Consider the following 127,665-nt stretch of genomic DNA (forward strand, 5'->3'; position numbering starts at 1 on the left):
GATTCTTTACCTCCTGGGAAGTTAGGATAGTATATGTTAATAGCATGTAAGAGGTATTTGTCTACAAAGAATTTCACTGTGCATATTCTACTCAGATTCTCTTATATTTTTTTCTATCTATCTTAAGTGCCTAGGACAGTTACCTTATTTACAATAGATGTAAAATGTTTAGGTGATTGCCTGATTTCCTGAGTTAAATACTTTTACAGAGATCTTAAATCTTTTCCTCACTGCTGTGGGAATATGAATGGTTACAATCCATTTGGATAGCAATCTGTTTTTTACACTTATGGTCAAAAATATTCAATGACAGCACGTAGTTTGTTAAAACAAAAAAAAAAGATTAGAATGGATACATAGTGGTATATTCATAGAAGGCAATGTTGTAGACCAGTGAAAAAGTATCAACTAGCCCTCTACAGGTTACCACCCAGACTCTCTCAAATAGGATGTTGGGAGTATAAAAAAAAAATCATTTATTTAAAAGTTTTAAAGCATGAAAGCAATACTATCTATTTCATTATACACCACACACTGCAATTATTTTTTAAATGCATGGAAATGAGAAGAGTTACATTCAGTAGAGTACTTGCCTTGGGGTAAGAAAAAATATTACAGTCAAGAAGAGTACACAGGAATGCAGAACACTGGGGAATCCAAATGTATAGGTAGTGTTTTACTTTTTAAACTGGATGTTGATAACATGAGATTTTTTATTATTGTCATTCTCTTCACCTTTCCATAAATCTGAAATACTTTTTAAAAGAATAGGAAAATAACATTATAAGGCAATAATCTACCATGGGACAAATATCCTAATTAGATTCTTTTTCTTTTTGCCATCTCAGAATTTTTAAGGAAAATACTGTTCTGAATAGAAATGATAGGTTGACATGAGGCACCATTTAAATCAAGCATGACAAAGGGACATGAACCCCAGAGCCAACAAGAAAAGATATGAAACCTTAAGAAGCAAAGAAAACATACTCTCTTCAACCACTCACTAGGCTTCCCCAGTGGCTCAGCAGTAAAGAATCCACCTGCCAATGCAGGAGACATGGGTTCAATACCTTGGTTGAGAAGATTCCCTGGAAAAGGGAATGGCAACCCACTCCAGGATTCTTGCCTGGAGAATTTCATGCACAGAGGAGCCATGAGGTTGCAAGAGTTGGACATGACTTAGCAACTAAACAACATCAAAATATATAAACATAATGGCCAGGAAGCCATCAAACACTTCCTGTCAGCTACCTCAAAAAGTTGCTCAAATTCTTTCTATAAAGTGGGTGAATACCTAAGTCATTATCCAAGTAATATAGTATCAAAACTTTAATGTATATACTCTTAGTCTCAGAAATTCTATTCCTATATATATTTGTGCTAAGAAATAATGGTAAATACGCTCTCAAGGGATATTTCAAAGGAAGTTCATCCTTGCAATGCATATGAAAGCAAAAAAAAAAAAAAAAGAAATCAATATTCATCAATAAAGGATTGATTTTCTTAAATTATGATATATTCTTGCAATATAATGCACTCAATCTATACTTATTTACATGGAAGATTAACACAGTTACATTGAAAAGGCAAGCTGCAAAACAATATGTGCATATGATCTTGTTTTTGTAAAAAGTAAAAATGTATAAACAGGGCCACAGAATACAGTTTGGGAGGCTCTCCCCTACAATGTTACTTCCCAGAAGAGATTATTTCTAATAGCTTGATGTAAGGAGTACCTCCTCTGTTGATCTGCCATCATGATTCTCTGTTCTTAGCTTTCATAAAAATATAATATATATTCATTTACTTTCTTGCCTAGTTGTTGTGTCTTTCACCAATTTGACGCTAAGGGCAGGAATCACAGTTGCATTAGTTACTCAGGACCAAATGGTACAGAATATGTGTGAAATGCTTGTTGAGCTAGGGCCACACAAATTTGTTTCCAGATGAGTTTTCACTTTCTGCTTTCTACTTTCATCCACTGTTTCAGCTTTCACAAGGAGAAGGGTGGGTATTGCTGGTATAATTATAGGAAAAAAAAACCAGTAAAGCTATTTTTATTATGATAAGGCCAATCAATCAATTGATCAGTCTAGCAATGCAGAGGCAGTGCAGATGAAATTTAAAATGCTGCTGATCTTGCATTCACAAGACTTGAGTCTGCAGCCTGTCTTCTAGCTCAGGCACTTACTGACTAGGGTATCAGTCTCTTAAACCTCACCCAGGCTCTTTTCATTCTTACTCTCATTGGGAAAAAGAATTGTTTCCGCATGTATTTGCAGAGCAAAGAGCTAGGCTACCTGTCTCCAGGAAGCTGCAGGGTCTTTCAGTGCTCAGGGCTCTAGGTGGACCGGAAAGTACTTAAGAGCAGAGACTACAGAGGCAGGACTGCTGAGGATTTGGTTTGTGGGTGTTTTTGTTCCTTTTGGTTTCAGAATGTCAGAGGGAGGTGGAGGCCATAATTTAGAGGGTTGCAAAGCCTCTCAGTCTTCTCAAAGAGAACAGATTGACCTACCCCATCCTTCCACTGTCAAAGGAATAGTCACTCCATAAATATTTGTTGCAAAAAAGAATGAATATTGAACATGTAAAACATTCTTTTTCATTGGTCTTTCTGCCGCAGTAAAAGTCCTAAAAGTCATTACTAGAAAAAAAAATGTAAGATTTGATGAATATTGAGTTTAGGGAAGAAGAAAAATATATTTATAAATTAATTTGTTTTCAATATAAGACCTTGTATGTGAGGTTCCAACACAGTGAATTTTTACAATGAAGCTATAAACTCTAAAATGGGAATTATGAACGTGGACACTATAATTTATAATACTTGCATAGCTTTCAATTATTCAGGTGCTCAAAGCCCAACAAATTGAATAATGAACAGGGGTAATGAATTGAACACTGAGAAGATGATAACAGAAAACACTGGGAAGTCACCACAGAGAAATTCACATACAGAAGTAGTCCTGAAAGAAACACACTTGTTTGAAGGACACATTTTTTTTTTTCCTTTCAAGCCGAAACATTTACAGAGCAGTAATGCAAGTAGGAATTGCTTTCAAGAAATACCTGTTAAAGCTAGAAAGCTGCTAAAATCGTATATTTCAGATGACCAAACAGAGAATTAGAATCATAAATTGGCCTGTAACATTCTCAGAGAGCATGGTTCTCTATTTCATTATTTTTAACCACATGCAGAAGGGGGAAATGCAGTCATATAAATTATTAAGCACCATTGCTTTAGATTTAGGCTGCAAAATATGTTGATATTCCACAGATCCGAAAGCATGGGGTTCTTAACAGTATTTCATATAACACTGCAGATAAGAAATTTAAATAATGAAATGGCCTCTGACCCCGCTGTTCTGACCCGGGCTGGATGATGCATGCTCGTGTCTACAGGTGAAGGTTCTTAGTAGGAAGGAAGCCTGCCAAGCCTGGTACCCAGTGATACTGCAGATCCATGTGGGTACAAAGTGCAGCTAGCCAAAATCATGGAAAGATCAGAATTTAATACAACTAACTAAAATCAATAAAAATGAACGCTGCCCCATACCCTCAACCCCCACCACCGTCACAAAGCTACTCAGTCCTCACGGTCATCATTTTCCTAGATAAAGGATATTTATCAAAGCAACTTAAAAGTCATCTGTCTTCTAGAATATTGCAAGCCAGGAGCTAATACTGTATAGTGAATAGCCTATGCCCAGTGAGGTCAACATAATTGATTTCAAGCCTCAGCTTTGTTGTTTTTTACATGTGTTTTAGGCAAACTGTTTAACCTTCTAATATTCAGTGATTATTATTCTATTATTACTATTATTATTCTAATATTATAATGCAGATAATAACAGTACCTGCTTCTCCAGATCATTGGGAGTATTAAATAAGATAATATATGCAAGACATTTAGTATAGTTCCTGGTCATAGGTGGCCTTCCCAGATGGCACTAGTGGTAAAGAACCCACCTGCCAATGCAGGTGTAAGAGATGTGGATTTGACCCCTGGGTTGGGAAGATCCCCTGGAGAAGGGCTTGGCAACCCACTCCAGGATTCTTGCCTGGAAAATCCATGGACAGAGGAGCCTGGCGGGCAGCAGTCCATTGGGGTCACAAAGAGTTGGACAGTACTAGAAGGCAATGGCACCCCACTCCAGTACTCTTGCCTGGAAAATCCCATGGACGGAAGAGCCTGGTAGGCTGCAGTCCATGGGGTCGCTGAGGGTCAGACACGACTGAGCGACTTCACTGTCACTTTTCACTTTCATGCATTGGAGAAGGAAATGGCAACCCACTCCAGTGTTCTTGCCTGGAGAATCCCAGGGGCGGGGGAGCCTGGTGGGCTGCCGTCTATGGGGTCGCACAGAGTCGGACACGACTGAAGCGACTTAGCAGCAGCAGCAGCAGGAAGTATTGCCTCTTCTTACTGGCTAATGCTGCATTGGCAAAGTTGTTTCAATGTATCTGAGACAGTGGTACCTGGAACCTATAAATATGAGTTGTACCATTCACAAGAACTATTCAAATGATCATTCTGGGCTTGAGCCTTTCAGTGGCATCTATTGCTACTGTACCCTTAGAAACAGTTTTCCAACAGCAATACAGAAACGTTCACATGGAAATGAATGCTTATTTACCTCTCACATTTGTTTTGATGGATAGACAAAAGGGACTCATCAATTCAATAAGAATTGTCCAATATGTGTTACATTTGTCAAACTGTCATGCCTGTACAATTTGAGTTTCATTATTAAGATCCTAAAATATTGTTCTATCCCATGGAAATCATGATAATTATCCCAAATCTGTCCAGGAACTATAAGATCGACAGGGTACAACTCTAAAACCAGCTCTGCTACTTGGAGAACATCACAGAAAATCCTCAGGAGTATTTCACCACTCAAAATATAATTTAAAAGTACTGAGGTGCTTTAGGATTTTTTCTCAGATCCAAATGTAAACCTACTAGAAGATCTGGAGGAATTTGCTTTTTGTTTTTGGCCACTCACTAATCAAGGGAAAGTGGGAATTTGCAAGAACTTTAAAGATCATCTATTGTGACCACTTTGTGTTAAAAAAAAAAAAAAGAGGAAATAAGAATCAAGAGAGGAAGCTATGGGGAACTCCTTGGTGGTCCAGTGGGTAGAGCTCCATGACACCACCACAGGGGGCACGGGTTCGATCATCGGTCAGGGATTAAGTTCCCACTAGCCCTGTGGCATGGCCAAATAAATAAATAAATAAAAATGACCTAGCACTTAGCATTCATTACATAGTGGTCAGCTTCCATGTTTGTGAAATGGGAATAATATAATAATAATAATATTTTTTAAAAAGAGGAAGCTATGTTTCAAGGAGCCAAGATTTAGATGGAATTTTTTTTTTGTGGGCTGAAGGCATATTTTCAGTTATGTGGGTGACTGCTGAAATACCCAGGAAACTCCATACATGGAAAGTTCATACTATAGAACACAAAGTATAAATTGTTATTTATCGTTTTTGTTTGATAGTCCCAATAATAATTTAATTGCCCTTTATATGTTAACACAAATATATATTCTTCAGTTTCTTTAAGATAAAGCATAACACCTGCTCCACAGAACTCTCTTTATATACAGCATTTACATGGAGGCATACATCAAGCATTTCATTTTTCCTCTTGTTATTTCTATTTCTGAAGTCTCCAATTAAACTGTTAAGATATTAGGTTCAGAAACCTCTTTCCCCATTTTTAATCACCAACAACATATGGGGTATGCTTGTGATAAGTTCCCGTGATACACCACCAATGAACGCGTTCTAAAGAGAAGCATTTAAACTATTAAAGCCAATGGGCTATGAATTCAGAATTCTTAGAGGTCTTGGGGGAAAAAAATTTTTTTTGTTTAAGGGAGACCTGAACAACCAAAGGACAAGAATTCACAATATGACCTTGGGTAAGTCAATTAACCTCTTTGGACCTGGGTTTCTTCACCTGTAAGGGGAAGAAGCTGGCCAGTGAGATGTCTAAAGAGCCTTCCAGGTCTCGCCATTCCACAGCCCTGTGTCACTTCATTACCGCGGTCTCTCTGTACAGTGTTGGGTTATAGCCTTCACCCCTGCTAATAGCCGTTCAATCTTACTTCTAAAAGCCAGATCCCGCCGGGGTCGCTGGTGGCGGAGGTTGCACTGCTTGTTTCTAAAGCGCAGTGGAGAACTCAGCGATGGGGAACAGATGAGGATAGATGCCCCTGTTACAGCCGCAGCTGGGAAGCAATCTCCACCTTTGTGCAGAGGGGCCCTTTGCTTCAGGGCTGGGGGCACTGGGAGACGCTGGGAAGGAAAGCAACCACTGGCAGGACGATGCCAGCATGACAGCTTCGTGTTTGGGGATGTCTTTTGCTAGCAGATCACTCCTCTCTAGTGATGATTTTGGTCTTATAAAAAAAAAAAGAATGTGTATCTGTCCAATCTGATAGAGGCTTCCTTCCCATTTGGCAAATCACAGAAATGGGTCCTGTGAAATCAGGCAAGTAGAAAATCTCCCCTCTGACCCCATCCCTGGCTCCTAGCTCCAACTGAGATAAACAGCCAGCCTCACGAGTTTCTTGCTCTACCCTCCAGAGACTCTCAGAGTGTATAGAGAGTAAAAAGAAGTAAAACTTCTCTCCCAAGTCATAAAACTGGCATGAATCGAATGCCTCCACAGCAGAGAAGCAAAAAAGGAGAGAAGAAAGTTGGTTTAAGCAACAGTAATGTGAATATTCAACCCAAATAAATCTTATTAGATGAGGAGAGAATAAATGAAACAGCCAGAGGCAAGCAAAACAGGAAGACGCTAGAGCTGAATTCAAGAAGTTGAGGATAAAGTTCGCTGGCAAAGTAGGGTTACAAATAAATAACAGTTGCCTCCTCAGACAAATATAATGACTCACCCAAAAGCCTAGAGATAAAAGAGTCCAAGTAGAAAATTACCGGAAGGGACAATCTCCTCACCACCATGACATGATAAAGATTGTGTCCTTCCTAAACACCCAAAGCTTCCCCATTAAGACATTAATGATATGATTGGATATTGGTTGTTCAGTCATTAATAATGCTGACCAATTAGCTGCAAGAATAAGCAAGGCCTTAGAAAAGCATGCCTATTTGAGAGAAAGGATAAAAGAAAATCTCTTAGTGATATCAGTTTCAAAATTGAACAATTCCAAATGATCCCTCCTGTTCCTTTTGAAGATCACCAACTTGTTTGGAAACGTTTTTGTGTGTGTTTTTGTTTTTAATTTAATAAAAGGTTAGGAATCTCCTTGCTCATGTCCTGAACATTTTTTACCCTGTTATCTTTGTTATTATTCATTCATTCATTCTCTTATTCTCTCATTCTCACAATGAAACTTGAGGAGACAAAAATAATAATTAATGTAGGATTCCTATCCTTTACTAGATTTATCAAGTCTATATCTCACTCAGACAGCAGAAGGTTAGAATACTAGCTCTTTTTATAAGCCAGCTGTGGGCAAGCATACTCTTCAAGCTTAACTTTCTTCAAAAATAAAAGCTTCAAGCTTCAGTTTCTTTAAAATAAAAATAAGAGCAAATTTCTAATAGTGTTTTTTCATTAATTTTTAAAAGAGTGTAGTTGCTTTACAGTGTTGTATTAGTTTCTACTGTACAGCAAAGTGAATCAACTATACATATGTCTCCTCTTTTTTGGATTTCCTTTCCATTTAGGTCACCATAGAGCATTAAGTGGAATTCTCCAGGCCAGAATATTGGAGTGGGTAACCTTTTCCTTTTCCAGGGGATCTTCCCAACCCAGGGATCGAAGCCAGGTCTCAGAATGTTCAAAGTACTGCACGATTGCACTCATCTCACATGTTAGCAAAGTAGTGCTCAAAATTCTCCAAGCCAGGCTTCATCAGTACATGAAATGTGAACTTCCAGATGTTCAAGCTGGATTTAGGAAAGGCAAAGGAACTAGAGATCAAATTGTCAACATCTGTTGGATCATAGAAAAAGCAAGAGAGTTCCAGAAAAGCATCTATTTCTGCTTTATTGACTATGCCAAAGCCTTTGTGTGGATCACAGCAAACTGTGGAAAAGTCTTAAAGAGGTGGGAATACCAGATCACCTTATCTGCCTCCTGAGAAATCTGTATGGAGGTCAGGAAGCAACAATTAGAACCAGACAACGAAACAACAGACTGGTTCCAAATTGGGAAAGGAGTATGTCAAGGCTATATATTGTCACCCTGCTTATTTAACTTCTATGCAGAGTACATCATGAGAAATGCCAGGCTGGATGAAGCACAAGCTGGAATCAAGATTGCCAGGAGAAATATCAATAACCTCAGATATGCAGATGACACCACTTTTATGGGAGAAAGCAAAGAAGAACTAAAAAGCCTCTTGATGAAAGTGAAAGAGGAGAGTGAAAAAGCTGGCTTAAAGCTCAACATTCAAAAACAAAGATCATGGCATCTGGTCCCATCACTTCATGACAAATAGGTGGAGAAACAATGGAAACAGTGACAGACTTTATTTTGAGGGGTTCCAAAATCACTGCAGATAGTAATTGCAGCCATGAAATTAAAAGATTCTTACTCCTTGGAAGGAAAGTTATAACCAACCTAGACAGCATATTCAAAAGCAGAGACATTATTTTGTCAAAAAAGGTCCGTCTAGTCAAGGCAATAGTTTTTCCAGTCGTCATGTATGGATGTGAGAGTTGGACTGTGAAGAAAGCGGAGTGCAGAATTGATGCTTTTGAACTGTGGTGTTGGAGAAGACTCTTGAGAGTCCCTTGGACTGCAAGGAGATCCAACCAGTCCATTCTGAAGGATATCAGTCCTGGGTGTTCATTAGAGGGACTGATGTTGAAGCTGAAATTCTAATACTTTGGCCACCTAATGCAAAGAGCTGACTTATTTGAAAAGACCCTGATGCTGGGAAAGACTGAGGGCAGGAGGAGAAGGGGATGACAGAGGATGAGAAGGTTGGATGGTATCACCGACTTGATGCACATGAGTCTGGGTAAACTCTGGCAGTTGATGGACAGAGAAGCCTGGCATGCTGCAGTTCATGGGGTCACAAAGAGTCAGACATGACTGAGTGACTGAACTGAACTAAGCTGAGAGCACTGAGTAGGGCTCCCTGAGCTACACAGTAGGTTCTCATAAGTTATCTATTTTACACATAGTATCAATAGTGTATTTATGTCGATCCCAATCTCCCAATTCATCCCACCCCCCCTTCCCCCCTTGGTGGCCATATGTTTGTTGGCTACATCTGTGCCGGAGAAGGCAATGGCACCCACTCCAGTCCTCTTGCCTGGAAAATCCCATGGGCGGAGGAGCCTGGTGGGCTGAAGTCCATGGGGTCTCGAAGAGTCGGACACGACTGAGCGACTTCCCTTTCACTTTTCACTTTCATGCATTGGAGAAGGCAATGGCAACCCACTCCAGTGTTCTTGCCTGGAGAATCCCAGGGACGGTGGGCTGCCGTCCATGGGGTTGCACAGAGTCGGACACGACTGAAGTGACTTAGCAGTAGCAGTAGCAGTGTCTCTATTTCTGTTTTGGAAATAAGATCATCTATACCATTTTCAGATTCCACATGTGTTATTATACAGTATTTGTGTTTTTTTTCTTTCTGACTTACTTTACTCTTTATGACAGTCTCTAGGTCTACTTATGTCTCTACCAGTGACCCAATTTTGTTTCTTTACATGGCTGAATAATATTCCATTGCATATATATAACACAATTTCTTTATCCATTCACCTGTCAATGGACATCTAGGTTGCTTCCATGTCCTGGATATTTAAATAGTGCTGCAATGAACACTTGGGTACATGTGTCTTTTTGAATTATAGTTTTTTCTGGGTATATGTCCCATAGAGGGATTGCTGGGTTATATGGTAGTTTTATTTCTAAGAGTGTTGTACATGAAATACCTGGAATAGTCCTTGGTTCACAATGGGAGCTTAATAAATAAAAAGTTATTTTAATTATTTATTTAATGAAAATAAAATTTCATTATTATTAATTTAATTATTTTGTAGTGTACTATTAGCTACCTTCCAACTGTGTACAGAATTCAACTTTAATGAAGTTTTCAAGCACAAGGGAAGAGGTTATATTACATCCATAATAAATCATCATGGTTTTCTTATCAGTTTCAAAACTGCAAAATCATTGGAACAAGAAGTGTTACACTTAGCTGAAACTATTCAGGTAGTCTGTCACCAACAGGAACATTAAAGACAAATTGTCAGGAACAATAATACTTGTTATCATTTATTGAGCTCTTACTATATATAAGGTCCATGCTAAGGAATTGATATGAATTGCTTCCTTTCATCCTTTACAAAACCCCCTATGGAACTGGTATTTTATCCCTATTTTTCAGATGAAGAACAGAGATGCTATGGGGAGTTGCCTGTAAAGAATGCATTATCTTGTCCAAATTTACATACCCAGTAGGTGAATAAACCAAGGTATGAAACCACATCCTTCTGATGACAAAGTTTTACGCTTGTACACAGTATAGGATGTCTAGTTTTCTTCTTAAGAATTGCAGCATTTTAGAAATTCAGAGGAGAAAGGAATTTGAGTCTTCCCCAAGAGACCATCTTTTGAGAAAAAGAATTCTCTCAATCTAGTAAAATGCTTATGGAGCCCAAAACACACTGCTTGTGTTTTAATATTAGTGTGATCATTGTCTAGCTGGGTGATCTTGGGCATATAACTTCTCTGTGCCTTGGTATCCATCTTCAACATAGGGTAATGACATAATAATAATACATATTTCATGACGTTATGAAGATTAATTAATATAAGAATGTTAAGAACAGCGTCTGGCACAGAATAAATGCTCAACAAATGTTAGCTGTTGTCATAGTCACTTTGGGTTGCTATAACAAAATACCATAGACAAGTGCTGTGCTGTGCTCAGCCATGTCTAACTCTTTGCGACCCCATGGACTGTAGCCCACCAGGCTTCTCTGTCCAAGGGATTTCCCAGGCAAGGATACTGGAATACGTTTCCATTTCCTTCTCCAGGGGATCTTCCTGACCCAGGGATCGAACCCATGTCTCTTGTGTCTCCTGCGTTGGCAGGCGGATTCTTTACCACTAGCGCCACCTACTTTGGGTTGCTATAACAAAATACCATAGACAGTGGCTTAAACAACCAACATATATTTCTCACAGTTTTGGAGGCTGGCAAGTTCAAGGTCAGAGCGCAGGCAGGTTCAGTGTTAGGTCAGTATTTTCTTCTTGGCTTGCAGACTTATTGCTCTATCCTTGCATGATAAAGAGAGGGCTCTTTTCTCTTCTTCACAATGGTGAGTACCTAGGGTCACACAACTTGCAGGGAGCAGAGCCCAGTTTGACTCCAGCATCTTTGCTCTTAAATGCCACACCATAGTGCCCTTTTATAATTAAAGAGACAGCCTAAGTCTCTGACAATTCAATGGCTGTTTGTATAAACTATAACTGATGAGGATATTCAATGAGTTCTGGATGGCACTGTCTAGAAATTTGGTTGTCACATTCATGAGCATTTCCTCAGTGAGAAATAACAGTTGCTGAACCTCTGTCTCACCAAGGACTAGAAATTCATGGCACCAAACCGTTGCACTGCCCAGTCCAATAACTCAAGCACATCAGCTGGCTGGGTTTACACAGAGCAAGCAACTTGTTGATTTACGGGTCTTTTCACACATCAGTGAATCGTTTGGTGTATGAAGCCATAACATGATTCGAAGGCATTGATAGAGCTTGTTTGGAGAGGCACAGATACCTTCTGTTTGGTGGGGGAAATATGTATAGGTAGTCTAAATCTCAATTTGACCTTTTCAGCAAGTATTACATTTCCCAAAGAAAGTCTAAGCAAGCAGAAATTTCTCTAAATAAACTTAGAGAAGTGGCAGGTAAATTTCCAACTTTTATACAACATCCTATACACAGGTGAGCAAATTAAGGCTCTAGTGCTTTTATCAATAGTGTGAAATTGTTTTCTTTCCTTTTTCATAACTCTTGCAATTATACCTGCTATAGGCTCACTTTTAGAAGTTATCAGAGCATGCCCCAAACACAGTACTCCCAAGGCAGATAAGAAGTTTCCTAGAAGTCAGAGAACCTTCCTTGCTCTCTCACCAAACACTCATATTTCCATTGTCCCATATAGTCTGGTTTTTTCAGCAGCATCTATACACACAAGAGGAAGTTCTATGAACGCCCCAAATCAAATGCATAGTTTGGATCATTAAATCATTTGTCTACAATTTTTTGTTGTTTATTGTTTATGTGGGAAGGATCTATGCTTCAATTCTCTACTGCATTCTAAATATATGTACAGGACATGAACAAAAATTCACATGGAGTTTTACTTTCAAACTTTAAGTCTCGAGTTGCTTCAGGGTAAGTTAGTTCTTCACTTGAGTTCATCCTTTTTGCCTGTGTTGAAACTGCATGAGGATAAATGCAAACAATACATAGGCCAAATGGTGATCAGCAAAGTTTGAGGGGCTTCCCCTGTGGCTCAGTAGTAAAGAATCTGCCTGCCAATGCAGGAGAACGGGTTTGATCCCTGATCCGAAAAGATCACACATGCCACGGAGCAACTAAGCCCACATGCCACAGCTACTGAGCCTGTGCTCTAGACCCTGGGAGCCGCAACTGCAGAGGCCACGTGCCGCAGCTACTGAAGCCCGAACGCCCTAAAGCCTGTGCTCCACAGCAAGAGAGGCCACTGCAAGGAGAAGCCTGCACACTGCAGCTAGAGAGTAGCCCTCACCTGCTGCAACGAGAGAAAGCCTGTGCACAATGACGACCCAACGCAGCCAAAGATAAAATATATATATATATATATATTTTAAAAAAGCTTGACATGAGAAAAGTGGATCTAGAACAGAATGCCATTCACTTTATCCGTTCACCCTCAATTCATCCTCATGAAAACTGGTGTAAATGCTTTTCAACAATTTGGAACTTCAGTAGGGAGAAAGTCTACTAAGCTGCCAGGGAGAATTCTTCTTCTGCCATCTATAGGGCTTAGGTACTCTGAGCAAACTAAGATTTCTCTTGTCAGTCACTTACTCACTCATCAGAGTACAATTTAGGGAAATTTTGTGGATCAGTTATTGAAACCACTATTGAAACCACCGGAGAAGGCAATGGCACCCCACTCCAGTAGTCTTGCCTGGAAAGATCCCATGGATGGAGGAGCCTGGAAGGCTGCAGTCCATGGGGTCGCTGAGGGTAGGACACGACTGAGCGACTTCACTTTCACTTTTCACTTTCATGCATTGGAGAAGGAAATGGCAACCCACTCCAGTGTTCTTGCCTGGAGAATCCCAGGGATAGTGGAGCCTGGTGGGCTGCCGTCTATGGGGTCGCACAGAGTCAGACATGACTGAAGCGACTTAGCAGCAGCAGCAGCAGCAGCAGCAGCATTGAAACCACTCTCAGTTCATAAGCCTAAAAAATATAGTTAGTATGTAGCGATCCTTGTACATATTCTATAGCAGTAGAATATACATCTAGATGAATTCTGTCCAGTGGAAATAAAATAAGAGCCACATGTGTAAATTAAAGTTTTCCAATAGCCATTCGAAAAGAGTAAAATGAAACATGTGAAATTCATTTTAATATCATATTTTATTGAACCCATATATCCCAAGTATTCTCATTCCAATATGCGATCAATATACAAATCATTAATGAGGTATTTTATATCTTTGGTGCTAAGTCTCTATTCTGACTAGCTGTATTTCAAGTGCTCAAGAGCCACATGTGGCCAGTGGCTACTTTACTGGGAAATGAAGCTTTACATCAGCTGTCCCCAACCTTTTTGGCACCAGGACTGGCTATATGGAAGACAATTTTTCCATGGACCTGGTGGAGGAGGGATGATTTGGGGATGATTCAAGCACATAACACTTACTGTGCACTTTATTTCTATTATTGTTATTATATCACCTCCAACCCAGATCATCAGGCATTAGATCCTAGAGGTCAGGGACCTCTCTGCTCTCGATCATCAAAAGGAGGCTAAAAATCATTAAGTAAAGTTACCTCTAGTCCAGTTTTATTTGACTCATTATTGTTTAGTTTCTACCTTAATTGTATATACTATTACCCTAAAAATTAAGGTTCTATGTAAACAGGAATCTATTCTCAGCTGATAAAGTCAAGCTATAATGAATTTCTTTTTGTAAGATCAAAGTTCAAGGATATTTCTATGGTTCACAAGTGTTCTCAAGATTTTGTATTATAGTTAACAAAATGTTCCATAAAAAGTTAAAAGTGAGTAACATGGATTAGTAGTAAAGTGAGAAACACTGGGCTGGAAGAAGCACAAGCTGGAATCAAGATTGCCGGGAGAAATATCAATAACCTCAGATATGCAGATGACACCACCCTTATGGCAGAAAGGGAAGAGGAACTAAAAAGCCTCTTGATGAAAGTGAAAGAGGAGAGTGAAAAAGTTGGCTTAGAGCTCAACATTCAGAAAACGAAAATCATGGCATCCGGTCCCATCACTTCATGGGAAATAGATGGGGAAACAGTGGAAACAGTGTCAGACTTTACTTTTCTGGGCTCCAAAATCACTGCAGATGGTGACTGCAGCCATGAAATTAAAAGACGCTTACTCCTTGGAAGGAAAGTTATGACCAACCTAGATGGACTATTCAAAAGCAGAGACATTTCTTTGCCAACAAAGGTCCATCTAGTCAAGGCTATGGTTTTTCCTGTGGTCATGTATGGATGTGAGAGTTGGACGGTGAAGAAAGCTGAGCACTGAAGAATTGATGCTTTTGAACTGTGGTGTTGGAGAAGACTCTTGAGAGTCCCTTGGACTGCAAGGAGATCCAACCAGTCCATTCTGAAGGAGATCAGCCCTGGGATTTCTTTGGAGGGACTGATGCTAAAGCTGAAACTCCATTACTTTGGCCACCTCATGCGAAGAGTTGACTCATTGGAAAAGACTCTGATGCTGGGAGGGATTGGGGGCAGGAGGAGAAGGGGATGACAGAGCATGAGATGGCTGGATGGCATCACTGACTTGATGGACATGAGTCTGAGTGAACTCCGGGAGATGGTGATGGACAGGGAGGCCTGGTGTGCTGTGATTCATGGGGTCGCAAAGAGTCGAACACAACTGAGCGACTGAACTGAACTGAGCTATGTTTGATTGGTCTTCAGGCAAAAATAATTTGCCAAATAAGAATCTTTACTATGGATATCTAGTAATTGTGCAATTCTACTTATAGAAATTTATCCTAAGGAAAGAAATTTAAATGTATGTATTAAATTCTTTGTCTACAAAAATATTTACTTCACCACTGTGTATAAGAAAATAAAATTGTAGACAATGTAAATGTCCAGCAATATGAGAATGATTACATAAACTGTGATACAATAGACTATGATTCAAATATTCAAAATTATTTTGTGGATAATATGTATTGACAAGGTATTTCTGTATTTTGTTTGATGAATGAAATTGGTTACTTTTTTTTTTAAGTATACACATATATACAGTTTATGATGTTCTCATGGCAAACATACTGGGGTGGTTTGCCATTCCCTCCTCCAGCGGATCACGTTTTGTCAGAACTCAACCACTATGACCTGTCCATCTTGGGTGGCCCTACACGGCACGGCTCATAGCTTCATTGAGTTATGCAAGCCCCTTCACCACAACAAGGCAGTGATCTGTGAAGGCGATGGCATGCTGTAGTTCATCATGTTGCAAAGAGCTGGACACAACTGGGTGACTGAATAACAACAACAGTATATATATAAAAACATAAAAAACTGACAGAATATGTGCGTGATGTTAGGGACTCTGTGTCATAGAATTACCACTAGTTTTTCCTTTTTGCATTCAGTTCAGTTCAGTTCAGTTCAGTCGCTCAGACTCTTTGCGACCCCATGAATCACAGCACACCAGGCCTCCCTGTCCATCACCAACTCCCGGAGTTCACTCAGACTCATGTCCATCGAGTCAGTGATGCCATCCAGCCATCTCATCCTCTGTCGTCCCCTTCTCCTCCTGCCCCCAATCCCTCCCAGCATCAGAGTCTTTTCCAATGACTCAACTCTTCACATGAGGTGGCCAAAGTAATGGAGTTTCAGCTTTAGCATCATTCTTTCCAAAGAAATCCCAGGGCTGATCTCCTTCAGAATGGACTGTTTGGATCTCCTTGCAGTCCAAGGGACTCTCAAGAGTCTTCTCCAACACCACAGTTCAAAAGCATCAGTTCTTCAGTGCTCAGCTTTCTTCACAGTCCAACTCTCACATCCATACATGACCACAGGAAAAACCATAGCCTTGACTAGACGAACCTTTGTTGGCAAAGTAATGTCTCTGCTTTTGAATATGCTATCTAGGTTGGTCATAACTTTCCTTCCAAGGAGTAAGCGTCTTTTAATTTCATGGCTGCAATCACCATCTGCAGTGATTTTGGAACCCCCAAAAACAAAGTCTGACACTGTTTCCACTGTTTCCCCATCTATTTCCTATGAAGTGATGGGACCGGATGCCATGATCTTCGTTTTCTGAATGTTGAGCTTTAAGCCAACTTTTTCACTCTCCTCTTTCACTTTCATCAAGAGGCTTTTGAGTTCCTCTTCCCTTTCTGCCAAAAGGGTGGTGTCATCTGCATATCTGAGGTTATTGATATTTCTCCCGGCAATCTTGATTCCAGCTTGTGCTTCTTCCAGTCCAGTATTTCTCATGATGTACTCTGCATATCAATTAAATAAGCAGGGTGACAATATACAGCCTTGATGTACTCCCTTTCCTATTTGCATATTTGCATTTAAATTTTTCTCCAATATCTGTTATTTGATAAAACAAAATCATTAATTTAAAAAATATATAGATATATTCTCTATTATCTTTTTAGAAAGAGAATTAACAAAGAAACCGATTGTATACTTGGGTTCCTTCTTTGACCCAAGGAACCCAAATGTACATCTTATCAAGGAGGAAACCAGCACAAAATTTAGCTGGAATAACTAAAATGCTAATAAGTCAGTTGTTTGGAGAAAAAATACCCTTATAGATTCATGGATGTCAGGAATCCATGTCACAAGTAAGAGCTCAGGCAGCCAAATAAATAAATAAATATTTTTTTAAAAAAAGGAACAAGCCAGTGATAGGAGCAAAATCAAGTATAGCTCAAAAATAATGTGTTGAGCAGAAGAAGTGTGCATCCTACATGCTAACGTCTATGTAATATTCTACCACAAGCATACCAAGTTATAATGACAGGGTGGATTCAAAACCGCTGGATAGCCATGGGCAGCTGTCTAGAAGGAGGCATGAGGAAGGGTGAGTGATATCTGAATTGTTCCATAGATCAGCTGAGCCGGTGGTTATATTGTTGGAAATGTTCATCAAATGTCATTGGACTGAGCACTTAAAATGTGTGCATATACAAATAATAAAATAAGTTTGAAATTAAAATTTTAAGAAAGAGTAAGAGGGCAGTGATCACTTTTATTCAGACTGTAGTTACTACATGTGCTTGTGTGATGGCTTCTGGTCTCTTCAACCTATTTTACAGGTACAGGTATTTTAACTCCCTGCCTCCCTCCCAGTTCATGCTCAGGATGAACAATGAAGAGTCTCCTGATGACCGTTTTCACTGAAGAGCTGGTATTAAGTGAAAATATAGATGAGGATTTGCAGTCCACTCACACTTCTCCGTCATTTCTGCAATCATTTTATGAATTTTTGGCAGGTATTCAATGGGGATGAGTGATTTTTCAAAGGGTAAACAATTAGTATATAAGATTCAGCACATTACACACATTTCATGGTCTCTTTATTCATCTTGAATTTGATAATCTCTGGAAATTTTGAATTGAGGGGGTTTTGGTTACTTTCCAATGACATTTAACCGTTAGACTTAAAAATACAGAAGAAAGCATTATAAGTTTTATCCAAAATGATTATGGCCATCATTTGAATAAAATACAGATTTCATAAGCTGTAAAGCATATCATTACTACATACTGGCCTAAGTAAGGTTTGGTTCACAAACTATAGAGCTCTAACCAAGTCATTAAATCTATCTAAAAGGGCCTCATTTGAGAAGCAATAAAATTTTTAATCATTTTATTATTAAAAGAGTGTTTAATATGTAGCTAATTAAATGCCAAAGGCAGGTTATCTGAGTTTAACCTTCAAAAAGAAAATGATGTATCAAAGTCTGCCTCTGGCATCATGGGATAGAAATGTCATCCTCGTAATCATTGCGTGACAACTAGCGGGTGGCCTTTTCTCGAGCTATAGTTAAATTACCTGATTAAATTAATAGCCATTTGGATGTTTTAGGAACTGCACAGACCTATACTAAATGAAAATTAGGTCCATTACATTTTCTGAGTGGGCTAGATAGACTCTAAAATAAAACACGTATGCCATTGCCCACATTACTTAGATTAAGCAATTAAAAGCTCTTTCTAAAAAGCGACTAATTCCCTATAAAGTACAGGCAACTGGATTTATACTAATGACCAGAGGTACGTTGTTTTTTTTTTTTCCTGCTTATTTTTCCCTATCCTCAGACAAATTCTGTGTTTCTTTTAAAGTAAAACATTAAATTTGAACCTATTGCCTAAATATGTAGCCAGATAGCTACTTGTAACTATATTTCTACAAGGCAAGGAATAATAATTACACATAAGTAAAACAGTAAATTAGAAAGTAAACTAGAAAATCATCCTAATTGGGAATCCACCAAATCTTTATTGAAGCATTCTAAGTAACAGTTTTTAAATAGTCTCAAATGTTTGGAAAGGATACAGAAAGAATTAATGCCTTCTTTCCTTACTATGTTAATTCTTTCATATGAAATCTGAATCATCAAGTAATTAAATGTCAGAAAATGCAAACAACATATTTATTAACTTGCTTAAGAAGTAAGCTACTATCTTCTCCACATGACTCCAGTTGCAAATGAATTCAGACTGTGTGTGAGTTTTAAGGACAAAAAGTGTGGTCACTGCTATGTGCTGAGTACCTAGAATAGCATCTAACACCTAATAGGTATTCTGTAAACATTTGTTGGATTGAAGGCAAGCCTGAAATATTTTCTCAGTTTTAATTAATGACATTTATTTAAAAGTCATATTGATATAGCATGATCCCTTATTTTCATAGAATGCTGTAAATTCAATATTTGGCAAGGAATTTTTAGTCCAGTGCCATTTGATAGGCAACTATTGAATAAGTGAACTGCATGGATGTGGGGGCTTCCTTTATTTATAATTAAGATTTTGCTTAACTTCATGTCATTTCATACTTATCAAAGATACAAGGTTGTATCCTATGCAGAGACTTTAAGGGTTCAAAATAGATACAAACTCAACAATATTTCTTAGAATCCTTCTTGTAGCTATAAAGCTTAGATCTACTATAACATCTGGTACTATTTACAGATAAATTTCAGCTGTGATATGTTCATTATGTTTTAAACATTAAACAGAAAGAACCAAGGCAGCACTGATATGAATGTGTAAACAAATCACTCTTTGGGAATTAACAGTGCTTATATCATAATTTGGTTGAATGTGAGTCAGTCTTTATTCATTGAATCCTCATTTATTGGGAGGCTTATGATGTGTTTGCATTGCACTAGACACTTTGTAGAAATGCAAAGAGTAATAAAACAATGCCTTACTCTTGTGTAAATAAATAATCAACCCTGAATATGAAAGAGTAATCAAAAATGTACATGAGCAAAATGAGAAATGTGGTCAAAGTACAATGACTAGAGTGAGACAGAAAGGATGAACTGTTCCATGGATGGTGGAGGCAAGCTGGGAACACAGTCAAAAAAGAAAACAATGTCCAGAATGATTATATGACAAAATGAAGATGGAAACTTTTTCATGATTACGTCAAATCCAAAAATATACCCTAATCCTATGGTTTTATTTTGTTACAACCTGCTGATCATTTTTGGATGGCTAGCCAAGAAATCAAAACCTTTGAGTGACTTTGGTTGTTTGCTGATTTTCAGAAGTATTTTGTATGTGTTTTATGGGGAAAAGGGTTTCCCAGGTAGCTCAGTGGTAAAGGATCTGCCTGCCAATGCAGGAGACTTAAGGCTTGATTCCTAGGTCAGGAAGATCCCCTGGAATAGGAAATGGCAACCCACTTCAGTATTCTAGTCTGGAGAATCCCACAGACTGTGGAGTCTGGTGGGCTACAGTCCGTAGGGTCATAAAGAGTTGGACAGGACTGAACGACTGACTGAGCACACAGGTATGGGGGAAAGAGAAGAAACTCTGAAATAAATCTCTGCAATTCATAAAACTATTGTTCGATGTTCATATTGAACAGTAAAACTTTCATCTTATCATCGTGATTCTGTTTGCCTATTTGTGAATCTGTCAAAAGATTTAGCGATTCCTAATGATTTTACAAGTTGATTTGACAAGGGCAATGATGAAGGAATTGTGTTATCTCTTTTTCTTTTAGTGATCACCTCCATAATTACTCCATATCATGCTCTAAGTTGTCTTTGAAAAGTTCTGCCTAATAGAAGAGTTTCCTCCCACAGTTCAGTGAAAGCAACTGCTGGGTGTTACATCAGATTTTTTTTTTAACCTGATCACCTAGCTCACAAGTCAAGGCTGAATAGTGTCTGTTGAATGAATAATAAATAAAAAATTAACATCAGATGAATAAATAATTGGCATGTTCTTGAATTCTGGCTGCACATAAAAGATGTTTTATAGGTATTAGCTATAGTGACTCACTTGTAGAACTGGAAGAGAATATTAGAGATGATCATTTCTTTTATAACTAAAACTCACTCCTCCCATCCCCCCACCACTACCAATTTATGCGGTGGAAAGTCAGAGAAAAGGCAGTGTCTGTTCTTTTTAAAGGAACATTAGGTACTTGGGAAGTTTGGGCTTTCACACTTAAAATTCATTAACTTGGAGGAAAAAACATAGGGTATAAAGAATGATGGAACTGTTACTTTTGCTTGTTCTAAAATAAAAGTAGTCTGAAGTTTTCCTTTGAATGTTATAGTATGGCTCTATAAACTGTAGAAGGCATCCATATCTATGATGATTCAAAAAGTGTTTTGAAGAGCTATATATACAGATTGTCAAAATAGAACAAAGTAAGCAAAATCTTCACTTTACAACTGATTGTGTTGGTCAAGAATTTTGAATCTTTTTATAATTATAAAATGTCAGCATGAATGTTAGTATTTGATTTACTGGCATTCTCATCCTTCCTCACACAAGTATATAGTGATTTTTAAAAATCATAGGATGTCTCACATTTTTGAAGCTAAAAGTGTCCTAATGTTATCTGTTTCAAGGCACATCCCTTTGGAGCTAAAAGTTACCTGATACTACCTATTCCAATCCACATTCCCCTCTTAAAAACAAAGGTTGAAGAAAAAAAAAACAATGAAACTTAAATCAAGAAGTCAGCTTAGGGACTTCCCTATTGGTCCTGTGGTTAAGACTCCACCCTTGTACTGCAGGGTGCATGACGTCAATCCCTGGTTGGGGAACTAAGATCCTGCATGCAGCACAGTGCTGCCAGGATAGTAACAATTATAAAAATTAGTATTAGATTTATTATAATAATTATGTTATATTTATTATTTATTATAATACTTATAATTATTGTTGTTATTATATTTTAAAAAACACTTTTAAAAGTTCACTAATAACAGAACTTGCCTTCCTTTTTTAATTAAGTAAAAATATAATTGAAATTTTAAAGCTTTAATTTGAAATTAGGTAACAGGCCATTATTTTGACCCTTTAAGTTCCAGGGAGCACTCTCAGCATTATCAGAACTTAGAGTAAATATTCTGTCTTTAAATCTGTTACTCAGTTGACATGGCTTGAGATTTCTGCTAATTTTAAGCAGGAGCCCTTGCTTCAGCTTCTGAACTTTTCTTTGCCTCAGTGTCTTCTCATAGGAAGTAAGTGCTTCAGCTTCAGTCTCCAAGGTCCCTGCCAGTATTTCTTCTCTGATTATAGCTTCTGTTGGATTTTTCTTCTACAAAATATTTCTTTTCTTATCCTCAAAATGGCTGAGAGTTAAAACCTATTTTCAGTATTTATCTTGGAAGTGTTCCATCCACTGAGCTGCCGTTTGATTATCCAAAACTTTCTAGGAATTTCTCTCTTAAAGTGACTTTTGAGAGTTAGAATCCATAATGAACATAGGGGATGAGCAAGTTTAACAACCGCCAAGGCGCAGGTCATGACCGCCTAAAAGGATCATGACGTGCATGCCTGACTGCTCAGTTGCATCCAATTCTTTGCGACCCCATAGACTGTAGCCCACCAGGCTCCTCTGTCCTTGGAATTTTCCAGGCAAGAATACTGGAATAAGTTGCTATTTCCTCTTCCAGGGGATCTTCTTAACCCAGGGATCAAAATTCCGTTCCTGCATTGCAAGCAGATTCTTTACTGCTGAGCCATTGGGGAAGACGCAATGACGTACATACTGGTAGTAAATATCCAAGTAAAGATGCCACAAACAACAAACATTTACTGGGAAGCTACTCTAAGTTCAGAGCTCATTTCCTTTTACTTAATTTCTGCAATGATCTCATCTATATGTGGACTTGAAACTACCATGTGCATCATTAATTCATCACACATTGTCCCTCTGAGCCCTGGATCTGCACATATTGGAAAGAATGTCCACATGTTTGTTCCATGGGCACCTCAAATACACCAAGTCCACATTATCCTTTCTACCCACCTTCTAGTCTCTCCCAACATTTCTCACCCATGTAAATAGGGCTATTACATCCTCCACCTTCTAATGCAATAAACGTGAAGGATCCTGAGGATAAGAAAAATGGAATTAGAAAAGCAGCGGTAGAGACTGGAAGATGGAGAGACAGGTGGGAAGACAGGTAAAAGAGTTTGACCAGGCACGATAGGGTAAAAAGGTTTGGAATGGGAAATAGGCATGACCACTCCATAAATGAATGAATGAATGAAAAGCTGTGTGCATGTAATTTATGTGTGTGTAGTTTATTAAGAAAAATAAGACAAAGAAGAAATGCTGAAGGAAAGCACATTGATGCACTAACTCTTAAGTCACCTAAACCACATGTTGTCATTAGTTCTTTTTTTAACAAGTTCATAGAAAGGGTAGGCTCACTTTTATTAAAAGGGTGCTGCTGATGATGCTAAGTTGCTTCAGTTGTGTCCGACTCTGTGCGACCCCAGAGATAGCAGCTCACCAGGCTCCTCCTTCCCTGGGATTCTCCAGGCAAGAACACTGGAGTGGGTTGCCATTTCCTTCTCCAGTGCATGAAAGTGAAAAGTGAAAGTGAAGTTGCTCAGTCGTGTCTGACTCTTCGAAACCCCGTGGACTGTAACCCACCAGGCTCTTCCATCCATGGGATTTTCCATGGTGAGGAGAAGGTAAAATCTGAAAATTGCAACCATTTCCAAACTAATCATGGCTTGGCTGAATGTGGTTTGAAGCAAGGAACAACAATGAAACATCCTTTCATTTACTGGAGACTCTTCTTTCTGAGGAAGGTTAGGAATTTTGTCCTCACTTGGCAAGTTTTGTGATGACTTTTTCAAAAGGCTTGGTGTATCGTATTCAGTTTTTTTCCCTGTATCAAACCATTTGCTGACATGTCCAAGAAAGCGATATCGGCACGCTGATCATTTTGTAGAGAATCAAATATGTTTCTCTGCCAGTTTATCAGTAGATATGAATTTTAAGTTGCATTTTATACTTTATTATCAAAAATTACCACATATGATTTCAAGTGTCACTCCCACACTTGTAATTCTCAGAATGATAAGAAGAGCCTGTCTCTTTCATACCTTGAGAGTTGTTAGTTTTATGTTCCTTACGTGATCATAATCTCTGGGAAAGCAAAGGCCATGCCTCACTCATAATCTATGAGCTAAAGTTAGAGCAAAACCAATGCAGTTTCCACTCCAAGAAGTTTATCATAGAATACATGGAGAATCATATGTGTAAACAGACCATCATGCAAGTATTAGTCAGTTCAGTTCAGTTCAGTCGCTTAGTCATGTCCGACTCTTTGCGACCCCATGAATCGCAGCAGGGTCTCAAATTTGGCCATGCATGAGAATCACCTGGATGCTGTGTTAATTCACATATTACTGGGGCCCCACCACCAGAACCGCTAATACAGTAGGTGTTAGGTTGTAATAAGGAAAAACTTCTATATTCTATTACAAGTTAATCACTTCCTATAAGCTTAAATTCTACATAATGGTCTACCTCCAGAAATCCTGCCTCCCAAGTAATGAGGGTTAAGGAAAAATACCTTGTATAGCTCACAGGAAACATCCTGACCTGTGAATGGCTACAGGAAGAAAGAAATTAACACATCCTCTAAAGAGCGTGGGTGGAACCAGGACTTCACTCCCCTTCTCTTTTAGTATAAAAGAAGCCTGAATTCCAACAAGGGGAAGATGATTCTTCAGGACACTAGTTCACCACCTTCTCAATCTGCTGCCTTTCTAAATAAAGTCACCATGCGTTGCCCCAGTATCCCTTCTGTCGATTTACTAACCTGTCATATCATGTTTGGACTTGGTAACAGGGTGACGCTACCAAGCCTTTGCATTTTTAACGAGTGACGCTGATTCTCCCGGTCTGGGAACCACACTTTGAGAAGACTAAAATACGGTGTCAGTGGTGGCAGGTGAGCTTATATTTACTCCTCAAGAATCATATGATGGTAGGGCTGACTTAAAATTTTAGAATTGAAAGGGAATTCTGAGATCTTCTTATTTAATCTCCCAAATATTATGTAACACAAGTCAATAGTGGTAGAACTTGAGCTTGATACTCCAAAACCAACTTCTGTCCACCGTCTTCTCTGCTTCTCAGATAAGGTTTCCCATATCTGGTACAATCCCTCACTGGCACCCTGCCTTTGCGTCGCCCATGTAAAATAGCTACAGCGGAAATAATTAAGGAATAGTGGAAATCATTAAGTTCTGTGTCTATAGCGATCTCAGAGGTTGCTTATGGATTTTATTCCATCGGTAGAAATTACAGAAAAAAATACACATGCATTAGTTTGATTTTGATCTCTTTGCTCCACTTTTAGAAGAAAAAAAAATGAGTATGAAAACGTGTTCTTTCTGAGATTTTTCTCCCAGGTGTTTCCCTCTTTATTTCTCAGGTAAAGTGGGCTGCCATCTGAATAGGAATATAAGGCCCCCTGGCCTTTTTCACCCGCCGTTATGCAGAGTCAGTTTTCCACCAGTTAGGATTTAGTGCATCTTTGGTGAAGCCTGACAGGTACACGGAGGGTCGGTAGAGAGAGGTTGGAGGAAGGTAAGAGGGCTAAGAAAGCAGCCGTCTAATTTACAGTCTTCAGGACCATAAGAGCACAGCAAGCAGGTAAGGTCGAGGGCGCTGTTACGGGGGCTAGCCAGGCCTCCACAAACCACAGAGTTTTATCTCATTATCCTGTGACCTGCATCGCAGCGCACAGAAGGCCCGCTCTAGGGCCAGAGCTAAACTACTCTGACAGAACAGGACAACAACTGCAGAACTCTGCCGCTTCCCTGCCCGATAACCAGGAGGCCAATTGCAAGCGACTGAACTACATCGCTTTGGAGAACCTTCGTGACCGATGAGGGCATCCGGAACTTATGATTGGGCTCTGACTCTGTGACTGTGTGATTGTGACCTTAGTCCTGCCTAGATGTTCAGGGCATGGGTTTGGGGTTCACATGTTGATTCTCCCATTTGTGAGCTGGATAACTTTGACTTCTGCTTCAATAAGTTGCATTTTCCTTAACTACAGGATGGTGACCAGAATAAAGACAAGCACTCAGGGCTGTTAAAAGAAAACACTAATCCATGTACGATACAGAATACGTTCCACAGGAAGCTTTTATGATTATGACAGGTAGCTCACCAGTCTGTGATACATCAGGCTGATTTACTTAGACCTGCTTATATAGTTTTTTGGTTGTCTTTACCTATTATGGGCTTTCCTGGTGGCTCAGATGGTAAAGAATCTGCCTGCAATGTGGGAGACCTGGGTTCAATCCCTGGATTGGAAAGATCCCCTGGAAGAGGGCGTGGCAACCCACTCTAGTATTCTTGCTTGGAGAATCTCATGGAGAGAGGAGCTTGACGGTCTATAGTCCATGGGGTCGCAAAGAGTCAGACGTGAATAAGTGACTAAGCACAGCAGCACATACAGTTATTTGGCTTTGTCTTTACCTGTTGTGGGCTTCCCTGGTGCCTCAGATGGTAAAGAATCTGAAGCAATGCAGATCTGGGTTCGATATCTGGGTTAGAAAGATCCCTTGGAGAAGGGAATGGCTACCTGCTCCAGTATTCTTGCCTGGAGAATTCCCTGGACAGAGGAGCCTGGTGGACTGCAGTCCACGGGGTCACAAAAAGTTGGACACAATTGAGCGACTAACACACAATATACTTTACTTATTAAAGACACTATCCTCAATTTCTATAGGTTAGGCTGATTAACTTGGCAGATCACAACACTGAAAAAATTCACACCTTGATCTTATCATGACTATTACTGGAATAACCAAGGAAACAATTGCAAATGTGTTCTGCAAAGGAGAGCTTAACAAAATGCGAAGTATGCATCGTTTCCTTGTAATCAGTTCTTGTCCTTCTCTTGACACAGCTCACCTCGGAATAATGTAAAAATCACAATAAAGGTAGAACTAAAGCAAAATAATTAATGTCATGTACTGTTTGATGAAACATGATATTACTTACAGCAGGTCAGAAATAATATTTCACAATAAGAAATTTCACTAACATGTAATAAATGCTACCTAGACTCTGCAAACCAACCTCCTCCTTCAGATTGGTCTGTGTATCAATGAGTTCTTCTGTTGGTGGACAAGGAAATAAAGATAGCAGTCAGCATTCATGCTTTCCTTTGTAGATTTGAAAAGAAAATGATCCGTGGGGATGTTTTTGATCTACAGTGAAACATAATATTGTGCTCAGGAGTTGACATTAGCATCATTATACTGGGGAAGGGGGGCAGGTGGAGACAGGGGCCTGCATATTTTTTGCTTGTTTCCTCTCTCATCAACTGGAAACATGACAGTGTTAGCACCTTACGTTCTATCTGGTGTATAAAAACCAAGCATCTCGGCATTTTTGAGTGATAATTCAATGGAATTAAATTACACTCATGTGACAGCTCAACTTCACTAATGAGGTAAGTTTCAGTAAACTGTTGACAGAACTGTCTGGAAGGTTTCTTTAATTTACCAACATGTAAGAACATGGGAAAACCATTAGTCAACTAGATGAAGATGAATAAGCAGTGAGGTCTAGGGATATTTTACATTAATACCTGACAACCTGAAAGCGTTTTTGTCACCTGCTCTATTTAGCCCAAGGCAGGCATAGAATTGCTGGTACCTGTTAGTGTGATTGACTTCCCAAAGTAATGAAAGGAATTACCTTGAAGAGGGCTGAGTGGGAAAAATGTCAGGGAAATTTCTTTTCCTTCCAGTTAACAGGAAGCATGTTCTTTGCAAAGCAGGAGAATGGTTGCACTAAAGTTGAAAAGAATGTTTCAAATCTTTTCAGATGGCTACAAGAACACTTTTCATTTTTCAGATGCTTTGCTGCTGTTGCTGCTGCTAAGTCGCTTCAGTCATGTCCGACTCTGTGCAACCCCATAGATGGCAGCCCAGCAGGCTCCCCCATCCCTGGGATTCTCCAGGCAAGAACACTGGAGTGAGTTGCCATTTCCTTCTCCAATGCAGGACAGTGAAAAGTGAAAGTGAAGTCGCTCAGTCCTGTCTGACTCCTAGCGACCCCATTGACTGCAGCTTACCAGGCTCCTCCGTCCATGGGATTTTCCAGGCAAGAGTACTGGAGTGGGGTGCCATTTCCGTCTCCATCAAATGCTTTGAGTTTGTCCTTATAGATGAAAAAAATTTGTATGTATTTCTAGCCTGGTGTTGATTGGGAATAATGTAAGGTTATCCTTGTGCAACTAAGTAATTTATTCCAGAAAAGAAAGAAAACATAGGAAACATGGAAGAGCAGTAAACAGGAGACAAGAAAATATGCTTACAAGGCATCAAATGTTTATTGAAACCAAGCTCTAGTTAAGATTAGAAGGCCATGAAATCATTTGCATTCTTTGAAAATTGTCCTGAAACTAATGTTCTTGAGGTGTCTGACAAGCAATATGTTTAAAGAGAAAAAGTAAACTGTCTAAATGGGTAAACATAGCAACCATTAGGGGGCGCTACAGATTCCAAAATAGGTACTTATGTCCCAAGTCTACCAATTTCAGTAGCCTCAGAGACAAAGAACAGGCACTTATGGTGACCAAAAGGGAAAAGTCAGGCAGGATAAATTAGGAATTTGGGATTAACATATACACAGTACTATATATAAAATTGATAATTGGCAAGGACCTACTATCTAGTACAGGGAACCATATTAGCATCTTATAATAACCTATAATAGAAAAGAATCTAAAAAACAATCAATATGTAGGTGTATGTATAACTCAATCACTTTGCTGTAGGCCTAATGCTAACACAACTTGTAAATCAGCTATATTTCAATAAAAATTTTAAAAATAAATAAAAAATAGTTTTCTCCATACTTAAATCATCCTAGTAACATTAATGTAGCGATATAGCCTCAAGGGAAGCTGTGCCAAAAAGGAGATGCAGAAGCAAAGATGGAAACATTTTCTTACTACACCTCTTGGCCGGAAAACTTGAAACCACTGAGTAAATCATAAGAATTAGGAGGAAAAAAGAAGCCACGACACCTTTACCTTTTTTTTTTTTTTTTCTGGAGGTGGGCCATTTTAAAAGTCTTTATGAATCTGTTACAATATTGCTTCTGTTTTATGTTTTGGTCTTTTGACCCCAAGGCATGTGGGATTTTTAGCTCACCCACCAGAGACTGACCCTGTACCCCCTGCATTGGAAGGTGAAGTCTTAACCACTGGACCACTAGGGAAGTCTCTAACTCGAGTATCAAACACATTAGAGAGGATTGCCAGTTTAGCTAACCCAAACTATCAGCTAAACCATAAACCACATCTGTTTAGCTTTGAGAGAAGAATGAAGTTTATTGGGATTCTTCATAGCAAGTTATGATTCTCATTTCATCTTGATATGACAAATATTCTAGTGATTTTGCATTTCAGCATACACAGTCATTTGTCAGAGGCCCATGCAAGACAATCCCCAAGAAAAATAAATGTTAAAAGGCAAAGTGAGGAGGCCTACAAACAGCTGAAAAAAGAAGAGAAGTGAAAGGCAAAGGAGAAATGGAAAGATATACCCATCTGAATGCAGAGTTCCAAAGAAGAGCAAGGAGAAATAAGAAAGCCTTCCTCAGTGATTAACGTGAAGAAATAGAAGAAAACAATAGAATGGGAAGGACTAGAGATCTCTTCAAAAAATGAGAGACACCAAGGGAACATTTCATGCAAAGATGGGCACAATAAAGGACAGAAATGATATGGACATAACAGAAGCAGAAGCTATTAAGAAGAGGTGGCAAAAATATAAAGAACTATACAAAAAAAAGATCTTAATGACCAAGGTAACCATGATGGTGTGATCCCACATCTAGAGCCAGACATCCTGGAATGTGAAGTCTAGTGAACCTTAGGAAGCATCACTATGAACAAAGCTAGTGGAGGTGATGGAATTCCAGCTGAGCTATTTCAAATCCTAAAAGATGATGCTGTGAAAGTGCTGCAGTCAATATGCCAGCAAATTTGGAAAACTCAGCCGTGGCCATAGGACTGGAAAATGTCAGCTTCATTCCAATCCCAAAGAAAGGCAATGCCAGAGAATGTTCAAACTACAGCATAATTGCACTCATCTCAAAGCTAGTAAAGTAATGCTCAAAATTCTTCAAGCCAGGCTCCAACAGTACATGAATTGAGAAATTCCAGATGTTCAAGCTGGATTTAGAAAAGGCAGAGAAACCAGAGATCAAATAGCCAACATCTGTTGGATCATAGAAAAACCAATAGAGTTACAGAAAAACATCTACTTCTGCTTCATTGACTATGCCAAAGCCTTTGACTGTGTGGATCACAACAAACCATGGAAAATTCTTCAAGAGATGGGAATACCAGACTACCTTACCTGCCTTCTGAGAAATCTGTATGCAGGTCAAGAAGCAACAATTGGAACCAGAAATGGAACAACAGACTGGTTCCAAATTGGGAAAGAAGTATGTCAAGGCTGTATATTGTCACCCTGCTTATTTACTAATGTGCAGAGTTCAGCTCAGTTCAGTTCATTTGCTCAGTCCTGTCCAACTCTTTGCAACCCCATGAATCACAGCACACCAGGCCTCCCTGTCCATCACCAACTCCTGGAGTTCACTCAAACTTATGTCCATTGAGTCAGTGATGCCATCCAGCCATCTCATTCTCTGTTGTCCCCTTTTCCTCCTGCCCCCAATCCCTCCCAGCATCAGAGTCTTTTCCAATGAGTCGACTCTTTGCATGAGGTGGCCAAAGTACTGGAGTTTCAGCTTTAGCATCATTTCTTCCAAAGAACATCCAGGGCTGATCTCCTTTAGAATGGACTGGTTGGATCTCCTTGCAGTCCAAGGGACTCTCAAGAGTCTTCTCCAACACCACAGTTCAGAAGCATCAATTCTTCGGTGCTCAGCTTTCTTCACAGTCCAACTCTCACATCTGTACATGACTACTGGAAAAACCATAGCCTTGACTAGACGGACCTTTTTTGGCAAAGTAATATCTCTGCTTTTTAATAAGCTGTCTAGGTTGGTCATAACTTTTCTTCCAAGGAGCAAGTGTCTTTTAATTTCATGGCTGCAGTCACCATCTGCAGTGATTTTGGAGCCCCCAAAAATAAAGTCTGACACTGTTTCCACTGTTTCCCCATCTATTTCCCATGAAGTGATGGGACCAGATGCCATGATCTTCGTTTTCTGAATGCTGAGCTTTAAGCCAACTTTTCCACTCTCCACTTTCACTTGCATCAAGAGGCTTTTTACTTCCTCTTCACTTTATGCCATAAGGGTGGTGTCACCTGCATATCTGAGGTTATTGATATTTCTCCTGGCAATCTTGATTCCAGCTTGTGCTTCTTCCAGCCCAGCATGTCTCATGATGTACTCTGCATATAAGTTAAATAAGCAGGGTGACAATATACAGCCTTGAAGTATTCCTTTTCCTATTTGGAACCAGTCTGTTGTTCCATGTCCAGTTCTAACTGTTGCTTCCTGGCCTGCATTTGGGTTTCTTAAGAGGCAGGTCAGGTGGTCTGGTATGCCCATCTCTTTCAGAATTTTCCACAGTTTATTGTGATCCACACAGTCAAAGGCTTTGGCATAGTCAAGAAAGCAGGAATAGATGTTTTTCTGGAACTCTCTTGCTTTTTCCATGATCCAGCGGATGTTGGCAATTTGATCTCTGGTTCCTCTGCCTTTTCTAAAACCAGCTTGAACATGTGGAAGTTCACGGTTCACATATTGCTGAAGCCTGGCTTGGAGAACTTTGAGCATTACTTTACTAGCGTGTGAGATGAGTGCAATTGTGCGGTAGTTTGAGCATTCTTTGGCATTGCCTTTCTTTGGGATTGGAATGAAAACTGACCTTTTCCAGTCCTGTGGCCGCTGCTGGAAAGTGCAGAGTACATCACTCTGTGCAGAGTACATCATGCGAAATACCAGGATGGATGAAGTACAAGCTGGAATTGCTGGGAGAAATATCAATAACCTCAGATTTACAGATGACACTACTCTTAGTGTAGAAAGCAAAGAGGAACTGAAGACCCTCTCGATGAAAGTAAAAGAGGAGAGTGAAAAAGCTGGCTTAAAACTCAACATTCAAGAAACTAAGATCATGGCATCTGGTCCCATCACTTCATGACAAATAGATGGGGAAACAATGGAAACAATGACAGACTTTATTTTCTTGGACTCCAAAATCACTGCAGATGGTGACTGCCACCATGAAATGAAAAGAAGAGCTTTTTGGAAGAAAAGCTATGACCAACCTTGTTGTGTTAGTCACTCAGTTGTGTCTGACTTTTTGCGACCCCGTGGACTGCAGCCCACCAGGCTCCTCTGTCCATGAGATTTTCCAGGCAAGTATACTGGAGTGGGTTGCCATTTCCTTCTCCAGGGGATCTTCCCAACCCAGGGATCGAATCCAGGTTTCCTGCACTGCAGGCAGATTCTTTACCAAGTGAGCTACAAGGGAAGCCCCAAAATCTATACTAGGCTGGCTTAATCAACCTCTTCAATGGTGGACCCAGAGGAGACACCACCTGATGGAGGAGCTCCACCACCAGGGAAGCCCCCAGGCCTTCCTCCTGGCAGTCCCCCAGGCATGCCTCCTGCGCTCTGGTACAGCTTGGTAATGATGGGGTTGCAGACTTTTCCAGCTCCTTCTGCTGATGTTCAAATTCTTCCTTCTCTGCAGTCTGGTTCTTCTCCAGCCAGTTGATAGTTTCATTACGCTTGTCAATAATCTTCTGTTTGTCTTCATCATTAATCTTGCCCTGAAGTTTCTCATCCTCAACAGTAGCTTTCATGTTGAAGGCATAGGATTCAAGTGAATTCTTTGAAGACACCTTATCCCGCTGCTGCTCATCTTCAGCTTTGTACTTCTCTGCTTCTTGAACCATGCATTCAATGTCTTCCTTGCTCAAGCGGCCTTTGTCATTAGTGATAGTCTAATCACTAATGACATCACTAATGACCAACCTAGACAGCATATTAAAAAGCAGAGACATTGTTTTGCTGACAAAGGTCCGTCTAGTCAAAGCTATGGTTTTTCTAGTAGGCATGTATGGATGTGAGAGTTGGACTATAAAGAAAGCTGAGCGCTGAAGAATTGATGCTTTTGAACTGTGGTGTTGGAGAAGACTCTTGAGAGTCCCTTGGACTGCAGGGAGATGAAACCAGTCAATCCTAAAGGAAATCAACCCTGAATATTCACTAAAGGACTGATGTTGAAGAAGCTCCAATACTTTGGCCATCTGATGCGAAAAGCCAAATCACTGGAAAAGACCCCGATGCTTGGAAAGATTGAAAGTTGGAGGAGAAGGGGGATGACAGAGGATGAGATGGTTGATGGCATCACTGACTCAATGGACATGATTTTGAGTAAGTTCCTGGGAGATGGTGATGGACAGAGAAGACTGGTGTGCTGCAGTCCATGGAATGGCGAAGATCTGGCTATGACTGAGTAACTGAACTGTCTGACTGACTTGCAAGACAGGCTAGGAGGAAGACCATGTGTGCGTGCTTAGTCGCTTCAATCGTTTCTGACTCTTTTTGATCTGTTGGGCTGTAGCCCTCCAGGCTCCTCTGTCCATGGGAGATTCTCCAGGCAAGAATACTGGAGTGGGTTGTGTGCCCTCTTCCAGGGGATCTTCCTGACCCAGGGATAGAACCCACATCTCTTATGTCTCCAGCATTGGCAGGCAGCTTCTTTATCACTAGCACCACCTGGGAAGCCCAGGAGGAAGATCATGGAAAAAGAAAAAGGAGATCATCTAAAAAGAAATTTAAAAAGACACTGAATTTTCATAGTATCAGCTGTCAGCTCCAAGTATTGACCTGAGTGTTAGCAAAGGTGAGAAAATCATTCAGTGGTATTGTCAACACACACATATACATCTATAATTTCAAGCTGAACCCTGGAGTAAGACTTAAATTCTGCCCATAGAAAAGCTCTCAGTTGGTCTGCACATACTGACAAAGGGTTTACTGGACAGAATCGGAAGTCTAACAAAAGGGCCAGTTAATTCCAGGGATGACTTCTTTTGCTGGCCTCAGATACTACCTCCGACTCAACATTGTTTCCAGTCTCTAAGAAAATCATAATAACAATAATTGCTAAACTCTTCCCCAAGTTCTGTTATTTACAAAGACTCTTACCAGTTCATTTGCTTCTGTGAGGTAGGTAGGGTCAGTACTTTTATAGAACCTGACAGATGAAGAAGCTGACTTCGGCCGCTCCCCAGAATGCAAAGCAACTGAATAAGCCACAAACTCAAGCCCTGGGACTCCAGATCCTAGTACTGCCCCCCCCCAACCCCCGCCCCCACTGAGTTGAAATGTCATGGAACATCTAGAAGCAAAGGTGCAGGTTTTGAGGTGGGCTGGTACATTCCAAGTGGAAACTGAATATCCCAAAGGGCTTTGATCTGAGTGGTCCTCCTAGAGAATTCAAGAGGAAGGATTCCGGCCTTCCACAGTCAGATTAGGCAGAGGGAGACAACTAACTTGATTCGTTCCTTTACTTTTCTCTTCACTATGTAAAAACCATAGGCCTGGAGGCTTCCAAAGTAGTGAAGGCCAAACATTCTGAGTTCTTTTTTTCCCTCACTCTATTACTTTTTTATCGGTAGAAGCAATAGAACAAAAACATGAGTATCTATAGATTTTTCCAAATATCTGTTATATAAATTTCTAAGGTAGAATCACTGGGTTCAAAGATATGCACATTTAATCTCTGACATATAGTTAAAATGCTTTCCTTGGAATTTCTTTTATTTTTTGAATTGAAGTGTGGTTGATTTATAACACTGTGTCAGTTTCCGGTGTATAGCAAAGTGATTTGGTTTTATATATATTCTTTTTTCTATTCTTTTCCATTATAGTTTATTACAAGATATTGAATATAGTTTCCTGTGCTATACAGTAAAATCCTTTTTGTTAATCTTTTCTATATGGTAGTATGTGTTGGTTAATCCAATACATGAGTCCTTTCGCATTATAGATTAATATAAAGTTAACAGCAACAGTGAAAGAAAATGATTTCACACCTACAAAATATTTTACTATAAGGTCTCAGTTGAAAATGCTTATCTGACTAGTAATACTTTTCTCACCTAACAAGGTATATATGCTGCTGCTGCTGCTCAGTCGCTTCAGTCGTGTCCGACTCTGTGCGACCCCATAGACGGCAGCCCACCAGGCTTCCTGTCCCTGGGATTCTCCAGGCAAGAACACTGGAGTGGGTTGCCATTTCCTTCTCCAATGCATGAAAGTGAAAAGTGAAAGTGAAGTCGCTCAGTCATGTCCAACTCTTCGAGACCCCATGGACTGCAGCCCACCAGGCTCCTCTGTCCATGGGATTTTCCAGGCAAGAGGACTGGAGTGGGGTGCCAAAGGTATATACAGTAGTTGCTAAAGCTTGAACCGTATCTAGTTATAAGACAGTTCTAAACAGTGTTAGGTCAAAAGAATTGTCTGGCTGTTATTCTGACCAGGTAAAAATAGTCAAGCAATAGCTTGATGGAAACGGTTTTAAATTTAAATTACTTAAAAGTGAGCAATCAAATTTTGTCTGTGATTGACTCAGTGATCTAGTCATTCTATAAAATTTAAATAATATTAATAGTTAATGATAGTTAAGTTTTTTGACTGCTTAGTGTGAGCCAGAAACTGTGCATTTACATACTTTCATTCCTGTACAATTACATGAATGCCAATACTGTTACTAGCTACACAAAAAAGATGTAAAAAACAGACTGAGTGCCTAGGTAACTTGTCCACACTATACAGCTACTAATCAGCTGAGCTACCACTTGAATCCGGGGCTGTAGTGTTCCAGAGTCTAAACCTTTTACTATGCCCACTTGACTCAAACTTAGCCAGATCCTCTGTCTCAGTTAACTTCCTAATGTTCTGCTATATTCCTAATGCTGGTTATCAAACCCAAAGACAGCTTACTTTGGAAAGATAGAATTAAGTTAAATCAGCTGAGAGCAAAATGGAATACATGCTAATAGGAAAGCCTGCTTTCTATAATGAGGAAGTTTGGTGCCAATCTGAGTAACCAGTGCATGACCAGGAATTGTATCAGAGTGATTCTTTTCAAATAAGAAATTAATCTTCTGGATATACTTGAATTCAAACATAAAAATGTATTACAAAGATTTTAAAATTGTGTGTAACAGGAAAAGACAAAAAATTTGATGGAGCCAGAAGAATAAATAAATTATGACAAATACATACAAGAAAGTACTATGCAACCTTAAAAGAAATTAAACATATTAGTGTGTGCTAAGAGATCAGTCACCAAGACATATGCTACTGCTGCTGCTAAGTCGCTTCAGTCGTGTCCGACTCTGTGCGACCCCATAGACTGCAGCCCACCAGGTTCCCCCGTCCCTGGGATTCTCCAGGCAAGAACACAGAAGTGGGTTGCCATTTCCTTCTCCAATGCATGAAAGTGAAAAGTGAAAGTGAAATCGCTCAGCCATGTCTGACTCTTAGCGACCCCATGGACTGCAGCCTACCAAGCTCCTCCGTCCATGGGATTTTTCAGGCAAGAGTACTGGAGTGGGTTGCCATTGCCTTCTCCACACCAAGACATATAGTTATGTGAAAAATCAAAGATCTGACTAGCATGACCAGTATGTTACCAAGTCGATATCAAAAGATAGACATACAAATTCATACAAAATAGAATATCACAGGGAAGAGCTACAAGATCCTGGTATTGTCTTTGAAGACAGCACACTTCAGGGTAAGCTACTATTTCCCCAAATATGTGCTTGGCTATCAATACACCCAAGTGTTGGACTGAGGTTATAGAATGCAACTCCTGGACAGCCCGCCCAGTGGATTGATTGTCCACAATCAGCAGGAACATTTCTAGGTGAAGTGCAAATTGCTTTCCCTCAAGCTTGACCCTTCCAAGCCATAATGATAATTGCTGCTGTGTTGCAAGCTGGGCTTATGAACAAAGCAAGGGTTAGCACCTTCCCCTCAGGAAAGCAACCAAGAAGTAGGGACTGCACACATCTGATTGTGACAAATGCCTACCTTACCTGCTAATCAGCGCCCAGTAGTAGCTATCTTGTAATCTCCTCAAGGCAGAAAACACCACACCGCTCAGCTCAAAAAAAAAAAAAAAAAAATACATAAAATCTTCTGCTTCTATATATTCCTGGTAACAAATGAAATAGGTTCAATTTTAATCATATGAGCAGTCAATCAAATATCAAATTGAAAACAATGAACTACAAAGAGCCTCCTCGAAGTCACTTAGCATTGATAAATTAGTAATGTATTATTAAATTATTCATATCTTTTTTTCCTTCAGACTATAATGATATACTGTACACAGCACTGATAATTTACTTAGGCCGAGTCCATTCATTTAATTATGCTGCTAAACTTGGTAGGCCAATTGGTCATCATGAGAGTTTCCAGGCAAGCTAATCACAAATATATAGAACATGTTCCTTATTGTCCCCAGCGGCTAAGTGCTAAAATGCTATTTAGTGCTCAGAAGGTTAATGTCCTGCTTATGTAAATTGTCCAATTTAACATTCAGCAGCAGTATCATAAATTCTGGCTCCAGGATTTCATTAAACGTATGTTCAAACTAGTTGACCTTAAAGGTTAACAAGCACAAGTTAAACAGGACAATTATTTAACTCACTTCTTATCAAGAGACTGAAGTGTACTAGCCATTTAATAGCTCTGCAGACTTCACAATTAGAATTCTTCGAAGGTCTCTGATAAAACGGCAGGTCATGAATTTTCATAAGGATGTCAGATAATAACTATTTATAGGCACTTGTTTTTCTTTCTTATAAACTTAAACTTTGATCTTAACATTCAATTAGAAATAAGTCCACAGAAAAGGACTAGGTGACTCAAGTTGCTAGGGTTCGCCTTCATTTGGGTGTGCAGGAGGACTTAAAACCTCATCTCTGCCTTGTCATTCATGGAAATTAACATGAAAGTCAGGGCCTTACCATTAAGGGTGCAGAGCTCAGATGAAGCACAGAGCCCAACACTGAGAAACAACATTGCTCACTGGTGTGAGACATTCAACTGAAACATTTGATATTTTCTTAAAAGACCCCCAAATGTCTATTAACCTGGAAAAAAAAACGCATTCATCTTTGCATTTATATTATGATGGGTTTTAATACAGTAGAAAGTTAGATCCTTCAAGATGTCCTTTTCCTCACCAGTCTGGTTTCTTCTCCTACTCTCCTTGAGCATTATTTTTGTGAAATGGAAGCGAATCACTGGACATGCTCAATATGGCTCTGCTCTCTACGCTGGGGTGAAGCTTGGAGCAAAGTCCCTGGGCTGACATTTCCACGTGCTTCTCTGTGCATCAGGATCAGGCAGTCGCTTCGGGGATGCATTAAATTGGTAACCACACAATCTCAATATTGGACAGCCACTGTCCACCAGGAAAAGGCCCAGAAGTGTTCTCTCCTTGTACGTTTAACTGTTCAGACTGCAGGCTCTTTGGAAGATAAAGCAGCAAATGAGAGCAAACGGGACTTTATTAATAAATCATGAGCTGAATTTCTGTCAGGAGCTGAAATGGAGGAAAAAAACGTGTCCAAATTGCCTGTGGGTATGTTTATGAGGGGTGTGATAAGTAATTTTAAAAATTTTGTAATTTACCTTTGGTTAAAGTAATTAGATCCAACGGTAGAAAAGGAATAGATAGATAGATAAATGTTAAATAATATCTATGCTTGACCCAGCTCCTCTTTTGTGCATTCCTCATTTGCCCAGAGGTTACTGATTTTTAGGAGCTGTTTAAAAAAAAAATCATATAAGGAAGAAATATTTTCTAGCATGAAAATACGTGACAGTGTTTTATATCCTCTTGTGTTGCTCTTCATCCAAACTTCATCTTTTGAATATTGGCTTCAAATCCTGCCTGAAAGGGGACATAAATAAAGCGAAATGGCTAATGGACTAAAAACACTTATGATCAGGTTTTCATAACTAACATTATTGATAGCTTCTCCCTTGCAGGCACCCACATTCAGTGCAATATCCATTTCTAAAGTAAGATTTAAAGCCCTATTTGCAATAAAAAAGCTAGCACATGCAAATAAAGAACGCTAGAGTGAGGCCAAGAATGCACCCCCTCCCCCTCCCAAGAGATGGGGGAAAGACCTCTTTCCAAAGCAGAGCTGACCAGGGGGGACACAGAACTCTTTTTCAGATTTCAGACATGGCTGTGCATTTAATGGTGCTCTGGAAAAGTCTTCAGGGACAGGAAATTGTTAAGTCCTGAATTTGGAAGCAACCACTGCTGTCTTCTCAGTGGCATTAGTATTTGCACTTGGCCAGATAAATAAATCTGCATGTCTGTACATTGAAACAATAACAAGATTGTCCTGCAGTAAATGTAGCATAGTGCAAACAAGGAAGCAGGCAAGACGGGAGTATTTTCAGGGAGTCTGGTGGTTTCCATGTCCATTTTCATGTGACTTTCCTGTTGTCGTCGTTTTTCTTTTTACTCCAGGGATTTCTGTTTTAGAAAAGAGAGTGGAAGAAAAGCCTTTCCGATGACTGGAAATTTATTTTGTGTTTAAAAATTTTTGTATCAATAACTCTATCTTTTAAAATATTTTATCTATAGTAACAATAAGAGGATACTAGCAGAGCAGAAAGCTTTTTATCTGCTTCTTGCTATTTAGACGTGATTTCAGTTGAGTTCAGTCGCTCAGTCGTGTCCGACGCTTTGCGACCCCATGAATCGCAGCATGCCAGGCCTCGCTGTCCATCACCAACTCCCGGAGTTCACTCAGACACATGTCCATCGAGTCAGTGATGCCATCCAGCATCACCCTGATGCTGGGAGGGATTGGGGGCAGGAGGAGAAGGGGACAACAGAGGATGAGATGGCTTTAGGAGGGGCATAATTTTCTTCTCTTTTAGTTCTTATTGTTCCCATCTCAGCAGAAAAGAATTTTTTCCTTCAAATTCTGTACTTTATTATTCTAAAATAAAAACATTAAGTTCAGATTGACCTCAGGTGGCTTCAGCCTTCAGTGGCTCAGAGCAAGGCTTGGGCTCCAGGTCAAAGATGGAGGCTGGGTCATAGCGGTGAGAGCACCGAATTCCAGACACTAGATCAAAGGTCAAGGCCCCGGCCCTTCAGCTCTGCAGAAATGAATTTCCTCAAAGATGGAAAGTAGAGAAACAAGTATAGTATTTATTAGGAGGAAAAAAAGTACAGGAGATGTGGACACATGGACAGACTCAGAGAGAGAGAGTTGCTGAGTTGTGCTCTCACGACACCTACATGGGGCATTTCTTCTGGGTTTCCTTTGCCGATCATTTTGATTTGCTTGGTTCTGAGTCCATGTTTAGTATATCTCAGGATCCTCCCATGCGTGCACGTGCATCTCTTAGCCAAGATGGGTTCTACAGAAGGGGCATATGGGCCAAGCATCTCTTAACATCACTTCCCTTTCGACCTCCACAGAGCCTTTCTGCGCATGTGTGGATGGGGAGGTCTCCTGACTTGAGATTGAGAAATATGTGGTCTCAGCAGGGTCCAGCCTCCTCTCTCAATTGTCCTGCTATTCTGTCTTGGAATTTCAGTCCATAGGGAATGAAACTCCAATTGCTTTACTCTTGGGGGGGGGGGGGGGCCCGCGGCGGGGAGGGGAGTATCTACCTCCTGCCTCAAGATTACAAAGAGAACTGTAAATCATGGCTTAATTAAATTAATTCAAAAGAGGATTGAATTTGTGGGACTGGTATAGTAACTCAGGTCTACAGCTTCTATTATGGGAGAATCCCCTTCTTCAATTATATTGGAAATCTGAAAACAGTAGAATCCCAATATATGGTCCCCTTGGATCCCCTCCCCTCCTGGCATTGTGTGTTAAAATATGAGAGATTATCACTTCTGTACTATAAAGAATAAGGATGGTTTCAAGCTATATAGCAATCAACAGCAAAACCTCTCTTCCTCCCTTCAGAATCACACGGTCCTGAAAGAGATTAGTGACAGAGAAAAATGTTTTATACAGGAAATTGCAAAGATTTCAAGATTTCAATCACCACTCAGTTTCTGAGTGGTGATTCTGGGACTTAGTCATGAGTCCCTATTATGGTCCTCTATTTTGTCTGAATTTGAGAATAACAGAGAGTGAAGAACGATGTGAAAAGGAGGATGTGGCATGACTGCACACTGTTCATAAATGGCATAGTCATTGCTCAGAGGCAAGCTGAGGCCTCACTGCTGATGACAGACACCACCCAGATGCCAGATGCAACTGATGCTACCTGGGAGCAGGGGGGTGTGGGGCTGGGAATGATGAGAGAAGTGTGACCCTGCTCTCCCCACTCCCTCACCCCACCCACTTCCACCTGTTGAGCAAAGAAGAGTCAGCAGTCCAAATCACAAATACAACCTGCTACAGGCCAGCACTAATCCGAACAGTGTCCATAATGGGAGAGACAAAGGGATACTCAAGGAGATACTCAGCTCAAGGGGATACTCAGCTCAAGGGGATACTCAGCTCAAGGGGATACTCAGGTCATGGGACAGCTAGGGTGGTGAAACATCAGGAATGAATGGCGGCTAGGTGAAGAATGGTGGAAGGCATGCTAGCCTAAGAGAAGGAAAGAGGTTGTCGTGAGTTGAAGTGTCTCTCCCAGAAAGGTCCGTTCAAGTCCTCATCTTTGGTCTCAGTGGCGTGAGCTTATTCAGAGATAGGGTCTAGGCAGATGAAGTCAAGTTGAGAAGAAGGACTCATCAAGGCCCTACTGTACAGCACGGGGAACCCTGCCCGACGTCATGTGGCAGCCTGGATGGGAGCGGAATGGGGGGAATGGATACATGTGTGAGTATGGCTGAGTCCCTTTGCTGTGCACCTGGAACCATCATAGCACTGTCAATCGGTTACACTCCAATACAAAATAAGAAGCTTTAATAAAATGAAAGATAATAATAATAAAATGGTGAGGTTGCACTGGATTCGAGTGTGCCCTGAATCCAATAGCTAGAGTTCTTATCAAGAGAGAGAGATTCAGAGAGACAGAGATAATGTCACGTGATGATGGAGGCAGGGAATTTGGTGACATGTGTTCAAGCCAGGGAACTCCAAGGATGACAACCACCCACCAGAAGTTAGGAGAGGGACGTAGAACAGCTGCCTCCCTCAGAGCATACGAAGAAACCAACCCTGCTGACTCCTCGATTTCAAACGTCTAGTCTCCAGTATGAGGAGAGAATACATGTCTGTTATTTTAAGCCATCTAGTATGTGGTACTTTGTGTCAGCCCTAGGAAATGAATTGTTGTTGTTCAGTAGCTCAGTCATGTCTGACTCTTTACAACTCCATGGACTGCAGCACACCAGGCTTGCCTGTCCTTCACTGTCTCCCAGAGTTTGCTCAAACTCATATCCATTGAGTCTGTGATGCCATCCAACCATCACATCTTCTGTCTCCCCCTTCTCCTCCTGCCCTCAATCTTTCCCAGCATCAGGGTCTTTTCCAATGAGTCAGTTCTTCACATCAGGTGGCTGAGAGACGGGAGCTTCAGCTTCAGCATCAGTCCTTTCAATGAATATTCAGGACTGATTTCCTTTAGGATGAACTGGTTGGATCTCCTTGCTGTCCAACGGACTCTCAGGAGTCTTCTCCAGCACAACAGTTCGAAAGCATCAAACTATTACAGGTAGGGACTTGACCTCTTTCTTTTCTCCCAGTTCTTCCCAGCAGTCCACTGGGCCAGAATTTGTTCTGGTATCTTTTGTACCTTCCTGAACAGACCTCTCAGGAGGTCTGGCACTGATGACACTAAATGCAAGAATCACCACTCAGAAGTCTCGAGGTCCTTTCTCAAACCGGACCTGCCTTTCAGTCAGTGAGGCCACTGAGATTTGATTTTGTTCTAGTGTCTTAGAATTGATTTTGAACTTCTATTAATTTTTCTTTCTATCCCCAAATTAAAAAGAAGTTCTTAGCTTTTCTCCTGTTTCTCCCATTTCTTTCTCTAAAAACAGTCCTTGGCTGGCTTAGGCCCACTTCCCACTCATCTTCTAAAAGTTTACCAAATATCATACTCTTTATGGTTGGTAGGAAAAGGCAAATGTAACTGTTTGATTACATTTAGAGCTTAGGTTTGGAGCTTAGACACTTTTGATGGAGTTGAAGGGAAAATGAATCTGGCAGTTTCTGTTAGCCTAACCCCAGACACTGCGTCATTGTCTCCTGCAGGGCTGATGCCTAAGAGCTTTTCAGACAAGACTCCCTGGCAGTAGCACTCAGTTTAAGCTTAGATAATCATAAGCATGTCAGTTTTGGCAACATGTGCAATTGCCACTATCTGTAACATCCACAAATTACAATTAATGACTCCAGAAGAACAGGGTTTGGAATTATGAGTGGCAGACCCCTTCATATTAGGTTTCTAATGCTCATGATTAGTCCAGGGTTGGATTGACATGACATGAATAGTGGGACTAATTGTTATCCCCAGTATATAATTATTCAAACTAAGTCATTAATGACACAGCATATATACATGTTTATATCTACTTGGCACCAGTATAATTACTCATATACTGTATCAGTTCAGTTCAGTTCAGTCGCTCAGTCATGTCCGACTCTCTGTGACCCCACGAATCGCAGCACCCAGGCCTCCCTGTCCATCACCAACTCTAGGAGTTCACTCAAACTCACGTCATATACTGTATACATAAGTCTTATAATATCTTTTTACCCAAAGAATTCTTTAAAATTGTTGTTTATTTTTTACATGATTTTAAAAGTTACTTTCATTTACAGTTATTACAAAATATTGGCTATATTCCCCACGTTGTATAATACATCCTTGATCCTATCGTACACCCAATAATTTATGCCTTCCCCTCTACCCCGACACTGGTCACCTCTAGTTTGTTCCCTATATCTGTGAATCTGCTTCTTTTTTTGTTTTATTCACTAGTTTGTTGTATTTTTAAGGGTTCACACATAAGTTATATCATACAGTAGTTGTCTTTCTCTCTCTGACTTACTTCACTTAGTATAACGCCCTCCAAGTCCAACCATGTTGCTAAAAATGGCAAAATGTTGTTCTTTTTCATGGCCAGATAGTATTCCATTGAAGATGTGTGTGCTTCTTCTTTATCCATTCATCTCGTGATGAACACTTAGGTTGCTCCCATATCTTGGCAAGTGTAAATCTTACTGCTATGAACATTGGGATATATGTATATGTTTGAATTAGTGTTTTTGCTTCTTAAAGAACTCTTTTCAACCATTTAAGGGGAACAAAATACTTTGTTGTATAATTTCCACTTTACTAACTTTCCTGACTCTGCTTCTGAAAGTCAACTATAGTTAACAGCCAAAGCATTTCGTGGAACTTATAAAATCATCAAACCCTTCACAACTAACAAGGGAGGTCTCATTTACTTAAATTTAGGTCTATGGTTGTGAAAATGAAACATAGGTTTAAAGGTCTCCTTCTGCTGTGTAAGTTTTCCTCTGTTAGATAACTTCTGTGTAAAATTGAATACTCTTTGCCATTAACAGGGGGTGCACAGCGATTCATTAAAGAACAGCCTGTTATTACAGGGGCTTCTAACTAGCCGAAGGGAGAGAGAGAAACAGAACCATGAGCATTCCTTTTGCTTCGCCTACGTGGCTCTTTCCCTCTACTTTTTCTTTATAGTCTGTGTTGGGTTTTCCTTGTGGCGTTCAGGCTTCTCTAGTTGTGGCTTGGGGGGTTAGTTGCCCCAGGGCGTGTGGGACCTTAGTTCTCTGACCGGGGATCAAACCTACATCCCCTGCATTGGAGGGCAGATTCTTATAGGCTGGACCACCAAGGAAGTGCCTCTCCTTTCCTCTTATAAACCTCCTTCTTATACCTCATAGATTAGCCACCTGGTAGACAAACAGACATTAAGTGAAGGCAAGCATGAAACCACTGAAGGCTGTGATATGAAAGAATGAGTGTGAACTTGGAAGGCTGGAAATCCTAGCACATCACTTTGTAAGCTGTGACCTTTGGCAAAGAAGTTTATTCATTCATTCAACAAATATACAATGACCACCCACTCTCAGCTGACCACTGGAGTTATGACAATAAAAAAGTCAGGTATGGGCCCTTCACTCAAAAGATTTCACTCTATTTAACTGTCTTCATTGGAAAAGACCCTGATGCTGGGAAAGATTGAAGGCAGGAGGAGAAGGGGATAACAGAGGATGAGATGGTTGGAGGGCATCACCGACTGGATGGACATGAGTTTGAGCAAGCTCTGGGAGTCGGTGATGGACAGGGAAGCCTGGTATGCTACAGTCTATGGGGTCGCAAAGCGTTGGACATGACTGAGTGACTGAACTCAACTGAACTGAACTGTCTTCTCCAAAGCTCAGCTTCCTCCTCTGTTAATTCAGTGTAATAATAACACCTAATTCATGGAGAAAGTAGGAGGGAATGGATGAGATACAATCTGTGTGAAGGAATTATGAAGCCCAGTAAAGTTAGCTATTATTTCCTCTGAATAGGAAGTTCTTTAAGAGTAAAAAGTATTTGCTATTTACTTTGGTATCCCCTGCACCTTGCACAATGCTTGGCATTTAGTAGATACTTAGTGAAAAAAATGATTGTATGATTATGAACACCAAGAGAGATCAAGTTACTCACTTCCTCTTCTGCTCTGCACAAATGAGACAGCACTTTGAAAAGTACACCAGGTGAGAGCGTGTTATGTTCATCTTAGTATTCCCCTCACCCTTCCTTACCTGGCATAGTCACTGGAGCATAGCGGGGGCTTGGAATTTATTTGAGAAAAATGTCTATCAGTTAATAATCATTTCAAATAAAAAACTTAAGCGGGGAGGGGGGAGGATCAGCACTCAGCCATGTCTGCTTCAAGCCCCCTACAACCTGCATGCACCACAGCCCTCTCCACTGGCCAGTTACCAATACTGTAGATTTTAGCTTCCACTTTCTTTTTTTTTTTGGCCGCACCACATAGCATATGGGATCTTAGTTCTCCCATTATGTAAAGATTTTACAATCAGCCCTACTTAGATTTGAAAATGACCCTGCTACTGCTGCTAAGTCACTTCAGTCGTGTCCGACTCTGTGCAACCCCATAGACGGCAGCCCACTAGGCTCCCCGGTCCCTGGGATTCTCCAGGCAAGAACACTGGAGTCGGTTGCCATTTCCTTCTGCAATGCATGAAAATGAAAAGTGAAAGTGAAGTCGCTCAGTCGTGCCCGACTCCTAGCGACCCCATGGACTGCAGCCTACCAGGCTCCTCCGTCCACAGGATTTTCCAGGCAAGAGTACTGGAGTGGGGTGCCATTGCATTCTCCAGAAAATGACCCTAACCACGTCTGTTAGCATATAAGAGATTGGGTGGACATTGGTCAAGGTTTCCCTGTGAAAAGAACTCCTAAAGAGACATTCAGATGATGTGTGAGGGGAATTTTAGGGGAGAGAGTATAGCCTTCAGAGAAAATAACAGACACACAGGACTGAAAATGGGAAAGATGGAAAATTTGTGGAACAAATCCAGCATGCTTGAAGAGTAAGTCAGGAGGAGAGTAGTTCAAGATGAGGGTAAGAGGTGGGCAGGGCTAGGCTGGGTTGGCAATTTCTGTGCTTGACATTTGAGGCCAGAAAACTCTCTGATGTGGAGTTCCATCCTGCGCCTTTGCTTTCTGTTCAGTCACCAAGTCGTGTCTGACTCTTTGCGACCCCATGGACTGTGGCATACCAGGTTTCTCTCTCCTTCACTGTCTCTCAGGGTTCATTCAAACTCACGTCCATTGAGTACATAATGCCATCCAACCATCTTATCCACCGTTGCCCCCTTCTCTTGCCCTTATTCTTTGCTAGCATCAGGGTCTTTTCCAGTGGGTAGGCTGTTTGCATGAGATGGCCAAAATATCAGAGCTTCAGTTTCAGCATCAGTCTTTCCAATAAATATTCAGGGTCCTGTGCCCTGTGGATGTGTAATTGAGCAGGACCCTCTGGGTGTCCCCAGGACACCTCTCCCCTCTGATCCTCTGCTTTTGCTCCTCTCTGTGGTACCTAGATAACAGTATTTGGTATACATTTCCTGAGTTGTTTTGCAAATGTGAAAACCCTGGAACCAAGCTAAAGATGTTAACTACTTGATGACCTGAGCACATGGCCCCAGGCCTCCTGGAGCCTAAGGACTGATACCCCTGAGACTCCACACTACTTTCTCACCATCAGCCAGTCAGACAATTGTGTAGGATCTGATCTGTGACCCGGTGACATTCCTGTCTCATCTGGCTTTTAAAAGTGCTTTGTTGAAACTCTTGGTGGGGGAAGGGGAGTTTGTGTGGAACTCAAGGATGTTTTTGCCTGGGGGGTAGGACGGAGCATCCCAGGTGGCACAGGGCTAAAGAATCCACCTGCTAATGCAGGAGATGTAAGAGACGTGGGTTCGGTCTCTGGATCTGGAAGATCCCATGGAGTACGAAATGTCAACCCACTCCAGTATTCTTGCCTAGAGAATCCCATGGACAGAGGAGCCTGGCAGGTTACAGTCCATGGGGTTGCAAAAAGTGGGACCTGACTGAGCACACACACGTACCCTGATGACTTCTTAGGGTGCGAGCCACCTTATCTCCTTGCAAAGCCCTGCAATAAACCTTTTTCTGCTCCAAACTCCAATGTTTCAGCTTGCTTGGCCTCACTGCGTGTTAGGCATATGAATTGGCATGAACAGATGGTTAGCAGCACAAGCACTAGATGCCAACGGTCTGCCCCAGTGGGATGACCACAGCCATCTCCAGATACCACCAAAAGGCCCCTTAAGAGACAAACTTCTGAGGCTGAGAAGCACTGGGCCCTAGGTCGTGGCAGCGTCTTGCAGGTCACACAAGGAAGTGTAGGAGATCACTGTGACCTGACTTGCATTTTGAAGAAATTACTATCTGCTGGATCCATGCAGAGAGACCAACTGGGAGGCCACGGTAAGGAGTCCACTCGAGGGCGATGGAGGTTTTGACTAAGGTGGTGGCAGTCAGATGGACTAAAACTGGTAGATTCAAGGGATGTTAGGGAGTAGAATGCAAGTAGTATTAATAATCTTGCCTGCATCTTTTTTTCTGATCATTTTCACTGTTCTATTGGACTCTACTCATGCTTGAGGAAGAATCAGCAGAGGAAGTCTTCTTGTTAATACCTGTCTGATTTCAACTGGTTAGGTCCTTTTTCTGACTCAGGAGCCCTCCTTGCTTATTACTTATTGCTATAATTCCTAACTGTGAAAGACTGTGTGCATTTTCTTTTGAAGTGAAGCTGAGGACATACATGCCCCTTTTGATTATCTACCTGTCTTTCCTGGAGGCAGAATTAGCAGAAGCTTGTCGAAGCAGTTCCCATCTTTCCATTGATCCCCATTTTACAAGGAAACTCAGGGAGAAATCCCAACTTTTTAAAGGGAAAAAATAATTACCATTGGTGAGTCTACCACAGTCTGAGCACTTGCTGAAGTCAACAGAATTGCCTTCTGGTTATGTCACAGAAAAATCAACAGTAGTCAGACTATATTTATTACCCTATTTAGTGGATTTCAGCAACAATCTCATTATGACCCCCCTCACACAGTATAAGGTCCTTTCCATTAGTATAAGGAGGAACAAAAGGTCAGAGCTATCCTGCAATGTCCACCCACTAATTAGAGAGAGAGACCCTTTACTCGGTGAGGCTGAACATAATTGGGCCATTACCTAATCCCATTACAAAATAAAAAATACACAATTCCATTTTTGTTGGTTTTTCTATCAGTGAGACACAGATCATCAATGGATATTCAAGGCACAGCAAGACTATTAATGATGGGTTTTCTAAATGTGAGATTCCAGCTCCAGGATGCTATTACTATGCCTCACATTAAAGAAACTGAATGGACAAGTCACCATTTGGGACCTACTTCTGATCCAAAGCCATTGTAAATATCTAGTCTTACCATGGTGAACCCTATTCAATGGCAAGTTCAGGAAAAAATACTAACACTGAGAGGAAAACTCTTCAGTAAAGGCACCAAGATTTCCTTAAAGCCAACCATATTCCAGGAGCAATTTAATAGCACTCCTTCCAAAATAATCTGTGGGTAAATATGTGCTGTGCTGTGCTTAGTCGCTCAGTTGTGTCTGACTCTTTGCGACCCCATGGACTGTAGCTCACCAGGCTCCTCTGTCCTTGGGATTCTCCAGGCAAGAATACTGGAGTGGGCTGCCATGCCCTCCTCCAGGGGATCTTTCCGATCCAGGGTTCAGTCTCTGGGTTGGGAAGATCCATGTGTAAATATACACAGAGACAAAGCCATGGTACTTACTTCAACCTAGAGCTGTATGAACACGACTAGATTAGGACCTGGAAACCTGATCTCAAGTCACTAGAGAACCACTAGCTTCGTGGAGACACCTTCTTCTTTGGTGGTGAAGCTAGCTATGAATTCTTTTGCAAGCTCCCACATTCTCCACCCATTCCTCATCTTCTGTGCAAAATCAAGACCTAAGGGCACTGAGTTCAATACTGTTGTTGTTGCCAAATGTTGCCCAGTTTCCATCTTAAAAAACTTAAATTTCAAGTTTTCTATTTTCATATGAATGAGTCTATTGGAAATCACAAAATGAACCAAGTTTGAAATAAAATTAGAAAAGCAAGTAGGCGATGTGCTCTATCTTACCTCAAGAAATGTTTGTGGTGATAATGGTCATTTTTTATTTGTTTGTGACAATGACTAAAATTAGACTTGATCAAAAAAAGGACTATCCCTATTTTTTTTTTAAGGAAAGTTATGTCTATTTAATACCACAACAGCTTCTCAAGGCTGTTGTTCAGTTGCCAAGTCATCTCCAACTCTTTTCAACCTCATGAACTGCAGCATACCAGGCTTCCCTGTCCTTCACTATCTCCTGGAGTTTGCTCAAATTCTTGCCACTGAGTCAGTGATGTTATCTAACTATCTCATCGTCTGCCACCCTCTTCTCCTTTGGCCTTCAATCTTTCCCAGCATCAAGATATTTTCCAGTGATTCGGCTCTTTCAATCAGCTGGCCAAAGGATTGGAGCTTCAGCTTTAGCATCAGTCATTCCAATGAATATTCAGGGTTAATTTCCTTTAGGATTGACTGGTTTGATCTCTCTGCAGTCCAAGAGACTCTTAAGAGTCTTCTCCAGCACTATAGTTTGAAAGCATCAATTCTTTGGTGCTCAGCCTTCTTTATGGTCCAACTCTCACATCCATACATGACTACTGGAAAATCCATAGCTTTGACTATATGGGCCTTTGTCAGCAAAGTGATGTATTTGTTTTTTAACACACTGTCTAAGTTTGTCATAGCTTTCCTTCCAAGAAGCATGTGTCTCTTCATTTCATGGCTATAGTGATTTTGGAGCTCAAAAAAATAAAATAAAATCTGTCACTACTTCTCAAGCTGCATATGTGCTAAGTTGCTTCATTCGTGTCCTACTTTTTACAACCCTATGGACTGTAGTCCACCAGGCTCTTCTGTCCTTGGAATTCTCCAGGCAAAAGTACTGGAGTGGGTTGCCATATTCTTCTCCAGGAGATCTTCCCAACCCAGGGACAGAATCTGCATCTCTTGGGTTTCCCTTGTGGCTCAGCTGGTAAAGAATCCACCCGTGATGTGGGAGACCTGGGTTCAATCCCTGGGGTGGGAAGATCCCCTGGAGAAGGGAATGGCTACTCACTCCAGTATTCTGGCCTGGAGAATTCCGTGGACTGTAGAGTCCAAGGGGTTGCAAAGAGCTGGACACGACTGAGTGACTTCCAATTTCACTTGTGTCTCCTACATTGCAGGAGGGTTTTTGTTTTTTGTTTTTTTAACCACTAGCGCCACATGGGAAGCCCACTCAAAGCAGTGGAGTCCAAAAAACTGGGAAGTTAATATTTCAGTAGAGCCTGAAAAGGACAACCTTCTTAGCCATGGAGAGGCAACTTGTGCTCAAGAAAGTATACAGAGCTGGGAGTCAGGCCTACGAGTGCTGGACAGTTCCTCTCCCTTCGTGGTCTTGGTCATAGTCAGTATCAGCCCACTCAAGTCTCATACATCTAAGGCTTTGTCAGGCATTAAAATTCTATGATCAGGGACTTCCTTGGTGGTCCAGTGGTTAGGACCCCATGTTTCCACTGTCAGGGGCACAGGTTTGATCCCTAGTTGGGGAACTAAGATCACACAGAGCCATGTGGCCAGAAAAAATTTAAAAATTAACAGAAAAAGAATTCACAAGACTACATGCTTCTTTTAATCCTCCATGGCTGCATATGACCATAAGAGGGAAAAGAGAAACAAATCCCCTTGCTGAGAAACGAGAGGTTGGCTTTTGGTGATTTGTCCCCTAATCTCTCTCTCAACTAGAGAACTCAGTCTCCAGACACTGCATATTAGCGTCCTTTTCTGCACAGGCCTGGGATCATTCTGAAAATAGGCATGTTTTTCTCACACCACCAGGCAGCAAGTATTCAGAACAAGACTGAAAGACTAGACAAATTTCTCCATTGTCTAAACGTCAAGATTGTTGTTATGACCCATCTGTGAATCAGAGATTCAGAAAACAGAATCCTGGTTTTCTACGACAAAGAAGTCTGAGGACTGAGTGGTGAATTATGCTACATGCTGAGTCCATATTTTGAACCCAGCAAGTGCTAGCAATCCCCATAAATTCAATAAGAAATAAACACTGAAAAACTCTGTAGGGTAATAGCATCAGTCCTCTGTGCTGGGCACCCCTTCCAGGTACAAAGAGGAAAACACGTTCAGTGTTGAAATGATGCAGTGAAATGGCAGAGAATCTGAAGACAAAATCCTTATAATATGACATTTTGTAGAGAAGTAATAAATACAACTATGCTCCAAATTATATTTAATTATAAACATAAATTTTTCTTTATATGCATCCTTTCCAAAATTATTATAGTGAAATTTTATTTTGTTGTAAAAAGACAACAAATTCCATTTTGAAAACATAGAAATAGTAAGCAAATCTATGCAAGCCGAGAAGTCACTCCAGTTTTAATTTTTATTTTTTCAAATGTTATGCATATATTAATGACTTTGACTTGTTGTGCCAAAAATTTACATGTTTTTTGCTAAGCATAGGAAAGGTGGATGTTATATTACAGCACTTAAATGCTCTTTTACGTGTGTGTGTGTGTATATGTGTGTGACATCATGGGGCAAATGAGAAGATTAGGAATAAGAACCACAAAATCCCTGTCTTTAGTGTCATGGCACTTGGCATTATATGAATATTTGCCTACAGTACTTTATTGTGCAATTTATAAAAGTGAGGCAGGTGGCTTTAAAATAACTAGTTTAAAAACATTATATCTTTGCAGATAAAGCTGACTGTGGTCATCTTTACTGAATCAATGGGATGGTGTTAAGGAAATTATAATTACAGATTCAATAAAAATAGAACTTAAATACAAAAGACTATGTACTGTGTGCTCGGTTGCTCAGCCGTGTCCAACTCTTTGTGATCCCATGAACTGTAGCCTTCCAGGATCCTCTCTCCGTGGGATTTTCCAGGCAAGAATATTAGAAGTACATTGCCGTTTCCTCCTCCAGGAGATCTTTCCAATCTAGGGATCGAACCCCTGTTGCGTGCTTTGCAGGCAGATTCGTTACCACTGTGCCATCTGGGAAGCCTATGTGCTACACACTTCTATTTATATGAAATTGTAGAAAAGGCAAAACTAGGGTGTCTAAATGGAGTTCGGCTGTTTTTAGGGCCTGGTGGCAGATTGAGGGGATCTAATTCAAAGGAACACGAGAATTAGGGTAGTATCTTAATTATTGTGCTGACATGATTCTATTCAAGCACTCATTACTGTACTTTTTAAATTGGTTAGTTTTAGTGCATGTAAATAATACCTTAATAAGCATAATTGAGGAGGAAATGGACAAGATTCGCCTAAACCTATTTAGGCTTTTGAGGCAAGACCCTAAGTTCTGGGGAGAGGACAAGTGGCAGCACTTACCGTACATGGTAAAGATTTCATGAACGATCTGCTGCTGCTAAGTCACTTCAGTTGTATCCGACTCTGTGCGACCCCATAGATGGCAGCCCACCAGGCTCCCCCGTCCCTGGGGTTTTCCAGGCAAGAATACTGGAGTGGTTGCCATTTCCTTCTCCAATGCATGAAAGTGAAAAGTCAACGTGAAGAGGTTCATTAACTGGCATCTTCCTTGTTTATATTCTTGATGGTTGCTGGGATTTTGTTCACTCAGTCCCATAAGAATATAATCTCCATAAGAAGAATGTCCTAGCTTGTCTTGTTCTTAGCCTTGAAGTGAAAGGCACTCAGTCGTGTCTGACTCTTTGCGACCCCATGGACTATGCATTCCATGGACTTCTCCAGGCGAGAATACTGGAATGAGTAGCCTTTGCGTTCTCCAGGGGATCTTTCCAACCCAGTGATTGAACCCAGGTCTCCCTTATTACAGGCAGATTCTTTACCAGTTGAGCCACAAGGGAAGCCCAAGAATAATGGAGTGGGTAGCCTGTCTCTTCTCCAGAGGATCTTCCCGGTCCAGGAATCAAACTGGGGTCTCCTACATTGCAGGCAGATTTTTTTACCAACTGAGCTATCAGGGAAGCCCCATTCTTAGCCTTAGCCGTATCTTAAGCACTTGGGAGAGCATCTGGCATATAAAAAGTATCCCCCAAATATTTTTGATTGAATCAAATCAATAAATACTTAAGATAATTTTAGATTCCAGTAAGCACTACTGCTACTGCTACTGCTAAGTCGCTTCAGTTGTGTCTGACTCTGTGTGACCCCATAGACGGCAGCCCACCAGGCTCCCCCGTCCCTGGGATTCTCCAGGCAAGAACACTGGAGTGGGTTGCCATGGCCTTCTCCAATGCATGAAAGTGAAAAGGGAAAGGGAAGTCGCTTAGTCGTGTTCGACTCTTCCCGACCCTATGGACTGTAGCCTACCAGGCTCCTCCGCCCATGGGATTTTCCAGGCAAGAGGACTGGAGTGGGTTGCCATTGCCTTCTCTGAGTAAGCACTATAAGGTTCTTTATAAGGAAGATTTTCAATTAAATTTGCCTGAACAAAGTATTTTCTGTATGGTGAGTCCAGATAATAATTTTGAGATATTAATTTATGTTTTTCTCTCTAGACTCCTCCTTCTCTTTATTTTTTAAGAATTATTTATTTGGGCTTCCCTGGTGGCTCAAATGGTAAAGAATCTGCTTGTACTGCAGGAGAACCTGGATCGATCCCTGGGTCAGAAAGATCCCCTGGAGAAGGAAATGGCAACCCACTTCAGTATTCTTAAATGGAGAATCCCATGGACAGAGGAGCCTGGCGCACTGCAGTCCATGGGGTAGCAAAGAGTGGGACATGACTGAGCAACTAACACTTTCACTTAAATTTTCAATTAAATTTGGCTGAACAAAGTATTTTCTGTATGGTGAGTCCAGATAATTTTGAGTCATTAATTTGTGTTCTTCTTTCTAGACTCTTCCCTTCTTTTTATGTTTGAAAATTATTTATTAATTTACTTTAGAGGCATTGTGTGGCATTCTGGATCTTAGTCCCCAGTCAGGGATGGAATTCGAACCCCCTGCAGTTTAAGCTCAGAGTTGTAAACATTGGACTGCCAGGAAGTCCCAGCCTCCCCTCTTTTTAGTTGCAAGCAGGTAACTAGGTCTTTGTATTTTACTGATCCTAAGACTTACAGCACGATAAGCAAGTTGCTGGGAAGAGAGGGGAATACCTTTCAGTGACAAAGGAGAGAAGAGAAATATCCTGTGGACTGGAAACAGGGAGTTACCCTAAGATAGCAACAAGGGCATGCTGTGACTGTATGAGAAAGTATCACCTTCAAGCCAGCAGACCACGTTTCCCAGGTGAGATGGCCCCTCGCCTAGATTGCCACAGGATTTCATAGTTGCTCAGTGAGCCCATGTCTACCAAAAACAGACTCTTGAGCTGTATCTGAATTTTGCTCCTTTCACTAGCTGGTGATCGGATGAGCTCCACCATGACTGCACCTCCCTCTTTCCCCCAGTTACCTACCCCCTGAGATCTCTAGATCATCCATTTTCACCCAGACACTTGTCCCATGCTGCTCGGAAAATCTCTGATCTGATGCACTCTCTCTTCTGCCACCGTCTCAAACCCTCCTCCTGTGCCCTACATCAGCCAAATCCTGCCATCAGCAAATTTTCTATGTCTCAACTTCTTCCCTCAGGATTCCTTTTACATCCTCTTCATCTGAAATTTGACTGACCTTAGAAACCTCTCATAGGGAGGCTGCTTTTGTTTTTTTCTCCCTGTCATGCCTGACGTGGCCAAAGTATTTTTCCTGCTCCTCTTTGCCAAACCTGCATCTCCTTTTTAAAAAAACGCGTCTTCCTGGGACTTCCCTGGTGGTACAGTTGATAAGGATCTGCCTGCAAAGGTAGGGGACACAAGTTCAATTCCTGGTCTGGGAAGATTCCACATGCCAGGGAGCAATCAAAGCCCATGTGCTGCAAATACCAAAGCCTGCACACCTAGAGCCCGGCTTCCACCACGAGGGAAGCCACCGCAGTGAGAAGCCCTCTCACCACAAGTAGAGAAAGCAACGAAGACCCAGAGCAACCAGAAGTAAACGATAAACATTTAGAACCACACCTTCCCGAAACATTTGCTCCCATTCACCTTGCTTTGTCATCCTTCAGTCTCAGCACCTCATTCATCATGGATTTTAGCACCTCTTACCATCATTGGTGACTTCAGCAGCTGCATAGACTCATGGCTCTCACCCTCACTGAACATCAGAATGAACCGAAATGCTTCCTGAAAACACCAGGGCTGGTGCCCTCTCCCCAGAGGTGTGGGTTTAGTGATCCTGGAATAGGACTTATCTCTCAGGAGGAAGAGGATCTCCCACTTCAGTCCACTCCTATCTGTCCCATCAAAGGCTGTAGTGCACCAGTCTTCCCGTCCAGTTCAGTTCAGTTCAGGTGCTCAGTCGTGTCCAACTCTTTGTGACCCCATGGACTACAGCACACTAGGCCTCCCTGTCCATCACTAACTCCTAGAGTTTACCCAAACTCATGTCCATTGAGTCGGTGATGCCATCCAACCAGTTCATCTTCTGTTGTCCCCTTCTCCTCCTGCCCTCAATCTTTCCCAGCATCAGGGTCTTTTCCAATGAGTCAGCCCTTCGCATCAGGTGGCCAAAGTATTGGAGTTTCAGCTTCAATATCAGTCCTTCCAGTGAACACCCAGGACTGATCTCCTTTAGGATGGACTGGTTGGATCTCCATGCAGTCCAAGGGATTCTCGAGTCTTCTCCAACACCACAGTTCAAAAGCATCAATTCTTTGGCGCTCAGCTTTCTTTATAGTCCAACTCTCACATCCATACGTGAGTACTGGAAAAACTGTAGCCTTGACTATTGTTGGCAAAGTAATGTCTCTGCTTTTTAATACGCTGTCTAGGTGGTGTGTAAGGAACAGGGAGCTGATTCTCCTTCCAGTGCCTGATGGAAGTAGGCAGTACTTCGAGGCCTGCCAATGGTGTCAAAGGCTACGTGAGGAGCTGCCTTCTGTCCCCCACTCTGCCAGGCGGTGCTCTGGTTGCCTCATCAGGATAGTGCAGCAGAGCCCGGGAGACAGCAGCACCTCCACTCCCATCTGGCAGCAAGGAGGTGGGACAAGGCACAGGGAGCTGGGAGGAGGGCAGGCCTAGTGTCCGGAGGGCCCAGCAGCCACAGAGCTTGTGGCTGATGTCAGCAGCGCCCAGCAGGGAGCTGGGCTGACACCTCCATTTAGAAACAACTAAGCAACATGAATGAGTTCTACTCTTGCTGGGATGAGATCAGAGGATTCAGCAGAAAGCAACACACATGCCTAGGTGGCCCTATGTCACACCTCAACAGGGGCACAGTCAGCTAAATAAAGAAGAGTAAACAGGATCCAGTCTTATAATATTCCAAATATTCAATCGGGTCTGGAGTCTTATAATATTATACCTTAACTGTCCAAAATACAATTTTAAAAAATTATTCATTATAATAACAACCAGGAACATTTACACCTTGAGTGAGAAAAGCAATCAGTAGACTCCGAGATGGTGATTACTCAGATCTTAGAAGTATGACAAAGATTTTAGGAATAGTCATCGGGACTTCCCTTGCAGTCCGGCATTTAAGATTCTGCACTTGCAAGGCAGGGGGCACAGGTTCAATCCCTGGTTGGGAAACTAAAGTCCCACAGGTTGCACAGCATGGCCAAAAGTAAATAAAAAAAATAAATTTTAAAAATAAATAAAAACAGTCATCATAAAATGCCTCAACAATAACTATGATTTTTTTAAACAAATAAAAAAATAGAAAATCTCGAGAAATAACTGTAAGTTACTTTTTAAAAGGAAAAATGGAAATTATAAAACTGAAAAACATTGGGTTGGCCAGAAAGGTCATTTGGGTTTTTAAAAACTGTTACAGAAAAACTCAAATGAACTTTTTGACCAATCCAATACAATAGTGAAAATAAAAAGCCGGCTGGATTTGTTCAATAGTAGAATGGATACAATGGAAGACAGAAGAAGAGAGACTATATTAATATCAGGTAAAGTGGACTTCAGAGCAAAGAAATCACTAGAGACAGACATTACATAATGATAAAGGATTAATCCACCAGGAAGACATTAACAATCCTAAATTTGTGTTTATCAAGTAACAGAGACTCAAAATACCTGAAGCAATAATTGCTAGAGCTAAAATCTTGATTCTGGGTACCTCACAGATTATGTTTGAGCCACTATATCCTTATTTGTCAGAGGATGAGATGGCTGGATGGCATCACTGATGCAATGGACATGAACTTGGACAAGCTGCTGGAGATGGTGAGGGACAGGGAGGCCTGGCGTGCTGCAGTTCATGGGTTGCAAAGAGTTGGACACTACTGAGCAACTGAACAACAGCAACAATCCTTATCTGTAAAATGGGGTTATTAAACACCTTGTACCTGCCTGGTACAAGGGCTTAGTAAATAGAGCACTGGAAATCTTAGCTTCCCATGGCCATGTGAGAAGCCTTACAAAATGGTTCAGATCACCTGACCTGTTTTACTCAAAGGAAGTCTCTCCTCACGCCATAAAGCACGTCAGGATTCAGGCTTCAGCTCAGAGAACTCAGGGCTGTTCCAGCCAAGGGCTGCATGGGCTCTGCAAAGTTGAGTTTCAAGTTCCTGGCATGGCTGAGAAAAGAGAGCACTCTTCACATCCCAAAGGAGATACAGGTTCCCAGCTGGCTGTTGGTCTTGGTAGCAAAGCCTCTGGTTATGTCGGTGTAGACTTCAAAGATCACCATGTCTGCCCAATAGGCCAGCAGGAGAGCCTCAGTCTGCAAACAGGAAGGATGACAGACGACTAGTGCTGGCCAGACTCAGGGCAGGCTCCTGGTACAGCCTTCCCTACCCAGTGCCCTCAGGGAGTAGGCGGGTCTCAGCAAGTGCTGGGAACCCCAGGGAAAAGGCAGTGGGGATGGGGTGAGGACCGTGGTCTCTATGTGGCTGAGTCTCCCTGCACCTCGGCATTGGTTCTTCTCTGTGGAAGGGACACGGTCCCTTCCTCTCAGCCTGAATGAGATGATGAAAATATTCCCCTGTGTGGCATTCCCACCATCTCTTTGAGATGGATGAGATGAGTAGAGATTTCTACTTTGAAAATACCTTATGAACATAGTCTTGTTCCCATCTATCCTGACTTCACATTTAACAAAGATGATGCTTGCTTCCTTTTTGAAACACTTTCCTCCTTTGCTTTCTTAATTTGCAAATTCTTCCTACTTTCTGGCTATACATTTTCATGCATTGACTCCAGATCTCCTGGTACTGGAGTTCCTGCCACCTGGGCTGTAGCCTCCATTTCTCTCTTCCGCCTGGAAAAGCTCCACCATCCCAGGATGTTAAAACCCACCAACAGGTGGCCTTTTGTTATCAAATTTTAGACCCCATATGTCTAACCCTTGCCTCTCTTGAGATTCAACTACTTATTCAACATTTAGACTTAGCTGTCAAGATCTTAAACCTGAAAAGTCCAAGTAGAAACAATTGACTTTTCCCATAAAGCTGTTCCTCCCAGCCTTCTTCTTATTAGCAAATGACACCATCATCCACTTAGCTATTAAACAGAAAAATCTAGGCCTAATTTCTAATTTATTGTCCCTCACTTCCTATATCCAAACCATCAACAGCTGTTTCCATACTTGAAATATACCCTTACTATGTCAATTGTCATTTATCTCCACCCCAGTCTAAATGACCATTATTTCTCATAAAGAATTTTAGAGTTGCCTCCTAACTGGTCTATGCATTGGCACTCTGATCCCCATATTTTCCAAAGGAACTTAAAGCTGCTTTGAGAAGTGAGTTCTGATCCTGTTATTGCCCTGTTTAAAACAGTACCATGGCTCCCCACTTCTCTTGACATAAAGTTGAATGTCTTTGCCATGACCTATAAGGACAAATTTCATCTAGCCTCTTCTTAACCCTCTTATCTCAGCATGTCCTGCATCTCCCTTTCTCACTATGCTTCTGTTCCTCAAAAGAACTTGCTTTCTCCTGAAAATTTTTCCCCAGATTGCCACATGACTGTCTCAGTCACACCATTCACATCCCAGCTCAAATGTCATCCCTGGGAGTGCTCTGACCTCTATCTAAGGTACTCCACTCCAGCCATCACCCTATCACCAAATCAGTCTGTATTACATGACCCTGTTTTACTATCTTCCTGACACTATTATCTGTAGCTATTTATTTTTTTATTTACTTATTTGTTGGTGTTTCTCTCACATAGAATGTAAGCGTCAATAAGAACAAGGACTTTGGCTGTTTTTTTTTTTTTTTTTTTTTTAAGGAATCCCTGGTGCCTCAAACAGAACCTGGTACATAGTAAGCATTCATTAAATATTTGATGAATAAATGAATGAACAGATGTCATGTCTGGGAAAGCTAGAGCCTGGGACCTTACCACTGGACAAACAATCACTTGTCTTGGATGATGAAACCATTCAACTTCCGAAGGATGAAATAAGAAGGCCAAGCTCTTAAGGCCTCTTTCATCTGTATCTCTGGTCTATTAAGGATGCACAGATTGAGTTCCACTGTCACCGTGGAAAGGAAGCAGCAGTTCCTTGTATAATTCAGGATGCACTTTATACTAGCACCAGTGAGAATCTGAAAGTCTAGAAGGATCGAGGAAGCCCACTTTTATCTTACGGTTGCTTGATCATTCAGAAATCCAGGGCAAATCTTGTCATGGCTGATGAATACTGCCTAAGAGACTGTTAGCTCCCACAGGGAGGTGAGTGTTTAATGGAAAGGCTTTATGCAAGGTGGAATACGTCTTCTTGATGCATGATAGTAGCCATCTTACTAATGCGGGCTCTGAGACCAGGAGTCCAAGAGTAATTTGTTCAAATGAAATAATGCCTGTTAGTCTTGCCAGTACTCCCCTGCTTCGTTGTTTAACACCAACCGGATGATATAATCTGTCCTTTTCTTGTTTACAGGGGTGTTTCTAAAGAGGCAATCTAACAATGCCTCAGTCTGATTACGAATAATGAAGCCACTGCTTGGGTCTTAATTCTATCACTGGCAGAAGTGCAGTGCTAGAGGAGAAGAAAGACAGAGGGAAAGCTATCCTCCTCTTAAGATGCTCCGAAGGATTCAGAGGCATGTGTCCATTTAAAAATAATTTCATTCATTCATTGAATTGAACGCATTGGCCAGTGGATTCTTTACCACTGAGCCACCAGGGACACCCTTAAAATAAAGATGTTAAGATTCAGAAACAGCCATAAGAACAGGAGTTTGGAATACGTGGGCTTTGTGAGGAGTTACATTTTTTCTTTACAAATCAAAGTTACCTGGTTTGAGAGGAAATGGTGTTCTAGTTAGCTGCTCCTTAGTGGATTTCAAAAGCCTTAAGGTGACGCACATGAAAGATCATTACAAGTAATTTCTTCTGTCCTTAGCGCCAATCTCCAGAGGCATCTAAATGCCATGAGTCCTCTTTTCCCACAAAGGAAGACTCCTTTGCTGTGTTCAGAGTCTTTCTACACAGAAGAATTTATGTTCATCTTTATATTCTTTCTACTCTGCTATACTCTAATAAACACCCAGAGTTCAGAACCCCAAACTATTATTATTACTATTAATTTTAGATTACTGCCATCAAATAACTTTGGAAAAGTTATCAAGTAACTTTGCATATCAGTATTGAATCATAGATTTTGGATGAAGGGGGGATGGTTTGGGAAAACAAAGACTTCCTGGAAGTATATTCTACAATAGCATAGAAATGTAAGTTGAAAAACTTTTCAGAGTTTATTTAGTCCAGCTCCCCTATTTTTAACATGAGGAAATTGAAACACATTTACCTCTTTGAAAGTAAAGCAGCTTGACCAAGATCATGTAGTGTATCCACTGCAATGGTTTTTGGATGCAAAGAACAGAAAACTTGACTTATTACAAACTGACCTAAATAATGATTGCATTTATCTCACTAAAAGGAAGGATAGATACAGGGTGAGAGTAAGTGGCTCAGTAGTAAAGAATCCACCTGCCAATGCAGGAGATGTGGGTCTGATCCCTAGGTAGGGAAGACCCCCTGGAGAAGGAAATAGCAACCCACTTCCCATTGTTGCCTGGAAAACCCATGGAGAGAGGACCCTGGTGGGCTACCATCCACGGGGCCACAAAGAATCGGATACGACTTACTGACTAAACAACAGCAACAGCAAAATTAGTTCTCTTGGGCTGTCGTAACAAAATACCATAGACTCAGTGGTTTAAATAACACACGTTTATATTCTCAAAGTTAGATGGTTGGATGGCATCACTGACTCAATGGACATGAGCTTGAGTAAGCGATGGGAGCTGGTGATGGACAGGGAAGCCTGGCGTGCTGCAGCCCATGGGGTCAAGAAGAGTTGGACACGACTGAAGAACTGAACTGAACTGAACTGAAGAGGTTTTGAGGTGCCAGCAGGGGTGGTTTCTTCTGAAGCCAGTCTCTTTGGCTTCTAAGTAGCCACCTTCTCTGTATACACATCACTGCTGTTTTCTCCTCTTCTTTTAAGGACACCAGTCCTATTGGGTTGAGGCCCAATCATTCATTGTTGTTCAGCTATTATGTCATGTTTGACTCTTGCTACCAAACATTGGCTGCAGCATGCCAGGCTTGTCTGTTCTTTCCTATCTCCTGGAGTTTGCTCAAAGAGGCCCACTCATAGGCCCTGATTTAAATTTAATAATTTCTTTGAAGGCTCTATCTCTAAATATAGTCACATTGGCAGTTACAGTTTCAACTTATGAACTTTGGGAACCCAATTCAATCCATAACAGTGAATACAACTGGGCCTAGTGTTTTCTATTTAGTTCAGTTCAGTTCAGTTCAGTTGCTCAGTTGTGTCCGACTCTTTGCGACCCCATGAAACACAGCACGCCAGGCCTCCCTGTCCATTACCAACTCTCGGAGTCTACCCAAACCCATGTCCGTCAAGTCGGTGATGCCATCCAACCATCTCATCCTCTGTCGTCCCCTTCTCCTCCTGCTCCCAATCCCTCCCAGCATCAGAGTCTTTTCCAGTGAGTCAGCCTTTCGCATCAGGTGGCCAAAGTATTGGAGCTTCAGCTTCAACATCAGTCCCTCCAATGAACACCCAGGACTGGTCTCCTTTAGGATGGACTGGTTGGATCTCCTTGCAGTCCAAGGGACTCTCAAGAGTCTTCTCCAACATCCAAGTTCAAAAGCATCAATTCTTCCGTGCTTAGCTTTCTTTATAGTCCAACTCTCACATCCATACATGACCATTGGAAAAAGCATAGCTTTGACTAGATGGGCCTTCGTTGGCAAAGTAATGTTTCTGCTTTTTAATATACTGTCTAGGTTTGTGATAGCTTTTCTTCCGAGGAGCAAGCATCTTTTAATTTCATGGCTGCAGTCACCATCTGCAGTGATTTTGGAGCCCAAGAAAATAGTCTGTCACTGTTTCCATTGTTTCCCCATCTATTTGCCATGAAGTGATGGGACCAGATGCCGTAATAGTTTTATGAATGTTGAGTTTTAAGTCAACTTTTTCACTCTCCTCTTTTACTTTCATCAAGAGGTTCTTTAGTTCTTCACTTTCTGCCTTAAGGGTGGTATCATCTATGTATCTGAGGTTATTGATATTTCTCCCAGAAATCTTGATTCCGGCTTGTGCTTCATCCAGTCTGGCATTTTGCATGATGTACTTTGCATATAAGTTAAATAAGCAGGATGACAATATACAGCCTTGATGTACTCCTTTTCCTATTTGGAATCAGTGTGCTGTTCCATGTCCAGTTCTAACTGTTGCTTCCTGACCTGCATACAGGTTTCTCAAGAGACAGGTCGGGTATTCACTCCATTTATTTAATAGAGAGAGGCCTATTTGGACTGTCTAGTCTTGTGTGAATCTGGAGAAAACACTTTTTAAGAAATTGGTCCATTTAATCTAGGTCATCAAATTTGTGGGCATATAGTTGTTCACTGTATTCTTTCATCATCTTTTTTACATTCATAGTATCTAGTGATGTCCTCTCTTTTGTTTCTAATATTAGTAATTGTTGAACTTATTTTTTTCTTAGCCTGGCTAGAGACTTATCCAAAGAAGCAGCTTTTGGTTTCATCAATTTTCTTGTTTGAGATGCTTGTTTCAATTTTAATGATTCCTGCTGTAATGCTTATTATTTCTTTTCTTCCATTTGGATTTAATTTGCTTTTCTCTTTCTAGTTTCCTAAGGTGGAAACTTAGATGATTGATTTTAGAGCTTTCTTCTTTTATATGCTTATAAATGTATGCATTTGATGCTATAAATTTTCTTCTAAGCACTACTTTTTTCCGTATCCCACAAATTTTGATGTTGTTTTTAATTTAGTTCAAAATATTTTAATTTTTCTCTCAAGATTTTTTCTTTAGTTCATATGTTATTTAGAAGCTTGCTGTTTAATCTTTACATGTTTTCAGATTTTTCATTTATCTTTCTGCCATTGATTTCTAGTTTAATTCCTTTGTGATCCAGGAACAGACATGGCATTATTTCTATTTCTTTAAGTCTATCAGGGCTTCCCTGGTGGCTCAGACAGTAAAAAATCCGCCTGCAATGTGGGAGACCTGGGTTCGATCCTTGGATTGGAAAGATCCCCTGGAGGAGGATACAGCAATCCATTCCATATTCTTGCCTGGAGAATCCCTATGGACAGAGGAGCCTGGCAGGCTACAGTGCTAATTTATTAAGTTGTGTATTATGGCTGAGAATGTGGTCTATCATGGTGAATGTTCCATGTGATCTTGAGAAGAATTCTGCTATTGTTGGATGGAGTCTATACATAGCAATTATATCCTTTTGGTTGATGGTGTTCTGAATTCAACTGTGTTCTTCCTGATTATCTGCCTCCTGAATCTCTCCGTTTCTGATGGAGGTGTGTTGACATCTCCAGCTATGATTGGTGAATTCATCCACTTCTCTTTGCAATTCTAACAGCTTTTGTCTTACATAGTTTGACAACTGGTGTTAGGTAAACACACTTAACAGTTGTTATGTCTTCTTAGAGAATTATTCTTTTGGGATTATATAATGCCCTTCTTTATCCTTGATAACTTTTCTTGCTTTGAATTCTGCTGGTGTGAAATTAATACAGCTACTCCTGCTTTCTTTTGATGTGACTTTTCTTTTCATTCTCTAGTGTCTTTCAAAGAGCAGGTTTTTAACTTTGATAAGGTCTAATTTTTCAATTTGTTCCCTTGTGGATCATGTTTTTGGTGCTGTACCAAAGACTTGGCCTAACTCAAGGACACAATGGTTTTCTCCTATGGTTTCTTATAGAAAATTTTGCCTAACTCAAGGGCACAATGGATTTCTCCTCTGGTTTCTTTTTAAAAATTTATAGTTGTATGTTTAGGTAGGCCTACTCCATTTTGAATCAATTTTTTTATGTGTTGTACAAGGTATGAATTGAAGTGCATCTTTTCTCATCTGGATATCCAATTGTTCCGACAACACTGGTGGGAGATACTGTCCTTTCTCTGTTGATGTGACTTTGCACTTTTGTCAAAAATCAATTTTCCATATATATATATATGTATTTATTTATTTTCTGACTTTCTATTTTGTTCTGTTGATCTGTTTGTCTACTTGATGGTAATACTACACTGTATTGGTAGCTGTAGTTTTATAATGCTTTGAAATTATATAGTGCTAACTCTTGAACTTTGTTCTTCTTTTTCATTTTTTTTTTTGTTTTAGATTTTTTGAATTTTCATAAGGATTTTATAATCAGTTTGTCAATTTCCACAAAAAGTCTGTTGGAATTTTGACTGAGATTTCAGTGAATGTATTGACCACTTTGGGAAGAAGTGATAATAATGTTGCATCTTCTGATCCATGAACATGGTGTGAAAGTGTTAGTCAGTCCTGTGAGAGGACTCTTTTGCAACCCCAAGGACTGTATCTCCACCAGGATCCTCTGTTTATGGGATTTCCCCTGGCAAGAATATGGGAGTGGGTTCCCATTTCCTACTCCAGGGAATCTTCCTGATCCAAGGATCCAACTGGAGTCTCTTGCATCTCCTGCATTGGCAGGCAATCACTGCCACCTGGGAAGCCCCCTTAATACCTCCCACTATTCCAAAAATGAATAACCTTTAGTGGAACATTTAACAGTGCTGTAGGCTGGCAGGGACAGTAGTTGGGTACTGATAATATTTCCATCACAACACCCATTCTAACTTTGTATCAGTCAAGGCCAATCAGGAGATGGATACCACTTAGGAATTTGATTATACATTTTAATATAAGTTTGAGCCCCGCGGCTCAGACAGTAAAGAATCCGCCTGCAATGTAGGAGACCTGGGTTCAGTCCCTGAGTTGGGAAGATCCCGTGATTCCACAGAGGATCGTAATAGCAAGGGACTGCGCTAATAAGTGAAGAGAACTCTAAAGAATATAGTAATAGCAGTTAAAAGAAGTAGAGAGATACAGCACCCAAAGAAAAAGTGTGCTCCCTCCCCCTTTAGAAATTTTGGGTATTAAAAAAACCAAGAATGCTCTTCCAAGAAAATGCTAAGCTTACAGAAAGCCTTTAGACTATGCCCGGCCTATAGAACACAATGTAAGAATATGCTACATTATCCTTTCGACTTATTAACTTTGTGAATGGTATTTGTCGTTCATTCATTTATCGCTTCTAATAATGTATGTCTGAGTTCCTACCTTGGGCCAGGTCCCATTGCTGGCTTGGGGGCAGGATGGTGAATGAAATGTGGTCCTTACTGAGAAGGAGCCGACAAGTCAGGGAAAAGGAATAGCGGCGGATTGTGGTAGCAGCTTTGGGGAAAGCGGGGCTGGGAAAACAGGTGACAAAGGCTGACCTCAGGGAGAAGCCGGCCTCGGGAGGGAGGCAGGGGCATCTTGCCAAGGGCAGAGCTGTTCCAGCCTCGGTCTACACCGCGCGGGAGGGCGCCGCAAGCCTACCGGGCGGAGCTAGGTCCGAGGCAGGAGGATGGGGCTGGAGTGCTTCACACCCAGGACCCCGGGGAAGAAATCCAGATTCTTGTCGGTGTGCAATTGGAAGCCACTCAGGGGTTAATCCGGAGAAGGCAATGGCAGCCCACGCCAGTACTATTGCCTGGAAAATCTCATGGACGGCGGAGCCTGCTGGCCTGCCGTCTATGGGGTCGCACAGAATCGGACACGACTGACGCGACTTAGCAGCAGCAGCAGCAGCAGCAGGGTCGGGTTGGGGTCAGAGTGGGGCGGCGGGCCAGGACCAGGGCGAGCTGGCAGACTCGGAGGAGAACTTACACTCACTGATTTTTTTTTTTTTTTTCATTATTATTATTTTTTACTGGAGCCGGTAGCTCGGGAAGACAACTAACAAGTCCTCTTCCCCCGAATTCTGAAGCTCCAGCCAGAGAACTCCCGTTAGATGGCCCCGCCCCGGAACCTTGTTTCACCGGAACTTTGCTTTACTGGAACCTTGTTTCGTCAGAACTAGATGCCGAAGTTCCCTGTGTTACTGCCGGACGCAAATGTAACTGAACGCTTCCGGTTAGGAATCATGGCAGCGGCCGTTGGAGACTCACGTGTGAGTGCGGGGAAAAAGCTGAAAATTTCACTAAGGAAGAAGAGGATGAAAATGGTAGTCGCGTCTGTAGCATCGGAGCTGGAAGATAAGGACAAAGACGCTTCCGATAATGAAGGTAACCTACTTGGGCTGAGCTTTGGCTACTCAGAGAAAAGGCCGGGCTGAGTTTGCGGGAGCAGGGGGTGCGAGTGAATTTCCCTCTGGCAGCCCGAATTTCATCTCCCCAGGACGGCAAAGGGGCGAGTTTGGCTCCGTGTGAGAAGGTTTGAGAAAGTGGTGTTCAGGGGAAGGAAGGTCGCTCTCGCGTGTTAAAGCCTCCAACTTAGTTTATTAGACATTTTCATTGTCACTGTAATTAACTTCTTGTAAGCAAGATGAGTCTGTTGCTTTTTTTATAGCAGCAGCGGAAAAAAAAGAAAAAAAAAAAGGAGGCTTACGGTAGCAAGGGGCGAAAGGAAGGGCGATATTTAAAATTACAAGAATGAGTTGGGTCTCCTAGGGAGCAAGGAGGGAAAGTCCGAGAGAGGCTTATAAGGAGCAAGGATGGAAAGGCGGAGAGACGAAGACGGCCGGTATACTTGAATTTTCTTGTGCAGTAGGTGCGTGCGTATGTTGGGGAATTAGGGATGGGATACTAGTGAGGAAACCGTAGGTGGTTAAAGTAGAATAAATAAAAGTAGCGGTTGATAAAGATGTTTTTTCAGAGACGTTTATACTGAAAGGAAGGAAATGTATTTTGAGGCTTTCGACTATGATATGCCCATGCTGCCACTCTTTCCCATCGTTCTTGGCACTGGCTTCTCAGGTTACATGGGATCGCAGACGACCCCTGATCTTCTGCTCAGAGATTGCTCCTTAATATATTGAGAGGTGGTTACAAAGGTAGTTCTCATGATCCTGGTCCAGTTAACAATAAGGATGGAGACAGAGAAATCCATGTCCTGTAGAACCCAGTCGAGGCATTGCTTCCTTCTGTCTTATACAGAAACTTCATACTGTATGATTATTTTTATTTTAACGTGTCTTTCTCCTTATGGATACAAGTCGTTTAAGTGCTGGAACATGTCTTCTTTATCTTTATTCTCATGGGGCCTCCCTTATACATTTTGGTACTAAGTAAGTTTTCTTGCTGAATATAAATAAGGAATCATTTCATCAGGGCCTTAATTTTCTAAGTCTGGGGGTAGACAGCGCAGTTTTCTCAGACACAGGGAAAGCACACACAGCGGCATGTAGTCTCCTGAAACACATGGCTAGTTAGGTTGAAATGAATTATTGGCTGTGGCTCTAGCTATTCAGAGGTGTTATTGAGACTAGGAACAGGATAAAGCCAGATTGTAGAGGGCCCTGTGTGCCATATGAAGAAGATTGGATTCTCTATTAGTAGGCAATATGGAGCTCTTGAGACATTTTAAGCAAGAGAATGCCACTTCTTTATAAGTATCACTGCTAACTGTATGGTGACTGCCATAGAGTGCCAGAACAGTTAGGCAGAGTTGCAAAGCTCCACTAGGGATTTCACTAGGAAAGTACAGTGAAGACTGTACAGTGAAGAGAGAGGGTCCCCACTTGAAATGTTTTTCAGAAGGAAAGCATTCAATTTTCTAGACAACCAACTTCCAAATAAATTTGTAGCACCATAGATTTTGGGTATATTTCTGTTAGAGGAATTAGGTAGTAATAATAATAGTTTAGGTACTGTGTCACTTTAATTATCATAACAATCCTGTAAGACAGGGTTATTGTTAATATTATCCTCATTTTACTTGTAAGAAACTGAGATGTAGAGAGTTTATATCTTGCTCCCGCAGTGCACAAGCTGATAAGTTGATAGAGGACACAACCAGCACTGGAGCTTGCTCTGGAGCTTTTTCTCTGACCCCTCAGATCAGATCTGATCAGATCAGTCGCTCAGTCGTGCCGACTCTTTGCCACCCCATGAATCACAGCACGCCAGGCCTCTCTGTCCATCACCAACTCCCGGAGTTCACTCAGACTCAAGTCCATCGAGTCGGTGATGCCATCCAGCCATCTCATCCTCTGTCGTCCCCTTCTCCTCCTGCCCCCAATCCCTCCCAGCATCAGAGTCTTTTCCAATGAGTCAACTCTTCCCATGAGGTGGCCAAAGTACTGGAGTTTCAGCTTTAGCGTCATTCCTTCCAAAGAAATCCCAGGACTGATCTCCTTCAGAATGGACTGGTTGGATTTCCTTGCAGTCCAAGGGACTCTCAAGAGTCTTCTCCAACACTACAGTTCCCTGATAAGGTTGAGGAACCAGGAGTACAGAAATGATCAAACAAAACAAAACTTTCTGGAAAGTAAAAGACCAGGGCCACAGAATCTAAAGCAAGAATTGGTTATGAGCAGACCATGGTATTGAGACAGGTTTTTGTTCCACTCTCTAAGGTTTGATCACTAAGGGGTGTTTTTGTGGTCAGATTTTATAGCAGTCTTTCTCCCGTTTATAACTGTAGTCTTCCTTCCTTCCTCTCTTCTTCCATCCTTTCTTTTCTCCTAAAATCTGTGTATTATCTCCAGAAATAAATGATCACTCTTTTCTCAGTTGTATAAGAGGCATCTGTGTTTGTACTGCCTTTCAGAGGGATTTTGGGCTTCTTAGTAGGGAACTTGCCTCAGTTCCCTCATCCATAAAATGGATGTGGTAATAGTGTCTCCTCAGGATTGTTGTGAAGATTCAATGGGCTCATGTATGTAAAGCATTTAATTTAATGGTTGGCACATGGCAACCATAAAATAAATACCATACCATTGCGGCTCAATGGTAAAGAATCTGCCTGCCAGTGCAGGAGATGAGGGTTCGATCCCTGGGTTGGGAAGATCCCCTGGAGAAGAAAATGACAGCCTACTCCAGTATTCTTGCTTGGGAAATCCTATGGACAGAGGACCCTGGTGAGCAACAGTCCATAGTTTCGCAAAGAGTCAGGCACTATTTAGCGACTAAACAACAACAGCCTACTCATAAATATTTGGAGTCATGATCGTGACATCTTTTCTGATCTAACAAAACTTCTAGTCCCATCTCTCAGCCACCCAATAAGCCTTCCAGCCTTTGATAACAGCGGTGGAGCTTTCTCCAGAAAAGAGGTTAAAATTTCCTCAGGTAACCCTACAAGGGAGCTGATGGCCTTTCTGTTTTACAGATGAGGAAACAGGCTTGGAGATACCGTTTTCCATTATAGTAGAAAGCCTCTCAGTGGAAAACTGTCCGTCCATAGATGCCAGGTGTTCTCTCTTAATTCTGTCCTTCTTACTCTGTAATTAACCATTCAGTCATGTTTTCGTGGTAAAATTAGGCATGAATAGTGGTTCTATTTATTTTTTAGGGATAGTGATTTTGACAACCATGGATTGTCTCTGTCTAGTTGTTCTGTGGATAGCGTGCACTTAATATTTGCCAGGCTGAATTCATGATTTCATCTTCAAAACAGAACCCAGTGGATGAGGAGGATGGCCTGTGTCACTGTGCACTGGTGATCTGCATGTGACCTGACGGCTGTTTACTCCTCCGGGCACACATCTTGCTGCCCCTTGGCTTGCTGGTGACACGGTATCTGAGCTCCTCATCTCTTGAACACAGTTCCTCTCCGCCCTCCTCGCCATGCTTGTGCTGGCCCACTAGGTACTCTCTTTTTCCCTTCACTTTCTCTTGACCAGCTTGTCTAGATTTCTACTTAGTTGTCTCCCTCTGCCTTTTCTTTCAGGATTTAGAATGTGTCTCTTCAATAAAAGACAAATAATAAAAGACCTTTTATGTAATAAATTCAGTAATGTAGGTCCTTTCGGAGAAGGCAATGGCACCCCACTCCAGTACTCTTTTGCCTGGAAACTCCCATGGACCGAGGAGCCTGGTAGGCTGCAGTCCATGGGGTCTCGAAGAGTCAGACATGACTGAGCTACTTCACTTTCACTTTTCACTTTCATGCATTGGAAAAGGTAATGGCAACCCACTCCAGTGTTCTTGCCTGGAGAATCCCAGGGACGGGGGAGCCTGGTGGGCTGCTGTCTATGGGGTCGCACAGAGTCGGACACAACTGAAGCTGCTTAGCAGCAGCAGCAGGCCCTTTGGATGGAGATGTTTTCCTTTGATTTAACTCAGAATTTTCTATTTAATATAAGAAATGGATTTTTTTTTCCTCCTGTGAAATCAGGTATTTCTGGAAAGATGATACATAAAAACAGCTTTCTCTTTTTTTAAATTTTAATTTATTTATTTGGCTGCTTCGAGTATTAATTGCAGCAAGCGGGTTTAACTGCCCCACAATATGCAGGATCTTAGCTCCCTGCCAGGGATTGAACCTGTGTCCCCTGCATTGGAAAGCAGATTTCTTAACCACTGGACCACCAGGAAAGTCCCCAGAAATAGCTTTTTTGTTCAGATATTTGTGTACGTGTGGCCTTGGCAGAACTATATTGTTATAAAAAGTTCACAGAGACTGGATTCTGAAAGACTATAAAGGCAGGCAATTGAAGTGGCCTTCAGACACATGAGGAATCAGCGTGCACATTACAGGCTTGTTACTGAAGTGTACAGCTCATTTTATCAGGGAGTTGAGTTAGACACTTATGTTTGAATTTTAATTGGTTCATAAAAATTGATAAGGATGTGCCTTATATCAACATTTGAAAGCAGCTTCCTTCAGCGAGATGCTACTTATGTTTCCTAGAAAAACACACAAGTATAGCTCATGTGTTGTTTGCACTTTTATTTTTTATCTTTTGGCTTTAATTTCTTTTGACATGTTGTGTAAGAAAGGTAGAAAATGGTGCTTTCATGAGTGTAAAACTCTTGGATATTGTTTGTCAGACGTTGCAGAAGTTTCCTAGTTCCCTTACCTTAAAGCTTTGGTAAAAGCTGTGTTTCAGAACTTGGCATGAATCCTGATACATGATGTAGTACTCGATATCCATTTATTATAAAATTGGAAACTTCTCTTAATGTGATTTTTACACTCTCTTCTCATGTACCAGATATCACTGAGGTTACAGATTAGCAGAAGTTATATGTGATATAAACTTGAATGATAGCAAAATGATTCAGACTGTAAGTTTTGATAAATTGTAATACTTACTCTTCAGTAGGGTTTGAACTTTGGTCACAGTAAAATTACGAATGATCCCAAATCAGAAATATGTGTAAGGTAAGATGCCTTAGTCAGCATTAGAGTAATACATAAATGCCAAGCATTATAAAGGAGAGGATGACACCCCTACATGAGTTAACCTGGAGCTACTCAGATTTATTGAATTAATACCTTGTTGGTGGTTTAGATACCGTGTATGCTTGGCTCTTATGTTTGTAGTCTAAATAAAAAACACAGCCTTCCCATTCAGTAGATCAATTCAGGTGAAAAAAATGAAAACAGTGGTGATGATATCAAGTATTATAAAGAGCAGTAATGGCAACCCGTTTCAGTATTCTTGCTTGGGAAATCCTATGGACATAGGAGCCCAGTGGGCTACAGTTCACAAGCTTGCAAAATGTGACTTAGTGACTAAACAACAATAATGATGACCTCTACCTCTGAGTTACTGAATTACTCAGACCTACAGAATTTATGCACTGTTGGAGGTTTATATGCACTGCCTACTTGCTTAAGATTGTAATCTTTATTTAAAAAAAAAAAGCTCTGTAGTCGGTAAATCAACCCATGTAAAAAAAGCCTTGGTCCCATGCCATCAAGTGATTGACTGCTCCCTCATAGCATGTGCCCATATGTCTATAAACTAGAAGGAGGAATGCTAATTTCATTTTTTCTGAATTATTCTGGTCACATATTTGAATAATGGCCATATACTTCTAAAACAAGACTTGATAACAATCCAGTTTAGAAGGTCCTAGGAGGAATCCCTTCCTTTTTTGATAAACTACAAAGTAGTATTTAAGATGTAATAACCTAGCAGATAAATAAACTTTTTATCAAACTGTAACTTATAAGCTTCTGCATCATTTAAGTTACTTAAAATAGCAAAGGAACATGCCTAAGAAATGAAGTATGTCATAGTCCTACTGGAGTAGCAATTTATAGAACAGGCTCAGGAAACAGACTACTTCCGGGCTCTGTCTGGCTTGCCCAGATAGCACATAGTAATCACATCCGACAGTTTGTCCCATGGTGAAACTTTCATTTTAGTTTTGGTTATTTTTATGGAAACCTGAGTAACTTCATTTTTTTTTTTTTTAGAGGTAAATGCTTTTTTAAAAAGTTCTCAAGTATCAATTTTGAATATTCTAAATTAAGTAGTGAAGGGCAGGAAAGAGCACATGGCGAGATAGAACAGATGTTTTAATACCTGGACTGGGGAGCAGTGGTTTCCTAGAGCTCTGAATGACTAGGGGCGAAATGAGAATGGGATGTGAGTGCTGGCCATTCTGGTTAGCTATGGCTTAGAGAGAAATTCCTCTTTAATTCAAGCTTTATTAAGCTATTGAGTTGGCCAGAAAGTTTGTTCAGGTTTTTGGTAGGATAAACCCAAATGAACTTTTTGGCCAACCCGATGTATTGTGGCTCCTCTCTGCAGTAGTTCAGTTACCTTAGTCTGAGTTGAATGGTGGATTCAGAGCTTTGTAGTGCCTTAAAAATCAGCACCCTGTCACCCCACCTGTTCACTTTGTGACTCTGGACATTTTTAAAACCTTTCTAAGCTTCAGAAGCATTCTCCTTGTAAATAGAATAATAATAGCATCTCAACGCGTGTTGTGAGGATTAAGTGATAATGCATAAAAAGCACTTTAAATAGTACCTAGCCCTAAACACTTGTTGGTTAGTTAATATTCATCATTGTTTTAGAGTGCTTGGGAAGCTATAGGACAGAGATATCGACCGCTTCTGAAACAGAATCAAAGGTGTCTTGCTCACCATGAACCCCTTGTGTATGGGTTAGAGGAGAGCCAAGACTGGGTGGAATTATAGTGGAAGGAGAATTTATTCCCCCTCCCCCTGTCTTTTGTCAATCCTTTTTAGGACTTTTGGGATGCCTCCCTGCTCTGGCTCCCAGGTTCTTAGTCTCCTTGTTTGTCTTCTGATTATTGTCATCTATTTAATGCCTACTGTGTGCCAGAGCTGTGCTAAGTGCTTTTCCTGTGGTAGGTACTGTTTTTGTTCCCAGTTTACTGAGACACAGAGGGGTTAGGTAACTTGCCCAAGATTATGCTTGTGGGAAGGAATGGAAGTGGGGCGTAGCTCCACATCTGCTCATTTTATATTCTTAGTGCTTAACCCCTGTGCTGTAACAGGTCATCGAAAGCTTCCCATTCAGCACCGCACATGTCCTCCAGATTCCAGCCACCAGCGCTGTTTGTTCTTTGTTCCTGTCTTCTCTGCAGCCACATTATGTGTGTCTTGAGGGGTATGGGGGTGGGGGCCGGGGAGGGGTGCAATTGACATGTAAACGTTTCTTATGGGCTAGACACTCCTTTAAGAAACTGAGTTAATTATCATAAAACCTCATGAAGAAGGTACTGTTTTATTGCCATTTTTACAGACAAGGAAACTAAGATTGAGAAGGTAAAAACCTTCAGAAAAGTCACGTAGGTTTGTGTCTGGAGTTAAGATTGAATCAAGCAGCCTGAATTCTGTGTCTTTACTCTTTAACCACTACTAACTGATCTCAAGTTTTTATAAGTTCTGTTTGATTTACAGTAAACTCTAAAGGTGTGAAATAGATGGGGAAACAATGTCAGACTTTATTTTTTGGGGCTCCAAAATCACTGCAGATGGTGATTGCAGCCATGAAATTAAAAGACGCTTACTCCTTGGAAGGAAAGTGACCAACCTAGGTAGCATATTCAAAAGCAGAGACATTTCTTTGCCAACAAAGGTCCGTCTAGTCAAGGCTATGGTTTTTCCTGTGGTCATGTATGGATGTGAGAGTTGGACGGTGAAGAAAGCCGAGCACTGAAGAATTGATGCTTTTGAACTGTGGTGTTGGAGAAGACTTTTGAGAGTCCCTTGGACTACAAGGAGATCCAATCAGCCCATTCTGAAGGAGATCAACCCTGGGATTTCTTTGGAAGGAATGATGCTAAAGCTGAAACTCCAGTACTTTGGCCACCTCATGCGAAGAGTTGAGTCACTGGAAAAGACCCTGATACTGGGAGGGATTGGGGGCAGGAGGAGAAGGGGACAGCAGAGGATGAGATGGCTGGATGGCATCACTGACTTGATGGACGTGAGTTTGAATGAACTCCGGGAGTTGGTGATGGACAGGGAGGCCTGGCATGCTGCAATTCATGGGTCGCAAAGAGTCGCACATGACTGAGCGACTGAACTGAACTAAACTGAACTGAAGATCAAGGTTAAGCAATATCCTTAGTGCTCCCAGATGATAATTGTATTTTAAAAGAACAACCTTCTTAATCCAGTAGAGAAACTTTCTTAAAAGGAGGGATCTGAGGTAAGTGGGAGGTGAAAATAGCAGTAGCAGTTTGGCCACTTACTGGAAGTACACACGTATAGTGCAGAACCTGGGGCTTGATGTATGTATTTTTTCTTGGATGATAAATCAGATTGGCTTATTTATATAAACTAACCAGCTTTTCACACCCTGTTCTTATTGTTCAATCCCCACATCTCCAGTTTCAGCCTATGTGAACTTCTTTATATTTTATAGATGTGTCTGGTGGCTCAGACGGTAAAGCGTCTGTCTACAATGTGGGAGACCCGGGTTCAATCCCTGGGTTGGGAAGATCCCCTGGAGACGGAAATGGCAATGCACTCTAGTACTATTGCCTGGAAAATCCCATGGACAGAGGAGCTCGGTAGGCTACAGTCCATGGGGTTGCAAAGAGTTGGACACGACTGAGCGACTTCACTTCACTTACCTTCTTCAACATCCCCAAGCATTTTGGACATGCTGGTTTCTTCTGCCTGGAGTGTTGTAGTGATGATTACAATAGTAATTTTAACTTTAATACAGAGCATTGACTCAAATCTATAAAGTTTTGGTTCTCAATTCAGTGGTCTTGCCCATGCCTCTTTTGGTTGGCCTTATTGTAGAATCTTACTTCTTTGGCTTTTTCCTTTTCTTGTCATTCCAGCTCTTACTTTACCTTTAAGAAATAACTTGAAATCATCTTATGTAAAAGATACCCCTAAACCTTTTTCTTCGTTATTTTTCTATTAGAAGAATGCTTATAAATTTTAAACCAAAATTTTCTATTGGTGTTAACTGATTTATGTATCTTACTAAATATTTTACTTCCTCAAGGGGAAAATCTAGATTTTTCATTTTCTCCTTCCTTCATCTTCATTCACGAGCACTTGGTAAATATTGAAGGACTGTGAGTTTTTTGAAAAACTTTATCCCAGTTCCAAAAGCTAAGGAAAATAACTCACTTTTCTGCCAGCAGCTCACCATATCTGGGATGAGAGACAGATGGCAAGTTTGAAAGACTGGTGGAAGTTTGGGGAAAGTGCAGCAAGAGACGGAGAGACGCCTCTGCCTATGTGGTTACCTCAGAAGTCTAACCTTGCCCTGCGCAGTGTGGTGGCCACTAGTCACGCTGAAGGAATTAAAACTTCGTCAAGTTAAAAAAAAAACTCAGTGACTTCATTGTACTAGCCTCATGTGAAGGACCCACTGGGCTCTTGTGGTTGGTGGGCAGCTCTGATAAGAGAACATTTCCATAAGCACAGAAGGTTCTGTTGGAACCATTGGTTATTACTTCCAGTAAGCATTCTTTATTACCCTTCCTTAATTTCCAGGTTTTTGAAATAGAATGCAAAATTAGAGTTAATATTTAAAATAACACACAGGACTTCAAAGGAATTTTTTACTTATCTGGGGCCCTTAGATCCCTGGGTTACATCCACTTCTGTTGAGTATCAGTTTGTGGTAAATTCAAAAAAATCTCGTCTTCATTGGCCACAGTAAATTTTTAAGGGCCAGTTCTATTTTCTGACTTGTGTAGTGATTCGCTTTGGTATTCCAGAAGAAAACTTTGTTTTGTAATATGCTAGCTGACCTCATAACATTGACATATTTAAATTTATTTCTAGAACTTACCATCATTTCCATTGGCTATGAATGCATGACGGAAAACTTCTGAGTTAGGGCCTCTTAAAAATATAATAAAATAAAAAGCCATGACTGCAGCAAATTCTTCTGGACTTTTTTTTTTTTTGAATTGGTGGAGTAAGTGCAGGTTGTATGAAATGGTGTTATAAAACGTCATGGATTCATTGTGTCCGTAGCATGCACGTTGTGGTAGTCAAGCTGGGTAAGAAACACACTAAAGAAAAGTAGCCCAGGTTTAGAAATGGAGAAGTGGCTTAGACAGAGAGTCTTTGGCTGCCTTCACAGTGTAGGTGAATGTGAAATTCACTGCAGTTTGTGTGTGACTTCCTTAGGACAAAACACTAGGTGTCAGTGTTGGAGTTTGACATTTTTTACCAGAAACTAGTAAAGACCTCTGCTTCTGATCACTCTGAGATTCTTCATTGACGTAAACCATTGTGCCTCCTTACATTTAGATGAATGCGTACCTAGAAGAAGTACTTTTCAAAGAATTGTTTATTTTGTTGTTAGTACCTGTCCAGTGCTGCTGACTCTGAGGAATAAACATATTCTGTATTAACATACATGTTTTTCACTTAACTACGTTCTCCAAACTCTGTTTCTCAATGTACTTTCCAGGGAACACTGGTCCTAGGAGATACTTCTGGGCTCTGGAATCTGGTGTATAGTAGACACGCAGATTTTCATTGAATGGTAGTGCTTTCAGCTTTTGGCGAAATTTGTATACTTTTTCTTCCATTGCAGGCAGTGAGCATTTTTATGTCACCCAAATCTGCATGTCACATCCTTGTCACGTTCTCAGATTTCGTAAATTTGCCAGGCATACAGGATACAGTAGAGGCTTCAAATTATGTGTCAAATTAAGTTCTCTTTCAAATTTTTTTTTCTTTATTAAGAAATACACAACACATTAGGGCAGTAGAATTATTAATGATTCTTGCTTCTTTATCATGTCCTTTAATTTTTTTGATACCATTAACATACTTTATGTAAGATCATGCTTTTGTAAAGTATTATTTTGCTGTCTGTGTTTAAATGTATTGTTCTGTTACTTTTTGAAGATACTTCATTTTTACTCCTATGCTTGAGACTCATTTTATATATATATAAACTGATTTTTTTAGTATATTTTTATTTGCCATTTTCTAATATCCTGCAAATTTTTGTTTGAAATGTATTAAATACTTAGTTTTCCATCCTTTTGTTTCATGAGTTCTCAGCAAGCAAAAAAACAAAGATATTCGGCAAACGTAATACCAAAAAGCAAGTGTAGTGATGACTAGCTAAGTCAAGTCTTTTCAACAGTTCTGTCTTAATTCATGACTTCAAGTCAAGAGGTTAGGGAGGATCACTCAGAGTGGAAGAGCTGACTGTACAGTCAGTTCCATTCCCTTTGATTGTAGCCATGAGCTAATATAAAACTACTTTTGAAGTATTTCCTAATTTAGCTCCACAGGTTTTTGAAGAGCAAAGCAGAAGCTCTTCAGAAGGCTCTGGATCATATAGTTGCACACAGATTTCGCTGGCACTTTGTGCTCTTGTTGTTAAACTACAATGAGTTTCAGAATTTGAGACAGACTGCAAAACTTAAAGTACCCAGGGGTTCTCGGCAAGTTGGTTTTCAAGCGAGGCCACCAACTGGATCATGTTTTGGCCACTCCTCTGATCTCAGCCGTTTGAATCTTACAGATGACATAGTTCCATGTGTATGCTTGGGGTGGTTCTCAGTGGTTCTGCATGATACAACTCTATAGTGTACAAATCTGTATCCTTCACTCAAAACTTGATATTTTCATGCGGCCATCCAGCAGTGCAGTCAAATTTTGGGCACATATCACTTCATTAGATTATTTTTTCAAAAATGTTGCAACACCCAGTTTATTAATGTTATAGGCAGATTCTATAAAAGGAAACAAGTCTTTAGATTTTCCCGTACCAGGATTCAGGATTTTAAACATCTGGGCCAAAGCCCTCAGAGAACTTACTCTGACTTCTCTGTGCCGTGGAAACACTATTCCATTTTCTTGACAGATTAGTTTTTTGTTGTTACTTGTTTTTAAAATAATATTTGTTAGTCTCTTCAAGTAGTTTAATAACACAATTAAAAGCCTGTGGGTTTGAGCACACCCTGCAGCAGCCCCATGGCAGCATCTGTCACCACGGACCACAGGATGCCCTGAGGCTGGTGGGCTGACTTCCACTCACTGGGCCCTGGGCGCTGACGCTGTGGCGGCCTCCCCTGTCCACATGGCCGGGCCAGGTCTTTGCGGGTGGGCGACGGTAGGATGGAGGGTCCTGCCATTCTCCACTATTAGGGCAGCTGTGGGACTCGGAAATGAGAATGGAGACAGATGGAGAGCCATTAGCCTTAGGAAGGCCCCTGGGGGGTCTCACCATGGCCTTGCCAAACTCTGCCTCCAATATTAAAGTTTAGTTTGTTTCTACTTTAGGTTCTCTAGGAAGCTGTGGATTGGAAAAAGATCACTTTTCCTCTGGTGATGAAGCAGTAGAAGCTGACAACGAAGATGAAGCTGAGCCCCGCGAGGATGACAACGACAGTGCTGCAGAAGCTACTGCGGGGGCTAACGCGGGCTGGGCAGATGCCATGGCTAGGATCCTGAGCAAGAAGATTCCTGAAAGCAAACCCACCATCCTGGTCAGAAACAAAGAGCTGGAAAAGGAAAAGGAGAAGCTAAAGCAAGAGAGACTAGAGAAAAGAAAACAGGTGTGTCCTGCCAGTTGTTCTGTACCTTGGGTGTCAAGGCTAGTTCTCGTTGGCACCACATTGCTTCGTTCAGTGTTTGTCCAGTTAGCATTCCAGTGCGTAACTTGTGTTTTATCTGTGAGTGGATAACCAAGGTTGTGTTCAGAAACCTAGTCTGAATCATTCTCTTGAGCATGTTTTTTATTCATCTAAGCAAAATAATAAAAATGTGAACTCCAAGGAAATGTATCCTTTTAAAAGTCAAGTACTTATACCTGTGCCAGTGACTCCTGGGTTTGAATATCTTATTCAACTTACCTGTTCAGATGCTAACTTTATTAATAAAGTTAACTCTGAACTAATAGAATCATGTTAGTTACTTTTAGCTTAAAGGCTATTTTATGATATAAACCTGTGATGATGTCATTGACAGGGTTGGTTGCAGTTCTGAAACAAACTATTTTACTGATGGATAAACTTGAGTTCATTCTATCTTTTGTTAAACCACTGATGGAAGAAGCTAGACTGGTGCTGTCTGCTAATGAAAGGCCAGAAGTTGGACTTTAAGTTTGCTGTTGTGTATCGCAAAGATAAATGAACAGTAGAACAAGAATATGTCTAAACTATTTGGCTGCTGAAATAGATATTATTTTTTAATGAAAGAAAAATAACTTTCTACGGTCATACTGACAATATAGAAGTGCTCATTTCCAAGAGATACTTTATATGTAAAAAGGAGAGAAAACTTAAGTTTCAGTTGGCATTTGTTTCCTTTTAAGTTCACCATCCCCTTATCTTGTTTCAAGATGAATGTTTCCTTTGTTCCTAATACTGGGTGCCCTCTGTTGGAGGCTGTATAAAGATGGAACTTTTCAAGTGCTGCCCTTCAAAACAGAACGTACTCTATTACTAATTCAGTATTCTCATTGTACTTTATTTAAGATCAACTTTGTCTCTGAGTCTTACTGATAGCTTTTCAACTTAAAATTCGAACCTTTTTTTTTTTTTAATCTGGCAAAAACTAGAGGAGGCTTTAAAAATATCAGAATCCTTAATTACCCCTAGTCCCAGTGTTCCAGTAAGAGAACAATGTTTTAAAGCCAACATAAAGAAATTCCTGACTCTGCTCTAGACCAGAGCTTTGAGTGCTAGAGCTGATGCTGTCCACATAATGCATGAGAGCACGTGTGTTGATCCCGGGAACACGACACAGCAGCCACAGATGCTCTTCAGTATATACTTCCGGGTAGAGTCTGCGTAAATGTGTTTGTTTCTTAACGTTAAGTATTATTGGTTTCCAGAATATTGGCTACCTGTTTCTAATTATAGGTAAAGAAATACATTTCAGAGTTAAAAAATACCTGGGGATCATGCATGCCTGTTATCCCCTCCGTACAAGAGATAATTAAGGATTGACTGTTTTACACTTAAAAGTAAGGTTTTTTATTTCGGGTATAATCTGACAATGAATTTCATTATAGTTAAAATACCTGATTTGGGGAAGAATCTGTTTCTTTAAAAAGGCTCCAGAGTATAGCAAGAGCAAAGATTTGGTTTTACCGTAAACAGATGTTTTCATTAATACAAAGTGAGAGATCAGATGAATGAAGAAAAGGAAAAGATAAAAGGAGACTTTTCCCCACTGGTTCTTCCTGATTTTGATGCTTACTACCAGCTTCTTGATAATTAGTTTATCATATTCAGTATATTTGATGTTTGGTGATATGTTGACCTGAGCAGGGGACCTGGAGAAGCAAGTGTATCGAATCAAGGACCTGAGGTCACGAAGTCCCCTGAGAACAGTTTTGAATGAGATGATGTTGTCTGTGGGATATTCTTATTTCCTAATCCGTTTCTATGTCTGCATTATCGCAGAGAGTCAGCTTGCTGTAGTTTGTGACTGATAAGCCATATACGGCAAGGACAGTGGTCAGATGTGCCATAAGAGGAAAGAAGAACAGTCACTGTTTAAATAGTCTCTATCTGTTACAGTGCTAGTAGGACACCATGCTGTTCTTTTAAAAGCTGATACAAGTTCTTAATAATTCCGGCCGCTGGGGAAGTCAGGTTCTAAAAATAAAGAGAAGCGGTGCTTAAACTCATGGTTACGGAAGAGGGTGGTTTGGCGTCTTGCTGATGCTGCCCTCTGAGGCTTCTGGCGATGGCAGGTTGGGCACGGGGCTCCCTCACCCCCAGCCTGGCCCTCCTGGCTCCGCACGCTGGCAGTGCTCCAGGCCCCTGCTGTCGGAGAGCCTGCCGGCTGCTTACTTGGTGCCTCTCGCATGACACGCTGAGCACTAACCGCAGGCTCCCGGAGCCGGACCCCCGAAAGGGTGGGTTTCTGAAAGGCCCTACGACAAACTAAAGCTCGAATGATTTATTACCTTTGTCCTTTCACAGAGTATCATATCAAAGTGTGCTGCACTTTCAAAAATGCCTAATATTCTTTCACATAACACTATTTATAACACAGCTTGATAAGAAGCGGGAATGGGAAATGATGTGCAGAGTAAAGCCAGATGTTGTCAAAGACAAAGAAACGGAGAGAAATCTTCAGAGAATTGCTACGAGGTAAGACAGTGTTGTTGCCCTTTAAAAACTAAGTGCACTAAAGCTTTATAGTGATCCATTTCTGACGAGGTTTGGTTCTTAAGCTCTGCCTGGTCAGAGCCAAGTGATTTATATCTCAGCCTGCCTACCTGATACTGGATTCAGCCACAGATTTTGGAGGTCTCGTGAGGCAAGAGTCTAATGGGCTAAGTGTGTATGTGGTATGAACCTGTTTTGGATCATCTTGTGTTTTATGGTCACGAGAACATTATAATCAGACCTCTGCCTGTGTTTCTCTTAGGATGCTTATCTAAATTTATGGCACGAGGTGATCATTTTTGTTATCTTGCACTATACTTATGACCTAACAAATTACACATTATAGCAGCTTCGTGTTGTCCTTCCACTCAGCATTTTTTTTTTAATATTGGCACCAACATTTAGTTGATGCCATCTGTGCCCAGAGATGAATAGAATCTGGTGGCTACTGCATGGTCCTTGCCCACTTATATGTGGGGGTTCTAGTCTCTTTGGGAGTAAAGGTGTGTCCTGCGTGTTGGGAACATCTAATGGGAGATTGTGTATGGAGTTGAGGACGGCTCCATGAAGGAGGTAGCAGTTGGATTACCATTTAAAGAATACAACAGTTACATTCAGTGAAATCCCTTTTAACTTCCTAGCTGCCTACAGCAATCCATCTGGGTGTTGGATGGTGAGCCAGTGAGGCTGGATGGCTGAGGGAGTGAGAGCAGGGCCAGGCTGCTGGGTGTCCCTGGGCAGTTACTTAATTTCCTTCTGTCTCAGTTTATTTATCTGTGGAAACAAGCGAGAACGTTATACCTATGCTATAGGATTTCTCTGAGAATTAAATGAATTAATACCCACGCAGAGCTGAGAAGAGTACAGGATTGGTGCCAGAGAGTAAGTGCCCCTTACATTTTATACCCTGGGCACCTCCGTCTCGGCACCTTGGTCCCAGCCCTGCTGTGGAGTGTATGGAATTTTACCCAACTTATAAACAAATAAGCTAGGTTGGTAAGGTTTCTTGGATTCTGGCAGAAGACAAGACGCTTGTAGGTCAGAGACAAAGGACTGTTACTCACAGCTGAAGCCGTAGCCAGAGCTTCACGTTCCCACCGGTTCCCCGTGTCCCCGGGGGTGGCGCAGGTGCCCTCGACAGATGCCTGTGCGTGCAGTGGGTTGTGTTACAGGAGAGGAACTCTGCATCTGGGGATCCATTGCTTTTATGGGGAACGGTAACAAGCCTGCTCTTTGTCTGGGGGGAGACATTACCTCATCTCTCAAGGTTGCGTACTGCAGACACAACCCTGAGAAACGGCCTGGTAAAGAGCAGGCGTTGTGCTCTTCAGAACCCAGCAGGAACGTGCAGGGATGCTCAGCACCTGTGGCGGATCGTCTGCACTGATGATGGTTATAGCAGGAACATGAATAGATGATAGAAGCTTAGAGCTGGAAGGGGTGTCAATGGTGTAAAGCAGTGCTGGCCAGTAGAAATCGACTAGAAATCCAGTGTGAGCCACACATGCAACTTAAAATTTTCTGAGCGCCTCCTTGAAAAAAGTAAAAACAAAGAAGTGAAATTAAAGTCAATGATAAATTTTGTTTAACTCAATATATTCAAATTATTTCAACATGTAATAAGAAACAAGTATTAATGAAATTTAAAATCTTTTTCTCATACTGTCTTTAAAGTCTAGTGTGTATTTTAAACTTGGAGCACACTGCAACATTGTTCTGGCCGTATGTCCTGTGTTCACTCGTTACATGTAACCTGTGACTACTGTAATGGACACTACAAGTCTTAATCTTCAGAATTTCAATGAGTTTAACTTCAGAATAAAGTACTTCAAATAGACTTAAAAAAAATAGTTTTATATCATAAGACTTGCAGATAAGGTAGCTGAATACTTTCTAAGCTTCTTGAGTATTATTTTTGCCATTTACAGGTGAAATCAAGATCCAGGAGATCTTTCTAGCGTCACATAATCAGATAGCTAACTGTAAAGCCTGTGCTCATCCCATTGACACTTAAAGTCTTCAGCCATTATATGATTAGATTTTGAGAAGTATCTGTTCAGAAGTTGATTTAGAAAGAGTGAAGCTGAGAAAAACTACAAATCAACTCACATGTGTTTATTCTCTATTCAGATACTTCTATTCAGTTTCATTGAAATGTATGTTCACTTTTCAGATTTATTCTGTGCTTTTCACTTGAGCGCGTATTAGATGATTGCCTCGTTTCTGAGCAGTGAAAATAGATTGCGCCCGTCCTCAAGAGCTTGTGTTCTAGTGTAATTGTTATTTAGTGAAATTATTCTGGTCATTTGTGTTCCATAGGGGTGTGGTGCAGTTATTTAATGCTGTTCAAAAGCATCAAAAGAATGTAGATGAAAAGGTTAAAGAAGCTGGAGGCTCTATTAGAAAACGAGCTAAGTTGATATCCTCGGTTTCCAAGAAGGACTTCATCAGTGTTCTGAGAGGGATGGACGGAAGTGCAAGTGAGAAAAATTCTGCTGGGAAGAACTCGAAAGCCAAACAGGTAAGACTTTTACACAGGATTCAGCACATCAGATATATGTCAGCTCTTAGAGTTTGGAGGTTGAACAGCATACTATACGTGTGTGCCACAACCAAGACCTGAAGCAGCCAAATTAAAAAAAAAACGCATACTATAGAATTAATATTTTTTCTTTTCAGATGTTATTAAGATTTCCACATGCCCACAGCCTACTTTAACTCTGTATTCTTATGTTTCATGGTGACTTATTCAATATGGAAGTTGCCAGTTGCATATGCCAGGGCCTTGCTGTTAAAACTCAGGAACTGGTAGATTTAGGTAAATTTTTTAGAGATAGGACGGTCTCCTATTTGAAATCCTGCATTTTGTAGAATAGAAGGCCAAGTGAGGGATACATCTTCAATTGAGACTGTTAACCCACAGTGATAATTGACATGGTGCATAATTTCTAAAATGAAGAATTGGAGCTTTAGGAAGTATGATGAAAACTCATCCTTGTGCTGAGGCAGCTTTGATGATACTCGACTGGTTGGGAGATAAAGAACGTAAATGCTTTTCATGATCTTTGGCATGCAACTCCTCTTCTCCAGCCCTCTGACCTATGAATCCCAATAGCTTTCTTTTTACTATACCAGGTGAAAGGTTCTGAAATGTGCTTTACTCTCAAAAGGGCTTATTTACTTTTTAAATTAAAGCAAAGTACATAGTTGTATTTTAAGGCTTGCTTTCTGTTGCCAACAAAGAGAACTTCAATCAGGAAACTAGAGTTTCTGTCATAAGTTTTTGTTTGTATTTTGGGAAAACAAAAGAAACTCTGGCAAGAAGAGCATTTAGGAATTTCATGCTCTTCTAGAGTTGAAGTATTCTTCAAGTTTCTTGATTAAATTGCCATTTTATCTAATTTTGACAAAAGTTTTCTAAGCTGTTTGAATTTGATCTGAATATCAAAATGTCAATATTTTGATATATATTCCTTCTGAATATCAAAAGGACTCACATTTTGCATATTTATGTAAGTGTGCTCACTAGTGCTGCGTTTTAAAGTTTGTCAGAAGTAATTATGAAGACATGAATGCTATGATTGGGCATTTACACTTGTAAGTTAAAAAGTCTTAACAGACTGTCCTCACTTATGATAAGAGTGTTTTATTGTAAGAATTGGAGAAAGATCAAGCAGCATTGGGTGAGAAAGAGCTGATGTTTTCCATCAAAAAAGGTTTTTTTTTTTTCCCCTTTTCCTTGTTGGTTTCAAAATAACTTTTAATAGAAGCATTTGTTTTTGCTTTGGGATTAATTTTTTCATGAGTTATGAAAATATATGAAGGGTTCTTTTCAGTGGCATCATTGTATTTTCTTTGTTACCATTTGCTTTTTTGCTCTTGACCTTCGACTTTTCCTACTACAGTGATCACAGGTGTGGTAGTAATCTGTGACAAGGTCAAAAAACTGCTTGAGATGTTAACCAAAATGGCTTGGCTTTAAAAACTTATTTCTAGAGCTACCTACCTCACACCAGTGATTAATTACCCTGACACATTTTCTTTTAAAAATATTTGTTCTCATACATTTATAGGAAAACATTAAATACCTATTTGTACCTGGTGCTATCCTTGTATCTTTTAAAGGTTTACAATTCAGGTAGACACATGACCTCAAGAAAATAAGTAAATAAGATTAGCATGACAACATAGAGATTCTAAACTGGTCCATTTAGACTGTTTGTTATTGTCAGTTACACTGAGTATAACAGCTGTAATTAAGTGGCTGTCCGTATTTGTGGGGAGAATTTCAAAGTAGCCAATATTCATTTAGGACATAAGAGCAGTTTAGTCTGTGTCTAGTGGAAGTAGGTGGACTTTCAAGGCAACTGAAGAGGAGGGAAGGCCAAAGTGGAAATAGATTTGGTGTGCCAGTGAGTCAGACATTAATGAACTGGATAAAGGAGGACATTGATTAAGTAGAGAGTAAGATTTCCCTTTCCTGTTTCACCTTGTCCTAGCACCCTTGCTGCCACACATTTCCCTAATAGCCTCTCCTCCTCTCCTCATACAAGCTTGACAGAAGAGCTTTTATGGAAGCTGCTCATTGTCCCTCTCTGGGTGTATTCAGAACACAGGCTTTTAATCTCATCCTCCTAATACTGTGCAGTCTTTAGAGTCCATTCACATACAGACTGGATTCACTGGCAGGTATCTTCCCAGATAATCCCAGTCTGGATTATATCTTCAACTCCTTTACCTGGTTCCACCAGTTACTTATGGTTGTGAGTTATAAAGTTAAAAAATGAAAAGGAGCCAGCAGTGTTACATTAAGCAAAGCTGGGTAGAGTTATAATAATGTAACAGAGGGTGGATCTGTTAGTCAGCATATTTCAGGAGTGCTGGTGGTGGTGTGTGTGGTTTGATTGTTTTTGACTCCTTAGGCAGACTTATGCCTTTGGAAACTTACTATTTTTTTTGAAGAACCCTGTTTCAAGAATTTCCATACTCCTGCAAGCTATTAGAAACTTTGAGACATTGTGACATATTTCTTAACTGTGTCATGGCCCTGAACAAATCCTTTTCTCAGAACCTTTTCTTTTTTCCTGCATCATGTAGTTTTGTTTAATTTTGTTTTCAAAGCAATAGGAACACAGTTACAAAATAAAATAGCCAGTATCCTTCCACATCTGCCTCTACTCCTTGTTTCATTCCCTCACCCCAAAGTAATAGATCTTTCTACTAGTATTTACCTCTGTATATTAAATAATATTTATACTATCTCACTCTCAATATTATTATATTTAATGGAAGATAAAGAATTGGCACTCTTAACATTCCTTCACCCCCATATATCTAATACTTGGTCTTTCTAGTATGATATATTCATATTTTGGCTAAATCAATATTCAATGTAAACATTGTTCTTTGCTGTGCAAAGTAATGCTCAGTAATATTATTTTCTTTCTTTAACTTATTTCCTTATAGTTTTTGTTTTCCTGGAATTAATGGCCGCCTCTTCTCATTTGCTTAGTTTATGCACCAAAGCCTTCCTACACTCTGCAAAAAAAATTCTTAAACCCTTCTCAGTACTACTTTCTTCATGGTCATCCTGCTACAATCCAGACTGGTTGTTTTTTACCTGGTATGCACTGTCTGTTTTCAGCTCTGCTTTATCACTGTCCTGGGAATTCCCTTTGTCTCTTTCCTGTGCAGTAACCTCTGTTTCTGGGACTAAATGTCTTCTTTTCTCTTGGCTTTCTCTCTCATTTTGACAGTTACATTTACCAGCAGCTTTCTGGGAAAGGGTTTAGGTATCCTCATTTTTTAAATTGATGTATTGATTGGGTACATGCAGTGGGTTGAATGGTGGTTGTTCACTCATTCAGTTGTGTCCGACTCTTTGCATCGCCATGGACTGCAGCACACCAGGCTTGCCTGTCCTTCACTATCTCCCGGAGTTTGCTCAAACTCATGTCCATTGAGTTGGTGATGCTATCCAACCATCTCATCCTCTGTCACCTCCTTCTCCTCCTGCTTTCAGTCTTTCCCAGCATCAGGGTCTTTCCCAATGAGTTGGCTCTTCACATCAGGTGGCCAAAGTATTGGAGTATACTTGAGCATCAGTCCTTCTCATGACTATTCAGGGTTGATTTCCTTTAGGATTGACTGGTTTGACCACCTTGCTGTCCAGGGGGCTCTCAAGAGTCTTCAGCACCACGGTTCGAAAGCATCAGTTCTTCAGTGCTCAGCCTTCTTTTATGGTCCAACTCTCACATCCGTGCATGACTACTGGAAAAACCATAGCTTTTGACTGGATGGACCTTTGTTGGCAAAGTGATGTTTCTGCTTTTTAATATGCTGTCTAGGTTTGTCGTTGCATTTCTTGCAAAGAGCAAGCATTTTTTAATTTCATGGCTGCAGTCATTGTCCACAGTAGTTTTGGAGCCCACGAAAATGAAATCTGACATTGTTTCCGTATTTTCCCCATCTGTTTGCCATGAAGTGATAAGACCAGATGCCACAATCTTTTTTTTTAAAGTATATATATTTTAAAATTTTTATTGAAGTATAGTCAGATTCTTTTCCCCTATAGGTCATTACAGAGTATCAAATAGACGTTTCTGTGCTATACAGCAGGTCCTTATCAGTTATCCATTTTATATATAGCAGTGTGTATATGTCAGTGCTAATCTCCCAATGTATCCTTCCTTCCCCTTTCCCCTCAGGTAAAACCTTTGTTTTCTACATCTGTGACTCTGTTTCTGTTTTGTATATAAGTTCATTTGTGACTTTTTTTTTACATTATACATGTAAGTGAAATCATACAACTGTCTTTCTCTGTCCCACTTAACTTCACTCCATATAATTTCCTTCTGTATATCCCTAAACTGCAGACACTACGAAGCTAAGAACCGTGATTCTCAGATTTCCTTGAATTAAGGAGTCAGACTAATTTTCTTCAAATTAAAGCACTCTTGCAAGAATTGCAGGAAAGATAGCAAGGAGGGGCAAGGTGGGGGCCATCTTCCTGCTACTTGGGACATTGCTGACGGCAGATGTGGTGATGATAGGTAAGAAAGTTGATCTCCCACAGCTCCAGCTTCACGGCCACAGCAGATGTGCCCGTGCAGGGGCCAGACTCACCCTTCCAGTGTCCAGTCACCCTGCAGCCATCTAAAGGGCCAGTTAGAGTAATAGCAGCTATAGACAGATGCTACAAGTATGTTATTTTGTTTGGTTAATTATGAGCCTTTTCAAGGATACGTAAGAGTTGAAAGTATTGTAGAGTGAATATCCATAAAGACACCACCCAGATCCTCCCACTGCTGACGTGTTATTTTTGGTTTATCACATGTCCACCATACATAGATGCAACTATTCCTTATTTTTCTGATGCACTGACAGTGCATGTTTTAATTTAGCAGCTCCACTGGTGGCCTCCTAGTCCCCTCCAGGCCCAGGTAGTGGCTCCCCTAGAGGACCAGTGCCCCGACTTGCCCTTAATTGACCACTCCAGAGTCCCCTTCTCCAGCCCTCTGGCAATTCTAGAGGGCCCTCACTCCATGTACAGTCTGTTCTGCCAGGAGACATCTGTCTCTTTTTTCTTTTTATTTCTATTTTTTAAAATTAATTTATTTTTTTATTGAAGGATAATTGCTTTACAGAGTTTTGTTGTTTTCTGTCAAACCTCGACATGAATCAGCCATAAGTATACATATATCCCCTCCCTTTTGAACCTCCCTCCTGTCTACCTCCTCATCCTACCCCTCTAGGTTGATACAGAGCCCCTGTTTGAGTTTCCTGAGCCATACAGCAAATTCCCTTTGGCTATCTATTTTACACATAGTAATGTAAGTTTCCTTATTACTCTTCCCATACATCTCATCCTCTCCTCCCCTCTCCCCATGTCTGTAACTCTATCCTCTATATCTGTTTCTCCGTTGCTGCCCTGTAAATAAATCCTTCAGTACCATTTTTCTAGATTCTGTATATGTATGTTAGAATACGATGTTTATCTTTCTCTTTCTGACTCACTTCACTCTATATAATAGGTTCTGGGTTCATCTGCCTCATCAGAATGGACGCAAATGTGTTCCTTTTTATGGCTGAGTAATATTCCATTGTGTATATGTATCAAAACTTCTTTATCTATTCATCTGTCATTGGGCATCTAGGTTGCTTCCATGTTCTAGCTATTGTAAATAGTGCTGCGATGAACAATGGGATACATGTGTCTTTTTCAACCATGGTTCCTCAGGGTGTATGGGATTGCTGGGTCATATGGTGATTTTAGTCCTAGTTTTTAAAGGAATCTCCATACTGTCTTCCATAGTGGCTGTATCAATTTACATTCCCACCAACAGTGCAAGAGCTGTCCCTTTTCTCCACACCCTCTTCAGCATTTATTGTTTGTAGGCTTTTTGATGATGGCCATTCTGACTGGGGTGAGGTGATATCTCGTTGTGGTTTTGATTTGCATTTCTCTAATAATGAGCGGTATTGAGCATCTTTGCAAGTGTTTGTTAGCCATCTGTATGTCTTCTTTGGAGAAATGTCTGTTCAAGCCTTTTTCCCACTTTTTGATTGGGTGTTTGTTTTTCTGCTATTGAGTTGTATGAGCTGCTTGTATATTTTAGAAATTAATCCTTTGTCAGTTGTTTCATTTTCTATTATTTTCTCCCATTCTAAGGGTTGTCTTTTCACCTTGCTTATAGTTTCCTTTGCTGTACAAAAGCTTTTAAATTTAATCAGGTCCTATTTGTTTACTTGTGTTTTTATTTCCATTACTCTAGGAGGTGGGTCATAGAGGATCTTGCTTTGATTTATGTCATCGAGTGTTCTGCCTATGTTTTCCTCTAAGAGTTTTATAGTTTCTGATCTTACATTTAGGTCTTTAATCCATTTTGAGTTTATCTTTGTGTATGGTGTTAGGAAGTGTTCTAATTTCATTTTTTTACATGTAGCCGTCCAGTCTTCCCAGCACCATTTATTGAAGAGGCTGTCTTTGCCCCATTGTACATTCTTGTCTCCTTTGTCAAAAATAAGGCACCCATAGGTGCATGGGTTTATTTCTGGGCTTTCTATCTTGTTCCATTGGTCTCTATTTCTGTTTTTGTGCCAGTACCATACTGTCTTGATGACTGTAACTTTGTAGTGTAATCTGAAGTCAGGAAGGTTGTTTCCTCCAGCTCCATTCTTCTTTCTCAGGACTGCTTTGGCTATTCAGGGTCTTTTGTGTTTCCATATGAATTGTGAAATTTTTTATTCTAGTTCTGTGAAAAATGTCATTGGTAATTTGCTAGGGATCACGTTGAATCTGTAGATTGCATTTGGTAGTATAGTCATTTTCACAATATTTATTCTTCCTACCCAGGAACATGGATAATCTCTCCATCTGTTTATGTCATCTTTGATTTCTTTTATCAGTGTCTTATAATTTTCAGTGTACAGTTCTTTTGTCTCCTTAGATAAGTTTATTCCTAGATAATTAATTCTTTTTGTTGCAGTGGTGAATGAGATTGATTCCTTATTTTCTCTTTCTGATTTTTCATTGTTAGTATATACAAATGCAAGTGATTTCTGTGAATTTTGTATCCTGCAACTGTGCTAAATTCACTGATTAGCTCTAGTAATTTTCTAATACTATCTTTAGGGTTTTCTATGTACAGTATCATGTCATACTCACTGCACATCACTGTGCACAGTGAAAGCTTTACTTCTTTTCCAATCTAGATTCCTTTTATTTCTTTTTCTTCTCTGATTGCTGTAGCTAGGACTTCCAGAACTATGTTGAATAATAGTGGTGAAGGTGGTGAACCCTTTCTTGTTCCTGATCTTAGGGGGAATGTTTTCAGTTTTTCACTGTTGACAGTAATGTTTGCTGTAGGCTTATCATATATGGCCTTTACTATGTTGAGGTAGGTTCATTCTGTGCCCACTTTTGAAGAGTTGTAATCATAAATGGATGCTGAATTTCATCAAAGGCTTTTTCTGTATCTCCTTTGATTGTCATATGATTTTTATCTTTAATTTGTTAATATGGTATATCGCATTGATTGATTAGTATATATTGAAGAATCCTTGCATCCCTGGAATAAACCCAACTTGATCATGGTGTATGAGCTTTTTCATGTGTCGTTGATTTCTGTTTGCTAAAATTTTGTTGAGGATTTTTGCATCTGTGTTCATCAGTGATATTGGCCCGTAGTTTTTTTGTATTGTCTTTGTCTGGTTTTGGGATCAGTGTGACCGTGGCCTCATAGAATGAGTTTGGCTATGTTCCTTCTTCTGCAACTTTTTGAAAGAGTTTTAGGAGGATAGGCATTAGCTCATTTCTAAATGTTTGATAGAATATCTCATGTGAAGCCGTCTAATCCTGGGCTTTTGTTTTTTGGCAGGTTTTTGATCACAACTTTAATTTCAGTGCTTGTAATTGGGTTGTTCATAATTTCTATTTCTTCCTGGTTCAGTCTTGGAAAAATAAACTTTTCTAAGAATCTATTCATTTCTTCCAGGTTATCCATTTTATTGCCATATAGTTGTACATAATGGTCTCTTAGAATCCTTTGTATTCCTGCATTGTTTGTTGTAACCTCCTTTTTCATTTCTGATTTTGTTGATTTGATTCTTCTTTTTTTCTTGATGAGTCTGGCTAAAGATTTGTCAGTTTTTATCTCAAAGAACCAGCTTTTAGTTTTATTAATCTTTACTATTGTTTCTTTCATTTCTTTTTCATTTATTTCTGCTTGAATCTTTATGATTTCTTTCCTTCTAATTTTTTTTTTTTGTCGTTGTTGTTCTTTTTTCCAGTTTTATGTGTAAAGTTACTTTGTTTGATGTTTTTCTTGTTTCTTGAGGTTGGTTTGTATTGCTATTTAATTCCCTCTTAGAGCTGCTTTTGTTGCATCCCATAGGTTTTGAGTTGTTGTGTTTTCATTGTCATTTGTTTCTAGAAATATTTTGATTTCCTTTTTGATTTCTCCAATAACCTATTGGTTATTTAGAAATTTATTATTTAATCTCTATGTGTTTATATTTCTTATGGTTTTTTTCTTGTAATTGATATCCAGTCTCATAGCGTTGTGGTTGGAGAAGATGCTTGATATGATTTCAGTTTTCTTAAAATTACTGAGGTTTGATTTGTGACCCAAGATGTGGTCTATTCTGGAGAATGTTCCATGTGCACTTGAGAAAAACATATATTCTTCTGCATTTGGATGGAATGTTCTGAAGATATCAGTGAGATCCATTTCATCTAATGTATCATTTAAGACTTGTGTTTCCTTATTAATTTTCTGTTTTGATGATCTGTCCATTGGTGTAAGTGGGGTGTTAAAGTCTCCTACTATGATTGTGTTACTGTCCGTTTCTCTTTTTATGCCTGTTAGTGTTTGTCTTACATATTGAGGTGCTGTGTTGGGTGTGTAGATATTTACAATTGTTGTGTCTTCCTCTTGGATTGATCTGTTGATCATTAGTAGAGTCCATCTTTATCTCTTGTAATCGTCTTTACTTTAAGGTCTGTTTTGTCCGATATGAGGATTGCTACTCCAGCTTTCTTTTGCTTCCCATTTGCATGGAATATATTTTTCCATCCGCTCACTTTCAGTCTGTATGTGTCTTTAGGTCTGAAGTGGGTTTCTTGTAGACAGCATATATATGGGCTTTGTTTTTGTATCCATTTAGCCAGTCTGTCTTTTGGTTGGAGCATTTAATCCATTTACATTTAAAGTAATTACTGATATATATGTTTCTATTGCCATTTTCTTAATTGTTTGGGGTTGATTTTGCAGATCTTTTTCCTTCTCTTGTATTTCTTGTCTATGTAAGTTCCTTTAATATTTGTTGTAAAGCTGGTTTGGTGGTACTGAATTCTCTTAACTTTTCCCCATCTGAAAAGCTTTTTATTTTTGATCCATTTTGAATGAGATCCTTGCTGGATACCATAATCTTGGTTGTAAATTTTTCCCTTTCAATACTTTAAATATATCCTGCCATTCCCTTCTGGCCTGCAGAGTTTCTGCTGAAAGATCAGCTGTTAAGCATATGGGTTTCCCTTGTATATTACTTGTTGCTTCTTCCTCGCTGCTTTTAATATTCTTTGTGTTTAGTCTTTGTTAGTTTGGTTAGTATGTGTCTTGGCGTGTTTCTCCTTGGGTTTATCCTCTATGGCACACTTTGCACCTCTTGAACTTGATTGACTATTTCCTTTACCATGTTGGGGAAATTTTCAACTATAATTTTTTCAAACATTTTCTCGTACTCTTTATCTGTTCTTCTGGGACCCCTGTAATTCGAATGTTGGTGTGTTTGATATTATCCCAGAGGTCTCTGAGACTGTCTTCAGTCCTTTTCATTCTTTTTGCTTTATTCTGCTCTTCAGAAGTTATTTCTACCACTTAATCTTCCATCTCACTGATTTTTTGTTCTGCTTCAGATATTCTGCTACTGATTCCTTCTAGAGTATTTTTAATTCCAGTAATTGTGTTGTTTGTCTGTTTATTCTTTAATTCTTCTAGGTCTTTGTTAATTGATTCTTGCATTTTCTCCATTTTGTTTTCAAGGTTTTTGATCATCTTTACCGTCATTATTCTGAATTATTTTTAGGTAGTTTGCCTATTTCCTCTTCATATATTTGGACTTCTGTGTTTCTAGTTTGTTCCTTCATTTGTGTAGTATTTCTCTGCCTTTTCATTATTATTTTTTTTTTAGCTTACTATGTTTGAGGTCTTTTCACAGGCTTCAGAGTTGAATTCTTTGTTCCTTTTGGTTTCTGCCCTCCTGAGGTTGGACCAGTGGTTTGTGTAAGGTTCATATAGGGTGAAATTTCCACTGACTTTTTTGTTTGTTTCTTTGTTTTTCCTCTGAAGGCAAGGCTGAGTGAGGTGGTAATCCTGTCTGCTGACTATTGGGTTTGTGTTTTTGCTTTGTTTGTTGTTTAGATGAGGCGTCCTGCACAAGGTGCTACTGGTGGTTGGGTGATGCTGAGTCTTGTATTCAGATGGTTTCCTTTGTGAGTTCTCACTATTTAATACTCCCTACGTTTAGTTCTCTGGTAGTCTAGGGACTAGGGTGTAGGAATCAGTGCTCCCACTCCAAAGGCTCAGTGCTTGATCTCTGATCAGGAACAGAGATTCCACAAGTGGTTTGTTATGACATTAAGTGAGATTAAAACAAATACCCAGAAACGAGAAACCATGATGAACCCCAGACAAATGGCAGTTACAAAATCAGGAAAATAATCATTAAAATAATGGAGTATACACACATACACACATGTATATAAATATACACACACCCATAAACAAAGTCAAAATAGTCCAACAAAAATAAAGTACAGATTGACCTGGCAAACAAAGTAAATAAAAAATTATATTTACCAGTTAAGAATAAAACTAATTAAAGCACAACTGGAAAACCTAAAGCAAGGTGCCAAGTAGGGAATAAAGCAATGAAAACAAAACTAACAAATATGTTGAGAGGAAAGGAAAGAAAAGAAAGAATAGATATTCAAAGTTAAATAGAGGTAGATGAAGAAGTTTTATATCCATTAAAGATTAACTGCTGGGGGAAAAGAACAGTAGGAAAAGCAAACAAAGGAATAAATGCAGAAAAAAGTAATAGGTTTAAGAGAAAGAAGAAAAAAAAAGAACAAAAAATAAACTGTAAAAGATTGATCTGATGAACAAAGGAAACCAAAAATTATATCTACTAGTTAAGAGCAAAACTAACGCACAGACTGGAAAACAAAACTAAAGCATGGTGCCAACTGGGAAATAAAGCAAGGAAAATAAAACTAACAAATCTGTTGAGAGGAAAGGAAAGAAAGAAAAGAAAGATATGCAAAGTTAAATAGAGGTAGATAAAAAAGATTTGTATACATTAAAGATTAATTGCAAGGGGAAAAGAGCAGTAGGAAAAGCAAAGAAACAGATGTAGAAGAAATAATAGGTTTAAGTTAAAATTAAAAAATGAAAAAAACAAAGGAAGAAAAAAGAAGAAAAACTCCGCAGAACTGCCAGAGCCCAATGTAGAGGCAGAGGTATATAACAACAATAAAAAATGTGACTGAGAAAAAAAAAAAAGCTCAAAATCTTAATTAGATTTCATAGTGCCAATAAAATCAATAACTACAACAGAGCAGGGTGGGGAAAGGGAGGGAAAAAAAGATAAAATCCAAAAGAGTATACAGAATAAGTCAAAACATAAGAAAAACAAATGTTTATCTTGAGTCACTGCTGTCAGAGTCCTTTCCCTTGCTGGGCGTCGCAGTCCACCTTACCTCCCTGGGATGCCCTCCAACACTGTGCTGGTCTCTGGACCTGCTGTGGGGGCATCTCAGATCCTCATCTGGTCCTACTGTGTGTTCTTTCCTCCAGTGTCCACAACTATCAGAACCAGTGCGTTTTCTTTTGTGGGAGCTCTCAGTGTCATTTTGAATATTCCATAGACACAGAGTCTGCCTAATTGATAGCGTGGATTTAATCTGCAGCTTGTAGAGCTGGTGGGAAGGTTTTGGGTCTTCTTCCTTAGTCACACTGCCCCTGGGTTTCAACTGTGGTTTTATTTCCACCTCTGCATGTGGGTTGTTCACTGGGGTTTGCTCCTGAGGCTGCCCTGGAGGACTTGGGTTTGCCCCTGTGAGGGCCAGGTGTGGAGGTGGTGCAGCTGCTTGGGTCCCAGGGGTTCTGGCAGCACCAGGTGCTCAGGGGAGTTGGCAGCTAGGGCAGCAGGAAGTATAGTGCTTTAGAAGGGTATGGCGACCAGTATTGGCCAGTAAGTTCCAGTATTCTTGCCTGGAGAACCCCCTCCCTGACAGAGAAGCCTGGCAGCCCAGGGTCTACAGGGTCGCAAAGAGTTGTTCATGACCAAAATGACACTGCACGCATAGACGAAGACTTTGCACCTGTAGCAGCTCTCTCCCAGTGAGAGTTGAGTGTGAAGGTGGCATGGTTTCTTGGCTTGTGAGGACCCTGGCGGCGCCAAGTGTGCAGGCACATGGACTGCTTCCGGTGCAGGAGTTATGGCCCTGTCAGGGTCTTTTTTCAAGCTTCTTGTGGCTAATGATCAGAAGGCCCCTTTGGCCAGTCTTTCTCCGTAGCTCCACCCGTTCAGGCACTTAGTGGTCCTTCCCTGTTGTTCGGCAGGTCAGGGTCCTGCTCTGTAGATCTGCATGTCAGTCACATAAAGGAGCGCCCTGGGTGCGGTCCTGCTTTGTAGTTCGGTGCCTCAGGCATTTGATGGGCCGGCCTCTGTTGTTCAGCTGCTGATGCTGTTGTGTGTGGGGTGAGAGGCTATGGTGATGGCTCCACCCCCTTGCGTGACTCAGCAGTATTGCCTGGCTTCCATGGCTGCCTGTCTGGCTTTCTCCACAGGCCTTTCCCACCACAATCTCCTCCCTCACATCCCCCAGATCCAGTCTCTCCACAGTCAACAGCAGCCCTCGCCTGGGGTTGCTCCACAATCCCTAAACTCCAGCTCCCAGCCACTGCACCTTCCAGCGGACCTGCGTCCCTGTCTGGGTAACGTATGGCTGCGGCAAGGACTGTCTGATTCTCATTCCATTTAGGCTGCCACAGGTCAGCTGTTTCACTCTCAGCCTTAAATGTTCCTCCTCTGACTCAGACAGTTGCCCTGATGTGGGGATTGGACCCCTGCTTCAGTTCTTCCCCCAACTGAGGGCAGGTCCAGTCCTCCTAACACTCCTGTTTTGCCCCCTAGTTCCTTCATCCTACCGAGTTTTGGGTGGTTCTATACACTCTTTTCCGCTGGTCAGGTACTCCTGTCTACTCTCAGCTGGTGTTCTGCATGTAGTTCTGTGTTTGAAGGTGTATTTCTGATGTTCTGTGAAGAGAGATGTACTCCACGACCACCTATTCCTCCACCATCTTGTTCTCCTCCGATCTTTGTTTTTTGAATGTTGAGTTTTAAGCCATCTTTTTCACTCTCTTCTTTCACCTTCATCCAGAGGCTGTTTAGTTCCTCTTTATTTTCTGTCATTAAAGTGGTATCATCTGCATATCTGAGGTTGTTGATATTTCTCCCAGCAATCTTGATTCCAGCTTGTGATTCATTCAGCCCAGCATTTCACGTGATATACTCTGCATATAAGTTAAATAAACAGGGCGCCTATATACAGCCTTGCCGTACTCCTTTCCCAGTTTTGAACCAGTCTGTTGTTCCATGTTTGGTTCTAACTGTTGCTTCTTGACTTGCATACAGGTTTCTCAGGAGGCTGGTAAGGTGACAGCCAAGGCGGAGGCTGGAATGATAGCCATGAGCCAAAGGGTGCCCACAGTCCCCAGGAAGGGAGGCCTCGCCAGATTCTGAACTGTGGGAGGATATATTGCTGTTGTTTGAAGCCACCCAGTTGGTGGTAATCATATAGCAGCCATGGGAAACTAATACCATATAGATGTGTGTGTTAGAAAAAATTTTCCCTCAGAACTTTGAAGTTACTGTTTCATTTTCTTGTTGTTTTTTTTTTTGCTGGTTAGCGGTCTGGTGCTTCTCTGGTTTCTGGTTCTGTACTCCTTGAAACCTTTCAGGTCGTCTCTTTATCTCTGCTGGTCCACAGCTTGGCAGTGAAGTGCCCTGTGCAGCTTGCTCACTCCTTGTGCTGCACCGTGGCGACTTTGTCTACCCAGTGAGAAATTCACGTTCCTCCCTTCTCTACACATTGTTTGGTTTGTTTGAATTAATATCTTTGATTATTTTTGTCCCTTTTTTTCTGTGTTCCCTTTCTGGAGCTTCTGCTAATTGGTTGTTAGATCTTCTGGATTGATCCTCTTAGTCTCACGTTTTCCCCTCTAATTCTCTCTCTGACACCTTCTGGGGAAGTTCTTTGATTTCTAGCCCTTACGTTGAATTTTAAAAATACATGACTTCATATTTTTTATTTTTGAAGAACTCTTTTTTTGTTGTTTTGTTTTTGTTCTTGGGACCCTGTTATTTCACAAATGCACTGTCTGTTCTCTGTGGGGAATTAATTATAGCCATCTTAAATTTTTCTTTTTTCTGCCTTGTTTTAATCTCTTTTGAGTTCATTCATGCTGTTTGTCTTGGCCTCACTCAGCAGTTGGAGGCCTTCCTTAGTACATGGTGATCCTCACTGTCCATTCGTATTTAAGAGTAAAGAGGATGGATTGCACATTCCCGGATGAGCCCAGAGTTTACTGGTTGGTGAGCTCAGCTGTGGAAGAGTTAAGAGCGTTGGTTCTTTCATTGGGGAATGTCCAAATATCAGTTTTCTGTAGGACTTTCTTCTGGGAACTTATCTTTTCTAGAGAAGACTCTTAGCAATCTGCTGCCTATGTATGGGTTAAGAACTTACTACTGCCAGTATTCTTGGAACAGGATATAAGAATAGTCTTTGGGGCTCCAGCATTCAGTATGAAGACTTTATTCAGTATAAGCTGTTTGTGTTAACCAATGTTCTGGAGTCCAAGACCTCTCTGATTTAACTATCTTCAGGGAGTAAACTACTGTCTATGTTAGAGTCAGTCACTGCCTCCATAGGCTGGAGAGGGGACCTAGAGGTTTAATAGCTGCTTCTTACACGGACTGTCAGCCAGTCTTCTGTTTTTATCACATGCTTTGCTCCCCACCTCTGCCCGTTTCTTCCAGTTTCTGAGCATGGATCCACTGGTTTTCACTTAAATGTCAATTTATTTTTCTGTTAATTGGTTGCTGCTACTCTATCTAGTTTTCATTCCCCCTCCAAATTAATTGGCTTATTGTGTTTACTCTTATTTTCTCTTCTGTGTTGTTTCCTTGTATGTTTATAACTTTATACCTTTATTTTAATTAAAGTTCTCCATAAAAATTGGAGATAAAATGCATGGCTGATGTTTAATTGAAAGACTTCCTTTTTATCTTGACAGCAAAAAGGTTGATCTTATCATATTAATAGAATTGTTGGTAGTCTTAAGTTGATTATAAGGTATTTCACAAATAGTAAGCCTTGAAATTTTGATAATGGACATTTTAAGTGAAGTGAATTAATTAAAAAAAAATACTTCCTAAAATTTTAGCCATATAAAGAAGGGATGCCCACAGAAAGCAGGTGTATATACCTCCTTTCTCTGGGTTTTTTTCTTCTTTGGAAACAATCTTTGTGATTATCTCTGTTCTTTTGAAAATCTTTAGATATTTAGATTCATGCTCTGGCACATGTGTGTTTAGCATTATTTCTTAGAAAATAAAGAAGGAAAGAGTGTATGTGTTTTAAAAATTTTGACTAGTCCGATCATTTTTGTTATCTAGTCTGAAAAATAGAATTATGAATTCATTTCTTTATAAGTCACATATCTGATTTATAAGTCTGTTTATGCACTATGTACATCTACAGTTGACTTATCTCATGTTTTCATATTTACTGTTTTTGTGAGCTACAGCCTAGCTATTTAAACTCTGCTTATTTCATTTAAAACCATGATCTTCTTTAAGGCTTTTGGTACATAGATTGGAGTACTTTTTGATACGTTCTAAAGACTGCCATTGATATCATTAGCTGTTCATCAGGACATTTTTCATCCTCTGATCCTGCTGAGTTGGATAATATTATTGCTCTTAGAGTCACCCCTGCCCCCGCCCCAATTATTTCACGTGTAGTCATTATTCTGCAGAAGAGTACTTGGGAACTCGTGTTAGAAAGCCTTCCTTAGGGCAGAAGAGGTATAACTGCTCTTCCAAGATCATTTTTAGGGAAAGAGATTTTGAAATGGTTTTTAAGTATTTTAAAACATGTCACACAGATATATTAAATTACATGTGAGTAATTAATTACTATACTCCTTGGAGGTAAGCTGGGGTACTGCGAAGTAAAGCAAAAAGGTACTTGATGGGCTCATTTCAGAAGAGATAACAGTTAATGTTTATAAATCAAAAAAGCCTTCATTTGTGCTTGGGGCAGTTATTATTCTGAGTATTTTTCATCTCTTAAAAATGAGCTGTTTCTTCAGTTAAATATGTATGGCTTATTTTTGTTTTCTTAATAATTTTGTATCTCTTTCATCATGTTAAGCCAGGTCCTTTGTACAGAGGATGTATTAAAAGTTCCTAATATTGTAAAGCTTATGTGCAGAAATATATCACTTACTGGTGAGTTTGCTACACAGTATTCACTTCTCAGTAATGCCCCTTGTTTTCTCTATTCCCTATCACATTGTGATACAGCAAATCTTATTAAATACGGCAGACTTACTTTATTTTTATTCTTTATTAATTTTTTGTGAGATAGGGCTATGAAAAGGAGCATCATTAGTGAAAGTGAGAAAGCCTAAGAAAGGAGTGATTCTTACCTGAAAAAATAGAAATTTTGGATAAAGTATTGAATATCAAATTCAGTAGATGGAGGTTTGCTTCTTTGAATGAATCAGTCCACCAAATAGTTCATATAGAAACAAGAAGAGAAACCATTTGGAAAGTTGATGTAGTATGTGTTCTAGGTAGTACAGATACTTGCTTATGAAATTAGAGTCTTAAATGTTGGAAAAGTTACGGTCACAAAGACCAAGTTTTCAGTGTTGCTGAAACCAGCCTATATTGAGACAGTCTTTGAAAACACTTAGAAGTAAGCATCAGAGAATGATGCCATAATCAGTAGACGTTTTCCCTACTATTAATTCAAGGAAAAGGAGCTAGTGCATCTAGTTTTTACTTCATTGGTTAGGGAAAAATGAATTGCCAATCACTGTACTACTCGAAGGCGGAAAAGCCTAACAGTTTTCCAGTTTTTCACATTCTTTATAATTTTTTTTTTCCTCTTTTCTTCCTCCATAGAGGTTGGGATATAGGGTGTTTACTGATAGTTGAAAGTGCAAGTCGCTCAGTTGTGTCCGATTCTTTGCAATGGGGAGCTGGAAAAGGGGATTCTGGGGAAGTTGGGACCAGATTTTTTAGTCTTGTGCCTTTAGTTAAGGAATCTGGACTTTATCCTTTTGGCATTTGGGTGCCAGTTGTAATTTTTCATCAAGTAAGTGATGTGATCAGAGTTGATTATTTTTAAGGAAAGGAAGGCTGAAGGATGTAAAACCTGTATTAGAAGACCAATAAGTGGGAGGCTCTTGCAGTAATCAGAGAAGAGGGGAGAACTAAGGTTGTATAAGATGGGGTGGGTCGGGGGGTGAATAGAAAAGAGGAAGCAGGCTTGAAAGGCAGTTTGGAGGTTGAGTGAGTCTGGGACTGACAGGATTTAGAAGGATGAAGGAGGGGGAGGGACTGTGAGGGTGACAGCTTGGGAGATTCAGATGGTGAGAGCTTTCACCAAATGGAGACTGTAAAAAGTGGAATGTGTCTGAGAGGTCAAGACTTATGGAGGCAGTGCCTGCTCCAGGTTGTAATTGGAAATGACATGGATGACAAGAAGCAATGATCAGGTTAAAAACATCAACTGTGGGGAGAGGCCCTGGGTTAGTGCAGGAAACATGACACAAAGAAGCAGGCAGCCTGGATAGCCATGTGTGTGTGTGTGTGTGTGTGTGTGTGTGTGTGTGATATGTGTGCATGTGTGTGTGTGGGCCAATTTTTCTGTCTCTGTAGGGTCCCAAGCACCCGGAGAACAATTAGCCAGTTTACACAGTCGGGGAATGTCAGTAGTATATTTTAGAAATGTTAACATTTTTAGGTTCAAATAAGTAATTGTCACCTATTTGGAGGGAATTCTTTAATCTAGAATCTATAAATCCCTCTATTGGACCAAATAAATGAAGCCCTGTACCAGCCACATACCAACATATGGCAGGGCACACTAGCTGCTTCCTTGATGTTAACTTTGAGTGAATTTTTTTTTAAACAAAGATTAAATTGTATTTAGGACACTCTGTTTAAGGAAGCAACAAAAACTTACATTTTGTGTAAGAAAGATTTGTTTTACGCCTTAAGGAAATAGTACCTTCTTATCCTCATTTCAGAACATGTACCCGTCTAGAGTGATCTGTTTTCCCAGTATGTTGAATAACCCAAGATTTTGGTAATTAGAGTTGCTCATGTTTTTCCATACCTTTAAAGTTGTGATTTTTCCTTTTGCTCCTTTCTTGAAAAGTTGACTGAAATTCAGTCAGATTTCTTGGCATTTAAGTGCCTGTTTCCTTAAAGGTGGCATTGAAGCAAGCGTGATGCAATTTAAATCTGTAAGTCTCTTAAGGAGAATATATTGGCTGCTGTTAGGAGATCATTGACTAACTGTTACTTAGCACTCTTGAGTTACAGACTTTCTGCAAGGTTTTCATCTATTTGAAATTGCCAGTATGTCCATTTTGGCTTTTGTGATAATGAAACTACAATGATAATCTTGTAGTAAGTGCCAGCTAGTTTCTGTTAGAAAGTAGCTTCCCTAGTGATTGCAGGGCAGCAAATTTCCATCAAAATCAAGGGCAGAAGTTACTAGAAGAGATAAGGTATTTACTTTTTTTCTGATTTTGTGATAGGAGCACAAACACAGATATGTGTCAAACACAGAGATAAGTTAGGGAACTCTGTTTCTCGTAAATGGCAGCCATGTAACTTCTTCACAGCTAGATATTTAGTGGTGGGAGTACTTTTGCAATACCTGCTTCTTTGGTGTCTTGGTAACTTAGACCTAGACTCTTAATTGCTGTGTACTTTTAATCGTGCATTCATGCTGGTTCCTAGACCTCTTGAATGCCTACTCCCAAAGGAGAACGCCTTGGGAGTGGAACGGAAGGACTCCTCACACACGTTCCCCAGTGGTCCCCCAGCAGTTTTCAGGCCTCAGGTTTGAAAAGGAGTTGGGGGTGGGGAAGTAGAGAAAGATGCTGTCCTTAAGTTGCCCCTACATTGCAAGGCAACAGTATTTTACTCTCACATAAAAGCTGCTCTAACAGGAATGTGTGGAATGCTAACTTTGTAAATAATTCAGCTTAATGTTTGTTTACTGAAAATGCCTAAATAGATTGGAGCTTAGACAAAAGAGGGACTTGGAGTTTGAAATGAGAATGCACGTGATTGTGCACACTGCTGTTGATGGGAACACTTGAAAGCCAGTTTCTCTTTGTACTCACTTTTAAAATATGCTGTTTAATTTTGATGTAGGAAAAAGAAAATTTGATGTAGGCCGGTTTCTAATGTGAACAGCAGTTGTAATCACAGTGAACTTAGGTTTGGCAGTGTGGTAACGTGGAGCATTGACGTGGGGAAAATACGGGTATAAGTGAAGAATATAATTATGGAGCTGCTGTGGAAATCTTTAGTTACTGTTAAAATAAAAATTAATAATGGTGCCATACATATTCTGGCCCTCTTTGAAAAAATGTTCTGTTTGAAGTTGCTGAAGTGGCTGCCTACATAAAATTTTCATCAAGGAGATTGAGGCTTTTTTTTTAATTTAAATGTCCTGCATAAGGTATGTCTTGTAGCATGTGTTTGCACTTATGGTGCATTTTTAAAAATCAAAAGAATATTTTATTGTATCTCGCTAAAACTCATCGTTTCTGTGTTGTCGGCAGTTGAGTATGTGTATGGAGACGGATGGTGTATTATACATAGTGGCAGAGACGCCAGACTCCAGAGCCAGACCAACGGCTTCCAAATACTTGGTCTACCACTTAGTGAAGAGAGGTTGCTTAGCCTCACCAAACCTCGCGTTTTTTCCTCTGTTTGAGACAGTCATTCTAGGGGTTATCATCACCTCACAGAGATAACTGTGAGGGTCAAGTGAATTAGTATTTGTAAAGTGCTTAGAATTAGAACAATGCTTAGTATCTGGTTAGCGCTATATAAACGTTTGCAACTGCATGTCATTATTAGAATGAGTTTCTTATATTCAGTTCTTATTTTTTTCCTAACGAATAGTCAAAGATGAATCTAAAGTTGAAAGCTATTTTGAAGGGAAACTGTTGTTACTTCTGCTGAATTACAAGGTAGTCCAAAAATTATCCAATAATTGAATAAAAATTGTGTTTGCAAAATTGTCTCTCATTTTGCACTTCCCTGGAGGCTCAGTGGTAAAGAACCCACCTGGCAGTGCAGGGGACACGGGTTCGTTCCCTGGGTCGGGAAGATCACCTGGAGAAGGCAATGGCAACCCACTCCAGTACTGACTGAGAGATCCCATGGACAGAGGAGCCTGGTGGGCTGCAGTCCTTGGGGTTGCAAAGAGTCAGACACGACTTAAACAACAAAGCAACGACACCTCTCGTTTTAGGTGTATCTGGTTTACTAACGCGTAATTCTTAACAAAATAATAAAGCTAGATTTGAGGACCTAGAAATGTGTCCACTTTTTCTTACTCCTCACTTCAAGCTGTGGTTGAAATGTGTTACTTAAAAGATTTTTTTTACCAGGGAGACTTTGATTTCTAAGTGTGTGCTTTCCTACTATTTGAGCATTCTCATCATTGTGAGCAAAGCACAGAGCATCATCAGAATATCACAGATGTCCTGATTTGGGAGTTGTGTGTGTACATGACGACTCAAGGCATTTCTAGGTAGGAATTGTGGTAGCGGGGCTGGGAGGGGTCGTCTTATTGTTTGCGCCAGGTACTATGGAAGGTGTTTCTCTGTAATTATCACTTTAAGAAATACCAGAACTTCCATTTTAGAGAAACCCAAAATGAGGTTAAATGACCTGCCCCAGGTCCCACTGATAATAATGGACAGACTCTGGATCAAAACCCAGGCTATGTTGCTTCAGAACCATCTTTTAGCCGTCAGTGCCTGTGTGCTTAGAGTAGTGAGGTACTTTTTTAGAAGCAGAGCAGAAGACTGTCTCCGTCCTCTCACCTAGATAAGCTGGAAAGAAGGGGGCTGCCTGGCGAGCCACAGTGTCACCTGCCCAGACTGGCGAGCCACAGTGTCACCTGCCCAGACTGGGCCAGGCGGTGAGCCAAGCAGCCTGCTCAGTTCTCCCGAGTCTCAGCTCCCCTTCGCTGGTTGCATGGTAGCACTTGGAAATAACTCATTTTAAAATCTTATTCCTCAAAACTGCTAAGAAGGAAGCAAGATAAAATATTATCATAGTGAAACACTTCAGAATAATGAAATCCATTAAACTCATTTGGCAAATTCTTTAGGGAATTCCCTCATCATCCAGGGCTTAAGACGCTGCGCTTTTACTGCAGTGGGCCTGGGTTCACTTCCTGGTCAGGAAACTGAGATCTAGCTAGCCATGCACTGTGGCCAAAGAAGAGAAAATTCTTTATGAGTTTACTGTTGGAATTGACTTCCATTCATTTATCAGGGAATTTTGTAAAGTTATTGGATATCATTTAATTGTTTGCCTAATAGAAATTTTAGAATCCTTTTTTTTTCCCTCAGTTATTTTATAGAAGATTTTTAAATGGAAAAAAGTATGAAGGACCACTATTTCTCTCACCTAGTTGCTAAAATTGTTAGCAGTTGTCCATGTGTTTATTTTATATAGCTGTCTGCCTATTCTCTCTCCATCTGGTTTTTGTTTGTTTGGGGTGACTACTTGAAGGTACTGTCTATACTGTCTCAGAGACTCTTTTTTTAAGAAAGAGCTTTATTGAGATATGAATCACATACTGCAAAATTCAAAGAATGCTTTTGAAACTTTGAGACCCAAAATCTAGTCAGGGTTCATGCCTTACGTTTGGTTGTGTTAATCTTGTTTCCTCCCTCTTCTTCCTGACCAGTCCTCCTCATCCCACGCGTGCCCCCTCCCCCTTTAAGGAGACCCTATACAGAGAGAAACCAGTTGTCTTGAAGATGAATCCAGATTCTGAATTTGTCTGATGATTTTGTCATAATGTCTTCTACTAACTTGTTCCTCTGTGTCCTTTTTATGTAACCCTGAAGTTAGGGCTAAAGGTTAGGGTTTAGGGTGGACTCTTGGCCTATTTCTGGAGAAGGCAATGGCACCCAACGCCAGTACTCTTGCCTGGAAAATCCCATGGGCAGAGGAGCCTGGTAGGCTGCAGTCTGTGGGGTTGCTTAGAGTCAGACACGACTGAGTGACTTCACTTTCACTTTTCACTTTCATGCATTGGGAGAAGGAAGTGGCAACCCACTCCGCTGTTCTTGCCTGGAGAATCCCAGGGATGGGGGAGCCTGGTGGGTTGCAGTCTATGGGGTCGCATAGAGTCAGACACGACTGAAGTGACTTAGCAGTAGCAGCAGCAGCTCGGCCTGTTTCATAGGTGTGAGACTTAAATGCTCTGTACTTCATGTTGCATCACATCTCATATTAGTGATGGTGGTTTTTCATTTGGTTACAGTGGTAATGAATAGTCCCTTATTAAGGGTGCATGTCCCCCCTACAGTTATAAAGTCATTTCTGGGGTGTGTACTTTGAAAGGAGCTAGTATCTAGTTTACCTTTGCCTGTATATCTTTGCCTTTTAGCGTCAGTTGATTATTCTTGCCTAAAACAGTTAGTGTCATTTATAGAATGATGACTTTCTCCTTTAGTTTTTGTTTGTTTTTCTACGACTGAATTTAAGTTCCTGAAGGTGGGGGCTAAGATTCCTTTCCCTTTAATTATTGCTTTTTGGAGTGAGAAGTTGGTTTAACAGTCATCTCCAGTTGTGGCGAGTGAACCTTCTTTCCCTCCCCTTTTGGGTTTTTTTTTTTTTTTTTTTTAATATCATGGACACAGGAGTTATTATTGTTCAGTCCTTTACAATCATTGTGCTTTTTGACACTTAAATTCACAAATGAGGTAATGGGAACCAGTGCATACTAACCCTCATGGCCTTATGACATGACCTCATTTTTCTTTGAGTGCTTTCTTGCTTTCTGGGACAGCAAGATGTCCCAGACTGAACCTTGAACTTCCTGTATCCCAGATTTGGAATCACCTATTTGTACAGGGAACTCTAGTGAGACAATACATTTATTTTTAAGTCTTTTCTTGACTTCAGTAGATTGATATTACGCATATTATCTACCAGATAAAACTTCATTTCATTTGTATAGCTTTTCATGGTCTTACAAAGAACTTAAAAAAATTTTTTTTAAATTTTTTGTTTGTTGATACCTTGTCTCATTAACTGCAGTGCTGGACTAGCAAGAATTCTCTGCATTCGGTTGCTGCAAGGGCCTTGATGGTTGCTCTTCTTCAACAAGTTAAAGAGAAGAATGGAGGGAGAATCATCATGTATTACATTTAAAAGACTGACAAGGAGTCTGTTTGGTGGTAAAAGCAGCCATGTTTTTATAATCAGTGACCCATATGGCTGGCTGTGCATGTAATATGTGAGAGAGGGGGTATTTATTATCATCCTTCACATTTCAGAAGAGAGAACTGTCAGGTCACGTACTGTTTTAGCCCATTCAGACTGCTACACCAGGTTATCACAGACTGGGTGGCTTAAAAACAACAGACATTCATTTCTCACTGTGCTGGGGGCTGGGAGTCCAAGATCGGCACTGGGAGATTTGGTGTCTGGAGAGGACATGGTTCCTTTATCATTAGAGGTGCCTTCTTGCTCTGTTCTCACACAGAAGAGAGGCTTGCATGTGAGAGGCTTATGTATGTTTGTGTCATTGAAGGTTTTAACAGTTTGTGATACTAAAACATTGGTATCTATTTTCTAGATAAATTCACAGCTCTGCTCATTTGTTACAAATCTGAATTCTCATTGATGTGTACTGTGTAATGTAGCAGATAAAAAATAATGATGTACTTTAAGAGACTGGTGGAGTGCATTCTGAATATCTCACATTCCTAATTAAGTATGAAAATGAATAGAGGACTTGTGTCAAAGACTCCTTGAGATGTTACTTTTGTCCTTTTAGGCAGTTTTGTCTACTTATTAGCAGTCCTTCAGAGATTATAAACAATGAAGAAAATTGGAGTTTCAGGAATGTTTCCTAAAATTTAATTCTGTGGAGCTGAATGGATACAAGTTAGAATAGAAGAAACCAGAGTCTTCATTGAGCAAGGACATAAGGCAATGGCACCCCACTCCAGTACTCTTGCCTGGAAAATCCCATGGACGGAGGAGCCTGGTGGGCTTCAGTCCATGAGGTCGCTAAGAGTCAGACACTACTGAACGACTTCACTTACACTTTTCACTTTCATGCACTGGAGAAGGAAATGGCAACCCACTCCAGTGTTCTTGCCTGAAGAATCCCAGGGATGGGGGAGCCTGGTGGGCTGCCGTCTATGGGGTCAGACTGAGTCGGACACGACTGAAGTGACTTAGCAGCAAGTGTTAATTAAGTCCATAGTTAAGTCAAGGGCAGCAAATGGAATTAAAAAATAAACAAAAGACAGTATGTGGATGAAAAAATGCATCGAAGAAGCGTGTTTTCCAGGAGTATGAGGCCTGAATTCTTGGAAAGCCAGGCAGAATTTGTTTTTCTTAGAGAGCTCTGTACATTTAATATATGCTTAGGCTATAATTAAAGGTGATGTGGTTTCAGCATCTTGATCTTTTTTCACCTAGGATATACTACTAAATGCTTTTTTCTAGTTTACTAGGATCTTAGAAATTATCCATCTGAATTTGTAATCTATATGAGAATCTGGATGGAGAAGGCAATGGCACCCCACTCCAGTACTCTAGCCTGGAAAATCCCATGGACAGAGGAGCCTGGTAGGCTGCAGTCTGTGGGGTCGCTAAGAGTCGGGCACGACTGAGTGACTTCACTTTCACTTTTCACTTTCATGCTTTGGAGAAGGAAATGGCAACCCACTCCAGTGTTCTTGCCTGGAGAATCCCAGGGATGGCAGAGCCTGGTGGGCTGCCGTCTATGGGGTCACACAGAGTCGGACACGACTGAAGTGACTTAGCAGTAGCAGCAGCAGAGAATCAGGAAATTAAACAAAAAGTTAACAAAAATGAAGCTCAAGTGGGCTTGTTCCCAGAATACCATCATAGTAAGACAGTTAAAAGAACTAAAAAAAAAAAAAAAAAAGACCTGTAAAGGAAGGAGAAGGCAGAAATTGATCAAGACAGTTGTTCAGTTGATTAGTTGTGTCCAACTGTGAACCTGTGGACTACAGCACACCAGGCTTCCCTGTCCTTCCCTATCTCTCGGAATTTGCTCAAACTCATGTCTATTGAGTCGGTGATGCCATACAACCATCTCATCCTCTGTTGTCCCCTTCTCCTGCCCTCAATCTTTCCCAGCATCAGGGTCTTTTCCAGTGAGTTGGTTCTTCACATCAGGTGGCCAAAGGCTTGGAGCTTCAGCTTCAGCATCAGTGCTTCCAATGAATATTCAGGATTGATTTCCTTTAGGATTCACTGGTTTGTTCTTGCTGTCCAAGGGACTCTGAAGAGTCTTCCAGCGCCACAGTTTGAAAACATCAATTCTGTGGTGCTCAGCCTTGTTTATGGTCCAGCTCTCACATCCGTACATGACTACTGGAAAAACATAGCTTTCACTAGATGTTATTTTGTTGGCAAAGTGATGTCTCTGCTTTTTAATGCACTGTCTAGGTTTGTCATAGCTTTTCTTCCAGGGAGCAAGCTTCTTTTAATTTCATGGCTGCAGTCACCATCTGCAGTGATTTTGGAGCCCAAGAAAATAAAATCTGCCACTGTTTATACTTTTTCCCTGTCTATTTACCATGAAGTGATGGGACCAGATGCCATTTTATTGGTTTTTGAATGTTAGTTTTAAGCCAGCTTTTTCACTCTCTCTTTCACTTTCATCAGGAGGCTCTTTAGTTGCTCTTCACTTGGGAATTGCTTATTAAGAATTCTTTGAGAGTTAAAGAAAAGTTTGCTTAGACATGGGATCTTCCATATAATCTTGAATCAGTAGGTTCTTCATTGAAATTCTCTTATATTCAAGATTGAAAATATTCAATTCTTATGATTCAACTTTCAGTTCTTTGGTGGGATGTCACAGTGTCTTACACAGTTAGAAAATCATTGATGTTCTTACTCAAATTCTAAAGATTTGGGGCTATATTTTACTTCTGTTGATTTCTACCAGAATACATTTTTTTAATATGAAGGGGTTTTTCGTATGCTCTTAATTTCATAGGCAGAACTTTAAGATAGGATCTGTCATCACCACTACCACATCTCAGTGCAGGAGGCTGCAAATAAGAGTTTATTTGTTGGATCTTAAGAACTACAATTTGAGGGAGGCAGATTTGGATAATCCTGGAAGAGAAAGAGACAGGGACTTAACAAAAGTCACCCGCCGAGAATTGTGATCGACTGACTCAAGTCAGGGATTTGTCCTTAAGGAATCATGAGTTGTTTCAGGGTAGGAGGTCCAACAAGTAGATAAGACTCTGCTGTCATGAGTTTCTGGCAAGTGTCCTGAATGGCTTCTTCTGATCAGAAGGTCAGATTCCATCCAGGCAGAGGTATACATGAGTCATACTTCTCTAATGGCTTCTTGGCTCCGTTTTAGAGGGCTCTCTTAGCACACTACTGATTCCATTTTGATTGTCTTTCACACATGTAGGGGAGATTTACTAACTACAGTTGTAAATTGCATAAAAAAAATTACAGCAGCAAAGGTATTAAGATGAATTTAGCCAGTGGTGTGAACCTGTTTTAGTTTAGGTGAAAATAAATTAAAATGAAAACATAACGGTCTTCTTAGGGGAAGCAATGAAATCAGCTGTTGCTTTTAAATATAGATATGATTATCATGTTTATTTTTTTAGGATTTGACTTAATTTTTCCCCCTTCAAAACTGAAATGAGTTCAGGTTCTTAATTATTTGGTATTAGATTAAAGAATCATTCCAAAGTTCTGTTTTCCGTTTTCCTTTTCAGTAGCTGCCAGTGTCTGTGTTTGATCCTTGAAATGGAAGCTGATTAACATTTTGAAGGGTTGTCTTCATCTTCAAAATCAACACTGACTGTTTCTGTGTGATCTTGATTAAATGTTTGCACAGAGCCAGGCCAGTGAGGGTGGGGCCTATTTTGTTTCCATGTGTCATATGGTTTTCATTAAGTTTTTGCATTTAAGTCAGTTTTATTTTTCAGTTGATGTAGGCACAGAGAGTTGTCCTGTAGGTTGCTTTAGGTCATTGAGTCATTGTTGCCTTGCAGTAAATCTGACAGACTTCATAAGCTGGTAAATTTTGATCAGTCAACACAACTTCATCTGACAGAGGTAAATATCCGAGTCTCATGTATACAGTTTGGAGCCTTGTCTCTTAACATTATATTTATATCAAGGTGAAGAATGGGAAGTATATTTAGTTTCTTTCCAATCCTAGACCTCTATCTAAACTTTCTCATTTGTAGTGTTGTTGTAGTCAGCAGTAAACTAGTAATTCAAATCCAGAACTCTCTGGGTTTTTTATTCCTATTGTAATTGTAATACATCAGTTTGCCATTGCTTCTGTTTTAGAAACAAAACAAAAACTTTTAATTCTCATGATGTCTCAAAAGTTAATGAAATCTCTCTAGGGATTGGACTTCCCTGGTGGCTCAGTGGTAAAGAATCTGCCTGCTGATGCAGGAGATGAAAGTTCGATCCCTGGATCAGGAAGATCCTTTGGAGAAGGAAATGGCAACCCACTCCAGTACTCTTGTCTCTGGGAAATCCCATGGACAGAGGAGCCTGATGAGCTATAGTCCATGGGGGTCACACAGAGTCAGACACGACTCAGTGATTGAACAACAACAGTATCTAGCGATCACCTTAGGCAAATTTTACCAATGAATGACACATTTGGAATTTGCCTCACACTTTTTCTCTTTCTCTTAATCTCTGATCCATCTTTTCTTTGTGGGTGCTCCATTTTTTAAAGGAAGTTTTATACTTAATGGAAAGCCATCTTTATGGAAAAGATTCAGTAAGTTGCAATTATGTGTATCTGTTGTGTGAGATAATTTGCCCAACTTCTGACTTTGATAGAAATTAACTTAAAGTGTGCTTCAGTTCTCAGTGTATTTTAGTACTCATTCTACTGTGTAATTTTTAGGTTATAACAGATGATTTAGTAGTATATTGTGTTCATGTGTGGTGTTGGAGAAGACTCTTGAGAGTCCCTTATGCAAGGAGATCCAACCAGTCCATCCTAAAGGAAATCAGTCCTGAATGTTCATTGGAAGGACTGATGTTGAAGCTGAAACTCCAGTACTTTGGCCACCTGATGCGAAGAGCTGACTCATTTGAAAAGACCCTGATGCTGGGAAAGACTGAAGGCAGGAGGAGAAGGGGATGACAGAGTATGAGATGGTTGGTTCCTTTTCTCCTTTGTCTTTAGCTTCTCTTCTTTTCACAGCTATTTGTAAGACCTCCTCAGACAACCGTTTTGCCTTTTTGCATTTCTTTTTCTTGGCTGTGGTGTTGATCACTGCCTCCTGTACAGTGTCACGAACCTCCCATAGTTCTTCAGGCACTCTGTCAGATCTAATCCCTTGAATCTTTTTGTCACTTCCACTGTATAATCGTAAGGGATTTGATTTAGGTCATACCTGAATGGTCGAGTGGTTTTCCCTACTTTTCAATTGAAGTCTGAATTTTGCAGTAAGGAATTCATGATCTGAGCCACAATCAGCTCTTCGTCTTATATTTGCTGACTGTATAGAGCTTCTCCATCTTCAGTTGCAAGGAATGTAATCAATCTGATTTTGGTATTGACCACCTGGTAATGTCCATGTGTAGACACTGTGTTTTTGGAAGAGGGTGTTTGCTATGACCGGTGTGCTCTCTTGGCAAAATTCTATTAACCTTTGCCCTGCTTCATTCTGTATTCCAAAGCCAAATTTGCCTGTTACTCCAGGTATTTCTTGATGTCCTACTTTTGCATTCCAGTCCCCTATGATGAAAAGGACATCTTTTTTTGATGTTAGTTCTAGAAGGTCTTGTAAGTCATCATAGAACTGTTCAACTTCAGCTTCTTTGGCATTAGTGGTTGGGGTATATGTTCAACTTCAGCTTCTTCAGCATTAGTGGTTGGGGCATAGACTTGGATTACTGTGATACTGAATGGTTTGCCTTGGAAATGAACAGAAATCATTCTGTTGTTTTTGAGATGGCACCCATGTGCTGCTCAGCTGGTTGAGAATCCACCTGCAATGCTGGAGACCTGGGTTTGATCCCTGCATTGCGAAGATCCCCTGGTGAAGGAAACAGCTACCCACTCCAGTATTCTGGCCTGGAGAATTCCATGGACTGTATAGTACATGGGGTCACAAAGAGTTGGACATGACTGAGCAACTTTCATCATCTTCCATAGTGCCCCGTGTAAGTGGTGCTGGAAAAACTGGACAGCTCGGTTGAAAAGAATGAAATTAAAACACTTCCTAATGCCATACACAAAGATAAACTCAAAATGGATTAAAGACCTAAGTGTAAGACCGGAAACTATAAAACAGAGGAAAACATAGGCAGCATCCTCGATGACATAAATCAAAGCAAGATCTTCTGTGACCCTTCTCCTAGAATAATGGAAATAAAAACAAAAATAAACAAGTGGGATATAATTAAACTTGAAGGCTTTTGCACAGCAAAAGAAATTACAAACAAGGTGAAAAGGAAACCCTCAGAATGGGAGGAAGTAATAGCAAGGGAACCAACTGACAGAGAAGTAATTTACAAAATATACAAGCAGCTCATACAACTCAATACTGGAAAAACAAACTGCCCCATCAAAAAGTGGGAAAAAAGACCTGAACAGACATTTCTCCAAAGAAGACATACAAGTGGCTAACAAACACATGAAAAGATGCTCAACATCACTCATGAGAGAAATGCAAATTAAAACTACAATGAGATACCACCACACATCAGTCAGAATGACCACCATCAAAAAAAGTCTACAAACAATAAATTCTGGAGAGGGTGCGGGGAAAAGGGAACCCTCTTGTGTTGCTGGTAAAAGTCAAATGCTGGAGAGGGTGTGGAGAAAAGGGAACCTTCTTGCATAGCTGGTGGGAATGTAAATTGATACTCCCACTATTTTGGTAAAGCATACGAAACTCCATGAGCAGGGGATGGGGTGGGCTTCAGGCCATGGGGTCACAAAGAGTTGGACACGACTTAGTGACTGAACAACAGCAGCACCCCCGGGGGTTTTGGCTTCCTTGAGGTCACTGTTCCAGGCTTTCCTCGCTGCCTGACTGTAGGCACTGTGCTGGAGTCTCCCAGACTGTTTGTCCAGTTATCTTTTTGTAATATTTTCCATTACTTTTTTCTTTCTGCTCTATTTTCTGCATGATTTCCTTAGCTTTGTCTTCTCACCTTTACACTTTTTTTTTTCAGCCATCATGCTTCTATTTCTAAGCTTTTTGTTAGTCTCTTAATGTTTCTTTTTTAAAATAGCAACTGTTCTTATTTTGTAGATACAATATAATCTCCTAACTCTTCAGGGATATTAATGGTATTTTCCCTTAAGTTGTTTTTTTTATTTGAATACTTTCTTTTTCTTAGAAGTTGCTTTTTAAATGTTTGTTTATATTATTCTTCCTCTTCTTTTTGATAAATCTTATTTGTTCATGATTAGAACAAATACTCCTAGAAAAGTTGATTGGATGCTCTGAATATGTGGAGTTTGTCCACATGACGTGAGCTTTAATGTAGCCTTCTCTTAGTGTGTTATTTAGTAGTCACTGGTTAGATTTTCTATGGAGTGTTCCTGATCTCCTCCCTGGAGGAAAAAGGTCTGGCTGCCAGCATTTTGGGAGTCCACCATGGGACTGGCGGGACTCCTTATTGGAGGTGACGTGTATGTGCTTGTGTGGAACTGAATCCCCTGGTTTTGGTACCGCCCCATGCTTTCATCTGGGCTAGCCCATTACCCCTCCAGAGGTTAAACCTCTAGTCTTCCGCCAGGAGAGTGGGGAGGGGAATCCAGGGGAAACAATCTGATTGTTTCTCAATCTAACTTTCACCCAGTTCTCTTTATCTTGATTCCTTGTTTCTCAATCTAACTTTCACCCAGTTCTCTTTATCTTGATTCCTCCGTTCTATCCTTACTTGCAAAAGTACCAGAACTGCCCATTCCTAGGTTTTGTTTTTTTTCCCCTGAAAAGTCTGCAGGGTGAGTTGGATTAGTTGTCAGACTGACAGTTGGAGTTGCAGGATTCACCTTCCTTGGCTTTGCCAAGACATGATCCATCTGCTTCTACCTTCTAAAATCGTGTTGCTGTTTTCTCTTTGGATCTTGTCCTCATGGATTGAGCTTCCCAGGTGGCACAGTGGTACAAAATCCACCTGCTAATGCAGGAGACGCAGGTTTGATCCCTGGGTCAGGAAGATCCCCTGGAGAAGGAAATGGCAACCCACTCCAGTACTCTTGCCTCTGGGAAATCCCATGGACAGAGGAGCCTGGCGGGTTACACTCCATGGGATCGCAGAGTGTCCAACGGGCCGGAGAATTCCATGGACTATATATAGTCCATGGAGTCCCAAAGGGTCAGATATGACTGCGTGACTTTCACTTTGCTAGTGACTAAACTTGAGTAATTAACTTGGCAGAGGTGTTACAGTTAATGGTTCAAAGTGGATCTCTGTTCATTGGGAACAGCTCTGGCTTATTTAAGTAAGGTGAGATTGGCAGAGAAAACTTGAGCTGACTCAGGGAAAATGGCCTTTTATTCAGTTAGGTAACTGAATCTCACAGAAGCAGAAGTTTAGGAACGCGGGTGTGGTCCTGTAGAGATGAGGAATGGAGGCCTGTGGGCGTCCTCCAGGAGCAGCGTTATGCACTGCCTTTCTGCTTCGTCGCCCTCTGTCAGTGGCGGCCCAGGAGCAGCGTTATGCACTGCCTTTCTGCTTCGTCGCCCTCTGTCAGTGGCGGCACAGAAAGCATTGGAACTGATGGGTTTAACCAACACAGATGTCTCTCGTTTCTTCATGCTGGTTAAATTATAGTACAAAGTGTACTGTTTGATTCACTAAGTCAGTTCTGAAAACTTTTTCACATTTATATGCTCTCCAGTCTTCCGGGTCTATTTAGGAAAAAGCTTTGACGAATAAGCCAGAAGGACATTTTTTCCTGTTTGTGATAGCATCCTTTTTAAAAAAAAAAATGGTATTATTGTTTCAGGGCTATATTTTTTTAAATTAAAAAAAAATGGCTTCAGAATTAGATAAGTAATCTCTTAACCCTGTAAGTGTTTTTAACATCTTTTCTCCTAATAATTGCTTTTTATAGGTTAATAGGCTCCCATAAAGTAACGGTTTTCTCTAACCAAATGGGTTCTTATATATTTAGATATTTCCCCCACATTGTGTATTTCTGTGCATGGAGTAAGTAGAAAAGCACAGACTGTTAGCTCCATGAAGACAGGGACTTTGTTTTGTTCATCTCTCTTTCTCACACTCGGGACAGTGTTTGATAGGCAGTTCTCAGTGAATATTTGTGGAATGAAGAAACTAGTTCAGCCTCCTGCACTACTTAATTAATGCCACAAGGTGGTACTGTTGTACCATGAAATAAAAGGCTGTAATTCTCAGACTCTCTTGCATGGTTTTATATAAATCCTATGAATAAACAAAATGAATTGACTACCATTATGTTTATTGCCTGGTTCGGTTATTTACGGTTTTAGCGTGTGACTAGTCTTTTGAGTCCATGATTTGGGGAGGCAGTGAGATCATAACTTATATAACATTTGGTCCAGATTTTTATCAAATTTTAAATGTGAGAGCATCTATAAACACCTAGCACAGTATCAGGTTAGTTTCATTTTTCACTCTTTCAATTAATTTTGGGTTAAAATACCATGTTAAAAATTTCTGTGTGTTAAAATAATTTGCCAAATGTTTTCTAATAGGTTATCACTGAATGTGAAATATTTTGTAAGTCTGTTTTGATTGTTAGAAGACTTAAAAAAGTGATCCCAAACCTAGATTATACTATATCACCACAAACAATGCGCCCCCCCCACCCCCCCCCAACACTGCAGATAAAAAATATAATTCTGCCTCCATGGTTCTTGTATGATCAGATCAGATCAGTCGCTCAGTCGTGTCCAACTCTTTGCGACCCCATGAATCGCAGCACGCCAGGCCTCCCTGTCCATCACCAACTCCCGGAGTTCATTCAGACTCACGTCCATCGAGTCAGTAATGCCATCCAGCCATCTCATCCTCTGTCGTCCCCTTCTCCTTTTGCCCCCAGTCCCTCCCAGCATCAGAGTCTTTTCCAATGAGTCAACTCTTCACATGAGGTGGCCAAAGTACTGGAGTTTCAGCTTTAGCATCGTTCCTTCCAAAGAAATCCCAGGGCTGATCTCCCTTAGAATGGACTGGTTGGATCTCCTTGCAGTCCAAGGGACTCTCAAGAGTCTTCTCCAACACCACAGTTCAAAAGCATCAATTCTTCGGCACTCAGCTTTCTTCACAGTCCAACTCTTGCATCCATACATGACCACAGGAAAAACCATAGCCTTGACTAGACGGACCTTTGTTGGCAAAGTAATGTCTCTGCTTTTGAATATGCTATCTAGGTTGGTCATAACTTTCCTTCCAAGGAGTAAGCGTCTTTTAATTTCATGGCTGCAGTCACCATCTGTAGTGATTTTGGAGCCCAGAAAAATAAAGTCTGACACTGTTTCCACTCTTTCCCCATCTATTTCCTATGAAGTGATAGGACCGGATGCCATGATCTTCGTTTTCTGAATGTTGAGCTTTAAGCCAACTTTTTCACTCTCCACTTTCACCTTCATCGAGAGGCTTTTGAGTTCCTCTTCACTTTCTGCCATAAGGGTGGTGTCATCTGCATATCTGAGGTTATCGATATTTCTCCCGGCAGTCTTGATTCCAGCTTGTGTATCTTCCAGTCCAGCGTTTCTCATGATGTACTCTGCATATAAGTTAAATAAGCAGGGTGACAATATACAGCCTTGACGTACTCCTTTTCCTATTTGGAACCAGTCTGTTGTTCCATGTCCAGTTCTAACTGTTGCTTCCTGACCTGCATACAAATTTCTCAAGAGGCAGATCAGGTGGTCTGGTATTCCCATCTCTTTCAGAATTTTCCACAGTTTCTTGTGATCCACACAGTCAAAGGCTTTGGCATAGTCAAGAAAGATGTTTTTCTGGAACTCTCTTGCTTTTTCGATGATCCAGCGGCTGTTGGCAATTTGATTTCTGGTTCCTCTGCTTTTTCTAAAACCAGCTTGAACATCTTGTATGAGGCTCACATTTTTTAACACAGTACTACATATTTGTGTGTATATGATCATAATGCATACAGTTAATCTATCGTTTGTCTTGGTTTTACTCCTATTATAAAACAAAGTGTTGACAGGTTTGTTTTGTAGCCTAGAATTTTAAAATTTCCTTATGGTGAAATTGACTTTTGAATATTTTGATCATGTACTTTCCCTTAGACTGAAGCGAAATCAGAAGAGGGCCCAGGATGGACGATCTTGCGTGATGATTTCATGATGGGAGCGTCCATGAAAGACTGGGACAAAGAAAGCGATGGACCAGATGGCAGCAGACTGGGGTGTGGAAGTGACTCTGACACATAACGCTGTATAAGAAACACAGTTTACATTTTGTTTTTCCTGGAAAAATAGTTCATACTCTGAAGGTTGGGAAATTATAAAGGTTGCATTTGTAAGAAAGCCAAAAGACTTTCATTATTACCAACTTTGGTGTTTCCTTTTTTCATGTAAACTTTGTTAAAATTACATTTCAAACCTTATATGATTTTAAGCATTGTTCCTTAGAACATTTGTAAAAAGAAATATTTCTACTTGAGAGGTGCATTTTGCTAGGTTCACTATAGGTTTACATATTGCTCTTGGATATTGGTATTTCAGCTATCACCGGTGTTTGTGGAAATGCAACATCAATTTATAATTAAAATGAACTCCTTGATGTTAGTGTTTTTAAGCCTCTAACTTACAGGCCTGAATATGTATATTTTTTGTGGGAAAGGGTGGGTGGTGGTTTTTGTGAGGTATTGAGAAAACCTATGTATTAATAACAAAATTTTTAAATCATAGCATTTCTGATTTGGGGTAATGATTTTATTTATAGATACTCTGGCAAATAATGATTTAAGAAGTATAAAATTTCTACTTATATGTTGCCTTTTATATGCTAAGTAATGTATATAAATAATGACTTAGATTTATTTTAAATGTTGTTTATTTTTGTATGAGAGATTTACTGAGGTGGAAATTCTCATATTTAACTTACACAGTGAGGCATAATTTCTTAGGAAGCATATTTGACATGTTCTAGTTTCTCTTATTTTCCCTATTTTTGAGTTTTTCCTCCTATATTTGAGTTAGCTTAAATACTCTTTTATGGACGGACTGACCAGTGAAATGGTAGACAATAGATGCGTAGGTGTGTGCTTAGTCACTTCAGCCGTGTCTGACTCTTTGCGACCCTATGGACTGTAGCCCACCATGTTCCTCTGTGCATGGCATTCTCCAGGCAAGAATACTGGAGTGGGTTGCCATGCCCTCCTCCAGGGGATCTTTCCCACCCAGGGATCGAACCAGCATCTTCTGCAGCTCCTGACTTGCAGGCAGGTTCTTTACCACTGAGCTAGCAGGGAAGCCCAGACAACAGATAGTCTGCATCAGAAAGCTGCATCTGAGTTGACACTTGATTCCTTATAGTTGCCTTAAAGATTACTAAATTGGGTGACTTTTAAAGTCTAGATGTTAAACAGAAAGAGATAAGAAAGCAGGACTATTTAAATACCATTCTAAAATTTCTGTGACACTGGGCCTAAGCTGCAAAGTTTGTAGGGGAATTATTTAATAAAAGTCATCTGTTCTTTTTTATAAAAGAGTTCATCTCTTTCGCCATCTTTCCATAATAAAAATAGTTGCCTCCTACTACCCAGTTGCACTTGTTTGCGTGTGTTATATATGGAAGGATAATCCTCCCCTCAGAACTATGCTAGAGCAGAGATGTTTATATTTGCAAACCCATTTGAGTGTTACAAGTATTATGTAACCAGAGTCAAATTAGTCCATGGCCTGGTATTTGTTATCCTAAAAGGAAGGTATACATCTCAGATATCAAATGCTTAAACCAGCAGAGCTCAAAATGCATTTTTATATTTATCCAAACTTTTGAAATTTAGTGTTTTCTTGAATTATAGGACTGCTATTTTGTCAATGTAATATAAATAAATGTGAACAGATATTCCTCAGTAGTAACACGAGCATCTAAATATCTCAATATAACTTAACACACATAAATATTTCAGTGCAACCTAATACGTAGATAATTTTGAGAAATTTGCAGCACCTAAAAATTTACCTTTTCAGAATCAAAGATTTTAATTTTTTTTTTTTGCTATTTGTTTCTGAATCATTAAAGCTTTGCAAAAATTCTCCTGTACTAACATCAGGTGATAGAAATGGGTAAATAACTTCTCATTTAGTTAAAAAAAAAAAAGTTGTTTTTGTATAGTCCTTGGTTTAACTTCAAACTGATAGTAAGAGAATATTTGTAGATTTTCTTCTCTCAGAAGCTGTTTTACTCCAAAATAAAATTGAAGTGCTGTTATAAGGAAAAAAATGTATCACTTATGCTAAAAGGCTATAAAGCATATTTAAATTATGTGAAATAATTTTTATTATAAAAGATGGAATGTTTTTTGTGTATTAGTATTTCTGCATATTGACTATCAAATAATTGAGCAAAATACCACCATACATGAATCTAAGGATTAGCATATTATTTTAGAAACTAAGTGTGTATCTTTAGGTGAATGTTTTAAGTAATCTCTCATCTCTACCCTAAATATTTTACCCTACCACATTTAAATTCTTCTGACACCTAAAATATAACAATATTTGGGCATATGTTTTGGTTAACTGTTTAGGGTAATAGTAATAAATAGATTTTATTTTTGTTTAGAAAGCACAATGGAAAATAGTAAGCAAGAAAGCAATTACTAGGTATTATCATATTCCCTTATCTGGATGTTCAGATAGCTAGGGAGAATATTCTCAGTATTAGCATAGTTTAGAATTACTTGTTTTTTTGTTTTTAGGCTTTGCAATCTCATGAAGTTATAGACTGACAGTAACTTAGAATCATTACAGTAGTTTAGTACTTTAAAATACTGAATTTTTTAAGTTACTTAGACTTCGACTAGATCAGGTATTATTCTACTCATTACAAAAATATATCTGGGAAATACGTTGGATGGACTAGTCTGAAGGCTCACTGTCAGTACTTATAACCTGAAATGGCTCTGCAGGAAGTTGCAGAATATTGGTTGACGGGAAAGTCCAGTCCTTCTATAATAAGTGGGTGGAGGGAATGTTTAAATTGTGGAAAACCGCTTAGGACTTTTCAGTCACTGTGTTTTTGCACATGTGAACATACTTACTATTCAGCGGCTACCAACTAACCTAGTCTGTAGCCGCCCATGCTGGTCTTGAGGGCCATGAAGAACTGAACCATGAGGCCATCTAATTACAGTTTATAGACACCCAAAGATGCCCCTGTCAAACATACAACAGCAGAGAAGTCCTGAGGTTGACGTGTGAGCAGGAGCATGGACAAACTGAAGACAAACGGTGTTGCTGAGGGGTGAAAGGAGTAATAAGGAAACGCCTGCAGAAGACTTCATAAGACTTAAATATTTATTTAAAAGAGATAAGAGGAGCTCAAATAAGTTGACACTTTGGCGTCTTCTGCATAATTTTTTTCCTCTTTCTATATATATTTTCCTCTATCTCTCTATATACTTATTTTTGTTACAGATTTTTATGAATATATGTGTTGAAGGAGTCATAAGTGAAATGGGATGGGAGTTTTATTTTTTCAGTCTTTTTAGATGCCCACAGAGGACCATTAGTATGCTTAGTATATTATTATTAATACATTCATGCCACATGAATCTCACTTTTAAAACAAACATTTGAAGAAATCAGTAAGTATTTTTTGATATTTGTAATTTCTTAAGGAAGTGTGTGTGTGTGTTGGGGGGGATGGAGTGTGTGTCTTAATCCAGGCTGCTACATCAGATACCGTAGACTGGGTGGCAAAAACAACAAACAGTTATTTCGTGGTTCTGGAGGTTGGAAAGTCCAGGATCAAGGTGCTGGCAGATCTGATGTCTGATGAGCACCCTCCTCCTGGTTTGTCAACAGCTGACCTCTTGCTGTGTCTTTACTTGAGGGAGAGAGATTGTCTTTCTCAGTGTCTCTTACAAGGGCACCTCCCTCATGACCCTGTTAGTTACCTTCTAAAGGACTCCACCTCCGATATTATCATATCAGGAATAGAGAGCTTCAACATAGGAATTGGAAAATGCATTGTGGGGGAAGATACAAAATTCCAGTCCATAGCAATGTATGAAATAGCAAACGGTACATTTGTACATAGACATGAAAGAACTGTAGCTGCCCTTGTTCTTCTTAACTTAAATTTCCTAATATTTAAATTTCAATAGAATTAGAAAGTTAAGTTTATCTGGCATTAATTGAGTACCTGTTCCAAGAACTGTGCTAGAATTATTTGAGTGATGATATTGTTTATGCAAAATAAGGAATAATTTTACTCCTGTAAAAAAAAATCAAACCTCCTCTTCCTTTCTAAAGTTGACTTCCTGTAGTAAGTGCCCACTGTGTGATTTGAATCTTGCCGCAGTTTGGATTACCAGTGATAACTTGAAATAAATCAGTTACCTACCATGACTTAAAAAATACTTGTTAAAAAAATAACCTTTTAAAGATTATAGTGGATGTTTCACAGATTAAAGATTCAGATTAAATTGCACATTAAAAGTCTATTACAGTAGAATTGTACAATAACTGTACAGAAACAGAGATGGAATAACGAAGCATGTCTGTACTAAATAGATTAGGTCTGTAAATAGATTAATTTGTCAGTACACTATTGATGTTAAGTTCATTTTTACTTGGAAACAATTTTCAGTTGAGGGAAGCAGAGTTCATAACTGCTCTTTCCTTAAATTCATCTGTTAAGATCAATGGGACTAGTGTTTATCTCCACTCCGTGCATCAGTGATAGGTAGAGAGTCTGTTAAGCTCTGCAGAAACAGTATGAAGACTGTTTGAGGTGAATTGGCAGTTAGAACAAATTTTGGAAATAGAGAGGACGCATCCTTGCCTACAGAAAGGAATCTGTGATTTTGGGCCAGCTGGATAGATGAATCTTAACTACTTCAGTGAAGTTAGGCCCCTAGTGAATTTTTCCTTTGGGTGTGCTTTTCTGAAACTTGACTAAAAATGTCAATCATGAGGGGCTTCCCAGGTGGTGCTAGTGGTGAGGAATCCACCTGCCGATGCAGGAGACGCAAGAAATGTGGATTTGATTCCCTGGGTTGGTAGGGTCCCCTGGTGGAGGAAATGGCAACTGCAGTATTCTTAGCTGAAGAATTCCATGGATGAGAGGAGCCTGGTGGGCTACAGTCTGTGGGGGTCACAAAGAGTTAGACATGACAGCGCACACACCCATCATCTATAAAAACTGATGCTTCAAAAATAAGTCATAAGAATCCTTGAACACATTGGCAAGTAAAACTGTGTCTGAGATAGGTGACAAGATGTTTAGAATAATGACTGGTGGCAAGTCCTAAGAGTTGTAATGAACTAATCCAAACTCTGTAGATTGAAAAGATATCTTCCAGCAATTCTTAAACAATTTTAGGTCCTCTAAAGGATGTTTTCTAGCTTAGAGCCACACACTATTCTTCCATCTGGTCTAGTGAGCATCCTTCGAGGGAGTTTTGACTTCAGGCTTTTTATGGAGGTGTGTGAAGAACCTTCTGTACTCAGATGAGTTGTACTCAGAGACAGAGTTACAAAGTATGTTTTGTTAACAATATCTGGCCCAACATTGCTCACCTCACTCACTCCCCCCACCCCACTATAGCAGGAGTATGTATTTCTGTTAATGCTGTTTGGTTTTCATTGAGTCGTTGAACAAGAGTATATGCTAGAGAAGTGGGTTTAATTTCTTACAGTCGTAGTCCCTCCATCAGTACTGCCCAGTAGCACTTTGTGTGGTGATGGGAGTGTATCTCCATTGCCCAGTGTGGGAGTCCAAGTGGCTGTTGAGCATCTCTTTATTTAAAAGCTGCGTGTGGCTAGTGGTAATATGTCTATCTGTGAACAGATTAAAGTTCCAGAGCATATATTTAGTCTAATAAAACATCAGCCAATTTTGGAATCATCAGTCTACTTTGAATTCTCCCATAAACTTTGATAGATACAATCTATGTACATACAAATACTGGTGTGATTTTATTGACTAAGTTATGGTTGATGTCTTTTTCACTACTTGTATTTTTTAAAGAGATGTGTTAAGTTGCTTTGTAATTACTTCCTGAGGTGTAACTATTATCTATCCTTACATGTTAGGCCACTGTGCGTACCAAACAGTATTTGAGCTTTTAGTATTATCACCTGTGGCTTTCCGAATGAACACACTGAACTTGAAGTCTCGTGGCTGTGTGCTGAAAGAAGAGGTGTTAGGTGTGTGATACGCAAAAAAGGACATACTGAGAACTGCAGGAGCAGTGGGTAGTGGGTACCATCTAAGCCAGTGTTCCAGTGCTGGGGACTTTGGTCAGGAGCCTCCTTAGTTTGGGGGTCTCCGGAGGAAGTGCCTTCCGTGGCAGGGCTCCCGCGGTGTCCGGCAGCTCTGATCTGCACCAGCACACACTTGACATCCTGCCCGAGCAAATGTAGCTTGCAGATTGGGGCAAAAAAAAAACAAAAAAAAAACAACAGAAAACAAAGTACACCATGAGCATTATTAGCACAGCCAGTTTAAAATGATGAGGTGTTAACCACATTTGTATAAATAACAGTTTCTCTAACCCCTGAATCATTATCCTGCATCTTTAATGCAATCGGTTCATAAACAACAAAGCAGGAACACCAAATTTGTGTGGGGTCAGGACCAACTGGGGCTCTGAATGGAGAGACAGCTGAGAGTGTGTCCTTTGCGTGGGTGGCCTCGCAGCTGTTGATTCACCCCGGAGCTACTAGACAGTTGCCTCTGCGCACTCACAGAACCAGCTTCAGTCTTAGGTAAAAATGGATCCCCTCCCCTGGGATGGACATAAACAATGGGTTGACATCAGCTCTCAAAACATCAGCCAGGCAGCCAGACACAGCAGTTACCCTGAAATACTGAGTAGTACCAAGCATAACATCAGGGCTGTTTGTGCATAATATTTGTCTTTGTATTATAACACTGGGCTCTCTTAAGTGTATTGTAAATAAGCTCAAGAGTCCAGAAGGTTCAAGGTGACATTATCCTTGTTTACAAATGGTAGAAATGGTAGGAATATCTGTTGCATGACAGAACTGCCGTATTTTGGCCTTCATGAGGACTCCAAGTATACTTTTTAATGATGAATGAAGCTATATTTACATGGAATATTTTTAGAAATGCCAGTATTCATTGTTAAAAATGACAAAAGAAATCAAAACTAAGTTCAGAGTTCAGTTTGGACTCTTATTAAGCCATGTGACCTTGCAAAGATGTCAAAACTTTTTGAGGCTATTTTGTAGCTCAGGCTTCCCTGGTGGCTCAGACGGTAAAGAATCCACCTACAATGCTGGAGACCTGGGTTCAGTCCCTGGATTGAGAAGATCCCCTGGAGGAGGGGATGGCAACCCACTCTAGTAGTCTTTCCTGGAGAATCCCCATGGACAGAGGATCCGGGTGGGCTACAGTCCACGGGGTCACAAAGAGTCAGACACAACTGAGCGAATAAGCACAGCACACATGTGGCTCAGGCATAGGGATCCGTTTGTTTACATTGGAGGGATTGGAATAATGCACGCACAGCGGCTGCCTAGCACAGTGCCTGCTCCAGTAGGGAGAGTCTGAAAAAACAGTATTACGTGGTTGGAGAACTAGGTGCAGTACATGTAGATATGGTACTCATTTTTAATCTATGTAATCGTAAGTGTTCTTCTCGATAACGAGTTTCCCCCATAAAAGCTTAAAGCCTTGCAGATAGTAGATACTTGTGAACACCCAGTGATTCTACTTCTAAAAACCCTCCACAGGAAAAGATCTCAATTACAGAAAATGCTGTGTGAACAATATAATAGCATTATTTTTAACAGCAACAGATTATAGACAAGTTCAGTGAAAGGAGGACACATAAAAATGTCTATCAACTATGGTAACTTCCACGTGTGTGCTACCGTTTAACATGAAGGCTGTGAAGACTGGTGAAATCACATGTCAAGAATGCATGTAGACCAAAAATGTAAGATTACAAGCATTATGGCTAGCTTAAGTACATTTTTCAAATGCCAGAAATTCATTAGATGAATATAAGAACATAATGCATTCTCTTTTTAAGAAAATAACTTTTGACTGTCTGAAAAGACGTCTCATACTGAGTACCAAGATTCTGATGTTTAAATGAGAGCTTAGACATATTTACTGCCCACCCACTTCAGCTGTTCCAGAACCCAAACTAAATACTGTCTTAATACAACATTCTAAGGGTTGACAGTTGTTTTTGTTGCTAAGTCATGTCTGACTCTTTGCCTCCCCATGGACTAACCTGCTCCAGGCTCCTCTGTCCATGGGATTTCCCAGGCAAGAATACTGAGCGGGGTGCCATTTCCTC

General features: G+C 40.3%; 1 protein-coding gene and 1 pseudogene across 1 annotated transcript; one reads left to right on the forward strand and one right to left on the reverse strand.

Annotated features, from left to right (window-relative positions):
• Positions 1–32,255: 32,255 nt before the first annotated feature.
• On the reverse strand, positions 32,256–40,107 carry LOC113907054 (annotated as a pseudogene).
• A 26,637-nt stretch (positions 40,108–66,744) lies between these two features.
• RRP15 (ribosomal RNA processing 15 homolog) lies at positions 66,745–121,681 on the forward strand. The gene is made up of 5 exons (XM_027564454.1): positions 66,745–67,049; positions 79,423–79,697; positions 82,150–82,247; positions 84,585–84,786; positions 119,441–121,681. The coding sequence occupies exons 1-5, from the start codon at positions 66,845–66,847 to the stop codon at positions 119,582–119,584; spliced, it is 924 nt and encodes a 307-aa protein (XP_027420255.1). The 5' UTR covers positions 66,745–66,844; the 3' UTR covers positions 119,585–121,681.
• The last annotated feature ends 5,984 nt before the right edge of the window (positions 121,682–127,665 follow it).

This window comes from Bos indicus x Bos taurus, chromosome 16 (genome assembly GCF_003369695.1).
Source record: "Bos indicus x Bos taurus breed Angus x Brahman F1 hybrid chromosome 16, Bos_hybrid_MaternalHap_v2.0, whole genome shotgun sequence".
Lineage (NCBI taxonomy): Eukaryota > Metazoa > Chordata > Mammalia > Artiodactyla > Bovidae > Bos > Bos indicus x Bos taurus.

Bases quoted from the DNA above. Each gene is read 5' to 3' on its own strand.
- RRP15 (XM_027564454.1), top strand. From the start codon at position 66,845: ATGCCGAAGTTCCCTGTGTTACTGCCGGACGCAAATGTAACTGAACGC. The intron at 79,698-82,149 runs GTGTGTCCTGCC...TTTATAACACAG, and splicing joins GACTAGAGAAAAGAAAACAG to CTTGATAAGAAGCGGGAATG. The intron at 82,248-84,584 runs GTAAGACAGTGT...TGTGTTCCATAG, and splicing joins CTTCAGAGAATTGCTACGAG to GGGTGTGGTGCAGTTATTTA.